The sequence below is a fragment of the Triticum urartu genome, chromosome 3, assembly GCF_003073215.2.
Source record: "Triticum urartu cultivar G1812 chromosome 3, Tu2.1, whole genome shotgun sequence".
In the NCBI taxonomy this organism is placed as follows: domain Eukaryota; kingdom Viridiplantae; phylum Streptophyta; class Magnoliopsida; order Poales; family Poaceae; genus Triticum; species Triticum urartu.
The window spans coordinates 250,634,159-250,778,337 of NC_053024.1; the positions used below are offsets into that span (position 1 = coordinate 250,634,159).

Consider the following 144,179-nt stretch of genomic DNA (forward strand, 5'->3'; position numbering starts at 1 on the left):
TTCAGAACCAACCCATTAGAGCCTTTTGATAAAGTGAATATCGGGATTAAATCCATCTTGGCTAGCCATGTCATACAATCGAAGAACTTGGCGAATGCTCTTGACCGCCACAACATCTGTAGTTGAGTATTCCTGTTTGCACATCACAAACAAGGAGACACGAGAGCATGATTTCGCTTTAATAGCGGCCTCCTTGAACTCAACCTCTAGCTCTACTTGGATGAGGTCTGCCTGGAGTTCCATGATTCAATTCATGCACCTTTTTCTACAGTTCACCTGAAATGAAGCAAAGATTGCATCATTCAGCTAGCAAGAAGTACTTGCTCTTGTGAGCTGGCAGGTTCTTCTTTAGTAGTTGCACTAAAATTGAGAAACATTAAGGTTGGCTGTCCGGCTCACGTAAGGTGCAACTATAATTTTCTTACTCTTTTGTGCAGTTTCACTAAAATAAAGTGCCATTGTGGTGACAGTGACGGCTCCATCTTGCAAATGCTAATAAAATGTTGCACGAGATTACCAGCAGAACTTGGCGGAGATTTTGGAAACTCCAATCACCATTTTGTGCAGTTCCACCAAAATTGAGAGATGTTGCCCACGTGACATTTTAGTTAAACTGCACAAGACACTCATTCCAAAAAAGTGTTTTCTGTAGTTCACCAAAAGGTCACAATAGCAACAAGGTGAAATGAATATCCCTATCTGCACAAAAAGATAGAAAGTAAATAGTTGCTGGTCAATAAGAATATACGAAACATATACAAAATGAAAAGAAGCATCTTAATTATGTTCATGGCAATCACGCAAGGACAATAGAAATTTTAAAATGTCAGCGATGCTTCATGTTACCAGAAGCATTACGATCAACAATGAGATGCCTCAAATATGAGATTACTTTAATGGTGGCATTGCTTGTTTACCAGACACAGTAAATCAACAGCAGCTAAAGAGTTGGTTTAAGGGCATGGGACCGTGGGGACACCAGGAAACTCAGCAGCGTAAAGGAGCAACTTACTTATCATACTGGGGAAACAGCAGGAGTGCCATTGTACTATGTGAGGGCAGCAAATCTAATCCTGGAGACCTTTTACTATGTGAGGGCAGCAAATCTAATCCTGGAGACCTTTTACTATGTGAGGGCAGCAAATCTAATCCTGAGACCTTTTACTATGTGAGGGCAGCAAATCTAATCATGGAGACCTTTTACTATGTGATGGCAGCAAATCTAATCCTGGACATACTCTGTTGACTTGTCCACCAGCTGCCACTTTCTATCCTTTTTTCAACCAATAATAGATCTGTTCCTTATCCAGTTTGTACTGCGTTTTCCCATTATTTCCCTTTTCAACCAAGAGACCGGTTGGGTATCCGGTCTCTACTACTTTCACCATATTATTTCCTCTTTGAATCAAGTCCTAGATTCATGCTACAACTTTCCCCCCTTTCTTCGTTGTTTAAACAAAGCCCTATATTTGAATGCATGAAGTAGCTTTACCTCTAATAATACTAAAAAATTAGGTGGCGTTGGAAGAGCTGATGGGAGTAGGAAAAGATGCACATGCAGACATGTGGGGAGCTGGGGCAGTAGAGCAAGGCCACTTTCGAAGAACTTATACCTGAGGGTCGCCGGGATGTCGGCGGCGGCAGGTCGGATCTGTGGAAAATACGGCAGGGAGGAAGAAGGGTCGGAGGACCTCCCGAGCCAGCCATGTGTCAGAGAGAACGGCACGGGCAGAGGATCGGGCCCCTCCGACAGCTGTGGTTTTCCTCCCTCGGCGGCGATGACCGCGTGAACGATGCACCTTTTAGTCCTCTACACACACCGGCCGAAGGGATCCGACCGGATCTGTGACCAGCGGTGAGCAGAGAGAAAATATCGCTACCGCTGTCTTGTTTATATCTGGAGAGGATGAGAGAATGAAGAGAGCAACCCTAGTAAAGCAAGCGCTCAGGCCCCTGCGTCCATATATAGTGGAGTGATTATCTTTTTTCTCTCATTAAAGAAAAGAAACTCTCTATTTAAGGTGACTACTGTACGACTCCTACTTACTACTAGTAGTACTACAATATTGTTCACTTGTGCTCCCCGCCCCTCCATTCATTGAACAACCCCACGGGTGAATAAACATACAGTAAGTACTGTATTTATATAGAACAAACAAGCTCGAACTGTTTTCGCGTAGTTAAAAGTTGAGGGCAGGGCTTTTCCCGGGCAGTACGCGTGGCAGTTTTCGGGTAGGGCCAGAAGACTATTTTAATTCTTTTAAAAAACTTCGAGACGGCCACATAGCATGTAGCCGACCCCAACGATTTTAAGCTTACAGGCACGGTACACGCTATCCTAGACTACTATACACATGAAACTGCCACACGAGCGTCCGGGCTGTGCTTGGCTATTCGCCTCTTCGGGAAGTCGAACAATGATGGAATACTACTGCACTAGAGGAGTACTACAGTACGCTTCTGGCCATCTGACACCGATTGAACTGCTGCATGTCCACCGCGTGCGTGAGGGAGAGCGTGTAGCGAAAGCTTCTCCTAGTCTTGCCAGCCACCACGCTCATGGGCGAGGGAGGGGCGCTCCTGCCTTTGCGTGTATGACAGGTGGGCCCTACAGGTGTGTGGCCAACCTGTCATACAGCCAAAGGCATGTGTAGTTAAGTCCGCGAGGGAGAGGATAATCAAACTTCTCGTTGATGTATGAGTTGACGTGACACATCAAAGCACTGCACTCGATATATTTCAATAATTTGCATGTGTGACTCCCAGATGCAGAGGCCGGGGGTCATCATCCTCCTTTTCGAGAAAAAATAGACGCGTGTGTGAGAGGACGAGTGCGTGCGTGCACCTCTTCTCTTCCTGTATAACATACTACTAAACTCAGAGTACAAGTTTTTGTGGGTGGCATGATGGTGCGTGCGAGAAGTCCCGAGAGATAGGTTTAATGCATTAATTACAATGCATGCATGCATAAAGTACATGCATTGGTCAATTTTCTCTTAATACTTGCATGCAATGATTTAATGCACCTTGGAATCTGAACATGTGTTGGGGACAACCAAATTGAGCCTTATAAAATGGAAAAACTAAAATTTTGAGATAAGCCCTATAAAACCAGAAAGGAGGGAGTAGAAAAAGAAGTACTCCATCCGGGAATAGTGCCGCACTTCAAAACTAGAACCATCAATAAATTTTGAGCTTGCGTCTCATCACATTCCAAATTACTCCATGCTATATTGAATTGCAAACCTATTCACACCAATCACAACCTAAATGGTTTCCCACTTAGGAGCGTATTAGTACTCGGTTGTAAATACTAGTATGCCAAGATGACTACACATTCCTCCTCAACTCCTCATCCACAAAAACAAACAAGTCATTCAGCATCCTTCCCTTGCGTCCGCCATGGCCAGCGTGAGTTATGGGTCGAGAGATTGCCACCAGGGAGAGGCGAGCATGGAAGCGTAAGCACGAGAGATGTCCCGCCTTGCTGCGAGAGCAGCCGACATGTCCCGCCGCACGGAACTAGCAGCATAGAGGTCCCGCCATGCCGCTGAAGCAGCACGGAGGTCCCGCCACGCCGTTGATGCAGCAGACTGGTCCGGCCGTGCCACGGAAGCAGCAGAGATGTCCCGCCGCGCCATGAATGCAGTAGAGATGTCCCGCCGCGCCACGGCGGCCTGGGAATTTTTTTCGCGAGCACGCGACGACTGTTACAGGCGCATGCATGCGATCGTCCATAGCCAGATGGATCAGATCTCCCGCTCGGCGAGGTTGCAGGACGACATGATAGCCTCATTTGAACAGGCTACCGACGTCATCCGGCAACTAAGGGAGGGTAATGAGAGGCTCCGGGCCGAGCGCGACCTGCTGAGGGAGAAGATCGTTTGAAGTGCAGACCTGTAGGAGGAGACTAGTGCCTTGTTGAAGAAACTTATGGACGAGAATGACATGCTCCGCAACGAGCGCCAAAGGCTGGTGGAGGAATCCGTGGATGTTCTCAAGCAGCGTCTTGAGGACACGAAAGAGCTCATTGCCGCTCGCCGCGGAGACTAGTTTCCTGGTTTCTTTTGATGTAATAATTGGTTTAGGATGTGGATTGTGTCATCGGTTGTGAAATGTTGGGTTCTAGCGCGGATGTTTGGCCTTTGTTGGCCTCTTGGGATGTTGCGATTTCAATCTGGTAGCTTTTAGTCCTTCGTGTTAGGCTAGAGTTGTGCTGAACTTCTTGTGAATTGTGGTGGTTTTCAGTAATGAAAATCGGAAGGGGCAAGCCCTTCTTTGATAAAAAAAATTAATCGTCCTTATATATTCATTAGTCTTGCTATAAGTCGCAGTAGATGCTATATAGGTCCGTCGGATCTTACATCAAGATCCGTGCTTTCAGATTTTCTTTTTTCTCTCTTAAATCTCAGTCGAGTCAGACATAGCCACGCCATTAAACAGAGGCTCAGACGCCATTAATGGAGACCTTGGGAGAGAGGTGTACGGCAGATGGAGGTCAAAGGGCTCTCCTCCCGATAAGCACGCGCAGGGGTCTGATCGCACGCCTCTCGTACTCAAATAGCTACCCTGCACGTCGCCTCCTAGCTAATAAAAAAGGGGACGCGTGGCGGCACGTAAATGGTACTAGTAAGTAGAACGCCCATGGTTTCGATAATACTTGTGTTTCCGATTGTAACATGACAGCACTTCTTCCAAAATGACTTTGTTGATTGTTAATGTGTGCGCCTTCGCAAACCGGACTGCAAATTTACCACCGCATGTTGGTGCCATGTCATGGCACCAAGCCAAGTTTCATTATTTTCATGCGTGTTTTGGATTTACATGAATTAAAAAAACTAAGTTTCTTAATGTTTCCAACCCAGCCACGACGCCCAGAATTTTGAATTTCATTCCCATTTCTTGCATGGAACCTAGAAATTTACCCGAGGACACACATGTGATTTTTCAACCAACTTTGGTGCACTGGAACATGTGCTTGTATTTCAAATTTGAATTATGCACACAAAGGTGACACGTTCCCTCCCAGAACCACGAGCCTTCTTGAGAGAAGCTCCGATTTGCAAGAAGCTTATACCAAAATTTGTTCCTATTCGGCCAATTTTTTTACCACGACATGGTACTACCATGACATGACACCATGCCAAGTTTCATGATTTTAAAACCAAGTTTCTCAATGTTATCGACCGAGCCATGATGCCCAGATGTTTGAATTTTATTCTCATTTTTTGCATGGGACCTACTCCCTCCTTCCATCTATATAGGGCCTAATGTGTTTTTCAAGACATCCTTTGACTATTGACAAGATTAATAGCACATGAGATGTATACTATGCAAATTATATTATTGGAAGCTCCTTTGACATACAAAATTGAAGGTATGCTTTGTGTAAGTTGCATGTCATATATTATTGATCTAACGTTTGGTAAAAGTTAGCCTCGAAAAACACATTAGAACCTATATGCATGAGAGGAGTCGACTTCGAGAGAACGTGTTTGTTCGAGAGACACCGAGGAAGACTACTATATATCGATGGTGCATGTAGGCGGGAATTAAACTAAGGGATGGTCTTATTGGTTTCGGGGATATAGGGGAAGAGTGAGAGGCGGGGGGGGGGGGTAGCTAGAAGGAGATTGTTAAGAGTGTGAGTGTGTGTTTTACCCATCCAGGCGGAAGTTATGTGCACAAAAGAGGAGAACAATTCGATGTGGCATTAGGATTGAGGGTAATTAACTACGTATGGAGACATAGAGACCTTGAACATGCATGTGTGAGAGGTATACATGTATATATGGGATGTGTGTGTGTGCGCGCGCGCATGATCGAGATAAAAGAAAGAAGACATAATTCATAAGATCAACGACATGGGAGAGACGGATCAGTATGATAGTATGCATGCATCTGAGAATGCATGGAAGAAGTCCCGACAATTGAGCATGTGTTTTTGTCTTTAAGAGATAGTGGCGTGGGCTGGAGCATGCATCTATGGCGAGCAGAGGGAGTGAGGCGCAACGATTGTGCAAAAGAGACCAACCTATAAATGCATATGTATGGAGAGACATATATAGTGTGGGTGATAGGAAGCAAGACTCCGTGCGAGAAAGAAATGTTGACAGAGAAACTACAGATAGATACAGAGATGGAGATGCTAGCTAGAGGGACATCTGCTAGTTTGGGTGTTGGAGATGACCGTCGGGTGGTTCAAAGGGTGAAGTTATATATGTGTGTGAGAGGGCACTTGACTGCATGTAGAGAGAAACATATGTAGTGTGCGTGATAGGAATCAAGAGTGAGGGCGAGAAAGAAGGTTGATGGAGAAACAGATAAATAGAAAGATAAAGATGCTAGCTAGTGTGCGTTAGAGATAGGAGTCGAGTGGATCAGAAGGCTGGGTTATGTGTGTGGGTGTGAGAGAGATAGATAGATGGTGCGTGTGAGTCACATACAAACAGATATCAGAGAGAAATGAGATCCAGAGAGACGGAGTTTTGTGTCTACGAGAGAGAAAGATATTTCACAACGAGAGTGATAGCTAGAGAGACATACGAGGGAACACAAGATATCTCTAGGGAGAGAGGGTGTGTGTGAGCGACATACAAGAGAACAATGGAGAAATATGAGACCCTGGGAGACAGAGTTTGTGTTTGTGTGTGAGAAAGAGATATTCAAGAGGAAGAGTCGTAGGTTCTCATATCTAAGGAGCGAAAGACATCTCTGTATGAGGGGTGTGCGAGTGGCACACATGGGAATAGTAGAGAGAAATGAGACCCCGGGAGACAAAGTTTTGTGTTTGTGTGAGAGAAAGAGATTCCACATGGAGAATCATAGTTAGAGACACATAGCAGGGAGCGAGATATACTTAGAGAGAGATAGAGCGATGAAGGTCGAGGGAGAGAGTACCATCAGTGTGTTACGAAGATAAAAGATCATTGTCGACATACAGGTAGCACGAGAGATACCTGAGAGACGATGAACGCATATAGGTCTAGAGAGATAGTCCTATATAAGCATGAGTGATAGCTATATGAGACGAATATCTGGATTAAAGGGGATTCAAATATTTAAACTGGAGATCACGACATTGATAATATCATAACGCAAATTGGTGTATCAAACATGCATATTCATTTGAATTTGGGCACACGTGTAATGTTATATAGTTTATCAATATTGGTGATCCATAGATTCTTCAATTACAAACAATGCATGGTTTATATGCAATTACTGTCTAAACGAGATTACACTATATGTTGCGTGTGTGAAACACATTATACATGTTTGAGAAGTAAAAAAACCCACATGAAACACACATTAATTGGAGACAGTTAGCGAGGAATGCATACATTGGATTTCAACATAAAGTGGTTTCAAATATTTGAAAATCCAAATTGATGGATACAACCTTATGAATCTGAAATCATGCCATTTGTAAACCATATTTATGTATAAATGGTGTTGTGCTTTTGAAAGTATATATAAAAAATGATGTATATAGAATGTAATTCCAATTGAAAATGGATCCCGCCCGAAAAAAATAGAATACAAGCGGGATTCGAATTGAGTTGGCACGGTAAACGTGCACTCTACCAAATTTGAACGAAGGGGGGAAAGTCGCAGTAACCGACCGAAACCAAAATCCGCGAGATGGAAATCACTACTACCTATCCCTGCCACGCAAAGCCTATATGCTGGATTTCTATAGGTTTCGATAGGGGTAGGTTTGTAATTTCACCCAAACATGACGTAACCGCCTCTCACCCGGATTCATACATGGTGGGCGCCAAAACACAGTGTGTCCTCGGCCGAAATCGACTCCCTCCCCGATTCATATTCATACACGGTGGGCGTCAAAAACAAACTCTCGTCGGCAAATATTCGGTGTATGCGAGATTACCATCCTATCCCCAACCGACTATTGTTCCTGTGATGTAGTAGAAATTTAAAATGGGGGCTAAGTTTGTAAATTTCCTTGCATTTGAGACAAGCGTGCCCTGAATACATGGTTCCCCCTTCCTCTCTACCTCCCTTTTCCCCATTCGTACTCCGTGGGCGCCAAAACACCCTCTCCACCCCACCCTCCTCCGTCCGCCGCCGTCCGCCACCCCATCCACCGCCGTCCTCCTCCACCATGCCGGAGCTGATACCCCGACACCGCCGTCCATTACAAGAGATCGACCTCTCTCATCCATGGCTTCGGAGCGGGATCCTTGCATCCCATCCTCTCGCTTCATCCCCGCCGTCGTCCACCTTGCCGGCGCCGCTCCTACGACTGTCTCGTCCACTGCGCCCCGCCGCCACCGTCTACCCTCCTAGATTTGCTTCCACGCCGCCGACAGCCATGGCTACCACAGCACCATCAAATTCTCAGCAGATGCGTACATGGCGCCGCGCCAGAGGCGGTACTCTTTCGTATCTGCTCAACTTATTTATCGCAGCAAGAAAATAGATCGCCACTGCTTTACTCTGATTTCTTGTCTTGGTTGCGAAGTTGCCTTTATCCGATTTGCACCTTCAGATCCGCCATGGCACGCTCAACACCATACTCGCAATGCTTATGGTTTTCCCCTTTTATATTCCACACTAGTTAAATCACAGTAGACTAAATTTCAAAATTGGGTCAGTCGATTTTTCAGAGCTCGCCGGAGTTCGCCGGTGCGATCGAAGGGGCTCGGGTGGTTGTGGGGCCTCGCCGAACGAAGAAAACTTGACGCAGGTGGGGGTTGGGGGTGGGGGGTGGGGGTGGCGGAGGAACACAGGCGGTGGGGGCCGGTGGTCCGGCCGGCGGCCCGTGCGGTGTTCTGTATGGGAAGAATCAGAGACGAGGAAGAAGAAGGGTTAGGAGACGTAGGATCTTCATCCAACCACCTGAAATGGTCGAGAGACAGCTAGGAGTTGCATTCTTAATGCTCTCTGGTTCATCATGTGTGGGCACTGCGCAACCAACATTTTATTATCCAAAATCTGCTTGCTCTTCTTTACCATGTTCCTCTTCCATTCTTCTTTAATATGTACTCTCTCCGTTCCTAAATACAAGTCTTTGTATAGATTCCACCATGGACTACATATGGAGCAAAATGAGTGAATCTACACTCTAGAATGTACCTAGATACATCTGTATATGATCCATAGTGGAAATCTCTACCAAGACTTATATTTTGGAACGGAGGGAGTATGATAGTAGTACAGTATGTTCCTTGTACTGAAGATGAGAAGGGACATTTGCAGTGTAGAGGTCTATACGGTCGGTTGTGATGGACGCTTTGAGCCTCTTTGATTCGTAGGATCTTGTAAACATAGGAATAGGATTTGTAGTGGCCTGCCCACTTGAATCCTATAAGAATAGCAAGGAAATGTGGGGAGCTGTGTCGCCTTTGAGAGTTACATTGATATTAACAGTACCGCACCTTCACTTGAAGAGAGCTGGTATCCGAAGCCTTTCTAGCCGTACCGGCAATACTATCACATATATTCCAGCAAGTTCCACTTTGCTGATTTTACTCTGATGCTTAAGGTTTTCCCGTTATATCTACACTATGATCTGTGTAGCTGCTTTGTGTCGCACTAGCAGCAGTCCACTCTTGAAGCTAAACACTGCAATGACTTACAAAATTGGCACCAAGGCATTGAGTGCCATTCTGGATGCAATGAAACTCATATGCTCCCCACCTGTTGATTCTTGTTCAGAATATGATCCTAATGACTATTCTAACCTCGAGGAGTCAAAGGCAGAAGGCCTGTCCTGTTCACCCATCAAGGTGCCTATTCTAATTTGGCAATGTTTTATTGATTGCGGGTATCTTGCATATGTTGTCTTGCATTTCTTCTACTTTGTTGCACCGCCATCTGCTTAGTTTACTCATCATATATGTCCAGATGCCATGCCCATCCATTATCAATACATATTCCATCTGTCATCATACCATGTTTTTCCACTCAAATGCTATTCTTGTGCATCAAACATCAAAAAGGAAGAGGATGATTGCCGAATCTGAAGGAGCACCAGCAAAGTCCTTGAAAAACGTGGTGGTGCCGGAGAAATCAGACAACACCCCACTTATATTGGCTGTACAACCAGTGACACAAAACGTAGGACCGACTCCAGCAGACTGTACCCATACTTCACTGGCCACACCACTAGCCCCACCACACAGGACCTGCACTCCAGCAAAAGGTATACCGATTTCATTTTCCATAGCACTAGCTGTACCATAGAAAAATCCCACTCCAGCAAAAAGTACAGCAAGTCCACTGGCCGAAGACCTATCCCAACTGCAGAGACGGCCAATTCCTGCAGATTGGAACCCCATTCCATTTATTCCCAGTTTAAAAGACAACGCTTTCAATGTTGTTAGGGACTACATGCATATATTCCCATCATGGGAAGATTATTGTGAAGACAAACACCATTTTCACATCTTCCTGTCCAACTTACGTGTAAGTGCTATTATTCATGGTTATTATTTTCCTGTTTTCTGCTGATTGAACACATGAATGATTTACATTACATTGTTGTAACTAGGCGAGGGTCAATCTGGATAGTCATGACGAGCAAAGCTTGCTTGTGCTTTTCAAGGAAGCATTGCAGCAGTATCGGTGTTACCTGAGGAAATCACACTTTGATGGCAAGTCTATAAACGAATTTCCGGTGAAGTCTCCTATGCTAAATTTAGAAGACATTGAATGGAAAAACCTTTTTATGCACTGGTCTCGTTCCCAGGATGAGGTACTGTCTATGAAATCACATGACAATTTGAACTTCTACTTTTCCACATGTGCCTTACGGATCTTTTTTGCAGGAAATCTGCTCGAAGAAGAATTCCGGTTTGACAAGAACGACAGGATATCGCAAATATGCTGTCCGCTGCTTTGCTCTTGTTAGTACCTGTTGTCCTGTATCACTGTACTTGCATACGTACCTGGTTCATTATGTGACAGCAGTATGCATGATAGCTTTCTTATCAATTGTTCGCTCCAAATTATCTGATCTGTATGAATGGTTACATTAGTGTAGAATATATCCAATGCCAATGTTTTTTAGCTCTGCATTGTTCTTGTAAGTGCATGCTGTCCTTTATCAATGTACAGGTAGTTGTTCATGTACCATCACTCTGCAGCTTATTTTCCTTTGCCCTCCATTTTCTACACATCAGATCTATATTTACTCTTACCATAAGGTTGGTACTGAAGAAGTTTAGCTGTGCATTGCTCTTGGCTGTACCTTTTGCCTGTATCGCTGCACTTACATTTATAGCTACTTGGTTATGTAGCATCACTCTTCATCTTATCTTAAATATTCTCCATTTTTTCGTATATTATCACATCTATATTTACTCTTAACAAAATGTAGAATAAAGGCAATGCTTTTGAAGAAGATTCTGTGGTAAACTTCCTGAATTGCCCCCCCATCAGCATGTACAAGGCCTTTATAGAGCCTGTCTTCACCAATAATGTAAGTTTGTCCATCTCAAGCCTTCAAACTTTGTTGTATATATTTGGTTAGGCATGCCTGCAACAACTGTTTATTTTTGGTGTTTGCATCAAATTGCTTGTTTAAAGTTTATTATGTAGTTCATAAACAAAAGTGTGTCCTTTCTGAATTTAAGTTTTCAGTTGTACAACCAACTTCCTTCTTCATACCATGTAAATTAAACTATACAGAGCAAGTGATCTTCTTTTGCACTGCATGTATGCTTCTGTTCTTCATCCGTAATCCAGTGGTGTGGTGAACCTACCCACTACAGCACAATGTCATATTCTGCAATGTCTTAACTATGAACAATGTCATATCATTCTACTATTATTTAAACCGTCTCTTTATTTTCCAATCTGAAATGGTATAAATTGACAGCACACTAACCATTGATACTTATGAGTTCTTGATCTGTAATCCAGTGGTGTCGTCAAGCTGCCAACTCCTTCACAATGTCATTTCCTGCCATGTCTTGACCTGAACAATACCATATTGTGTTAATGCAAATTTAAACTATGTCACTTTATTCGTCAGTAAGAAATGTGATGAATTGTCAGCACTGATACTTTTATGTGCAAAACCTGTCATCTGTCTGCTTGTTTATCTTTCAGAGTGAGGAATATATAAGTGTTGAACAAGTGCAGTCTCTTCATCTTGCTCAGCTACTTGCGCTGCAGCTCCCCAGCAGGGCTAACCTTTCTTGAACTCTATTGAAGTGCTGTCGGTTTTGTATATTATTTTTTCGGCGTGTTTATTTGCACTGGTGGCGATCTATGATGCCCAGTGTATGTAATCTGCTGTCTACTTGTGCTTTATTCATAGTGGCGAACTTTGATGCCCAGTGGATGTAATATGCCATAATTTCTTTATTGTATAGTATAGGTTTTTTCTTATTCATGATGCTGCAGTTATTTTACTGTATATATATCCTGTCTTCACAGTAAACTGGCCAAACCGTAAAATTACGGTACATAATCGGGCCGTCATGCAATCACGATGTAGGTTGGGCCTGAAACGTGCCGATCAGCTCACGGGCCAGCAGCAGCCCGAAATGAACCCCGACCCATGATTGTGCGAATCAAATCACGGGCTTTTAACAGGCCGAAAAATTGTCTCGGTCCTTGTTTGGCCCAATCAGATATCGCCTGCGAGCAGGCCGGATGCAAACCGGGCCGTAGTTAGGCCCAACTATATGACGGGCTTTTAACAGTCTGAAATTAGTATAGGGCCGAAATGTTAAACGGGCCCTTAACAGGCCAAAACTAATATCAGGCCGAATTACTAAGTGGGCCTTTAGCAAATGGGCCCAAAAGCATAGTGTCCAGTTGATGGGCCGAATCTAATATGGGCCATAATTAGGCCCAAAACCTCTTAAAGGGCTGGACCTGATCTGGGCCGTAATTTGGCCCAGAACGTGGTAGGCTTTTAACGGGCCGGATCTCATATGGGCCACTATTAGGCCCGGAGCGTGGCAGGCCATTAATAGACCGGATCAAATATGGGCCGACATTTGGCCCAAAACATGGCAGCCAGTTAACGGGTCGGCCTACTAGGGTCCTCAAAATCTTGTGGGCCTATAGCTGGGTCGGCCCATTAATGTCGACGAAATCTCGTGGGCCTTTAGCTGGGCTGGCCCATTATGATCTGCAAGAATTTTGTGGGCCTTTACCTGGGCCGGCCTATTATGGCACACGAAAATCTTGTGGGCCTTTACCTGGGCCGGCCCATTATGGCCCGCGAAATCTTGTGGGCCTTTAGCTGGGCCAGCCCATTATGGTCCGCAAAATATCGTGGGCCTTTAGCTGGGCCGGCCCATTATGGTCTGCAAAATCTTGTGGGCCTTTAGTTGGGCCGACCCATTTAAACTTGTTGGGTCGTGCCACGTGTCGACGTATCATAGGCGCATTCTGTCCAGTGAGTGGATGACATCTGTCCCAACGATGAGCCGACACGTGTTTCCTCTAGCCAATGATGATTTTACACGTGGAAAATCCCCATTGGTCGGGGCTATTAACGGGTAATCGGATCCAAAACCCGACCCGATAGCTTAACGGCGTTCCGTTACGGTGGATGCCACGTGTCGGTCACCCTTGACGAAAGCACTTCTGTGACGCGCGATTTATCGTCATGGAAGTGGACACTTCCATGATGATAATTTTGGTAATGTCATGGAACACTTCTACGACAGCATAGGTATGACTATCTTGATTCTGTCATAAATTTGTCATGGATGTACATGCATGACAAAAAAGCGACCTACTGTGACAAACACGTATCATCACGGAAGTGTATTTTTTTTGTAGTGCTAACTTGTTCTTGCAGCATATGCCATGTGATGTGATATGGCCAAAAGGATGTGATGAATGATATATGTGATGTATGAGATTGATCATGTTCTTGTAATAGGAATCACGACTTGCATGTCAATGAGTATGACAGCTAGCAGGAGCCATAGGAGTTATCTTAATTTATTGTATGACCTACGTGTCAATGAAAACGCCATGTAATTACTTTACTTTATTGCTAACCGTTAGCCATAGTAGTAGAAGTAACAGTTGGCAAGACAACTTCATGAAGACACGATGATGGAGATCATGGTGTCATGCCGGTGACAATGATGATCATGGTGCCTGAAAGATGGAGATCAAAAGGAGCAAAATGATATTGGCCATATCATGTCACTATTTGATTGCATGTGATGTTTATCATGTTTTTACATCTTATTTGCTTAGAACGATGGTAGCATAAATAAGATGATCCCTCGCTAAAATTTCAAGAAAGTGCCCCCCCTAACTGTGCACTGTTGTGAAGGTTCGTTGTTTCGAAGCACCACGTGATGATCGGGTGTGATAGATTCTAACGTTCGAATACAACGGGTGTAAGCCAGATTTACACATGCAAAACACTTAGGTTGACTTGACGAGCCTAGAATGTACAAACATGGCCTCGGAACACGAGAGACCGAAAGGTCGAACATGAGTCGTATAGTAGATACAATCAACATGGAGATGTTCACCGTTGATGACTAGTCCGTCTCACGTGATGATCAGACACGGCCTAGTCGATTTGGATCATGTATCACTTAGATGACTAGAGGGATGTATATCTGAGTGGGAGTTCATTAAATAATTTGATTAGATGAACTTAATTTTCATGAACTTTGTCTAAAAATCTTTACAATATGTCTTGTAGATCAAATGGCCCACGCTAATGTTGCCCTCAACTTCAACGCGTTCCTAGAGAAAACCAAGCTGAAAGACGATGGTAGCAACTATACAGACTGGGTCTGTAACCTGAGGATCATCCTCATAGCTGCCAAGAAAGCATATGACCTTGAAGCACCGCTAGGTGATGCACCCATTTTTCCAGCAACTCAAGCCGTTATGAATGCCTGACAGTCGCGTAGTGATGATTACTCCCTAGTTCAGTGCGGCATGCTTTACAGCTTAGAATCAGGGCTCCAAAAGCGTTTTGAGCAGCACGGAGCATATGAGATGTTCCAAGAGCTGAAAATGATTTTCCAAGCTCATGCCCGGGTCGAGAGATATGAAGTCTCCGACAAGTTCTACAGTTGTAAGATGGAGGAAAACAGTTCTGTCAGCGAGCATATACTCAAAATGTCTGGGTTGCACAACCGCTCGTCTCAGCTGGGAGTTAATCTTCAAGATGACTTGGTCATTGACAGGATCCTCCACTCGCTTCCACCTAGCTATAAGAGCTTTGTGATGAACTACAATATGCAAGGGATGGATAAGTCCACTCCCGAGTTATTTTCAATGCTGAAATCAGCGGAGGTGGAAATCAAAAAGGAACAACAAGTGTTGATGGTGAATAAAACCACTAGTTTCAAGAAAGGCAAGGGTAAGAATAACTTCTAGAAAGACAGCAAGGGAGTTGCCGCGCCCGGTAAATCAGTTGCTGGGAAGTAGCCAAAGAATGGACCCAAGCCCGAGACTCAGTTCTTTTATTGTAAGGGAAATGGTCACTGGAAGCGGAACTGCCCCAAGTACTTAGCGAATAAGAAGGCCGACAATGCCAAAGGTATATGTGATATACATGTTATTGATGTGTACCTTACCAGCGCTCGTAGTAGCTCCTGGGTATTTGATACCGGTGCGGTTGCTCATATTTGTAACTCAAAATAGGAGCTGCGGAATAAGCGGAGGCTGGCAAAGGACGAGGTGATGATGCACGTCGGGAATGGTTCCAAGGTCGATGTGATCGCCGTCGGCACGCTCCCTCTACATCTACCTACGGGATTAGTTTTAAACCTCAATAATTGTTATTTAGTGCCAGCTTTGAGCATGAACATTGTATCTGGATCTCATTTAATGCGAGATGGCTACTCATTTAAATCCGAGAATAATGGTTGTTCCATTTATATGAGACATATGTTTTATGGTCATGCCCCGCTGGTCAATGGTTTATTCTTGTTTAATCTCGAATGTGATGTTACACATATTCATAGTGTGAATGCCAAGAAGTGTAAGGTTGATAATGATAGTCCCACATACTTGTGGCACTGCCGCCTTGGTCACATTGGTGTCAAGCGCATGAAGAAACTCCACGCAAATGGACTTCTGGAGTCTCTTGATTATGAATCATTTGACACGTGCGAACCATGCCTTATGGGAAAAATGACCAAGACTCCGTTCTCCGGAACAATGGAGCGAGCAACCAACTTATTGGAAATCATACATACCGATGTGTGCGGTCCAATGAGCGTTGAGGCTCGCGGTGGCTATCGTTATGTTCTCACCCTCACTGATGACTTAAGTAGATACTAGCACATATGCCCATGCGTTGCAACGGGAAAAATTGATGTTTTATGCAAGCATAATGTCCCACAACACCAGATTCACTATGAAGAACATGCTGCAATGCAGCATCCTTCTACAAAATGAACATAAAAAATACGTTGCAATTTAGCCGTGTTCATATTTTCTTTGCTGGGCATAATCTCCCACTATTTTCATCTAAGTATAATCCTTTTTAATGGCATTTAAGTATAATTATTTCGTTAATTACCATGGCGTCCTTACCCGTTTTAGTCGGAAATCAAATCCTTACTTTTCTAATTTAGTAGCTCCAACACATTGAAGCCTATAGATCCTTCCTTTTAAATTTTAATTATCCTACCTTTTTGCCTCAAATCCTTCATGTAGAATTTATTAAGATCACAATCTTTCTTTTAATTATTCCACTAGTTTATCCATAATCCTTTTATTAATTAGGCACATCCGTTTAAATATTCTATTTAAGCCCACAATCTTTCTTTATTAGCTCATTTGCTTAATTAGCTCGCCCTAAACATGATGACTGCCACTTGTATATTTAGAGCGAGTTAGAATTAGTAAATGTGAAAGGCGCATAGGCCGTTGGTTGTTACATCGAAGAGCTACACAGGAGGCCCTGTGTTTAATTCCAACAATCTTGATTTATTTTGATCCAATTATTTTTCACGGTCTCTATGAAAGCCCATAAAAGGCCCATCAACATACAAGTATCTGGGCCAGATAGCTTAGCGTGTGCAAACCGAACGAAAAGGACTAAACCAAACCAAGAATACCTATTCCCTTTAATAGCAGGTATAGATGGGTATGTCTACTTAATGAAACACAAGTCTGAGACCTTTTAAAAGTTCAAGGAATTTTAGAGTGAGGTAGAGAATCAACGTGACAAGAAAATAAAGTTCTTACGATCAGATTGTGGAGGAGAATACTTGAGTCACAAGTTTGGCACACACTTAAGGAAATGTGGAATTGTTTCACAACTCACGCCGCCTGGAACACCTTAGCAAAATGGTGTGCCTGAATGTCGTAATCGCACTCTATTGGATATGGTGCGATCTATGATGTCTCTTATAGATCTACCTCTATCATTTTGGGGGTTATGCTTTAGAGACTACCACATTCACTTTAAATATGGCTCCGTCGAAATCCGTTGAGACAACACCGTATGAATTATGGTTTGGAAAGAAACCTAAGCTGTCGTTTCTGAAAGTTTGGGGATGCGATGCTTATGTCAAGAAACTTCAACCTAAAAAGGTCGAACCCAAGTCGGAAAAATGCGTCTTCATAGGATACCCTAAGGAAACTATCGGGTATACCTTCTACCTCAGATCCGAAGGCAAGATCTTTGTTGCCAAGAATGGATCCTTTCTAGAGAAAGAGTTTCTCTCGAAAGAAGTAAGTGGGAGGAAAGTAGAACTTGATTAGGTACTACCTCTTGAGCCGGAAAGTAGCGCAGCTCAGGAAGATGTTTCTGTGGTGCCTACACCGACTAGACAGGAAGTTAATGATGATTATCATGAACCTTCGGATCAAGATGCTACTGAACCTCGTAGGTCCACGAGGACACGTTCCGCACCCGAGTGGTACGGCAACCCTGTCTTGGAAATCATGTTGTTAGACAACGATGAACCTTCGAATTATGAAGAAGCGGTGGCGGGCCCGGATTCCAATAAATGGCTCAAAGCCATGAAATCCGAGAGAGGATCCATGTATGAAAACGAAGTATGGACTTTGACAGACTTGCCCGGTGATCGGCAGGCCATAGAAAATAGATGGATCTTTAAGAAGAAGACTGACACGGATGGTAACGTGACCATCTATAAGGCTCGGCTTATCGCTAACGGTTATCAACAAGTTCCAGGGGTTGACTACGATGAGACCTTCTCACCCGTAGAAAAGCTGAAGTCCGTCCGAATCATGTTAGCAATTGTCGCATTCTATGATTATGAGATATGGCAAATGGACGTCAAAACGACATTCCTTAATGGTTTCCTTAAGGAAGAATTGTATATGATGCAGCCGGAAGGTTTTGTCGATCCTAAGAATGCTGACAAGGTATGCAAGCTCCAGTGCTCAATCTATGGGCTGGTGCAAGCATCTCGGAGTTGGAACATTCGCTTTGATGAGATGATGAAAGCATTTGGGTTTACACAAACTTATGGAGAAGCATGTGTTTACAAGAAAGTGAGTGAGAGCTCTGTAGCATTTCTCATATTATATGTGGATGACATACTATTGATGGGAAATGATATAGAATTTTTGGAAAGCATAAAGGCCTACTTGAATAAGTGTTCTACAATGAAGGACCTTGGAGAAGCTGCTTACATAGTAGGCATCAAGATCTATAGAGATAGATCGAGACGCCTTATTGGTCTTTCACAAAGCACATACGCTGACAAGATATTGAAGAAGTTCAATATGGATCACTCCAAGAAGGGGTTCTTGCCTGTATTGCAATGTATGAAATTGAGCACGGCTCAACGCCCGACCTCGGCAGAAGATAGAGAAAAGATGAGTGTCATCCCCTATGCCTCAACCATAGGGTCTATTATGTATGCCATGCTGTGTACCAGACCTGATGTGAACCTTGTCATAAGTTTGGTAGGAGGTACCAAAGTAATCCTGGCATGGAACACTGGACATCGGTCAAGACTATCCCAAAGTACCTGAAAAGGACTAAGGATATGTTTCTCGTTTATGGAGGTGATGAAGAGCTCGTCGTAAAGGGTTACATCAATGCTAGCTTTGACACAGATCTGGATGACTCCAAGTCACAAACCGGATACGTGTATATTTTGAACGATGGGGCAGTTAGCTGGTGCAGTTGCAAGCAAAGCATTGTGGCAGGATCTACATGTGAAGCGGAGTACATAGCAGCCTCGGAGGCAACACAGGAAGCAGTCTGGAAGGAGTTCATCACCGACCTAGGAGTTATTCCCAATGTGTCGGGCCCAATGACTCTCTTCTGTGACAACACTGGAGCTATTGCCCTTGACAAGGAGCCCAGGTTTCACAAGAAGACCAGGCACATCAAGCATCGCTTCAACTCCATTCATGAATATATTCAGGATGGAGACATAGATATTTGTAAAGTGCATACGGATCTGAATGTCGCAGATCCGTTGACTAAACCTCTTCCACGAGCAAAACATGATCAACATCACAACTCTATGGGTGTTCGATTCATCACAATGTAACTAGATTATTGACTCTAGTGCAAGTGGGAGACTGTTGGAAATATGCCCTAGAGGCAATAATAAAATGGTTATTATTATATTTCCTTATTCATGATAATTTTCTATTGTTCATGCTATAATTGTATTAACCGGAGACCATAATACATGTGTGAATACATAGACCACAACATGTCCCTAGTGAGCCTCTAGTTGACTAGCTTGTTGATCAATAGATGGTTATGGTTTCCTGACCATGGACATTGGATGTCGTTGATAACGGGATCACATCATTAGGAGAATGATGTGATGGAAAATACCGAATCTTAAGCATAGCACAAGATCATGTAGTTCGTTTGCTAAAGCTTTTCTATGTCAAGTATCATTTCCTTAGACCATGGGATTGTGCAACTCCTGGATACCGTAGGAATGCTTTGGGTGTACCAAACGTCACAACGTAACTAGGTGACTATAAAGGTGCACTACAGGTATGTCCGGAAGTGTCTGTTGGGTTGGCACAGATCGATACCGGGATTTGTCACTACGTATGACAGAGAGGTATCTTTGGGCCCACTCGGTAATGCATCATCATAATGAGATCAATGTGACTAAGGAGTTGGTCACAGGATCATGCATTATGGAACGAGTAAAGTGACTTGATGGTAATGAGATTGAACGAGGTATTGGATACCGACGATCGAATCTCGGGCAAGTAACATACCGATGGACAAAGGGAATTGTATACGGGATTGATTGAATCCCGACATCGTGGTTCATCCGATGAGATCATCGTGGAACATGTGGGAGCCAACATGGGTATCGTGATCCCGCTGTTGGTTATTGATCGGAGAGATGTCTCGGTCATGTCTACATGCCTCCCGAACCCGTAGGGTCTACACACTTAAGGTTCGATGATGCTAGGGTTATAGGGAAAGTTTGTACGTGGTTACCGAATGTTGTTCGGAGTCCCGGATAAGATCTCGGACGTCACGAGGAGTTCCGAAGGTAAAGAATAATATATAGGAAGTGAGGTTTTGGCCACCGGAAGTATTTCGGGTGTCACAAGTAATGTACCGGGTGAAGGAAATATGCCCTAGAGGCAATAATAAAGTTATTATTTATTTCCTTATATCATGATAAATGTTTATTATTCATGCTAGAATTGTATTAACCGAAAACATAATACATGTGTCAATACATAGACAAACATAGTGTCACTAGTATGCCTCTACTTGACTAGCTTGTTGATCGAAGATGGTTAAGTTTCCTAGCCATAGACATGAGTTGTCATTTGATTAACGGGATCACATCATTAGGAGAATGATGTGATTGACTTGACCCATTTCGTTAGCTTAGCACTTGATCGTTTAGTTTGATGCTATTGCTTTCTTCATGACTTATACATGTTCCTATGACTATGATATTATGCAACTCCCGTTTACCGGAGGAACACTTTGTGTGCTACCAAACGTCACAACGTAACTGGGTGATTATAAAGGCGCTCTACAGGTGTCTCCGAAGGTACTTGTTGGGTTGGCGTATTTCGAGATTAGGATTTGTCACTCCAATTGTCGGAGAGGTATCTCTGGGCCCTCTCGGTAATGCACATCACATAAGCCTTGCAAGCATTGCAACTAATAAGTTAGCTGCGGGATGATGTATTATGGAACAAGTAAAGAGAATTGCCGGTAACGAGATTGAACTAGGTATTGAGATACCGACGATCAAATCTCGGGCAAGTAACATACCAATGACAAAGGGAACAACGTATGTTGTTATGCGGTCTAACCGATAAAAGATCTTCGTAGAATATGTAGGAGCCAATATGAGCATCCAGGTTCCGCTATTGGTTATTGACCGGAGACGTGTCTCGGTCATGTCTACATTATTCTCGAACCCATAGGGTCCGCACGCTTAACGTTACGATGACAGTTTCATTATGAGTTTATATATTTTGATGTACCGAAGATTGTTTGGAGTCTCGGATATGATCACGGACATGACGAGGAGTCTCGAAATGGTCGAGACATAAAGATCGATATATTGGACGGCTATATTCGGACACCGGAAGTGTTTCGGGTGATTTTGGAGAAAACCGGAGTGCCGGAAGGGTTACCGGAACCCCCCGGGGAAGTATTGGGCCTTAGTGGGCCTGAGGGGAGAGAGAGGGCAGCAGCCCAGGAGGTGGCGCGCCCCCTCCCATGGGGAGTCCGAATTGGACTAGGGGAGGGGGGCGCGGCCCCTCTTTCCCTCTCCCTCTCCCTCTCTTTCCTTCCCCCTTCTCTCTTCCTAGTTGGACTAGGAAAGGGGAGTCCTACTCCTACTAGGAGGAGGACTCCCCCCTCCTTGGCGCGCCCAAGAGCCGGCCGGCCTCTCCCCCTTGCTCCTTTATATACAGGGGCAGGGGGCACCTCTAGACACACAAGTTGATCTTCGTGATCGTTCTCTTAGCCGTGTGCGGTGCCCCCCTCCACCATAATCCTCGATAATATTGTAGCGGTGCTTAGGCGAAGCCCTGCGACGGTAGAACATCAAGATCGTCACCACGCCGTCGTGCTGACGGAACTCTTCCCCGACAGTTTGCTGGATCAGAGTCCGGGGATCGTCATCGAGCTGAACGTGTGCTAGAACTCGGAGGTGCCGTAGTTTCGGTGCTTGATCGGTCGGGCCGTGAAGACGTACGACTACATCAACCGCGTTGTGCTAACGCTTCCGCTTCCGGTCTACGAGGGTATGTAGACAACACTCTCCCCTCTCGTTGCTATGCATCACCATGATCTTGTGTGTGTGTAGGAATTTTTTTGAAATTACTACGTTTCCCAACATCGGGACCACCAGAAGGGTTCCGGGGGTCCACCGGGAGGGGCCACCAGCCCCGGAGGCTTGCATGGGCCAAGAGTGGGAAGGGACCAACCCCTGAGTGGGCTGGTGCGTCTCCCACCAAGGCCCAAGGCGCAGCTAGGAGGAGAGGGGGAAACCCTAGGCGCAGATGGGCCTAAAGGCCCACCCTAGGGCGCGCCCCCTCTCCCCCTCTTGGTCGCCCCCTCCAATCCCATGTAGGGCTGCCGCACCCCCTAGGGTGGGAACCTTAGAGGGGGCGCACCCACCTCCCCTCCTCCTATATATAGTGGGGTTTTTGGGGCTGCCAAGGACACGAGTCTCTCTCTCCCTCAGCGCAACCCTACCTCTCCACATCCTCATCCTTCATAGTGCTTGGTGAAGCCCTGCTAGAAACCATGCTGCTCCACCACCACCACGCCGTCGTGCTGCTGCTGGAGTTGTCTTCACCAACCTCTCCCTCCTCCTTGTTGGATCAAGGCGCGGGAGACGTCACCAGGCTGCACGTGTGTTGAACGCGGAGGCGCCGTTGTTCGGCGCTTAGATCGGAATCGACTGCGATCTGAATCGCTGCGTGCATGACTCCTCCAACCGCGTTCTTGTAACACATCCGTATCGCGATCTTCAAGGGCATGAAGATACACTCCCCTCTCTCTTGTTACTAGTCGCTCCATAGATTGATCTTGGTGATGCATAGAATTTTTTTAATTTCCGCAACGATCCCCAACAGAACTTGCATATATTCATGGGAACATAATAGGTTCAGATCTGAAATCATGGCACTTGGGCCCTAGTGACAAGCGTTAAGCATAGCAAAGTCATAGCAACATCAATCTCGGAACATAATGGATACTAGGGATCAAACCCTAACAAAACTAACTCGATTACATGATAAATCTCATCCAACCCATCACCGTCCAGCAAACCTACAATGGAATTACTTACGCACGATGGTGAGCATCATGAAATTGGTGATGGAGGAAGGTTGATGATGACGATGGCGACATATTCCCCTCTCTGGAGCCCCGAACGGACTCCAGATCAGCCCTCCCAAGAGAGATTAGGGCTTGGCGGCGGCTCCGTATCGTAAAACGCGATGAATCCTTGTCTCTGATTTTTTTCTCCCTGAACGTGAATATATAGAGTTTGAGTTGACGTCGGTGGAGCCTCAGGGGGCCCACGAGACAGGGGGCGCACCACCACCCTCGTGGATAGGGTGTGGGCCCCCTGGTTTTATAATTCAAAAAATATTCTCCGTGAAGTTTTAGGTCATTTTGAGAACTTCTATTTCTGCACAAAAATAACATCATGGCAATTCTGTTGAAACAGCGTCAGTCTGGGTTAGTTCCATTCAAATGATGCAAGTTAGAGTCCAAAACAAGGTTAAAAGTGTTTGGAAAAGTAGATACGATGGAGATGTATCAATGAACGAGCAAAATTGTAAGGGAAGCCAAATTTCCTTTGCCGTTTGTCGTTGAGCTCTCAAATACCACCCCACTGTACGGCTGCCCAGTCTCTCCGTCCCAGAGCTCTCTCCAAGCGTCATTCATGGCACCGTGGCGCACAGTAACTGGTAAGGAAGCGATGGCATCCCGCCGCGCTGCTTTCCTCGCCGCGCCGAGTTCATTGCCGCCGGCGGCCACATAGTTACGTGGGCGGACTTTGAGGCTGCCATGGCCGAATGGGCAGTGGATCTAGAGGCGGGAAAAGCCGCACACAAGAAGCGGAAAAGGCAGAAAGCAGTCAAGAAAAGAGAGTCCCGCCGCCGCAAGAAAGAAGAGGCTGCATGTCGTGGTGAGGAGAGCTTGGCGGAGATCAAAGCACTGTGGGCTGCCGCCTACAAGGACGGAAAAGAGAACGCTGGCGTCTGGCCAGCATGCCCCGATGGCAGCATGTGAGAAGTAGTTTAAGTTTGTAGTATTAGAGCAAATTACCAGTAGTACTTTAAGTTTGTAGTATTAACATACAATGTCGGTAAGAGCATCCTTTGAGGGCTTTGAGCGTTGATTAGCATGTGTGCCCATGTGCATTTTTTGTGTTAATCATTAGAAGATCACAAAACACATGGTTTCTATGCTGTACCTGTGTGCATTTCTTTATGTTAATGATCCATAAGTCAGTTACCTGTGCGATGTTTCCTAATAAACCAGGCGTACCATTGACCAACAAAATCAACTACACATGTACATTTTTTGGAGATGGGATCTACCAATTTTCCGTTTTCTCGCACACAAGTATTTTACGCGCTTCGTTTGCGTTATGTGTTTCCCCCGCCCAAGTTTCAAGTTTCGCAGCGAAATTTTCATTAGGCGCGCGATTTCAGAATTTATTCCTCCAACCACATCCCCACCCGTCAAATTTCCTCAGTATCTCCTCCCGGGCCTCCCCCTAGAGGCAGCTCAAACCGCCGCCGCCGCAACCACAGCTTCAACCACATCTTCGTTCTACTCAGATCCAGTCAAGTAACCCACCAATCTATATCATGGCCCCGCCTGATTGCTTAAATGGCGCCTGCAAAACATCCTCATGCCTCCAAATCCCCACCACCAGGAGCTGATGGCGGTCCATGGTGCGATGGCCGCTATGCTTGTTGACCCGGAGGAACACCTCGCCTCCACCAACGCCGACATGGTGCAGGCTCTGGCCCAGATGAAGTGCCCCAGCGACTATCCCCAGGACTTAACAAGTATGATCTGGCCAGCTAAATCTTACCAATACCACTTGCAATGGCTATGTTTTGTACGGGTTGTCGGATTTCGGGTTCCGGCAGACCCTTGAGGTTCGAACACTGGGGTGCGCGTGGAGATTTCGCCCCCTTACCTACCTGCACCCCTCCGCCATGCTAGGATCTAAACTATGGAAAGAACGACACAAGAGACACAGGGTTTATACTGGTTCGGGCCACCGTTGTGGTGTAATACCCTACTCCAGTGTGTGGTGTGGTGGATTGCCTCTTGGGCTGATGATGATGAGCAATACAAGGGAGAACAGCCTCGCGAGGGTCTGTTCTTGGCTGGGACGATGAACTGCTCGGAGGAGTTCAGTCACCTTTCTCTCTCTCTCTCTCTGCTTTCCTCCGACCGACCCCTTGCTGTGTGGGTTTCTGGTCCTATTTATAGAGGCCCTGGTCCTCTTCCCAAATATCGAGCGGGAAGGAAGCCAACAATGGCGGGCTAATTTGAAGGGGGACAGCAAGTATCAGCTATCCTGACAAAAGTAGTCTTCGCCTGCGCAAAGCTTTGGTGATGACGCCGTCTTGGGCTCCACGGTGACCTCCATCTCGTAGTCCTCCTGGTCTTGGTCTCGTTGCACCGAAATGGCAACCTTTGCCTGATGCCTCGGTACTCCGCGGCTGCGCTTGCCCCCTTTGCACCAAAGAGGAAAGGAGGACGCTGCGCGGACTGGCACCCGCCTGGCGCCCTGAGTCGTCATGGTTTGCATCATGGGCACCTCGTGAGGTACCCCGCCTTTATCTCTCCACCTCCTCGTGAGCCAGCCTGACGAGGCCGTGCCTGAGGAAGCTTCGCATCGTCCGCCTCACGAGGCTTGGCCCCTCGCGAGGGTCTTGGGTTTGTGTTGGTGAAGATGGGCCGTGCTGGGCCCCCCCTTTGAGCCACGCCGCAGGCCGCAGGCAGGCAAGTCTGGGGACCCTCGTTCCCAGAACGCCGACAGTAGCCCCCGGGCCCAAGGCGCGCCCGGACTTGGCTGTGCAGGGAGGTGAAAGGGCAAGAGCGAAGCGCCACGGGCCCTAACAGCCTGCGGCCTTGGGCGCCGCGTGGCAGTTGATTGGACGTGGGCGTCTCCACTTCCCCATGACGCCTCGGCAACTGCACGGATTGGACAAGTCCCTGCATGCAAAAAAACGGGTCATGATTACCTGCGATCGTGGGGGCCATCGGTTGGCCCTTGCCAGCTATAAGTACTGATCGATGCGCATCCTTCCAGTTTTATCTCCCCTCGCTTCTCCTTCTTCTTCATGGCCTAGTCGAGTAGGTTCTCGGCCGCGGAGAAGGGGAAGGCTTGCCAGGCTGGGCGTGCCTCTCCTCCACCCAAGCACGGCCGAGGGCACCCCCGCAAACATCCTGTGGCCACCACGGCAGCTCCCCGCGGCCGCGGAGACGCTTTCCAGCACAGTGGCGGGCGGATTACTGCGACCAGGGAGTGCGCTCCGGCTGCGCGTCCCCCCATGCCGCGCTTCCGCATTGCCGAGGTGCTGCCGGAGTTCGTCGTGTGGTCGGCGGAGCCGAGTAGCACCCGGCTTCCTCTTCCTCGCTTCCTCCTCGGCGAGCTCCCGGACGGCGCCCAGGGTGGCCTCTGGCTTCAGGCCGACGGCTGCTGCAGCCGGGCCTCATGGGTGTCACTGGAGGTCTCGGCAGCCGGGAGTCTGGCCCTGGCCCGCGGTTGGCAGTCGTTTGCCCGTGCGCACGGCCTGGGCCGTCGGTGCACCCTACACTTCAAGTTCGACGGTGATGCCACCCTCTACGTGAGGGTGTTTGGGGAAGATGGTCGCCGCACAGGGTGCTGCCCCGAGGGTGATGACCGCGGCTGGGAACCCGGCTCCGGTGATGATGGAGAGGGCAGCGCTCGCGCGGCCGGCGGCGCTCAGGGTTCCTCAAGCTTCTCTGGTTCTTCTTCAGGCGGCGACTCTTCTAGTGGTGGCCGTGGTCAGCCTCCACGTCGTCGCATCTGCTTGGGAGGTGGTAGTGTGTCCGCCCACCGTCGCGCCCTGGTGAAGCGCGAGATGGAGTCCGCCTGAGCTCCGGAGGTAGCTCGGGCTTCCCTGCGGGCCGGTGCGAGGCGAGCTGCACCAGATTTGTTCTTCCTTTTCCTTTTTCCTGCGTAACAAGGACAGTAGTGTGGTGCCCCGCGGGGGCGTGTATGGGTTATTGCTGTTAATCATCGTTTTGCTTTCTTTATCTTACCTTCCGGCTACGTGCCCACGCGTGGATGGTTCCCGGCCCCAGCCGTGGGGGCGACCGACCCAGGCCCTGCGTCTGTGTCGCGGTGCCCGAGGGGCACGGACTGGAGGGGTGCTCCTGCAAGGGGCCCAGGTCGCGAACCCTTTGAATGAATAGGATAGGGACTCTCGCAAGGGCGCCCGGCTGCCCCCCCTCGCGAGGCTTTGCACCAGAGAAATCGAGGCAGGAGAACGAAAGGTCGAAGAACCGCAAGCCAAAGACGGCAACAACTTCAATAAAACTTCGAATGAGAAGGAACAAGCCAACTGCGGAAAGCAAATGAAAAGCCGCGTTCGGCACCTAATCTAGTCTTCGACGTCTTCTCACCAGCGTGGAGCTAAGTGCTGCCACTGGGCGTGGGAGGGAGCCCCAGGGCCTGAGGCCGGCACTCCTAAGACTCCGGGGCGTGTACAGCCCCAACTCATTATTACGTGAGAGTGTCACGGGTGGCGAGCTTCACAGGCGTTGGCCTTCTTCACAGGCTCCGGGCCTTTTCCGAAGCGCGATAGCTTCACAGGCACTCGCCTTGCTTCACAGGCTCTGGGCCTTTTCCAAAACGCGATAGCTTCACAGGCACTCGCCTTGCTTCACAGGCTCTGGGCCTTTTCCAAAACGCGATAGCTTCACAGGCACTCGCCTTGCTTCACAGGCTCTGGGCCTTTTCCAAAACGCGATAGCTTCACAGGCACTCGCCTTGCTTCACAGGCTCTGGGCCTTTTTAGGGGTAGAACCTCCGGAGGTGCTGGATGTTCCATGCATTTTGGACCGGCACTCCCTCCTAAGTCTCCAAGCGCGCGGAGCCGGGCCTGGAAACATGAACAACCTTGAACAGGCCCTCCCACATGGGAGAGAGCTTGTGCAGTCCCTCCCTTGAGAGAACTCGCCTGAGCATGAGGTCTCCTACCTCGAGAGTCCTGGGGCGGATGTTGCGGCAGTGATATCGCCGCAGTGCCTGTTGGTACCTCGCCGCTCGCAGCGCGGGTTCTCGGCGACGCTCCTCCCCCAGCACGAGGTCCATCCCCTGCATGGCGTCCTGCTGCGCCTCGTCGAACGCCAGGACCCGCGCGGAGCGACGTCTCACCTCATGAGGGAGGACCGCTTTCGCTCCGTAGACCAGGAAGAACGGGGTCTCTCTAGTCGGCTTGGTCGCAGTGGTGCGGATGGACCACAACACGGACTGAAGCTCGTCGTACCAACCTCTGCCGCAGGCCTCCAGCTTCTTCTTGAACGTCCTGGTCTTGAGGCCCCTCAGGACCTCCGCGTTTGCCTGCTCGGCCTGGCCGTTGCTTCAGGGGTGCGCCACTGAAGCGTAGCATATCTGCGTTCCAAGGTTAGCACAGTATGTTTTGAACAGGTTACTGGTGAACTGCGAACCGTTGTCCGTGATGATGCGATTCGGCACCCCGAACCGGCTCACGATGCCCTTGATGAACTTGACCGCGGAACCCGCGGGAATGGTGCGGATAGCCTCTACTTCAGCCCACTTGGTGAACTTGTCCACGACAACGTAAAGGTAGCGGTAGCCCCCTGGCGCCCGAGGAAACGGGCCCAAGATGTCCAGCCCCCAGACTGCGAATGGCCATGAAAGGGGGATAGTCTGCAAGCGCCCTGCTGGCTGATGGATCTACTTGGCATGGAACTGGCAGGCTTCACAAGCTTTCACCAGTTCCACGGCGTCATTGAGCACGGTGGGCCAATAGAACCCACTGCGGAACGCCTTGCCGACGAGGGTCCGTGATGATGAATGATGTCCGCAGTCTCCGCCATGTATATCTTCCAGTAGTTCCTTCCCTTGCTCCCTGGAGATGCAGCGCATGGATACATCGTTTGGTCGCTTCCGGTAGAGCTCTCCATCTTTGATGCAGTATGCCATTGCCTGGCGTGCCACTCACTCTGCTTCCTCCTCCTTCTCCGGCAGGGTCCCTTGCGTTAAGTAGCTCCGGAGCTCCGCGATCCAACATCCCTCCTGAGGTTCCATCGTCAGGAGCAGGCGTGCTCCCGAGGCCGGGCCACAGGCCGGAGCTCCTGAGGCAGGCGGCTGGGGGAGCTCCTCCCGGGGCTGAGCCGTGTTTGATAATGACGGCAGGGCTGAAGGCTTGAAGAGCCGCTCCTCGAAAACGCCAGGCTCCTGAGGTAACCGCCTGGACGCGCGTTTGGCGATGTCATCGGCTTCCTGATTGGTGCCACGGGGCACATGCTGCAACTCCAACCCCCAGAACTGCTTCTCCATCCTGCGGACCTCCGCAAGGTAGGCTTCCATGTGCTCATCCTTCGGCTCGTACACCTTGTTGGAGAAGTTGACAAGAAGATGCGAATCGCCCTTGATGGTGAGGCGTTTCACCCCCAGGGCAGCCGCGGCCTTCAAGCCCGCTATTAGACCTTCATACTCTGCTATGTTGTTGGAGACCTTTTCACCTTGCTGGAAACAGAGCTGCACGGCGTAATAGAGCTTGTCCTGAGTGGGCGATATAAGCACCGCCCCAGCCCCAGCGCCGTGCCTGGAGAACGCCCCATCGAAGTACATGACCCAGCCTTCTGGCACCTCGCTTCCCGGGGACAGGGACCGATCCTCGTCGGCCTTGAGGCCTGGCACCTTCGTCCATTCTGCCACAAAATCCGCCAACGCTGCTCCCTTGATGACTCTGGTTGTGCTGAATTCGAGCTGAAACACTTGCAGCTCTATGTTCCACTCGGCGACCCTTCCAGCTGAATTGGGGCTCCTAAGCACTCTCTCCAGGGGGTATGACGAGACGACCTTGATGGGGTGACCCTGAAAATAGTGCCGCAGCTTGCGCGAGGCCACCAGCAGCGCAAGGAGGAGTTTCTGAGGCATGGGGTACCGTGCCCTTGCATCCCGCAACACCGTGCTGATGAAGTACACTGGGTGCTCAATGAGGTGGAGTGCGTCAGTGCTGGTGGCTCCCTTCGGAGACCTTGGCGCCTCTTGAGGCAATGAGGACTCCTGAGACTGGCCATCTGGGAGTGGGGCCTCTTCTGCTTCCGGTGCGCCCCTCTGCGGCGGCTGATCCTCCTCAGCCGCTGTAGCGGTTTCTGTGGGCCTTCCCCGTTCCTGTTCCGCCTCGTCCCGGGCCGCTGCTGCGGTTTTGATTCGACGCTCCTCTCTGACTGCCACCAAGGCTGCGCTGGCGGAGTAGGGAGTGGCGGCGAGGTAAAGCACCAGGGGCTCTTGAGGGCGTGGAGCCACCATGACCGGTGGACTGGTCAGGTATCTCTTGAGATCCTGGAACGCCTTGTCGGCCTCTTTAGTCCACTCGAAGGGCCCCTTTTTCTTCATTAGCTGGAAGAAAGGTATCGCTCGCTCCCCCAACTTGGAGATGAAGCGCCCTAGCGCGGACACGCGCCCCGTGAGCTTCTGCATTTCTCTAAGGGTCTTTGGCGGGCTCATGTCTTCCATTGCCTTGACCTTCTCCGGGTTAGCCTCGATGCCTTGGTGGGACACGAGGAAACCCAAGAGCTTGCCCGAGGGGACTCCGAACACACACTTCTCTGGGTTGAGCCGTAGGTTCACTGCGTTGAGGCTCGCGAAGGTTTCCTCCAGGTCTTGTATCAAGGTCCTGGCCTCCCGAGATTTTACCACGATGTCATCGACGTAAGCTTCGACATTCTTCCCGAGTTGCGGGCCCAAGGTGATGTGCATCAGCCGCTGAAAGGTCGCCCCTGCGTTACGTGGCCCGAATGGCATGCATGTGTAGCAGTACACCCCACACGGGGTTAGGAAGGCTGTCTTCTCGACGTCTTCTACCGCCATCTTGATCTGGTGATACCCAGAGAAGGCATCTAGGAAGCATAACAGGTCACATTCCACAGTGGAATCGACGATCTGGTCAATGCGGGGGAGCGGGAACGGATCTTGCGGGCACGCTTGTTGAGGTTGGTGAAGTCGACACACATGCGCTCCTTCCCTCCCTTCTTTGGCACAACGACAGGGTTGGCCAACCAATCTGGGTATCGGACCTCGCGAATGACCCCAGCGGCCTCTAATTTGTGGGTCTCTTGGACGATGAAGGCTTGCTTTTCTGTGGACTGCTGCCTGGCCTTCTGCTTCACAGGGCGCACGTTGGGGCACACGTTGAGGTGATGCTCAACTACACTCCTGGGGATCCCCGCCAACTGGTCTGGCTCCCAAGCGAATACCTTCTTGTTTGCGCATAGGAACCCGACCAGGGCCTCTTCCTGCTCGGGTTTGAGGTGGGCGCCTATGGTGAAAGTGGCGTTGGTGGACCCGTCCTCATCGACGGGTATCTGCTTGGTTTCTGCCTTGTCTTGGGTGAACAACTACTTCTTCTTGGCAGGCGCAGCTTCCTTGGGCTCGGGGGCCTCCAAGTCGGCGGGCTGTGCCGACGCCGTTGTCTTGAGGACGAGCTTGAGCACCCGCAGAGCGTCCCCGGTGTCCCCGTGCACGGCGAGGACACCGCTGCTCCCAGGCATCTTCATGAGGTTGTACGCCGGGTGCGTCGCTGCCATGAACTGGGCCAGCGCTGGGTAGCCAAGGATGGCGTTGTAGGGGAGGCCGATGGGGGCGATGTCGAAGTCGACCAGCTCCGTGCGGAAGTTGTCGTAGGTGCCGAAGGTTGCTGGGAGCCGAATCTGTCCCAAGGAGCTGGACGATCCGCCCCCAACGCCTGAGAAGGGCCGGCTGGGTCACAGCCGTTCTTGGGGTATGCAGAGGAGATTGAAGGCCTCGACCGAGAGCATGCTGAGGCCCGCGCCGCCATCAATGAGGGTTCCGGTGACGGCCACCTGGCAGATGGTGGGGGTGCACAGCATGGGGAGCGCACCCGAGCAGGCCGAGTTGGAGGGGTGGTCCTCCGAGCTAAAGGTCAGGCCGGTCTCGGGCGCCGCCCGATCCAGGGGAGCCCCCTGCCGCGTGGAAGCGGCGCTGACCCGGCGGATGAACGGCTTGACGTGGTGACTTGTGGGCGGCGCCTGCGAGCCGCCCAAGAGGGCCGCGACGACCGGGGGTGTTTGACGCAGCGCGATAGACAGGGGAGAGGTTGCGGGGCTCCATGGGCGCGCGGAGCGCGCGGGGCGAAGAACCAGCTGGGGTGAGCGTGGGAATTGCGGTGCGGCCGCCTTGCCGCATGGACAGATGCCGGGACGATGCTTGCTGCCCATCCCCCGCCGGGCCGGTGGCGGCGTTGACGGCAGGTGACGGGGAACGGCGTGGATGCCCGCCGACAGGGGCCATCTGGGCGACGCGGGAAGCGAGTGCGGCCCGGCGCGGGCCCGACGAGCGTCAGACATGGGCGTGATGGTCGGAGGAGAACGGGGCGGTGGAAGACGAATTCCGGCGCACCCCTACCTGGCGCGCCAAATGTCGGATTTCGGGTTCCGGCAGACCCTTGAGGTTCGAACACTGTGGTGCGCGTGGAGATTTCGCCCCCTTACCTACCTGCACCCCTCCGCCATGCTAGGATCTAAACTATGGAAAGAACAACACAAGAGACACAGGGTTTATACTGGTTCGGGCCACCGTTGTGGTGTAATACCCTACTCCAGTGTGTGGTGTGGTGGATTGCCTCTTGGGATGATGATGATGAGCAATACAAGGGAGAACAGCCTCGCGAGGGTCTGTTCTTGGCTGGGACGATGAACTGCTCGGAGGAGTTCAGTCACCTTTCTCTCTCTCTCTCTCTCTCTCTGCTTTCCTCCGACCGACCCCTTGCTGTGTGGGTGGCTGGTCCTATTTATAGAGGCCCTGGTCCTCTTCCCAAATATCAAGCGGGAAGGAAGCCAACAATGGCGGGCTAATTTGAAGGGGGACAGCAAGTATCAGCTATCCTGACAAAAGTAGTCTTCGCCTGCGCAAAGCTCTAGTGATGACGCTGTCTTGGGCTCCACGGTGACCTCTGTCTCGTAGTCCTCCTGGTCTTGGTCTCGTTGCACCGAAATGGCAACCTTTGCCTGATGCCTCGGTACTCCACGGCTGCGCTTGCCCCCTTTGCACCAAAGAGGAAAGGAGGACGCTGCGCGGACTGGCACCCGCCTGGCGCCCTGAGTCATCATGGTTTGCGTCATGGGCACCTCGTGAGGTACCCCGCCTTGATCTCTCCGCCTCGTCGTGAGCCAGCCTGACGAGGCCGTGCCTGAGGAAGCTTCGTGTCGTCCACCCCGCGAGGCTTGGCCCCTCGCGAGGGTCTTGGGTTTGTGTTGGTGAAGATGGGCCGTGCTGGGCCCCCCCTTTGAGCCACGCCGCAGGCCGCAGGCAGGCAAGTCTGGTGACCCCTGTTCCCAGAACGCCGACACGGTTGATGTATTAAGTGTAGGATCGAAAGTATGTCTAGAGGGGGGGGGGTGATTAGACTACTTGACCAAATAAAAATCTAGCCTTTTCCCAATTTTAAGTCTTGGCAGATTTTAGCAATTTATCATAAGTCAAGCAATCAACCTACACATGCAATTATAAGAGTATAGCAGCGGAATGTAAATCATTGCATATGAAGGTAAAGGGGAGGAGTTTAGAGGGAGCAAATGCAATGTTGAAACGGAGATTTTTGGCATGGTTCCGATAGGTGGTGCTATCGTACATCCACGTTGATGGAGACTTCAACCCACGAAGGGTAACAGTTGCGCAAGTCCACGGAGGGCTCCACCCACGAAGGGTCCACAAAGAAGCAACCTTGTCTATCCCACCATGGCCACGCCCACGAAGGACTTGCCTCACTTGGGTAGATCTTCATGAAGTAAGCAATCTCCTTGCACTTACAAACTCCTTGGTTCAACTCCACAATCTTGACAGAGGCTCCCAAGTGACATCTAACCAATCTAGGAGACACCACTCTCCAAAAGGTAATAGATGGTGCGTTGATGATGAACTCCTTGCTCTTGTGCTTCAAATGATAGTCTCCCCAACACTCAACTCTCTCACATAGATTTGGATTTGATGGAAAGATGATTTGAGTGGAATGCAACTTGGGGAAGGCTAGAGACCAAGATTCTTGTGGTTGGATTGGAATATCTTGGTCTCAACACATGAGTAGGTGGTTCTCTCTCGGAAAATGAATGGTGGAAGTGTAGGCATGTTCTGATAGCTCTCTCCACTAATGGAGGTTGGGTGGAGGGGTATATATAGCCTCCACACAAAATCTAACCGTTACACATAATTTACCAAACTCGGTGAGACCGAATAGTTAAACTCGGTCAGACCGATTTAGTTCAGAATGTGAACATTAGGCTTTTCAGTGGGACCGATATGATCAACTCGGTGGGACCGATTTCATTAGTGTTAGGGCATAACGTAATCTCGGTGAGACCGATCACATGAACTCGGTGGAACCAATTTCTGTAATAGGCAAACAGAGAGTTGGTCAGGCAAACTCGATGGGACCGATCACTCATTTTGGTGAGACCGAAACGTTACGAAAAGGAAACACATAGTTTGCATTGTGAACTCCATGGGACCGATCGCTCATCTCGGTTAGACCGTAACGTTATGAAGGTAAATAGAGAGTTTGCAATCCCATCTCGGTGAGACCGAGATCCCTATCGGTGAGACCGAACTGATTAGGGTTTCTGGCTATGTCTATGTCAAATGAACTCGGTGGCGCTGGATAGATCAAATCGGTGGGGCCGAGTTTGACTTTTGGTTTGGGACATATGTGGATATGAGAAAGTGGTTGAGGGCTTTTGGAGCATATCACTAAGCATTTTGAGCAAGTAAGCCATTAAGCAACACCTCATCCCCTTTTAATAGTATTGGCTTTTCCTATGGACTCAGTGTGATCTTGGATCACTAAAATGAAAAGTACAGTCTTGAGCTTTTTGCCAATATGTGTCCTTCGCATTTGAGGGGTCCACATTCCTAGTCCATGCCATGCCAATCATTGAACTTTCTGAAATAATCATCTTGAAAGAGCATTAGTTCAATGAGCTATATGTTGTTAGGAATTACCAAAACCACCCAAGGATAGTTGCACTTTCACTCTCCCCCTATTTGGTAATTGATGACAACATATAGATCAAAGCTTCTACAAATGATAATAAGATTGAAATACATCGTTGCTTTGAGAAGTATGTGATAAGAGAGAGCTCCCCTAAATTTGTGCATTATTTAAAATTTGCTTTTGAATGCAAATGCCCAATCGATTAGGATCATGGGTTACTCTTTCATGTCACATACATCTTGGTGGAGCGCTCAAAATGATAGAATATGAAATATGCACTCATCACCAAGGCAAGGTGAATGATCATACATAAGTGATAAATAATAGCATCATTCAAGCACAAGCGTTAACGTATGATATGATCAAACACATGATCAAACGAGTATTTCACACACATAAACATAGAGTATCATCCAAGCAAGCACACAAATAAGTATCAAACAAGTGGCAAATAAGGCAAAACGAAGCAAAGCTCTGTCTCTCTCGAAGCCTATGATCTATACACTTTCTCCCCCTTTGGCAACAAGTTACCAAAAAAGCTCGAAAATGCATAGTGCTATGCGTCTCTCTAGGCTTGATCTTTGGGAGGAGGCGTTGAGAGGACTCCTAGGACGAATGCATCTGTTGAAGTTGTTGGAGCTAGTGGAGTGGCAACTGGAGGTGGCGCTGATGCTTTGGCTGCAGGTGCTGATGTAGTTGCTCTTGTGTCAGTCACTGGCACTGCAGTAGATCTCTGTCCTCTTGGCACTCTCTGAAAGGCATCTGTGGTAGCATGCCCTTTCCTCTCCTTAGCTTCTTCCTGAAGCTGCTCAACTGCTGTCTGCATCTATGTTACTTTCAAGTCAAGATCATAGAATTTAGTCTCAATGACCCTCTCCAGACTTTCTTGGTTCTGAGTCAGGGTGGCCAATCCCTTCTCAATCCTCAAGGTAGCTTGAATCAAATATCCAAGTTGGTATTGCTTTGACTTGAGGAACACTTGAGAAGCCTCTTCAGCACTTGGCATCTTTGCTGCCTTCTCAGCTTTAGCTTTCCCCTCTTCTCTTGAGCCTCTGCAGATGTGGGATCTTCAGCATTCATGACAACTATGTTGTCCTCAAATTTAGCCCCAAAGGGAAGATGTTTCTTGTCCAACAAGTAAGTGCCTGTGCCCATCTTGGAGTTGATGAGCACCTGGATGTGTGGAGCATACCCACATGACCTCTTCTGATCTGCAACTGTGCTCTTGATTACCTCAACAATCAGACTCATCACTTTGAACTTTTGGGGCACATCAAACAACTATAGCAGGTTAATGGAGTGGCCTATGATCATACTATGATCACCTGACTTAGGCAACAAGGTATGCCTCAAGATTGTGTTGCTGGTGGTCAGGCTAGACAATAGATAGTACACGAAGCCCATCTTGTGAGTCTCCAAAGCTTTGTCAGGAATCTCCTTATACATGTTAGCCATTGAGTTATGATCTTTCTTCTTCATGGCACATACATCTATGTCATCTTCATGCTCTACAGGGGCATTTATCAGTTTTGCCCACTCAGCAACTGTCGATTGTTACCTGGTACCCTCAGACATCCAGACAATTCTGCCATCAGGATAGAAATATATTGTGGAGTAGAATTGCATGATGAGTTCATCATTCCACTTGGTCAACTTCTGACCCACAAATTTGTCTACCCCACATAGCCTAAAGCTCTCATGCACTCCTGGAAAGTGGTCTTCATTGATGTCAATGTACTCCCAGTCCACCCACTTCATATTGTAGACAATGGGCTTCTAATCTAGTAGAATAGTCTCATAGAAGTCCTGCTACTCCATGATGTGAAACCTGTAATCCACAGCAGTCCTTCCCCTCACAGCATATGGATAAGATTCTCTCCATAGTCTGAGACCTGCATCCTTTCTGATCTTCATATTCTCAGCCACTGGATGGTTGTCATCATGGTCTGGGATCTTGGGCTTGAGCTTCCTAAGCAGTTGGGCTTCAGCCTCTCCTTCTTCCTCAACTTCAGTCTCATGCACTAGGGCCTTGTTCTTCTCAGCAGTTGGTATATTCCTTATGCTCCTCTTTGGTGCAGTCTTGGGAGCTGGAGCAAAATCTTTGGGGCAGTCTTGGGCTTGGAAGGGGCACCCCCAGACTTGATGGCATCCCCCATCAGCTTTTGAGCTTTGGTTGCTGGTGCACCATCCTCTTCTTCCTCTTCCTCTTCATCCTTAGTTGGGTATTCCATCATAGATGATCTCCAATGACTTTGGCCATAGTTTTCTTGACCCTTTCCTTTCTTTTCTTGCGCTCACCAGCAGCCTCTTTAGTTGATTTGGAAGTCTCAAGAGTGGAGGCTCTGGCCTTTGACATGGGCACTCTCTTTGCAGGAGCCTTTTTGTGCATTCTAGGCTTGGTTGAAGCAGCTGTGCCAAACTCTTTCTTGAGAACATTCTTTTTATTGGAGCTGACCTCCTCCTCAGCAGCTACATAGTCTTCATCTTCATACTCATAATTTTTCTTCCCCCTCTGCCTAGTAGCAGCCTTAGGCAGGTTGCTAGGAGTACTTCTGCCGCCATCGTCATAACTGTCAGAGGGACTAGTGCCCTCACTCAGATTCAACTGCTCCTCAGACTTGTTCTGGCTGTCACCCTGATCAGACATGGTTGATACTGCAAACTAAAAGCTGACCCTGTGAATGGTTATAGATGAGATAGAGTGGATCAGTGAGGGAGTCCTGGACTGAGGGGTCCTCGGGCGTCTGGCCTGTTATCCCTGGGTCGGACTGATGGGCTGTGAAGACATGAAGACCGAAGACTGTACCTAAGTCCGGATTGGACTCTCCTTGGCGTGGAGGGCAAGCTTGGTGACCAACTATGAAGATTCCTTCTTATGTAACCGACTCTATGTAAACCCTAGACCCCCCCGGTGTCTATATAAACCGGAGGGGTTAGTATGGAAAGGATATATTCATTACCATAGTCATACAGGCTAGGCTTCTAGGATTTAGCCATTATGATCTCGTGGTAGATCAACTCTTGTAACACACATATTCATCAATATCAATCAAGCAGGACATAGGGTATTACCTCCATAGAGAGGGCCCAAACCTGGGTAAACATTGTGTCCCCTATCTCCTGTTACCATCGATCCTAGACGCACAGTTCGGGACCCCCTACCCGAGATCCGCCGGTTTTGACACCGACATTGGTGATTTCATTGAGAGTTCCACTGCGCCATCAACGAAAGGTTCAATGCCCCCTTCAATCGTCCATAGCGACGCTGTCCAAGGAGAAACCTTCCTCCCCGGACAGATTTTCGTGTTCGACAGCTTTGTACTACGGGCCAACTCGCTCGACCATCTGGATCAGATCGATAGCTACGCCCCTGGCCACCAGGTCAGATTTGGAATCTTGAACTATGTCACGGATATCCGTGGAGACTTGATCTTCAATGGATTTGAAACTACAGCGATCATTCCCCCTCGCTCCGAGGAACATGACTTAAATCTGTCATCGAATCACATCCATGAGATGTTCCCTGTTGCTGCAACGACCTTAGAACCAGAGCAGATCGTGCCATCTGAATCCACAGAGTCCGCGGCGTTGGAGGCGCACACGAACTCGGCACCCCGCGATATCTGCCAATGGAACTCTGGATTCGTCTCCGGCTATAAATTCCGGACCATATACGCTTGCGGACACCGAGCTAGATCGGTTATCGATCTTCATTGCCGCAGACGTCTTTCAGCACTCACCTTTGGGCGATGTGCTAAACTCTTTAAAGAACCTATCATTCACGGGAGACTTGCAGCCGAACTATGTTCGGTTCGAACTAGGGGCTGACGACAGAGAATTTTTTTCCCACCTGCCACCCACTTCATAGCCACTGTCGAGGACTTAACCTACATGCCCACTCCTGGCTCTACAAACATTGACGGTCCAGACGACGATGCAAATAAGGAGCAAGGCCAAGATCCGCTAGTCATCAGACGCAAGACAGCCACCCCTTCACATGATGTGTACATGATAGATACACTTAAAAAGCCCCGCGGCAAAGACAAGGGAGATCCAGTTAAAACTCCTGAGTCACAGTCTAAGTTTCAGTGCCCCAAGTCACACCGCAGCAACAATGGCACTGGAGAAAATAGTACTCTGGACGACGCCGAAAGCAATGAAGACCCTGTGGGAGCAACATTCGAGCAGGAGGAATAGGAAAACAGGCAAGCCAGCCCCGACGAACAGGCCCTGCCCAGCGATGGATCGGAGGACGACAACTACCTTCTGCTCTCTGAAGATGAGGAAAGCCTCGGTGATGAAGACTTCATCGTACCCAAAGAGCCCCTCGAATAGGAGCGCTTCAAGCGCAGGCTGATAGCTACGACAAGGAGCCTGAAAAAGAAGCAGCAGCAGCTTCAAGCTGACCAAGACCTACTCAATGACAGATGGACCAAAGTCCTGTTCGCCGAAGATTACGGCCTCAGTGGCCCAGCCAAAAGCTACCCAAAGCATAGATCGCTCTACCAGTCCGATGATGGGGCATTGGAGCCCATACCATCGTCACACAACACGACAGGTCGTCGGCAACTCTGTTCGGATAAAAAGGCAACTCAAGCTGAACACTAGACCACCCCACCTCGTCATAAAGGCAAGAACAACGCAGGCCACGATTACCCAGAAAACCTGCAGAGGGACTGGGACAATACAACAGGAAGCGCAAGACCGATCTACGGATCACGAAAACATGCTTCGACACGCGATGATGGCTACCTATTCGGACGTGTCACACCTCGCCGCAACCAGGCCGAAAACCGCAATGGGACTCCTTCGGAGTTACGCCGCAGTGTGGCGCAACATAGAGGCGCCGCACACCCGCTTTGCTTCACTGATGAAGTAATGGATCATGAATTCCCCGAAGGATTCAAACCCGTCAATATGGAATCATACGACGGGACAACCGATCCCGCAGTATGGATAGAAGATTTCATCCTCCACATCCATATGGCCCATGGAGATGACCTCCACACCATTAAATACCTCCCACTAAAACTAAAAGGACCAGCTCGGTATTGGTTAAACAGCTTGCCTGAAAATTCCATAGGTAGCTGGAAGGACTTGGAAGAGGCCTTCCTCGATAACTTCCGATGAACACATGTCCGGCCACCGGATGCCGATGACCTAAGTCACATCGTCCAACAGCCCGGCGAATCAGCCAGGGAGCCCTGGACCTGGTTCTTAGTAAAAAAGAACCAAATCGTCGATTTTCCGGACATGGAAGCCCTCGCGGCTTTCAGACACAGCGTCTGGGACAAATGGCTTGCATGCCACCTCAGCCAAGAAGGACCTAAATCCATGACAGCTCTCACTGCTCTGATGACTAGCTTTTGCGCGGGAGAAGATAGCTGGCTCACTCGTAGAAGCAATAGTGCCAGCAACCAGGGCACCTCCGAAATCCGAGACGCCAACGGCAAGCCACGGGGAAGAAAAAACAACATTCACAATGAAAATGAAAGATCAGGCAACACAGCGGTCAACGCCGGATTCAGCAACCCCAAGCCCGGTCAGCGGAAGAAGCCATCCAAGGCGAATCGAGATGAAGCATCCAACCTGGACAGGATTTTGGACCGACCCTGCCAGATTCACGGCCACCCCGATAAACCAGCTAATCATACCAACAGAAACTGCTGGGTCTTTAAACAGGCCGACAAGCTCAACGCCGAACACATGGGAAGGAAGCCGCCAAGCGACAGGGATGACGGAAAGGTTCACCAACGAAAAACCGGGGGTCTGAAGCAGTCTCCACCCGAGGATCAACTACCCCTAGAACAGAAATAGCAACCCAGCTTCCGCCGCCCACTCCGTACACCTACAAAGTTTGTACCGCGCGTACATCATTATGCACTCAAGATACCATGGGCATCGGCGGAAGCACAATACGGACAAGCCTGCGAGCACTCCAGTAACTTTTTCTATATATAATTATTTATTTTCTTTTTTATTTCCTCTTTTGATATCCATTAAAAAATAGGTGACGAAGAGTTTGAAAATTGGAAACTGGCTCTATTGGAGTACGAATCCATACACTCACCTAAGGGGCTATGTCCATCAAGGATTCCCCATCGAGGACTGGCGGCACAAACATGCGACAGGTGGTCCAAAATAACTTTTTGTAGACCACACTCTCTATTTTTCGAGCCTGTACTATGCCTGTTCCTCCGCCTCCAACCCCGAGCATGTCAAATAGCCGGGGGGATGGCTTTTATATAATCATAAGTAATCATCGGCATGTCGCTCAGTTACCAGTAAACAATATCCGAACTAATCATCCGTATGGTTTTCCTGACAAATATGGCTCCTACGGTTATTTCACAGAAATACCTTGGCCTAATCTTCCAGGGGCTCGGTGTGGGAACAAATGAGATGCCAGTAAAAGTCCGAACAAGTCTATAGCATACTTCAGCGTCGCAATTTGGCCTTATATGCATCAGCTCTGAATCATTGTCTTGGGTCAATATTGGGTTGCCCGGCTCCTGTGCTTGCTACCCTACGTTCCGCTCTATCGGCTAGGGTAGTAAAGGGAGAACTACTGCGATTGTGCCCTAGTCTAAACCAGACTAGCATCTCAGTAGAGAAAGCCGAAAACTGACTGTCATGATGCGGCGTGAGCTGGTCAACCACTTTACGACTTATCGGAATCTTTTAGCGATTCTCCGTGTCACACGAAGGATCTTTTTCAGATCAAATATGTAAGGCACCATATGCCTCATACATACCAGGGGCTATGTCGTAGCCCCACCATAAAACTCCTATGGCTAAGTGCAAGTGTTAACGCCTTATAGTCCGATTGCTTGGTTCGCCACATTATCACCTCCTTCATGGACCAAGATGTTGGATAAAGAGTGATTAAATGATTTTCCGAACACCCCCGTACTTCCTACGAGGGAGCTGAAGACGACGACTGGAAAACTTTCAGACTATATCAAAACGGCCGCACAGGAGGAATTCCAGCTTTCAAGCAAAACATAAATAGATTAACTATAAAATTGTCTTTTACAATTTTCATACACCTCATTCGAACATTATGTTTTTGGAGCACTGACCCTATATAATGCGGTCGGCCTCTAGGACATCTTTGAAATAATGCTCCGGTTCCGTACGGTCCTTGCCTTTGGGTGGACCCTTCGTCGCAACATCGATGGCCTTCATCTTCCCCCAGAATGTCTTGACTCGGGCAAAAGCCATCCGTGCACCCTTAATGCACGTTGACCGCTTCACAGCGTCGATTCGTGGCACCGTGTCAGCAAGCCTTTGCACCAAACCGAAATAGCTATTCGGAACAGGCTCGGTTGGCCACAACCGGATTACGACGTCCTTCATGGCAGCGCCAGATATCCTATGAAGTTCGGCCCATTGGGGCATCTGTTCATTGAGCAATAGAGGGTGCTTTGATGTGCCAACCTGCAACCAAAAAAGCTTCTCCGTTGCATACCCATCCCCTCGCTTGGTAATATTGCGCCGCATCGGCAAAACTCTTCGGCAAGTCCAAGAACTCATCCGGAGAACTCCATACTTGGTTCAGCTAGGCATAGTTCGGGTCACCGAACTTAGTTTGCAGCAGAAATGGCTTTCCAGCCGCAATCTCCCTCACTTGTCGAACCTCCTCACGAGCTGCTCTGCATTCCGACCGCGCTTCCCTCACCTCTTGTAAGGCCTTCTCCAGATCAGCCGTTAAGGATTCACTCTCCTTCTCCAGAAATTCACAACGGATGGTAGCATTCTCAAGTTCGAGCGTCATCGCGGATATTTTCTCCTCATCTTGGCGCTGTGCAGCTTGTTCGTCTTTTAATTCAGTCGATGCGTTTTCGGCAGCAGCATTGCTACGCAGGGCCTGCTCCTTGGCCCGGGCCAGTTCCGCTCGAAGAACTTCAACTGCAGCAGCACCATCTGCAGCCATGCATATTTCGACATCTAAATCTTAGCATCACACTTCTACCACACAAAAGTATGAGGATTGTCCCGAATACATACCTTGCGACTCGTCAAGACACATATTGATTAAAGCAAGATCATCCCCTACCACATCAAGTTTCCGCTGCAAATTGGCAATCTCCATAGTCTGGGAAGTGGCCAAAGGGGAAGTAGCCTGCGTTCAAGGTTTATCAGGTTAGTCCTCAAATGATCCTTTTTTGATCCTCCGTTTTGCTTCCCAGTGGAAGCCAACCCGAGTATCAGGGGCTACTACCTATACACAGGTGTATCTTCGCAAATGAAACATAGCTAAAAACATTATGTTACAAACCTCGAAGCCCTTCAGTAGGCTCATGAAGGCTTCATTTAATCCGCTCTTCGCGGATGAAATCTTCTCAATCACTGTACCCATCAAGGTACACTGTTCCCCCAAGACAGATGCTTTCTGCAACATGTCTCGCAATATATCCAGAGTCTCTGGGAATCCTTTGAAGGAATCCGCTCGCCCGTCTCCAAAATCGTTGTCGGCTGTGAACCGGACAGTCCGGGGCCGTTGTTACCATCAACCCCGGAATGCCGGATGGTCGGATGTCCACCTTTGGGTACCGCCTCTTCTGTCCCCTGGTCTAAAGGGACCCTCCGCGATGAAACTTCAGAGTCATCCGCCTTGTTGGGCGAGGAGGTTGGAGGAGGCGTCTCGCTCTCGATCATCTCTGGAAGGAGACTCCCCGAAGAAGAGGATCGCCCAGAAAAACTCTGTGCCGACCTGTAAAAATGCACGAATGCGTTACGGTAACAGCAACGGAACGGGACGCTATCAAGGTACTCAGATTCTCTTACGGTTTAGCCGAGGGTTTGTCCCCTTGTTGGAGCTGCTCAACGGCGTCGCCTTCCAAACCCAAACCGGTCCACGGTGGCATCTTGCCCTTCTTAGGAGATCGCCCCTCCCTCCCCATCTTTGGAGGCAGCCCTTTTCCTCCTGTTCAGGGAAGGGATACTGGGTCCTTTTCCGCCCCTGTCTTCGAGCGAGGAAAGGTCGATTTCTTCGGACTCAGTGTCCGACTTACCTCCGGAACCAAGGTCATCTTGGATCTTTTTGCCCTCCCCTGCTGGTGCCTGGTATGGCACCGAGGCCAGCATCCTTGTCAACACAGGAGTAGCCGAGTCCTCGGGAAGGGGAGTCGGACACCTAATCAATTCCACCTTCTTTATCCAGCCCTAAAAAAGGATGATACTGTTGGTATCTTGCCACTGGGTATCTGGTTATGAAGTATTCAGTAAACGAGTACTTACTGGAGTGTCTGGATGGTTACAGTCAAGACCGACATCTCCGGTGGTGTCGGCCATTGCCTTCATTTTCCGAAGACTAATCTCCACATTTCTTTGTGCGTTGTGCCGAAGAAGTTCTGAAGAGTCCGCGGCCCTTCTGGATTGAACTCCCATATGCGGAGAGGCCGTCGCTGGCACGGCAGGGTCCGACGAACTAGCATTATATGAACGACACTGGCTATGTTGATGTCCCTCTCAATGAGGCTCCGGATGCGACTTTGCAGAGTTCGCACATCATTCGTTGATACCCAATCTAGCCCCTTATTAATCCACGTTGCAAGTTGAGTTAGAGGGCTGGGTCGAAATACGGGCGTGGCCGCCCACTTGGAGCTATGGGGCTCGGTGATATAGAACCACCCCTGCTGCCACAGATCGGAAGATTTGGTGAAGGATCCTTTCAGCCAAACAACACTAGCAAGCTTGCTCACCGCAGCGCCGCCACACTCGGCCTGCTCCCCCTCTACCACTCGTGGCTTCACATCAAAGGTCTTGAGCCACAGGCCGAAGTGCGGAGGAGTTTGGAGGAGGGCTTCGCATGTAACGATAAACGTCGAGATAAGAAGAATAGAGTCCGGGGCCAAATCATGGAAGTCTAGCCCGTAATAGAACATGAGCCCTCGGACGAAGGGGTTAAGTACAAACCCCAACCCGCGGAGGAAGTGGGACACGAACACGACCCTCTCGCCGGATCTGGGGGTGGGAATAACCTGCCCCTCGGCAGGAAACCGATGATGGATTTCAGCGGTCAGGTACCTCATCGCCCGCAGTTTTGCAATATCTTCCTCCGTAACAGAAGAAGCTACCCACCGGCCTTGACGGCTAGATCCGGACATGATTGGGGCTGGTGGCGACCGAAGCCCGAGTGTTGGAACTCGGGGTAGTAGGGGTTCAGGAAGAGGCAAGCATGGAAGAAAAAGACGGGTCTATACCCCTATATAAAGGTTGCGAATATCAGACGTCTCCTCTCGGACCTAAAAAACTTGCTTGTTTCCAAGGAGTTGTGCCCCAGCGACGGTTGGGTTACCCACGTTCGGGTCGACAGGAGTCCCTTAAAAAAGGGAGGCATGATCTCCGCTTGGATAAGATGCACCAATAAGGCCACGTCTTGGGACGTGGGGCGACGGGCCAGCTAAAACGGTTTGCAAGTAAAGGCCGGGCAGGCGTGGTGTTATATTACCAAAAAGTGGTCAGTGGGTTGAACCCATAAAATATTATATCCTCTATGATTGTGCATACAAGTCCGGATACAATCATTACATCTGCAGATCAACTGGGAGTTTGGAAGGGGAACCCGCCTTGCAATGCCGAAGACAATCTACGCGCCGAACTCCTCATCATTGAAGCCAGGTTCAGGGGCTACTGAGGGAGTCCTGGACCGAGGGGTCCTCGGGCGTCCGGCCTGTTATCCATGGGCGGATTGATGGGCTGTGAAGACATGAAGACCGAAGACTGTACCTGAGTCCGGATTGGACTCTCCTTGGCGTGGAGGGCAAGCTTGGCGACCGACTATGAAGATTCCTTCTTATGTAACCGACTCTATGTAAACCCTAGATCCCTCCAGTGTCTATATAAACTGGAGGGGTTAGTCCGGAAAGGATATATTCATTAGCATAGTCATACAGGCTAGGCTTCTAGGGTTTAGCCATTACGATCTCGTGGTAGATCAACTCTTGTAACACCCATATTCATCAATATCAATCAAGCAGGACGTAGGGTATTACCTCCATAGAGAGGGCCCGAACCTGGGTAAACATTGTGTCCCCTGTCTCCTATTACCATCGATCCTAGATGCACAGTTCGGGACCCCCTACCCGAGATCCGCCGGTTTTGACACCGACAATGAGCATCACAAAGTGTAGAGATTTTGCAAAAGAGATGAGTCAAAAACTTAGTTTTAGTTTTCCATAGAAAGCATTTCGGAGCTACCGATTTGTAAGCTCGGTGACACCGAAGCAACTTTTGGAGTCTAAACTAGTGAAATCGGTCAGACCGAGACATAGTTCGGTGACTCCGAGATTGCTAGTGTTTCACTGAGAATTGAATTCGGTCACACCGATTTGCAAGTTTCAGTCAGACCGAAAAGTGCAAGTGCAATGGCCTAAGCCAAATCGGTGAGACTGATTTCCACAACCTGGTCGGTACAACATGAGTTCGGCGGAACCCTAACACTAAATTTTTGAATCAAATCTAGTCTAAAGAAAGATTTCGCTGGATAGATTGATCTCATACGTGGTAAGAAACATGGCATTGACCTTGTGCTTAGAATTGGAGGTAAAAAGAATGCACAAGGGGTCGAACTCATACCCTAACTCGGCGACGAGTTTGCTACGGCGGCAACAATGGTGTTGAAGTCCGTTGACAGTGATGGAGACCAGCGGCAGGAGGTCGCTGGCGACGAGAGGATGATCCGGAGACCCTCGACGGCAGAGCAGGACACGCGCGGGTGAAGAGGTTTTGGAGAAATTTCCAAAATTTGGCCCGTCGGTATATATATCCTGACCCTATCGGTGTGACCGAGTGGAACAACTTGGTGGCACCGAGATGCAGAATCACAAGCGGTTACTGCAACTCGGTGTGACCAAAAAGTTCTAATCGGTTGCATCGAGATTGAAAACCTAGATCACCTCATTGAACTCGGTTTGACCGAATGAAACGTTCAGACTGAAATGCACAGAGAGGTTTTGGAAGTTTAAGTCTATGACGAATTGCTGACTCCGAGTGCTCCTCACACAGAGTGTTCGAATCCGACTTGATCAAACTTTGTGATGTAGCATGAATAGAGTTTGAGACAAGAAAAACATAGATAGCTAGAAGAAGTTCTTAGGCATTCTTGTCCATCCATTTGGCAAAATAAAAAGAACCAAACAATCAAAGCAACAAATGGATGTCCTCAAATGAGTAAAATATACAACCAACATGCTCACACAATAAAATGGCAAATGAAATATGTGGCAAAGCATGCACAAACACTCTAGCATTTATCAAGTAATTGGCGATGACTAGGTCATCTATATATGAGTATATTGACTGAGGAGTCAAATGAGAACATTTGATCATAGGTCACACTCATCGTTTAAGCACAAGTGGGGTTACCACTTTTACATAAAGCATTGTTGTGTTGACATCATTAGAGCTGCTTTAGCTCAATTCTTAGAGTAAAGCTCCCACTAGATGTGATATCCCCCCTAAGAGGGATGAACTAACCTTGGGTTTTGTCGATGATGACTTCATGTAGATGTTGAAGATGTGGATGCTCAATATTGATGTAGATCATTTGGACCAATCCATTGGAGTGAGTTGCACTTTCAATACCTACATGGGTTAGTCCCACAAGGAACAAACAAGGATATCCATAAACATAAAGTGAAGTTCACACAAGATGGTGTCCATGAAAGCATTAGGTTACCTTGTCCCTTGTCTTACCAACTAGAGGGTTTGTGACTCCTTGAACTAGTGCAAGATGTGGAAGTTTTTTGCACTTGTTCTAGACAAAATGATATGAGTGAAATATGTTGGCAGAGTCACCCTCAAGAACTTTCTAGTTCTTCTTCTTCGGGATCCACATCAACTTGATGCGAATCCTTTGAGTTGTAGTCATACTTGATGAAGTAGAACTTGATGTAGTCTTCGGAATCCACTTGACCAAGGCCTTGGGAGCTTCTTCAAATGCATCAATCTCCTCTTGATGCTTGTCCTTGCCTTTTTGCTTGTGGTCTTGTGGTTGAAGATCATCTTGAGCTTGTGTTCCCTTGAAAGAAGTAGGATCATACTTCTCTTATCGAGGAACAAACTTTGTCTTGGGGTATTAATCTTCTTCCCACTCAACTCCATTGGAATTGAACTTTCATTCAAAAGCAACAACTTGATTCTTCCGGTGCCTTCCCTGCTTGCGTACAATTTCCTCAAATTGCTTACTGATAACCCACAAGTATAGGAGATCGCAACAGTTTTCGAGGGTAAAGTATTCAACCCAAATTTATTGATTCGACACAAGGGGGGCCAAAGAATATTCTCAAGTATTAACAGTTGAGTTGTCAATCCAACCGCACCTGAAAGACTTAATATGTTTAGCAAAGTATTTAGTAGCAAAGTAATATGGAAGTAACGTTAAAGGTGGCTGTTGGTGTCAAAATCGGCGGATCTCGGGTAGGGGGTCCCGAACTATGCGTCTAAGGTTGATGGTAAGATGAGAGAGGACATGTTGTTTACCCAGGTGTGGGCCCTCTCTATGGAGGTAATACCCTACTTCCTGCTTGATTGATCTTGTTGAATATGAGTATTACAAGAGTTGATCTACCACAAGATCGCAATGGCGAAAACCCTAGAAGTCTAGCCTACCTGATTATGATTGTCTCTGCCTCTACGGACTAGACCCTCCGGTTTATATAGACACCGGAGGGGACTAGGGTTATACAAAGTCGGTTACAGAGAAAGGAATCTTCATATCCGAACGCCAAACTTGCCAACCATGCCAAGGAGAGTCCCATGCGGACACGGGTGAGAGTCTTTGGTCTTCTATCTTCATAGCCCATCAGTCCGGCCCATGTCCAACAGGCCGGACGCCCGAGGAACCCTTAGTCCAGGACTCCCTCAGTAGCCCCTGAAACAGGCTTCAATGATGAGGTGTCCAACATGCAGATTGTCTTCAACATTGCAAGGCAGGTTCCTCCTCCGAATACTCCAACACAGTTTTCGAACACAACGAACGTGACTAGATCTGCAAAACAAGTACCACACACCACCGCAGAGAGTATAACATTTCACGAGTCCAATCTGCTGACAACTTTTTGGTAACGTGATATCACGTCCCTGCCCGGTTATTATTTTGAACTGTTTTTCGGCCTGTCGCTCCATATTTCGAGATACGGTTTTATTGGCACGTCTTGTCAAAGCAGAGATCGTGTCCCCTTATTGCGGGATTCTCATCAATACGGGTATGGGTAATCCAACCGTGCCATCAGCACGGCCCCTGGGGAATAGGCGAGTTTTATGGCGAGTGGGGAGGTGCTTGATATTCACTGCCTTTATAAGGAGATAGGGATTCACATCTTTCATCCGCGCCTTCTCTCTTTCCGCCTACCCACTCTCGCACTCCAGCGCCCAAGTTCTCATCTTTTCTGCCTCAAGAAAGCACTCCGACCATGTCCGGAGCGCAGGGCAAGTGGATGGCCTCCACCGTCAAGGAGAAGGACATCACCCAGCTTCAGGAGGCCGAATATTTGGCCAAGGAGGTCGCCCATTGGCTTCCGACCGAGGGATAGATCGTCCCTACCCTGAAGCCCCATGAGAGGGTAGTTTTCATCCCCCATTTCGTCCGCGGGCTGGGATTTCCACTCCACCCCTTCGTCCGCGGGCTCATGTTCTACTATGGGCTGGATTTCCATGATCTGGCCCCAAATTCCTTCCTCACTATCTCATTATTCATCGTCGTGTGTGAGGCTTTCCTCCGCATCCCACCCCACTTCGGATTGTGGCTGAAGACCTTCAATGTAAAACCGAAGGTGGTGGGTGGCCAACATGCAGAGTGCGGAGGCGCCATGGTGAGAAAAATGTCCAATGTCCCGTGGCCCAAAGGCACCTTCGTGGAGACCGTCAAGGGGTGGCAGAAGTTGTAGTTCTACGTCACAGAGCCCCGCAACACTACCTGGGCCGCGGCTCCCGAACTCAAATCCGGGGCCCCAACGCGGCTTACCTCGTGGAAAGAGAAGGGCCTGGATTGGTCTTTGTCGGACGAGCTAACAGCGCTTCAGACGCGCATCAGGAGCATGATGGACAAGAACGTTAAGCTTGTCAATGTGATTTAGGTGATGCTAGTTCGCCGGATCCTTCCATGCTAGGACCGGGCTTGCCACCTATGGGAGTTTGATCCGGCCGAGCACAAGACCTTGCAACAGTTCTTCGGAAATACGCACGAAGATATCTAGAAGGTGCTCTTCAAGGCCAATGAGACGTGGCCGAAGACGACCGAGGATCGTGGGCACAACCTGGCCCATCCCGCCAGTTCGGTAAGTTTCCCGTGCTTCAAGGTGTATCCCTTACTTGCTTACTCGAGGAGGATGTCTGAACTTGCCTATTCGTTTTTTCAGGGTTGGACAAAGAAGGCGGAGCGAATTCAGTGTCCGGCTCCGCTGCCCGAGGAACTAGCCATCCCGCTTCTGACGAAGATGCTAGTTCCAGCACCCTAGAAGGCGCTGGAGAGGAAGGCCAAGAAGAAGGCCAAGGGGACCAGAGGTGGCCTCCGTCCCAAGGGTACTTCGGACATGGCGTCCGAAGACGCCGAAACTCACTCCTCCATTGCCGAAGATGACGAGGAGGAGGAAGAGGAAGAAGAAAGCAACGCGCCCTCCCCAAGGGGGGAAAGAAGAGGGCGGCCTCCCCATACGTGAAGGCAGAGGCGTCCAAGAAGGGGAAGGTGTCCCTCGCGGATGGCTCCGCGTGGGACATCGATAGCAGTCCAGAACGGTGCCCCCAAGAAAAGCCCCTGGCCGAATCATGAGTATTCAAATGACCCCGACTGATGGAGTCTTGGATTAGGGGGTATCCGGACAGCCGGATTATATCCTTTGGCCGGACTGTTGGACTATGAAGATACAAGATTGTAGACTTCGTCCCGTGTCCGGATGGGACTCTCCTGGCGTGGAAGGCAAGCTTGGCAATATGGATATGTAGATCTCCTTCCTTGTAACCGACTCTGTGTAATCCTAGCCCCCTCCGGTGTCTATATAAACCGGAGGGTTTAGTCCGTAGGACCAAGGACAACAATCATACCATAGGCTAGCTTCTAGGGTTTAGCCTCTCTGATCTCGTGGTATATCAACTCTTGTACTACTCATATCATCAAGAACAATCAAGCAGGACGTAGGGTATTACCTCCATCAAGAGGGCTCGAACCTGGGTAAACATCGTGTCCCCCGTCTCCTGTTACCATCCGCCTAGACGCACAGTTCGGGACCCCCTATCCGAGATCCGCCGGTTTTGACACCGACATTGGTGCTTTCATTGAGAGTTCCTCTGTGTCATCATCATCAGGCTTGATGGCTCCTTCGATCATCGATAGCAATGCAGTCCAGGGTGAGACTTTTCTCCCTGGACAGATCTTCGTATTCGGCGGCTTCGCACTGTGGGCCAACTCGCTTGGCAATCTAGAGCAGATCGAGAGTTACGCCCCTGGCCACCGGGTCAGGTTTGGAAGCTTAAACTACACGGCCGACATCTGCGGAGACTTGATCTTCGACGGATTCGAGCCCCTGCCGAGTGCGCCGCACAGTCATGATGAGCATGATTTAGCTCTACCATCGGACAATGTTCAGGAGACCGCACCGGCAACCGCTCCGACCCTCAATTCGGAGCCAATTGCGCCATACATGGACGGGTGGATAGACCCCGCCACGGAGGCCGCATTCTCATCGGCGATCGAGCCGAGTATCGACCTTACCCTTCATGAGAGCCGTGACGCCAAACTGCCAGATTCTTCCCCGGCGACGGACTCCGAACCGCCTGCGCCCGTGCCTATCGAATCCGACTGGGCGCCGATCGTGGAGTTCACCTCCGCAGATATCTTTCAGCACTCGCCCTTCGGTGACATACTGAACTCATTAAGGTCTCTCACCTTGTCAGGAGAGTCTTGGCCGAACTATGTCCGGCAGGATTGGGATGCGGATGACGAAGAAATTCGCCGCCCACCCACCACCCACTTAGTAGCCACTGTCAACAATTTGACCGACATGCTCAACGTCGACTCCGAAGACATCGATGGTATGGACGACGATGCAGGAGACGAACAAGAACCACTGCCCATAGGGCACTGGATAGCCACCTCATCATATGATATATATATGGTGGACACACCCAAAGAAGACAATGGCGACGGGACAGCGGAGGATGACCCCTCCAAGAAGCAACCCAAGCGCCGACGTCAGCGGCGCCGCTCTAAGTCTCGCCAAGGAAAAAGCGGTGATACCGGCACAGGAGATAATAGCACTTCGGACAGTGCCGAAGATGACGACAGTCCCCTCCAGCAAGATTTAGAGCAAGAGGATGGAGAAGCCAGCCCTCCCGAGAGAGCGGCAGATGGAGAGGCAGAGGATGATAATTACATGCCTCCCTCCGAAGATGGGGCAAGCCTCGACGATGATGAATTTATCGTGCCTGAGGATCCCGTCGAGCAAGAGCGCTTCAAGCGCCGGCTTATAGCCACGACAAATAGCCTTAAGAAAAAGCAACAGCAGCTTTGAGATGATCAAGATTTTCTAGCTGACAGATAGACTGAAGTCCTTGCGGCCGATGAATATGAACTCGAACGCCCCTCCAAGAGTTACCCAAAGCGCAGGTTGCTACCCCGACTGGAGGAGGAAGCATTAAAACCTACATCTCCAGCGTATGACATGGCTGATCGGCCACCTCGTGGCCGTGACAGAGAGGCATTTCAGCGAAAAGCTCAGCCCGCACCCCGACGCCACTCAAATAAAAATGTCAAGGCACGGGGAAACACGCTAGACCTGCGAGACATATTGGAGGACAAAGCAAACCACGCAAGATCGATCTACGGATTCAAGAGGGCGCGCCACTATGCGAGACGATAACCGTCACGCCGGATACAGTAGAAGTAAATCCGGTCGGGCCGAACACAGCGGACAAGACTCATTCGAGCTGCGTCGCGACATAGCCCAGTACAAAGGCGCCGCACACCCCCTATGCTTCACAGATGAAGTAATGGATCACCAAATCCCAGAGGGTTTCAAACCCGTAAATATCGAATCATACGACAGTACAACAGATCCTGTGGTATGGATCGAGTACTTCCTCTTGCACATCCACCTGGCCTGCGGTGACGATCTACATGCCATCAAATACCTCCCACTCAAGCTCAAAGGACCAGCTCGGCATTGGCTCAACAGCCTGCCAGCAGAATCCATTGGCTGTTGGGAAGATCTGGAAGCCGCATTCCTCGACAACTTCCAGGGCACTTATGTGCGACCACCAGATGCTGATGACTTGAGCCACATAGTTCAGCAGCCAGAGGAATCAGCCAGGCAATTCTGGACACGGTTCCTGACAAAGAAAAATCAAATCGTCGGCTGTCCGGATGTAGAGGCCCTAGCAGCTTTTAAGCACAACATCCGCGACGAGTGGCTCGCCCGGCACCTTGGCCAGGAAAAGCCGAAACTATGGCAGCCCTCACGACACTCATGACCCACTTTTGCGCGGGAGAGGACAGCTGGCTAGCCCGCAGCAATAATATATCAAAGAACCATGGTACTTCAGATACCAAGGATAGCAATGGTAGGTCACGTCGCAACAAACATAGGCGCCGCATCAACATCGACAATACAGAGGATACGACAGTTAATGCCGGATTTAGAGGATCTAAACCCGGTCAGCAAAAAAATCCCTTCAAAAGAAGCACTCTGGGCCCATCCAGTTTGGACCGTATACTCGATCGCTCGTGTCAAATACACGGCACCCCCGACAAGCCAGCCAACCACACCAACAGGGAATGTTGGGTGTTCAAGCAGGCCGGCAAGTTAAATGCCGAAAACAAAGATAAGGGGTTACATAGCGATGATGAGGAGGAGCCCCGGCTGCCGAACACCGAAGGACAGAAGAGGTTCCCCCCACAAGTGTGGACGGTGAACATGATATACGCAACCCATATCCCCAAGAGGGAGCAGAAGCGTGCGCTAAGGGACGTATATGCGTTGGAGCCAGTCGCCCCAAAGTTCAACCCATGGTCCTCCTGTCTGATCACCTTCGATCGCAGGGACCACCCCACTAGTATCCGTCATGGAGGATTCGCTGCACTGGTCCTAGACCCAATCATCGACGGATTTCACCTCACTCGAGTCCTTAATGGATGGCGGCAGCAGCCTGAACCTGCTTTATCAGGACACAGTGCGCAAAATGGGTATAGACCCCTCAAGGATCAAACCCACAAAAACGACCTTCAAAGGCGTCATACCAGGTGTAGAGGCCCATTGCACAGGCTCAGTCACACTGGAACTGGTCTTCGGATCCCCGTATAACTTCCGAAGCGAGGAGTTAATCTTCGATATAGTCCTGTTCCGCAGTGGCTATCACGCACTGCTCGGGCGAACCGCATTTGCGAGATTCAATGCGGTACCGCATTATGCATACCTCAAGCTCAAGATGCTAGGACCTCGGGGGGTCATCACGGTCGATGGAAACACAGAGCGCTCTCTCCGCATGGAGGAGCACACTTCGGCCCTCGCAACAGAAGCACAAAGCAGCCTCTTCAGGCAATCCACTAGTTCGGCGATTAAACACTCGGACACCGTCAAGCGCGCCCTAAGTAATCTGCAACAAGACCGCCTGGCACGTTCCGAGCTCGCATAGCAATGCGGCCCCACCCCAGTCCTAGCCAAATGGCGAAATCCGTGCCACGCGTACATAATTACGCATTGAAAATACCATGGGCATAGGTGGGGGGGCACGACTACGACATGCCCCAAAACGCGGCTCAACCGCACTAGGGGCTTCCCGCTTTGTTAATTTTTCTCCCTTTCAGGACTTTACTCTCTGGAAACCCCGTCCGGCAGTACGATTGCCGGACACACGATACAACAACCAAGGAGGGAGAAAGCTACGTCGCACCATGGAACTCCCAGGTGGTCTCTAATAACGAGTGAAATACCTGCTTTAAATAACATTCCCCAGCTTGCCCTTAGAGGGGAAATGTCAAATAGTCCTAATTTTTGCTTATCGCACTACTTGTATCATTCTGCTTCGACGCACCTTTTTGAATAAACAATGCATAGCACTAGACTATTACTGCATTCTCTATTCTTTTATATATATATGTTCATTCATGACATTCAGCACCCGTACACTCTGGTAGGGCCAATATGCCAGGGGCTTAAGCGTACCCTATAATACGACGTGAGAAGTCCGAACACTTTCGACAGTGCGGCACCCCGAACTTATAGCATTATATGCATCAGCTTCGAATAATGTCTTGGGTCAATAGTTGGGTTTGCTCGGCTCCCATGTTTTGGTACCTTACGTTCCGCTATATCGGCTAAGGTAGCACTGGGATAACTACTACGATTGTGCCCCGGTTCATCTGGGCAAGCACCTTAGTAGAGAAAGCTAAAACCGACTGTCATGATAAGGTGAGAGCTGGTCGCTGTTCGAGTGGTCTCGAGTCCCTAAATACTTATGCCGCTTAGGGCGAGGAGTCGGCTTTGTCCGGCTTAGGCGTGTATAGCGCCCCGAATTTGGCCTTCCGAATACTAGGGGCTTCGCCAAAATTTAAAATTGTAGACTTCTATGGCTAAGTGAGAGTGATAAAGCATTATAGTCCAATTGCCTTGTTCGTTGTGCTGAGCACCTCCCTCGAAGGACCCAATAATGGGAAAAAGAGTGCTCAGATTTATCCCGAACACCCCAGCACTTGTGGCATGGGGGCAGAAGCCGATGACTGGCCATCTCTCATATTTGATAAACAGCCGCACAGAAGGTAATATTTTAAATTCAAACAAGCGTTGCATAGCGCACGTGAACAAGTTTTCATAATACAGGATCACACGAGCAAGTTCATTCAAAAATTACATCCTTTGCACACTTGTCTGCCACAAGACGGGCACCCTTCAGGACACCCTCATAATACATTTCAGGGTGGCGATGCTCCTTGCCCTGCGGCGGCCCCTCCTTCACTAGCTTCTCGGCGTCCATCTTGGCCCAGTGGACCTTCACACGGGCAAAAGCTCGGCGTGCACCTTCGATGCAGACGGACCGCTTTATGACTTCTAGCCGTGGGCAGGCATCCACAAGCCGCCTCACCAGGCCGAAGTAGCTGTTGGGAAGGGAGTCGCCAGGCCACATCTGGACTATAAGGCCCCTCATGGCCTGTTCGGCCGCCTTGTGCAGCTCGACCAGTTGCTTCAGCTGGTCGCTCATAGGCATCGGGTGTTCGGTCCCAGTATACTGAGACCAGAACAACTTCTCTGTCGAGCTCCCCTCCTTGGCCTGGTAGTACTTTGCGCCATCTAATACGCTGCGGGGCAAATCTGCGAATGCTCCTGGAGAGCTCCGGACTCGGGTAAGTAACAAGTAATTTACTTTCACATGCTTGCTTTGCATAATGAATGCCTTACTCGCCGCTATCTTCCTCATCGCCTCAATTTCCTAGAGGGCCTTTTGGGCTTCAGCCTTGGCACACTTTGTGCTCTCGAGGGCCGTGGCAAGCTCGGACTCTCGCGTCTTTGAGTCAAGCTCCAAAGTCTCGTGCTTCTTCACGAGAGCCTAGAGCTCTTGCTGCACCTCGCCCACCTGTGCCTCCTGTTTCTCCCGCTCGGTGCGCTCCTTGGCCACTTTGTTTTCGGCCTCGGACATCGCTTGCTTCAGGGTCGCCACTTCCGTCGTGTCCCCTGGCACATCCATGATGATCCTATCATTTTGCAACCACATCATTTTTTATATATATAGACAAGGTATTACTTACCTTTGTTCTCCTCGAGTTGCCTCTTGGCAAGGCCGAGCTCTTTCTCGGACCGCTCGAGGTTCTGCTTCAGTGCGGCGACCTCCGCAGTCAGTGCGGCAGAGGTCAGCAGCGAAGCCTGCATACGCATACAGACATACTTATATTCGACTCCTGCAGATACTATTTGATCCTCTATTCGGCTTTTCTTTGTGAACACCAAACAAAGCATTAGGGGCTACTGTCTATGCGGTAATATTTTCCTATATTTTAAATACTTACCTCAAAGCCTGTTAGAAGGCTGGCACAGGCTTCAGTCAGTCCGCTCTTGGCAGACTGAACCTTCTTGATCACCGCACTCATAATAGTGCGGTGCTCTTCATCGATGGAAGCGCCGCGAAGCGCTCCCAGCAGGTTGTCCGGTGCCTCTGGATGGACAGAGGTCACCGGCACGGGCGGCTTGCCCCTCTTGGAAGGGGTCCGCCTGCCGAAGTCCGGAACCACTGGAGGTTCCGGCGCGGTGTTCGGCTGAGGGCCGAACTTGGAGCCCTTGGGAGTCTTGCTCCCTTTGCGCCTGGAGTCCGGAAGGTCGCCTTGAGGCGCCTCCAGGACTATCTCCCCCGGCTCGATGCCCCTTGAGATAATACCTCGACATTGTCCGTAGGGCGAGGAGAGGAGGCAGTTGGAAGTGACTCACTATTCATATCCAACAAGTCCAAGGAACCGCCCGATGAGGATACGTCGATACGGGCTCGGGACGGACTGCGTGATCATATTCGGCGTTAGGAAAAGCATTGCAATAAAAGTATGCTATGAGTTACTCTGGTATCCGAATAATTACGACTTCGCCAGGGGCTTGGCCCTGAGTAACCACTCGTCTTCGCTGTCGGCGACGGTGGTGGAACAGTCTGGAAGGAGAGTCCTTCCCTTCTTGGACCCTTCGGCCTCCCCGGTTGGGGCGGCCTTCCTTTTCTTGTCTCCCCCGGCTGGAGGGGGAGAATCTTCATCTTCCTCCTCCTCATTTTCACGGCAGGAGTGCGTCTTGGAGTTATCGGATGATGAGTCCGATACCACCTGGCGCCAGGAACTCTTTCGGGTTCCCGTGGCCTTCTTCTTGATCTTCTTCTCTGGCACCTCATAAGGAGCCAGGATCCACATCTCTGTCAGGAGAGCGTCTGCAGGGTCTTCGGGCAGAGGGGCCGGGCAGTCAATCTGCTCCGATGTCTCCACCCAGTCCTCTCAAAAGCACGGGAGCTCAGATCCTGCACATGGTTAAACTATGGATAATAAATACCCTACGAGATGTACAGAACTTACCGGATTCGCAGGGCGCGTCGCGCTTAGCCCGCGGTCCTCGGTAAGGGGAGGGGGACCTCGGCGCCCTTGAACAACACCTTCCAGACGTCCTTATGCATCGTGTCGAAGAACTCGCATAGAGTCTAGTGCTGGGCCGGGTCGAACTCCCATAAGTTGAAAGCCTGTTGTTGACACGGGAGGATCCGGCGGAAGAGCATGATCTGGACTATGTTGACAAGTTTGAGTTTCTTGCCTATCATGTTCCGGATACACTTCCGGAGTCTGTCCAGCTCCACCGATGAGCCCCAGGACAGGCCCTTCTCCTTCCAGGAAGTAAGCCGAGTGGGGATTCCGGATCGAAACTCGGGGGCCGCCACCCAGTTGGTGTCGCATGGCTCGGTGATGTAGAACCACCCCGATTGCCACCCCTTTATGGTGTCCACGTAGGAGCCCTCGAGCCATGTAACAATGGGCATTTTTCCCACCATGGCTCCACCGCATTCCGCTTGTTGGCCACCTACTACCTTTGCTTTGACATTGAAGGTCTTCAGCCAAAGGCCGAAGTGGGGCCGGACACGGAGGAAAGCCTCGCACATGATGATGAACGCCGAGATGTTGAGGATGAAATTTGGGGCCAGATCATGCAAGTCCAGCCCATAATAGAACATAAGGCCATAGACGAATGTATGGAGGGTAAACCGTAGTCCGTGGACGAAGTGGGTGAGGAAAACCACCCTTTCGTAAGGTTCCGGGGTAGGGATGATCTGCCCCGCAGCTGGCAGCCGGTGCGTGATATCCGCGGCTAAGTATCTGCCCCCATGTAGCTTTTTGATGTCTCCCTCCGTGACGGAGGAGACCATCCACTTGCCTCCCGCTCCGGACATGTTTGGAGAGAGTTGAGGAGAAGGATATGGACTTGGCCACTGGAGCTCGACTGCGCGAGAATGGATGAGCAAGGAGGAAGAAGGCGCGGGAAGAAAAATGTGCACCCTTATCCCTTTATAAGGGCGGACGAAAACTATGCGCCCCCACCAGCCTGGTAAAACTCGCTTATCCCCCAAGTGCCGTAATTGATGGCGCGGTTGGGTTACCCACGTCCAGATTGATGGGAATCCCGTAATAAGGGGACACGATCTCTGCTTCGACAAGATGTGCCAAGGAAACCGCCTCGCGAAACATGCTGAGTTTGGTTGTGAAAGACGATTCGAATGGTGACCTGGCTGTGGTGTGATGTCACACTGTGAAACACATCGGCAGATTAGATTTGTGGAAATATTATTCTCTCTATGGTTGTATGTGGAACTTGTTTTGCAGAGTCGGACACAATCCTCGTGTTCAAAATCTTCTATGCAGTATTCGAAGGAGGAACCAGCCTTGCAATGCCGAAGACAATCTGCGCGCCGGACTCATCGTCATTGAAGCCTGGTTCAGGGGCTACTGAGGGAGTCCTGGATTAGGGGGTATCCGGACAGCCGGATTATATCCTTTGGCCGGACTGTTGGACTATGAAGATACAAGATTGAAGACTTCGTCCCGTGTCCGGATGGGACTCTCCTTGGCATGGAAGGCAAGCTTGGCAATACGGATATGTAGATCTCCTTCCTTGTAAGTCACTCTGTGTAACCCTAGCCCCCTCCGATGTCTATATAAACTGGAGGGTTTAGTCCGTAGGACCAAGGACAACAATCATACCATAGGCTAGCTTCTAGGGTTTAGCCTCTCTGATCTTGTGGTAAATCAACTCTTGTACTACTCATATCATCAAGAACAATCAAGCAGGACATAGGGTATTACCTCCATCAAGAGGGCCCTAACTTGGGTAAACATCGTGTCCCCTGTCTCTTGTTACCGTCTGCCTAGACGCAAAGTTCGGGACCCCCTACCCGAGATCCGCCGATTTTGACACTGACACCGACGCATTCATATATCAGCCTCTTTACTTCATAATTTTAACATGTTGAATCATGTACTTGCAGTCCGGCCTGTTTCGCCCTTGAGCGATCCTCATCTTCGGGGAACTCCCTGGACCCGAATGTGATGGACAACGGGTCCCTTTCGGTGGCCTCCTCTCCCAGGGCCATGGATGACACCGATGTGTTGTCCAGAAGGATCCCAGACCTGAGAGAGATGCAGGAGGCCGTCAGGGCGGCGCCAGTGGGTGAGACCTCGGCCGCCAGACACATGGGGGAGCAAATCCCCATGGAGACCGGCGATGGGGGCCGTGTCCAATTCCGCCCTAGCCGAATACGATCCCGGAGACCTATATGGCTCCGGAATCTGGCAAGCAGCCTCCTTCGTCAGACAGAGGTGTGCCCATTCCGCCGGTGACCTCTGTCCAACCAGAGGCACCAGATACTCTACTGGAAGCGCTGCGAAGTGCTTCCATCATTGAGGAACACCGTACCCTCATGGGTGCGGTGATAGAGAAGATTCAGTCCGCGAAGAGCGGACTGACCGAAGCCTGCACAAGCCTTTTAACAGGTTTTGAGGTAAGCACTGAAATTTGTGAAAAGAAAGTCACAGTATAGACAGTAGCCCCTGAGACTCTGTCCGGTGTTCGGAAAGAATAGCCGAACAGAGGATCAAATAGTTTTTCGCAGGAGACTAACTAGATATGTCTATCTGAATAAGTAGGAGTTGCTTCTAGCCACGACTTCTCATCCTGCCGAAGTTTCCGGACTGAGGCAGAGTCTGGAGCGGGCTGAGGAAGAGCTCGACTGAGTGAAAAAGCAGCTAGAGGACAAGCAGGGTATGTAATGACCTATTCAGGTATAGCAATATATGAATTGCTTGTGTTGATCGTATGATAATTTGTAGGGGCGGCGTCCGATGTGGAAACCCTCAAGGCAGCGCTGGCCGAAGCACAGAAGATGTCCGCAGATGAATAGGTCGCCCGCGAAAAGCACGAGGCCAGGGTCGGTGAGGTCCAGCAGGAGCTACAGGATGCCATGAAGAAATGCGATTCCTTGGAGCGTTAGAATGCAGACCAAGAGTCTGAACTTGCCAAGGCCCGTCAAAGTGCTCAAGAGGCCCGGGTCGAAGCCCAGGGCGCCCTCCAGGAAATCCAATAGGCCAAGAAAATTATGGCGGGTAAGGCTTTTATTATGCAGAGCAAGTATGTGAAGAAGAGATATCTCTTGCTAACCCGGATTTGGAGTTCTCCAGGGGCATTTGCGGATCTTCCACACAGTGTTTGTGACGCTGCGGAGTTCTTCCGAGCCGAAGAGGGGAGCTCAACGGAGAAGCTATTCTGGTCGCAATACCTTGCGCCAGAACATCCGACGCCCTTTAGCGACCAACTAAAACAGCTGGTCGAGCTGCATAGGGTGGCCGAACGAGCCATGAAGAATTTAATAATACGACTGTGGCCTGCAGAAGCTATACCCGATAGCTACGTTGGACTCTTGAAGCGGCTGGTCAATGCCTGCCCTCGGCTTGACGCCATCAAGCGGTCGGTCTGCATAGAAGGTGCGCGGATGGCCTTCGCCCGTGTCAAGATACAATGGGCGAAGATGGACGCCGTCAAGCTTGTGACTGAAGGACCGCCCGCGGGCAAGGAGCACCGCACGCTCGAGCGGTATTTTGAAGATGTTCTGAAGGGATCCCGCATTGTGGCGGAGCAATGTGCTAATGGCATTATTTTTGAATGAATACATTCATGTTATCCCGTCCTGTATGATGAAAACAAGGGTGATATGTAATATAATGCTTTGATGTTTATTATTTCAAATTTTACCTCATGTGCAGCCATTTTATCAAGTCTGAGAGTTGGCCAATCGTCGGCTTCAACCCCCACTTAGGTAGTACGGGGGTGTTTGGGATGAATCTGAACACTCTTTATCCAAGAATTTGGTCCTTGAAGGAGGTGTTTAGCACAACGAAGCAGGCAATCGGACTATGTGGTTTTATCACCCTCACTTAGCCATAGGAGTTTGACAATTATTTTTTTGGTGCAGCCCCTAGTATCCGAACTAGGGTGCTGTAAACACCTAATCGGATAAGAACCGATTCATCACATAATGACGAAAAAATCACGAAAGATTTGAACCCTCCGAAGAGCTGACCGGCTCACGCCGCATCATGACAGTCAGTTTTCAGCTTTCTCTTCTGAGGTGCTCATCCGGATAAACCAGGACACAATCGCAGTAGTTCTCCCTTTACTACCCTAGCAGATATATCAGAACGTAAGGTAGTAAGCACAGGAGCTGGGCAACCCAACTATTGACCAAAGACAAGATTCGGAGCCAATGCATATGATGCTAAATTCGGGGCGCCGAACTATACTGTAAAAAGTGTTCGGACTTTGTTGCCGTATTATGGGGCGCAATGAAGCCCCTCGCGGATTAAAGCGTACCAAAGTGTATGTGTGCGATTTGATAAGATTATCAAAAGAGCAAACTAGTGCCCCAGAAGTTGGGCTGCAAACTGTTTCCATTATATTTTGATTTATATGTTAAAGTGTATTTGTACAAGTAGTGCAATAAGCAACATGGCTATTTAATATGCCACAACCAAGGGAGAGCTGCATGCGGGTCCTGAAAACAGGTAGAGTGATCATTGAAAGAGACCACCTAAAAATTCCCTTATACGTCAGTGCTTTTTGTTGTCTTGGTGTATCTATCCTTTTGAAAGGACCTGTGATCAGGCCGTCAGGGAAGGCTTGTGGAAAAGAAACCTGAAAAGGAAGAAAGAACAAAAAGGAAGAAGTAAAAGTACGTGTGTCCAGGGGAGGTCGAGCCATATTATGATTCACAATCTAGTTATGCCTTCGTCTATGCCCATGGTATTTTGAGTGCGTAGTTATGTACGTGCGGTATGAATGCCGCCACTTGGTGGGGACTGGGACAGAGGCTGGATTGCTAATCAAGCTCTTGACGAGATGGGCTGTCCTACTGTGGAGTAGTCCGAACTCATTTGACCCTGTCCGGGAACTCGACCGCTGAATTGAGGTTCTGCTTGAAGAGGCCGCTCTGTACTTCTGCTGCTAAAGCAGCGGTGTGCTCCTCCGTATGGAGGGAGCGTTCCTTGTTTCCATTGACTGTTATGACACCACGTGGTCCAGGCATCTTGAGCTTGAGATAAGCATAGTGTGGCACCATGTTGAATCGAGGAAATGTGGTCCGTCCCAGCAGTGCGTGATAGCCACTACGGAAGGGGACGATATCAAAGATCAACTCTTCGCTTCAGAAGTTGTCCGGGGATCCGAAGATAGCCTCTAGCGTGATTGAGCCCGTATAGCGGGCGTCTACACCCGGTATGACTCTTTTAAAGGTAGTCTTTGTGGGCTTGACCCTTGAGGGATTAATACCCATTTGTCGCACTGTGTCCTGATAGAGCAGGTTCAGGCTGTTGCGAGGACTCACGTGAGATGGAATCCATCAATGATTGGGTCAAGGACCAGTGCGGCTGAACCGCCATCACGGATACTGGTCGGATGGTCCCTGCGAACGAAAATGATCGGGCAGGAAGACCATGGGTTGAACTTTGGGGCGACTGGATCCATCGCGTAGATGTCCCTGAGCGCGCGTTTGTGCTCCCTCTTGTGGATATGGGTAGCGTATATCATATTCACTATTTTAACTTGAGGGGGGAACTTCTTCTGTCCTCCTATGTTCGGCGGATGGACTCCTCATCATCGTCCTCGCTTTGCGACCCTTCTCCTTGTTCTCGGCGTTTAATTTGTCGGCCTGTTTAAAGACCCAGTAGTCTTTGTTGGTATGATTGGCTGGTTTGTATGGGTAGCCATGGATCTGGTAGGGACGATCGAGTATGCGGTCCAGGCTGGATGGGCCCGGATTGTTTCTTTTATATGGCTTCTTCCGCTGGCCGGACTTGGAGCCACTAAATCCGGTGTTGACCGCCATGTCGTCGGTATTGTCATCGTTGCTTTGACGCTTGTGCTTGTTGCGTCGAGGCTTGCCATTGCTATTTTTGGTCTCAGAGGTGCCAGCCTCGCTTGCAGTATTTTTGCTATGGGCTAGCCAACTATCCTCGCCCACGCAAAAACGGGTCATGAGTGCCGTGAGGGCTGCCATGGACTTCGGCTTTTCTTGGCGGAGGTGACGGGCGAGCCATTCGTCACGGATGCTATGCTTAAAGGCGGCTAGAGCTTCGGCATCCGGACAGTCGATGATCTAGTTCTTTTTAGTTAGGAACCTGGTCTAGAATTCCTTTGCTGACTCTCCAGGCTGTTGAACTATGTGACTTAAGTCATCAGCATCCGGAGGTCATATGTATGTACATTGGAAGTTGTCACGGAAGGCGTCCTCCAAGTCCTCCCAGCTGCCAATAAAGTTTTCAAGCAGACTGTTTAACCAGTGCTGAGCTGGCCCTTTGAGTTTTAGCGGGAGGTATTTGATGGCATGAAGGTCATCACCGCAGGCCATATGAATGCGATGAAGAAAATCTTCAATCCATACCGCGGGATCTGTTGTTCCAACGTATGATTCGATGTTCATGGGTTTAAACCCTTCGGAGAATTCATGCCCCATTACTTCATCAGTGAAGCAAAGAGGGTGTGCGGTGCTTCTATTTCGGGCCATATCGCGATGTAGCTCGGATGGAGTCCGTCTGCGGCATTTGGCCCGGGCATGATTAGGTTTGTCACGTCAGAATAGATAGCCGTCGTCGCATGTCGGGGCACGCCCCCGCGATCCGTAGATCGATCTGGTATGTCCTGCTCTACTGTCCAGGTCCTGCCGAAGGTCATATGTATATGCCCGAGCTGTTTTATCCTTGCCTTTACAATGAGGTAGTGCGGGCTGGTGTTCGGCTTGGGTTGCCGCTTTGTCCTGACCACGTGGTGGTCGGTCAGCCGCATTGTGCGCTGATGGCACGGGATCCAACGCCTCGTCTTCGAATTGAGGTAGTAATTTGCGCTTTGGGTAACTTTTGGGTGGTCGCTCGAGGCCGTATTCCTCGGCTGCCAGGACGTTAGTCCATCTATCATTGAGCAGATCTTGATCATCTTGAAGCTGTTGCTGCTTCTTTTTCAGGCTCCTTGCAGTGGCTATTAGCCGGCTCTTAAAGCGCTCCTGTTTGAGGGGTTCCTCAGGCATGTTAAAATCCTCGTTGCTGAGGCTCACCTCATCCTCAGAGAGTGGAAGATAATTACTGTCCTCCGAGTCTTCGTGCACGGCCTGTTCATCAGGGCTGACTCGCCCATCTTCCCATCCGTCCTGTTCGGGACTTGGCTCAACGGGGTCTTCGTTGTCTCCGGCATCGTCTAGAGTATTGTTTTCTCCTGTGCCGGTATTGCTGTCTTTTTCATGGCCTGACTTAGAGTGGCGTTGCTGTCGTCGACGCTTTGGCTGTGTCTCTGGAGGTTTATCTTCCACTGGGTCTTCTTTGTCATCTCCGTTAACTTCTTTGGGTGTGTCCACCATATATACGTCGTAGGAGGAGGCAGCTGTCCAACGCCCGGTAAATGGCGGGTTCTGGGCCTGCTCCTCTTTGGCATCATCGTCCATACAGTCGATGTCTCCGGAGTCGTAATCGAGCATGTCGGTTAGATCTTTGAAAGTGGCTATTAAGTGGGAGGTGGGTGGGAAGTGAAATTCACCGTCGTTAGCCCCCAGTTCGAACCGGGTATAATTGGTCTATGAGTCCCTTGCTAAAGAGAGGGTTTTTAATGAGTTTAGCACATCGCCTAAAGGTGAGTGTCGAAAGATGTCTGCGGAGCTGAATTTGATGATCGGCACGTGGTAAGGCTCGGCGGACGCGGATGCACATAGTTCAGAACCAGTAAGCGGAGATGAATCCAGGGGTCCAGCGACACAGACCTCGCTCGAAGTTGGATCAGTGTGTGGCTCCAACGCCGCTGAGTCTGCGGCTTCCGTGGAGGGGTTAAGCTTCCCGTCTTTGGATGGCGCAAGCTACTCAGGATCTAGGGCCAGAGCGATTACATGCGCAATCTCCTGGGTATGGTCCGATGACAGATTTAGGTCATGTTCATCGCGGTGGCAGGGAACGGCTGCCATGGTCTCAATCCGTCGAAGATCAAGTCTCCGCGGATATCAGCGACGTAGTTCAAGCTTCCAAACCTGACCTGACGGCCAGGGGCGTAGCTGTCGATCTGCTCTAGATGGCCAAGCGAGTTGGCCTGCAGTCCTAAGCCGCCGAATACGAAGATCTGGCCAGGGAGAAAGACATCCCCCCGGGCAGCGTTGTGGTAGATGATGGATGGAGCCATCGAACCTTCTGATGATGACACAACGAAACTCTTAATGAAAACACCAATGTCTGTGTCAAAACTGGCGGATTTTTGGTAGGGGGTCCCAAACTGTGCGTCTAAGGTTGATGGTAACAGGAGACATGGGACATGATGTCTACCCAGGTTCGGGCCCTCTCTATGGAGGTAATACCCTAATTCCTGCTTGATTGATCTTGATGAATATGAGTATTACAAGAGTTGATCTACCACAAGATCGCAATGGCTAAAACCCTAGAAGTCTAACCTATCTGATTATGATTGTCTCTGCCTCTATGGACTAAACCCTCCGGTTTATATAGACACCGACGGGGACTAGGGTTATACAAAGTCGGTTATAGAGAAAGGAATCTTCATATACGAACGCCAAACTTGCCATCCACGGCAAGGAGAGTCCCGTCCGGACACGGGTGAGAGTCTTCGGTCTTGTATCTTCATACCCCATCAGTCCGACCCATGTCCAACAGGCCGGACGCCCGATGACCCCTTAGTCCAAGACTCCCTCAGTGGAAGAAGTAACAGTATTGGTTTTTGTAGTAATTGTAACAGTGGCAACGTAAAATAACTAAGCAAAGATCAATATGTGAAAAGCTCGTAGGCAATGGATCAGTGATGGATATTTATGTCGGATGCGATTCCTCATGTAACAGTTATAACATAGGGTGACACAGAACTAGCTCCAGTTCATCAATGTAATGTAGGCATGTATTCCGAATATAGTCATACATGCTTATGGAAAAGAACTTGCATGACATCTTTTGTCCTACCCTCCCATGGTAGCGGGGTCCTATTGGAAACTAAGGGATATTAAGGCCTCCTTTTAATAGAGTACCGGAACAAATCATTAACACTTAGTGAATACGTGAACTACTCAAACTATAGTCATCACTGGGAGTGGTCCTGATTATTGTCACTTCAAGGTTACCAGATCATTACACATAGTAGGTGACTGTTGACTTGCAAGATAGGATCAAGAACTCATATATATTCATGAAAACATAATAGGTTCAGATCTGAAATCATGGCACTCGGGCCCTAGTGACAAGCATTAAGCATAGCAAAGTCATAGCAACATCAATCTTAGAACATAATGGATACTAGGGATCAAGCCCTAACAAAACTAACTCGATTACATGATAAATCTCATCCAACTCATCACCGTCCAGCAAGCCTACGATGGAATTACTCACGCACAGCGGTGAGTCATGAAATTGGTGATGGAGGAGGGTTGATGGTGATGATGGCGACGGATTCCCCTCTCCGGAGCCCCGAACGGACTCCAGATCAGCCCTCCCGAGAGAGACTAGGGATTGGCGGCGACTCTGTATCGTAAAATGCGATGAATCCTTCTCCTTGATTTTTTCTCCCCGAACATGAATATATAGAGTTGGAGTTGAGGTCGGTGGAGCATCAGGGGGCCCACGAGACAAGGGGCGCCCCCCCAAGGGGGTGGGTGTGCCCCCCACCCTCATGGACATGGTGCGGGCCCTTGATGTTGATTCTTTTGCCAGTATTTTTTATATATTCCAATAATATTCTCCGTGAAGTTTCAGGTCATTCTGAAAACTTTTATTTCTGCACAAAAAATAACACCATGGCAATTCTGCTAAAAACAGCGTCAGTCCGGGTTAGTTCCATTCAAATCATGCAAGTTAGAGTCCAAAACAAGGTCAAAAGTGTTTGGAAAAGTAGATACGATGGAGACGTATCAACTCCCCCAAGCTCAAACCTTTGCTTGTCCTCAAGCAATTCAGTTAACAAACTGAAAGTGATAAAGAAAAACTTTTACAAACTCTGTTTGATCTTGTTGTTGTAAATATGTAAAGTCAGCATTCAAGTTTCCAGCAAACATTATGAACTAAACATATTCACAATAACATTTAGGTCTCATGTTTACTCATATCAATGGCATAATCTACTAGCGAGCAATAATAATAAATCTTGGATGACAACACTTTCTCAAAACAATCATAATATGATATAACAAGATGGTATCTTGCTAGCCCTTTCTGAGACCGCAAAACATAAATGGAGAGCACCTTTGAAGTTCAAGGACTGACTAAACATTGTAATTCATGGTAAAAGAGATCCAGTCACAGTCATACTCAATGTAAACTAATAGTACTGCATGCAAATGACAACGGTGCTCTCCAGCTGGTGCTTTTTAATAAGAGGGTGATGACTCAACATAAAAGTAAATAGATAGGCCCTTCGCAGAGGGAAGCAGGGATTTGTAGAGGTGCCAGAGCTCGATTTTTGAAATAGAGATAAATAATATTTTGAGTGGTATACTTTCATTGTCAACATAACAACCGAGAGATCTCGATATCTTCCATGCTACACACATTATAGGTGGTTCCCAAACAGAATGGTAAAGTTTATACCCCTCTACCACCAACAAACATCAATCCATGGCTTGTCCGAAACAACGGGTGCCTCCAACTAACAACAATCCCGGGGGAGTTTTGCTTGCAATTATTTTAATTTAAGCATGGGACTGGGCATCCCGGTTACCAACCATTTTCTCATGAGTGAGGAGCGGAGTCCACCCCTCTTGAGAATAACCCGCCTAGCATGGAAGATATAGACAACCCTAGTTGATACATGAGATATTCGAGCATACAAAACAGAATTTCATTTGAATGTTTAGAGTTTGGCACATAAAAATTTACTTGGAATGGCAGGTAGATACCGCATATAGGAAGGTATGGTGGACTCATATGGAATAACTTTTGGGTTTATGGAAGTGGATGCACAAGCAGTATTCCCGCTTGGTACAAGTGAAAGCTAGAAAGAGACTGGGAAGCGACCAGCTAGAGAGCGACAACAGTCATGAACATGCATAAAAATTAATCAACATTGAATGCAAGCATGAGTAGGATATAATTCACCATGAACATAAATATTGTGGAGGCTATGTTGATGCGACCAGCTAGAGAGCGACAACAGTCATGAACATGCATTAAAATTAATCAACACCGAGTGCAAGCGTGAGTAGGATATAATTCACCATGAACATAAATATCGTGGAGCCTATGTTGATTTTGTTTCAACTACATGCGTGAACATGTTCCAAGTCAAGCCACTCGAATCGTTCAAAGGAGGATACCACCCTATCATACCACATCACAACTATTTTAATAGCATGTTGGCACACAAGGTAAACCATTATAAACTCCTAGCTAATTAAGCATGGCATGAGCAACTATAATCTCTAATTGTCATTGCAAACATGTTTCATTCATAATAGGATAAATCAGGAATGATGAACTAATCATATTTACAAAAACAAGATAGGTCGAGTTCATACCAGCTTCTCTCATCTCAATCAGTCCATCATATATCGTCATTATTGCCTTTAACTTGCATGACCGAACGGTGTGGATAATAATAATAGTGTGCATGCATTGGACTAAGCTGGAATCTGCAAGCATTTAATACAAAGTAGAAGACAAGGCAATATGGGCTCTCTTTTAGATCAGCAATAATGCATATGAGAGCCACTCAACGTTTTCATCATGGTCTTCTCCTCTCGACCCCCAAAGAATGAAGGAAATATGCGCTAGAGGCAATAATAAAAATGTTATTTATATTTCCTTATATCATGATAAATGTTTATTATTCATGCTAGAATTGTATTAACCGGAAACTTAGTACATGTGTGAATACATAGACAAATAGAATGTCACTAGTATGCCTCTACTTGACTAGCTCGATGAATCAATGATGGTTATGTTTCCTAACCACAGACATGAGTTGTCATTTGATTAATTGGATCACATCATTAGAGAATGATGTGATTGACTTGAGCCATCCGTTAGCTTAGCACGATGATCATTTAGTTTGTTGCTATTGCTTTCTCCATAACTTATACATGTTCCTATGACTATGAGATCATGCAACTCCCGAATACTGGAGGAACACTTTTTGTGATACCAAATGTCACAATGTAACTGGGTGATTATAAAGGTGCTCTACAGGTGTCTCCGATGGTGTTTGTTGAGTTGGCATGGATCGAGATTAGAATTTGTCACTCCGATTATCGGAGAGGTATCTCTGGGCCCTCTTAGTAATGCACATCAATATAAGCCTTGCAAGCAATGTGACTAATGAGTTAGTTGCGGGATGATGCATTATGGAACAAGTAAAGGGACTTGCCGATAACGAGATTGAACTAGGTATTGAGATACCGACGATCGAATCTCAGGCAAGTAACATACCGATGACAAAGGGAGCGACGTATATCGTTATGCGGTTTGACCGACAAAGATCTTCGTACAATATGTGGGAGCCAATATGAACATCCAGGTTCCGCTATTGGTTATTGACCGGAGACGTGTCTCGGTCATGTATACATAGTTCTCGAACCCGTAGGGTCCGCACGCTTAACGTTCGGTGACGATCGGTATTATGAGTTTATGTGTTTTGATGTACCAAAGATAGTTTAGAGTCCTGAATGAGATCACGGACATGACGAGGAGTCTCAAAATGGTCGAGACATAAAGATTGATATATTGGATGACTATATTCGGACACCGGATGAGTTCCGGGGGTCACCGGATAATTATCGGAGTGCCGGGGGGTTATCTGAATCCCTGGGGGAACTAATGGGCCAACATGGGCCTTGTGTGAGGGAGAGGAGGGGCCATAGGGCTGGCCGTGCCCCCCTTGGGAGTCCGAATTGGACAGGAAGGCGGGCAGTGCTCCCTCTTTCCCTCCCTCTCTCCCTCTCCTTCCTTCCTTCCCCCTCCCTCCTCCTAGTTGGACCAGGAAAGGGGGAGTCCTACTCCTACCAGTAGGAGGACTCCTCCCTCTCCTTGGCGCGCCCCAAGACCGGCCGGCCTCCCCCTTGCTCCTTTATATATGGGGGCAGGGGGGCACCCTAGAACACATACCAGACATTGATCTCTTAGCCGTGTGCGGTGCCCCCATCCACCATAATCCACCTCAGCAATATCGTTGCAGTGCTTAGGCGAATACCTGCACCGGTAGCTTCATCATCACCATCATCACGCCGTCGTGCTGATGAAGCTCTCCATCGACACTCTGCTAGATCGTGAGTTCGTGGGACGTCACCAAGCCGAACGTGTGCAGATCGCGGAGGTGCCATACTTTCGGTACTAGGATCGGTCGGATCGTTAAGACATATGACTACATCAACCGCGTTGTCATAACGTTCCGCTTACGGTCTACAACAGTATGTGGACGACACTCTTCCCCTCTCGTCGCTATGCATCACCATGATAGATCTTGCGTGTGCGTATTTTTTTTTTGAAATTACCGCATTCCCCAATAGTGGCATCCGAGCCAGGTCTATACATAGATGTTAGATGCATGAGTAGAACATAAATGAGTTGTGGGCGTGGGTATATACACATTGCTTGCCGTTGTCGGTGTCAAAACCGGCGGATCTCGGGTAGGGGGTCCCGAACTGTGCGTCTAAGGTCGATGGTAACAGGAGACAGGGGACACGATGTTTACCCAGGTCCGGGCCCTCTCTATGGAGGTAATACCCTACTTCCTGCTTGATTGATCTTGATGAATATGAGTATTACAAGAGTTGATCTACCACGAGATCGCAATGGCTAAAACCCAAGAAGTCTAGCCTATCTGATTATGATTGTCTCTGCCTCTATGGACTAAACCCTCCGGTTTATATAGACATCGGAGGGGACTAGGGTTATACAAAGTCGGTTACAGAGAAAGGAATCTTCATATACGAACGCCTAACTTGCCATCCACGCCAAGGAGAGTCACATCCGGACACGGGTGAGAGTCTTCGGTCTTGTATCTTCATAGCCCATCAGTCCAGCCCATGTCCAACAGGCCGGACGCCCAAGGACCCCTTAGTCCAGGACTCCCTCAGTAGCCCCTGAACCAGGCTTCAATGATGAGGTGTCCGGTGCACAGATTGTCTTCGACATTGCAAGGCAGGTTCCTCCTCCGAATACTCCAACATAGTTTTCGAACACAACGAACATGTCCGGATCTGGAAAGCAAGTACCACACACCATCGCAGAGAGTATAACATTTCACATGTCCAATCTATTGACAACTTTTTGGTAACGTGATATCACGTCCCTGCCCGGTTATTGTTTCGAACCGTTTTTCAGCCTGCCGCTCCATATTTCGAGATGCGGTTTTATTGGCACGTCTTGTCATAGAAGAGATCGTGTCCCCTTATTGCGGGATTCTCATCAATACGGGTATGGGTAATCCAACCGTGCCATCAGCACGGCCCCTGGGGAATAGGCGAGTGGGGAGGCGCTTGATATTCACTGCCTTTATAAGGAGATAGGGATTCACATCTTTCACCCACGCCTTCTCTCTTTCCACCTACCCACTCTCGAGCTGTAGCGCCCAAGTTGTCATCTTTTCTACCTCAAGAAAGCACTCCGACCATGTCCGGAGCACAGGGCAAGTGGATGGCCTCCACCGTCAAGGAGAAGGACATCACCCAGCTCCGGGAGGCCCGATATTTGGCCAAGGAGGTCGCCCATCGGCTTCCGACCGAGGGACAGATCGTCCCTACCCCGAAGCCCCTTGAGAGGGTAGTTTTCATCCCCCACTTCGTCTGCGGGCTGGGATTCCCACTCCACCCCTTCGCCCGTGGGCTCATGTTCTACTATGGGCTGGATTTCCATGATCTGGCCCCAAATTCCTTCCTCACTATCTCGGCATTCATCGTCATGTGTGAGGATTTCCTCCACATCCCACCCCACTTTGGATTGTGGCTGAATACCTTCAATGTAAAACCGAAGGTGGTGGGTGGCCAACACGCAGAGTGCGGAGGCGCCATGGTGAGCAAAATGTCCAACGCCCCATGGCCCAAAGGCACCTTCTTGGAGACCATCAAGGGGTGTCAGAAGTTGTGCTTCTGCGTAACAGAGCACCGTGACACTACCTGGGCCGTGGCTCCCGAATTCAAATCTGGGGCCCCAACGCGGCTTACCTCCTGGCAAGAGAAGGGCCTGGATTGGTCTTCGTCGGATGAGCTGACAACGCTTTAGACGTGCATCAGGAGCATGCTGGACAAGAACGTCAAGCTTGTCGATGTGATTTAGGTGATGCTAGTTCGACGGATCCTTCCATGCCAGGACCGGGCTTGCCACCTATGGGAGTTCGATCCAGCCGAGCACAAGACTTTGCAACGGTTCTTCGGAACTACGCACGAAGATATCTGGAAGGTTCTCTTCAAGGACAACGAGACGTGGCCGAAGACGACCGAGGACCGTGGGCATGACCTGGCCCATCCTGCCAGTTCGGTAAGTTTTCCGTGCTTCAAGGTGTATCCCTTACTTGCTTACTCGAGGAGGATGTCCGAACTTCCCTATTTGTTTTTTCAGGGGTGGACGAAGAAGGCAGAGCGGATTTAGTGTCCGACTCCGCTGCCCGAGGAACTAGCCATCCCGCTTCTGACGAAGATGCTGGTTCCGGCACCCTACAAGGCGCCAGAGAGGAAGGCCAAGAAGAAGGCCAAGGGGACCAGAGGTGGCCTCCGTCCCAAGGGTACTTCATACATGGCGTCCAAAGACGCCGAAACTCACTCCGTTGCTGAAGATGATGAGGAGGAGGAAGAGGAAGAAGAAAGCAATGCTCCCTCCCCAAGGGGGGAAAGAAGAGGGCGGCCTCCCCAAATCTGGAGGTGGAGGCGTCCAAGAAGGGGAAGGTCTCCCTCACGGATGGCTCCGCGTGGGACCTCGATAGCAGTCCAGAACGGCGCCCCCCGAGATAAGCCCCTGGCCGAATCATGAGTATTCAAAAGACCCCGACGCAGAGCAAGTATGTGAAGAAGAGATATCTCTTGCTAACCCGGATTTGGAGTTCTCCAGGGGCATTTGCGGATCTGCCACGCAGTGTTTGTGACGCTACGGAGTTCTTCCGAGCCGAAGAGGGGAGCTCAACAGAGAAGCTGTTCTGGTCGCAATACCTTGCGCCAGAACATCTAGTGCCCTTTAGCGACCAGCTAAAATAGCTGGTCGAGCTGCATAGGGTGGCCGAACTAGCCATGAAGGATTTAATAACCCGTCTGTGGCCTGCAGAAGCTATACCTGGCAGCTACGTTGGACTCTTGAAGCGGCTGGTCAATGCCTGCCCTCGGCTTGACGCCATCAGGCGGTCGGTCTGCATAGAAGGTGCGCGGATGGCCTTCGCCCATGTCAAGATACAATGGGCGAAGATGTACATCGTCAAGCTCGCGGCCGAAGGACCCCCCGCGGGCAAGGAGCACCGCACGCCCGAGCGGTATTTTGAAGATGTTCTGAAGGGATCCCGCGTTGTGGCGGAGCAATGTGCTAAGGACATTATTTTCGAATGAATACATTCATGTTATCCTGTCGTGTATGATAAAAAACAAGGCTGATATGTAATATAATGCTTTGCTATTTATTATTTAAAATTTTACCTCTTGTGCGGCTGTTTTATCAAGTCTGAGAGTTGGCCAGTCGTCGGCTTCAGCACCCACGTAGGTAGTACGGGGGTGTTAGGGATGAATCTAAACACTCTTTATCCAAGAATTTGGTCCTTGAAGGAGGTGTTTAGCGCAACAAACCAGGCAATCGGACTATGTGGCTTTATCACCCTCACTTAGCCATAGGAGTTTGATAATAAAATTTAGGCACAGCCCCTAGTATCCGAACTAGGGTGCTGTAAACACCTGATCGGATAAGAACCGCTTCAGCGCATAATGCGGAAAAAATCGCTAAAGATTTGAACCCTCCGAAGAGCTGACTGGCTCACGCCGCATCATGACAGTCAGTTTTCGTCTTTCTCTACTGAGGTGCTCATCCAGATAAACCCGGACACAATCGCAGTAGTTCTCCCTTTACTACCCTAGCCGATATAGCGGAACGTAAGGTGGTAAGCACAGGAGCCGGGCAACCCAACTATTGACCAAAGACATGATTCGGAGCCAATGCATATAATGCTAAATTTGGGGTGCCGAACTATACTGTAAGAAGTGTTCGGACTTTGTTTGGCGTATTATGGGGCACAATGAAGCCCCCGGCAGATTAAAGCGTACCAAAGTGTACAGGTACGATTTGATAAGATTATCAAAAGAGCAAACTAGTGCCGCAGAAGTTGGGCTGCAAACTGTTTCCATTATAGTTTGATTTATACGTCAAAGCGTATTTGTACAAGTAGTGCAATAAGCAACAGGGCTATTTAATATGCCACAACCAAGGGAGAGCTGCATGCGGGTCCTGAAAACAGGTAGAGTGATCATTGAAAGAGACCACCTAAAAATTCCCTTATATGTCAGTGCTTTTTGCCGTCTTGGTGTATCTATCCTTTCAAAAGGACCTGTGATCAGGTCGTCAGGGAAGGCATATGGAAAAGAAACCTGAAAAGTAAGAAAGAACAAAAAGGAAGAAGTAAAAGTACGTGTGTCCAGGGGAGGTTGAGCCGTATTATGATTCACAATCTAGTTATGCCTCCGTCCATGCCCATGGTACTTTGAGTGCGTAGTTATGTACGCACGGTACGAATGCCGCCACTTGGTGGGGACTGGGACGGAGGCCGGATTGCTAGTCGAGCTCTTGACGAGCTGGGCTGTCCTGCTGCGGAGTAGTCCAGACTCGTTTGACAGTGCCCGGGAGCTCAGCCACCGAATTGAGGTTCTGCTTGAAGAGGCCGCTCTGTACTTCTGCTGCTAAAGCAGCGGTGTGCTCCTCGGTTCGGAGGGAGAGTTCCGTGTTTCCATTAACTGTTATGACACCGCGTGGTCCAAGCATCTTGAGCTTGAGATAAGCATAGTGTGGCACTGCATTGAATCGAGCAAATGCGGTTCATCCCAGCAGTGCGTGATAGCCACTGCGGAAGGGGACGATATCGAAGATCAACTCTTCGCTTCGAAAGTTGTCTGGGGATCCGAAGACAACCTCTAGTGTGATTGAGCCTGTACAGCAGGCCTCTACACCTGGTATGACTCCTTTAAAGGTAGTCTTTGTGGGCTTGACCCTTGAGGGATTAATACCCATTTTGCGCACTGTGTCCTGATAGAGCGGGTTCATGTTGCTGCCACCATCCATGAGGACTTGCTGCTACCTCTTGAGCACTGCGTTGGTTTTCCCCGAAGAGGAAGGGATGATGCAACAAAGTAGCGTAAGTATTTCCCTCAGTTTTTGAGGACCAAGGTATTAATCCAGTAGGAGGCTACGCGCGAGTCCCTCATACCTGCACAAAACAAATAAGTCCTCGCAACCAACGCAAATAGGGGTTGTCAATCCCTATAAGGCCACTTACGAGAGTGAGATCTGATAGATATGATAAAGATAATATTTTTGGTATTTTTGTGATAAAGATGCAAAGTAAAATAAAGACAAATTAAATAGAAAAGGAAATAACTAAGTAGTAGGAGATCAATATGATAAAGATAGACCTGGGGGCCATAGGTTTCACTAGTGGCTTCTATCGAGAGCATAAGTATTCTACGGTGGGTGAACAAATTACTGTTGAGCAATTGACAGAATTGAGCATAGTTATGAGAATATCTAGGCATGATCATGTATATAGGCATCACGTCCGAGACAAGTAGACCGACTCCTGCCTGCATCTGCTACTATTACTCCACTCATCGACTGCTATCCAGCATGCATCTAGAGTATTAAGTTAAAAACAGAGTAATGCCTTAAGCAAGATGACATGATGTAGAGGGATAGACTCACGCAATATGAAGTAAACCCCACCTTGTTATCCTCGATGGCAACAATACAATACGTACCTTGCTGCCCCTACTGTCACTGGGAAAGGACACCGCAAGATTGAACCCAAAGCTAAGCACTTCTCCCACTGCAAGAAAGATCAATCTAGTAGGCCAAACCAAACTGATAATTCGAAGAGACTTGCAAAGATAACCAATCATACATAAAAGAATTCAGAGAAGATTCAAATATTGTTCATAGATAGACTTGATCATAAACCCATAATTCATCGTCTCAACAAACACACCGCAAAAAGAAGATTACATCGAATAGTTCTCCACAAGAGAGGGGGAGAACATTGTATTGAGATCCAAAAAGAGAGAAGAATCCATCTAGCTACTAACTATGGACCCGTAGGTCTGAGGTAAACTACTCACACTTCATCGGAGAGGCTATGGTGTTGATGTAAAAGCCCTCCGAGATCGATGCCCCCTCCGGCGGAGCTTCGGAACAGGCCCCAAGATGGGATCTCGTGGATACAGAAAGTTACGATGGTGGAATTAGGGTTTTGGCTCCGTATTTGATTGTTTGGGGGTACGTGGATATATATAGGAGGAAGGAGTACGTTGGTGGAGCAACAGGGGGCCCACGAGGGTGGAGGGCGCGCCTGGTGGTGGTGGGCGCGCCCCCCTACCTCGTGGCCTCCTCTCTTGTGCCTTGATGTAGGGTCCAAGTCTCCCGGGTCTTATTCGTTGAGAAAATCACGTTCCCGAAGGTTTCATTCCGTTTGGAGTCCGTTTGATATTCCTTTTCTTCGAAACCCTAAAACAGGCAAAAAACAGCAATTCTGGGCTAGGCCTCCGGTTAATTGGTTAGTCCCAAAAATAATATAAAAGTGGATAATAAAGCCCAATAATGTCCAAAAGAGTAGATAATATAGCATGGAGCAATCAAAAATTATAGATACGTTGGAGACGTATCAAGCATCCCCAAGCTTAATTCCCGCTCGTCCTCGAGTAGGTAAATGATAAAAACAGAATTTTTGATGCGGAGTGCTACTTGGCATAATTTTAATGTAATTCTTCTTAATTGTGGTATGAATATTCAGATCCGAAGATTCAAGACAAAAGTTCATATTGACATAAAAATAATAATACTTCAAGCATACTAACTAAGCAATTATGTCTTCTCAAAATAACATGGCCAAAGAAAGTTCATCCCTACAAAATCATATGGCTTAGTCATGTTTCATTTTCGTCACACAAGAATGCTCTCATCATGCACAACCCCGATGACAAGCCAAGCAATTGTTTCATACTTTAGTAATCTCAAACCTATAAACTTTCACGCAATATATGAGCGCGAGCCATGGACATAGCACTATGGGTGGAGAAGACAAAAAAGGAGAAAGTCTCACATTAACGAGGCTAGTCAATCGGCTATGGAGATGCCCACCGATTGATGTTAATGCAAGGAGTAGGGATTGCCATGCAACAGATGCACTAGAGATATAAATATATGAAAGCTCAACAAAATAAACTAGTGGGTGTGCATCCAACTTGCTTGCTCACGAAGACCTAGGGCACTTGAGGAGGCCCATTATTGGAATATACAAGCCAAGTTCTATAATGAAAAATTCCCACTAGTATATGAAAGTGACAAAACAAGAGACTCTCTAACATGAAGATTAAGGTGCTACTTTGAAGCACAAGTGTGGCAAAGGATAGTAACATTGTCCCTTCTCTCTTTTTCTCTCATTTTTTTGGGCCTTCTATTTTTTATGGCATTTTCTCTCCTTTTTTATATATATTCCTCACTTGGGACAATGCTCTAGAAAATGATGATCATCACACTTCTATTTATTTACAACTCGATACTAGAACAAAAGATGACTCTATATGAATGCCTCCGGCGGTGTACCAGGATATGCAATGGACCAAGAGTGACATGTATGAAAGAATTATGAACGGTGGCTTTGCCACAAATACTATGTCAACTACATGATCATGCTAAGCAATATGACAATAATGAATGTGTCATGATGAACGGAATGATGGAAAGTTGCATGGCAATATATCTCGGAATGGCTATGGAAATGCCATAATAGGTAGGTATGGTGGCTGTTTTGAGGAAGATATAAGGAGGTTTATGTGTGAAAGAGCGTATCATATCACGGGGTTTGGATGCACCGGCGAAGTTAGCGCCAACTCTCAATGTGAGAAAGGGCAATGCACGGTACCGAAGAGGCTAGCAAGGATGGAAGGGTGAGAGTGCGTATAATCCATGGATTCAACATTAGCCATAAAGAACTCACATACTTATTGTAAAAATCTACAAGTCATCAAAAACCTCGGTACTACGCGCATGCTCCTAGGGGGATAGGTTGGTAGGAAAAGACCATCGCTCGTCCCCGACCGCCACTCATAAGGAAGACAATCAAATAACACCTCATATTTCAAATTTGTTGCATAACGTTTACCATACGTGCATGCTACGGGACTTGCAAACCTCAACACAAGTATTTCTCAATTTCACAACTACTCAACTAGCATGACTTTGATATTATTACCTCCATATCTCAAAACAATCATCAAGCATCAAACTTCTCATAGTATTCAACACACTCATAAGAAAGTTTTATTATTAATCTTGTATACCAAGCATATTAGGATTTTAATCAAATTACCATGCTATTTAAGACTCTCAAAATAATCCAAGTGAAGCATGAGAGATCAATAGTTTCTATAAAACAAATCCACCACCGTGCTCGAAAAGATATAAGTGAAGTACTAGAGCAAAAATATATAACTCAAAAGATATAAGCGAAGCACATAGAGTATTCTAACAAATTCCAAATCATGTATGGCTCTATCAAAAGGTGTGTACAGCAAGGATGATTGTGGTAAACTAAAAAGAAAAGACTCAAATCATATAAGACGCTCCAAGAAAAACACATATCATGTGGCGAATAAAAATATAGCTCCAAGTAAAGTTACCGATAGAAGTAGATAAAAGAGGGGATGCCTTCTGGGGCATCCCCAAGCTTTGGCTTTTAGGTGTCCTTAGATTATATTGGGGGTGCCATGGGCATCCCCAAGCTTAGGCTCTTGCCACTCCTTGTTCCATAATCCATCAAATCTTTACCCAAAACTTGAAAACTTCACAACACAAAACTTAAAGTAGAAAATCTCGTGAGCTCCGTTAGCGAAAGAAAACAAAAGACCACTTCAAGGCACTGTAATGAACTCATTATTTATTTATATTGGAGTTATACCTACTGTATTCAAACTTCTCTATGTTTTATAAACTATTTTACTAGCCATAGATTCATCAAAATAAGCAAACAACACACGAAAAACAGAATCTGTCAAAAATAGAACAGTCTGTAGTAGTCTGTAGCTAGCGCAAGATATGGAACACCAAAAATTCTAAAATAAATTGATGGACGTGAGGAATTTATCTATTAATCATCTGAAAAAAGAATTAACTAAATATAACTTTCCAAATAAAAATGGCAGTAGTTCTCGTGAGCGCTAAAGTTTCTGATTTTTACAGCAAGTTCAACAAGACTTTCCCCAAGTCTTCCCAATGGTTCTACTGGGCACAAACACTAATTAAACACAAAAAACACAAAAAAACAGAAGATAGATAAATTATTTATTACTAAACAGGAGCAAAAAGCAAGGAATAAAAATAAAATTGGGTTGCCTCCCAACAAGCGCTATCGTTTAACGCCCCTAGCTAGGCATAACAAGCAAGGATAGATCTAGGTATTGCCATCTTTGGTAGGCAATCCATAAGTGGCTCTCATAATAGATTCATAAGGTAATTTAATTTTATTTCTAGGAAAGTGTTCCATGCCTTTCCTTAATGGAAATTGGAATCTAATATTTCCTTCCTTCATATCAATAATTGCACCAATCGTTCTAAGGAAAGGTCTACCAAGAATAATAGGACATGAAGGAATGCAATCTATGTCAAGAACAATAAAATCTATGGGCACATCATTCCTATTTGCAACAATAAGAACATCATTAATTATTCCCATAGGTTTCTTAATAGTGGAATCCGCAAGGTGCAAGTTTAGAGAGCAACCATCAAAATCACGGAAACCTAACAAATCACACAAAGTTTTTGGAATCATGGAAACACTAGAACCCAAATCACATAAAGCATAGCATTCATGATCTTTAATTCTAATTTTAATAGTTGGTTCCCACTCATCATAAAGTTTTCTAGGGATAGAAACTTCCAATTCAAGTTTTTCTTCATAAGATTGCATCAAGGCATCAACGATATGTTTCGTAAACGCTTTATTTTGACTATAAGCATGAGGAGAATTTAGTATGGATTGCAAAAAGGAAATACATTCAATAAAAGAGCAATTTTCATAGTTAAATTCCTTGAAATCGGTAATAGTGGGTTTAGCAACATCTAGGGTTTTAAATTCTTCAATCCCACTTTTATCAATTTTAGCATCAAGATCAACAAATTCCGAATTCTTAGAACGCCTTCTAGGTAAAGGTGGATCATATTCAGTCCCATCATTATCAAGATTCATATTGCAAAACAAAGATTTAATAGGGGACACACCAATAACTTTTAGATCTTCATCATTATTTTCATAGGGACTAGAAGAACACGCTCTTATAAAGGCATCTTTCTTAGCATGCATGCTAGCGGTTCTTTATTTGCACTCATCAATGGAAATTCTCATGGATTTGAGAGACTCATTGATATCATGCTTAGGTGGAATAGATCTAAGTTTCAAAGAATCAACATCAAGAGAAATTCTATCAACGTTCCTAGCCAAATCATCAACCTTAAGCAATTTTTCTTCAATCATAGCATTAAAATTCTTTTGTGAAGTAATAAATTCTTTAATATTAGATTCAAAACCAGAGGGCATCTTATTATAATTTCCATAAGAATTTTTGTAGGAATTACCATAATTATTAGAGGGATTACTAGGATAAGGCCTAGGATTGAAATTTCCTCTATACGCGTTGTTACCAAAATTGTTCCTACCAAGAAAATTCACATCCATAGATTTATTATTATTCTCAATAAAAGTAGACAAGGGCATATCATTAGGATGAGAAGAAACACTCTTATTAGAAAATAATTTCATAAGTTCATCCATCTTTCCACTCAAAACATTTATTTCTTCTATCGCATGCACCTTTTTATTAGTAGATCTTTCAGTATGCCATTGAGAATAATGAACCATAATATTATCTAGGAGTTTAGTAGCTTCTCCTAAAGTGATTTCCATAAAAGTGCCTCCCGCGGCCGAATCTAAAAGATTTCTAGAAGAAAAATTCAATCTGACATAAAAATTCTGAACAATCATCCACAAATTTAAACCATGAGTAGGGCAATTACGTATCATTAATTTCATTCTCCCATGCTTGTGCAACATGTTCATGATCAAGTTGCTTAAATTTCATAATATCGTTTCTAAGAGAGATGATCTTAGCGGGAGGAAAATAGTTAGAGATAAAAGCATCTTTGCACTTGTTCCATGAATCAATACTATTTTTAGGCAAAGACGAAAACCAAGCTTTAGCAGGATCTCTAAGCGAAAAAGGAAATAGCTTCAATTTAACAATATCATTATCCACATCTTTCTTCTGTTGCATGTCACACAAATCAACGAAGCTATTTAGATGGGTAGCGGCATCTTCACTAGGAAGGCCAGAAAACGGATCTTTCATGACAAGATTCAGCAAAGCAGTATTAATTTCACAAGATTCAGCATCGGTAAGAGGAGCAATCGGAGTGCTAATAAAATCATTGTTGTTGGTATTGGTGAAGTCACACAATTTAGTATTATCTTGAGCCATTGTGACAAGCAGGCAAACTAACACACAAGCAAACAAAAAGCAAACGTGCAAAAAGAGGCAAATAGAGAAAGAGAGGGAGGATAGAGAGAAAGAGGGCAAAAAAACGGCAAGGATGAAGTGGGGGAGAGGAAAACGAGATGCAAATGGCAAATAATGTAATGCGGGAGATAAGGGTATGTGATGGGTACTTGGTATGTTGACTTTTGCAAAGACCTCCCCGGCAACGGCGCCAGAAATCCTTCTTGCTACCTCTCGAGCACTGCGTTGGTTTTCCCCAAAGAGGAAGGGATGATGCAGCAAAGTAGCGTAAGTATTTCCCTTAGTTTTTGAGAACCAAGGTATCAATCCAGTAGGAGGCTACGCGCGAGTCCCTCGTACCTGCACAAAACAAATAAATCCTCGCAACCAACGGAAATAGGGGTTGTCAATCCCTATAAGGCCACTTACAAGAGTGAGATCTGATAGATATGATAAAGATAATATTTTTGGTATTTTGTGATAAAGATGCAAAGTAAAATAAAGGCAAAGTAAATAGCAAAGGAAATAACTAAGTAGTAGGAGATCAATATGATAAAGATAGACCCGGGGGCCATAGGTTTCACTAGTGGCTTCTCTCGAGAGCATAAGTATTCTACGGTGGGTGAACAAATTACTGTTGAGCAATTGACAGAATTGAGCATAGTTATGAGAATATCTAGGCATGATCATGTATATAGGCATCACGTCCGAGACAAGTAGACCGACTCCTGCCTACATCTACTACTATTACTCCACTCATCGACTGCTATCCAACATGCATCTAGAGTATTAAGTTAAAAACAGAGTAATGCCTTAAGCAAGATGACATGATGTAGAGGGATAGACTCACGCAATATGAAGAAAACCCCATCTTTTTATCCTCGTTGGCAACAATACAATACGTGCCTTGCTGCCCCTACTGTCACTGGGAAAGGACACCGCAAGATTGAACCCAAAGCTAAGCACTTCTCCCATTGCAAGAAAGATCAATCTAGTAGGCCAAACCAAACTGATAATTCGAAGAGACTTGCAAAGATAACCAATCATACATAAAAGAATTCAGAGAAGATTCAAATATTGTTCATAGATAGACTTGATCATAAACCCACAATTCATCGGTCTCAACAAACACACCGCAAAAAGAAGATTACATCGAATAGTTCTCCACAAGAGAGGGGGAGAACATTGTATTGAGATCCAAAAAGAGAGAAGAAGCCATCTAGCTACTAACTATGGACCCGTAGGTCTGAGGTAAACTACTCACACTTCATCGGAGAGGCTATGGTGTTGATGTAGAAGCCCTCCGTGATCGATGCCCCCTCCGGCGGAGCTCCGGAACAGGCCCCAAGATGGGATCTCATGTATACAGAAATTTACGATGGTGGAATTAGGGTTTTGGCTCCATATTTGGTCGCTTGGGGGTACGTGGATATATATAGGAGGAAGGAGTACGTTGGTGGAGCAACAGGGGGCCCACGAGGGTGGAGGGCGCGCCTGGTGGGGCTGGGCGCGCCCCCTACCTCGTGGCCTCCTCTCTTGTGCTTTGACGTAGGGTCCAAGTCTCCCGGGTCTTATTCGTTGAGAAAATCACGTTCCCGAAGGTTTCATTCCATTCGGAGTCCGTTTGATATTCCTTTTCTTCGAAACCCTAAAACAGGCAAAAAAACAGCAATTCTGGGCTGGGCCTCCGGTTAATAGGTTAGTCCAAAAAATAATATAAAAGTGGATAATAAAGCCCAATAATGTCCAAAACTGTAGAGAATATAGCATGCAACAATCAAAAATTATAGATACATTGGAGACGTATCACTGACGTAAGATGGAATACATCAATGATTGGGTCAAGGACCAGTGCGGCTGAACCGCCATGACGGATACTGGTCGGATGGTCCCTGCGATCGAAAGTGATCGGGCAGGAAGACCATGGGTTGGACTTTGGGGTGACTGGCCCCATCTCGTAGACGTCCCTGAGCGCGCGTTTTCACTCCCTCTTGGGGATATGGGTAGCGTATATCATATTCACTGTTTTAACTTGAGGGGGGAACTTCTTTTGTCCCCTTGTGTTCGGCGGATGGGACTCCTCGTCATCGTCCTCGCTTTGCGACCCCTTCTCCTTGTTCTCTGCGTTTAATTTCCCGGCCTGTTTAAAAACCCAAAAGTCTCTATTGGTATGATTGACTGGTTTGTCTGGGGTGCCATGGATCTGGCATGGATGATCGAGTATGCGGTCCAAGCTGGATGGGTCCGGATTGTTTCTTTTATATGGCTTCTTCTGCTGGGCGGACTTGGAGCCACTAAATCCGGTGTTGACCGCCGTGTCGTCGGTATTGTCACCGTTGCTTCGACACTTGTGCCTGTTGTGCTGGGGCTTGCCATTGCTGTTTCTGGTCTCAGAGGTGCCAGCCTCGCTTGCAGTATTTTTCTACGGGCTAGCCAACTATCCTCGCCCGCACAAAAACGGGTCATGAGTGTCGTGAGGGCTGCCATGGACTTCGGCTTTTCTTGGCCGAGGTGACGGGCGACCCATTTGTCACGGATGCTATGCTTAAAGGCCGCTAGGGCTTCGGCATCCGGACAGTCGACGATCTAGTTCTTTTTAGTTAGGTACCTAGTCTAGAATTTGCTGGCTGACTCTCCGGGCTGTTGAACTATGTGACTTAAGTCATCAGCATCCGGAGGTCGTACGTATGTACCTTGGAAGTTGTCGCGGAAGGCGTCCTCCAAGTCCTCCCAACTGCCAATAGAGTTTTCAGGCAGACTGTTTAACCAGTGCCGAGCTGGCCCTTTGAGTTTTAGCGGGAGGTATTTGATTGCATGAAGTTCATCACCGCGGGCCATATGAATGTGGAGAAGAAAATCTTCAATCCATACCGCGGGGTCTGTTGTTCCATCATATGATTCGATGTTCACGGTTTTAAACCCTTCGGGGAATTCATGCCCCATTACTTCATCAGTGAAGCAAAGAGGGTGTGCGGCGCCTCTATGTCGAGCCATATCACGACGTAGCTTGGATGGAGTCCGTCTGCGGCATTCAGCCCGGGCGTGATTAGGCTTGTCACGTCAGAATAGATAGCCGTCGTCACGTGTCGGGGCACGCCCCCGTGATCCGTAGATCGATCTGGTATGTCCTGCTCTACTGTCCAGGTCCTCCCGAAGGTCATATGTATATGCCCGAGCTGTTTTATCCCTGCCTTTACAACGAGGTAGTGCGGGCTGGTGTTCGGCTTGGGTTGCCACTTTGTCCTGACCACGTGGTGGTCGGTCAGCCGCATTGTGCGCTGATTGCACGGGATCCAATGCCTCGTCTTCGAATTGAGGTAGTAATTTGTGCTTCGGGTAACTTTTGTGTGGTCGCTCGAGGCCGTATTCCTCGGCTGCCAGGACGTTAGTCCATCTATCATTGAGAAGATCTTGATCAGCTTGAAGCTGTTGCTGCTTCTTTTTCAGGCTCTTTGAAGTGGCTATTAGCTGACTCTTAAAGCGCTCCTGCTCGAGGGGTTCCTCAGGCATGATAAAATCCTCGTTGCCAAGGCTCACCTCATCCTCGGAGAGTGGAAGATAATTACTATACTCCGAGTCTTCGTGCACGGCCTGTTCATCAAGGCTGACTCGCCCATCTTCCCGTTCGCCCTGTTCGGGAGTTGGCTCAACGGGGTCTTAATTGTCTCCGGCATCATCTAGAGTATTGTTTTCTCCTGTGCTGGTATTGCTATCTTTTTCACCGCGTTACTTAGAGTGGCGCTGCTGTCGTTGGCACTTTGGCTGTGTCTCAGGAGGTTTATCTTCCACTGGGTCTTCTTTGTCATCGCCGTTAACTTATTTGGGTGTGTCCACCATATATACATCGTAGGAGGAGGCGGCCGTCCAGCGCCCAGTAAATGGCGGATTCTGGGCCAGCTCCTCTTTAGAATCTTCGTCCATACCGTCGATGTCTCCGGAGTCGTAGTCGAGCATGTCGGTTAGATCTTCGAAAGTGGCTATTAAGTGGGAGGTGGGTGGGAAGCGAAATTCACCGTCGTCAGCCCCCAGTTCAAACCGGGTATAATTCTACTGTGAGTCCCTTGCTAAAGAGAGGGTTTTTAATGAGTTTAGCACATCGCCTAAAGGTGAGTGTCAGAAGATGTCTGCGGAGCTGAATTTGATGATCGGCCTGTGGTAAGGCTCGATGGACGCAGATGCACGTAGTTCGGAACCAGTAAACGGAGATGAATCCATGGGTCCAGCGACACAGACCTCGCTCGAAGTTGGATCTGTGTGCGGCTCCCACGCCGCTGAGTCTGTGGCTTCCGTGGAGGGGGTTAAGCTTCCCATCTTTGGATGGCGCAAGTTGCTCAGGATCTAGGGCCAGGGCGCTCACATGCGCAATCTCCTGGGTATGGTCCGATGACAGATTTAGGTCATGTTCATCGCGGTGGCAGGGAACGGCTGCTGAGGGAGTCCTGGATTAGGGTGTCTCTGGACAGCCGGACTATATCCTTTGGCCGGACTGTTGAACTATGAAGATACGAGATTGAAGACTTCGTCCCGTGTCCGGATGGGACTCTACTTGGCGTGGAAGGCAAGCTAGGCAGTATGGATATGTATATCTACTCCTTTGTAACCGACCTTGTGTAACCCTAGCCCCCTCCGGTGTCTATATAAACTGGAGGGTTTTACTCCGTAGGACAGCAGACAATCATACCATAGGCTAGCTTCTAGGGTTTAGCCTCTTTGATCTCGTGGTAGATCTACTCTTGCAATACTCGTATCATCAAGAACAATCAAGTAGGACGTAGGGTATTACCCCCATCAAGAAGGCCCGAACCTGGGTAAACATCGTGTCCCCTGCCTCCTGTTACCATCCGCCTTAGACACACAGTTCGTGACCCCCTACCCGAGATCCGCCGGTTTTGACACCGACATTGGTGCTTTCATTGAGAGTTCCACTGTGTCGTCACCATAAGGCTTGATGGCTCCTTCGATCATCGCTAGCGATGCGGTCTAGGGTGAGGCTTTCCTCCCCGGACAGATCTTCGTATTCGGCGACTTCGCACTGTGGGCCAATTCGTTTGGCCATCTGGAGCAGATCGAGAGCTACGCCCTTGGCCATCAGGTCAGATTTGGAGACTTGAATTACATGGCCGACATCCACGGAGACTTGATCTTCGACGGATTCGAGCCCATGTCGGACGCGCCGCACAGTCGCGACGAGCATGATGTAACTTTGCCGTCGGACAATGTCCGGGAGATCGCATGCGCTATTCGAGAGTGGAGGGATGGACCCTTACATGGAGGCCACACTCAGTGGCGATAGAGCCGGATACTGACTACACCCCTTACGAGAGCCGTGTCGCCGAACCACTGGATTCATCTCCGGCCACGGACTCCGAGCCGCTCACATCCATGCCTGTCGAGTCCGAATGGGCGCCGATCAAGGAGTTCACATCCACGGATATCTTTCAGCACTCACCTTTCAGAGATGTGCTAAACTCATTAAGGTCTCTCTCCCTGTCGGAAGAACCTTGGCCGAACTATGTCCGGCTAGAATGGGATGCGGACGACGAAGAAATTCGCTGCCCACCCACCACCCACTTAGTAGCCACTGTCGACGACTTAACCGACATGCTCGACTTTGACTCCGAAGACTTCGACGGTATGGACGACGAAGCCGGAGACGAACAAGAACCACCGCCCTCAGGGCGCTGGACCGCCACCTCATCATATGATATATACATGGTGGACACCCCCAAAGAAGGCAATGGCGACGAGACAATAGAGAATGACCCCTCCAAGAAGCAACCCAAGCGTCGATGTCAGCGGCGCCGCTCTAAGTCCCGCCACAGCAAGAGCAATGATACCTGCACAGGAGATAATAACACTCCGGATAGCACCGAAGGCAACAACAATCCCCTCCAGCACAGTGTAGAGCCAGAGGACGAACAAGGTAGCCCTCTAGGGAAGGCAACAGATGGAGAACCGGAGGAGGACAATTACATGCCTCTCTCCGAAGACGAGGCGAGCCTCAGCGACGACGAGTTTATCGTGCCTGAGGACCCCGTCGAGCAAGAGCACTTCAAGCGCCGGCTTATGGCCATGACAAATAGCCTAAAGAAAAAACAGCAACAGCTTCAAGCTGATCAAGACTTGCTAGCAGACAGGTGGACCGAAGTCCTTGCGGCCGAGGAGCATGAACTCGAGCGCCCGTCCAAGAGTTACCCAAAACGCAGGTTGCTACCTCACCTCGAGTAGGAAGCATTGAAACCTCACTCAAAAGTGTACGATGCGGCTGACCGGCCACTACGTGGCCGAGCCAGAGAGGCATTTCATCCTAAAGTCCAGATGCACCCCATCGCCACTCAGCCAAAAATACTAAGGCCCGGGGCAACACAGAGGACCTGCGAGACATCTTGGACAGTAAGGCAAAAATCGCAAGGTCATATACGGGACACGGGCACGTGCGCCCACACGGGACGATGATCGTCGCGTCAGATACACCAAGAGTAAATCCGGCCGGGCCGAATACAGCAGACAAGACTCATACGAACTACGTCGGGATATAGCCCGGCACAGAGGTGCCGCACACCCCCCTATGCTTGACTGATGAAGTTATGGATCATTAATTCCTGGAGGGTTTCAAACCCGTAAATATCAAATCATACGATGGCACAACAGATCCCGTTGTATGTATTGAGGATTTCCTCCTTCACATCCACATGGCTCGTGGTGATGATCTACATGCCATCAAGTACCTCCCACTAAAACTCAAAGGACCATCTCGGCATTGGCTGAATAGCTTGCCAGCAGATTCCGTCGGCAGTTGGGAGGATCTGGAAGATGCATTTCTTGAAAACTTCCAGGGTACTGATGTGCGGCCACCAGATACTGATGACTTGAGCCACATAACCCAGCAGCCAGGGGAATCGGCCAGATAATTCTGGACACGGTTCCTGACTAATAAAAATCAAATTGTAGACTGTCCGGATGCAGAGGCCCTAGCGATATTCAAGCATAACATCCGCGACAAGTGGCTCGCCCGCCACCTCGGCCAGGAGAAGCCGAAATCAATGGCAGCCCTCACGATACTCATGACCCGCTTTTGCGCGGGCGAGGACAGCTCGCTGGCTCGCAACAACAACACATCGAGGAATCTAGATACCTCGGATACCAAAGATGTTAATGGTAGGCAGCATCGTAATAGACCAAAGCACCGCAATAACGGCGATAACACCGAAGATACGGCAGTCAATGCCGGATTCAGAGGCTCTAGATCTAGTCAACGGAAAAAGCCATTTAAAAGAAATACTCCAGCTCCGTCCAGTCTGGATTGCATACTGGATCGCTCGTGTCAAATCCATAGCACCCCCGACAAGCCAGCCAATCACACCAACAGGGAATGCTGGGTGTTCAAGTAGGCCGGCAAGTTAAATGACGAGAACAAGGACAAGGGGCTGCATAGCGATGACGAGGAGGAGCCCCGGCCGCCGAACACAGGAGGACAGAAGGGGTTTCCCCCTCAAGTGAAGACGGTGAACATGATATACGCAACCCACATTCCCAAGAGGGAGCAGAAGCATGCACTAAGGGACGTCTATGCAATGGAGCCCGTCGCCCCAAAGTTCAACCCATGGTCTGCTTGTCCGATCACCTTTGATTGCAGGGACCACCCCACTAGCATCCGTCATGGCAGATCCGCCGCACTGGTCCTAGACCCCATCATTGATGGATTTCACCTCACTCGAGTCCTTATGGACGGCACCAGCAACCTGAACCTGCTTTATCAGGATACAGTGCGAAAAATGGGTATCGATCCCTCGAGGATCAAACCCAGCAAAACCACCTTTAAAGGCATCATCCCAGGTGTAGAGGCCCATTGCACAGGCTCAATCACACTTGAAGTGGTCTTCGGATCACCGGATAACTTCCGAAGCGAAGAGTTAATCTTCGACATCGTCTCGTTTCGCAGTGGCTATCATGCACTGCTCGGACGGACATCATTTGCAAAATTCAATGCAGTGCCGCATTACGCATACCTCAAGCTCAAGATGCCAGGACCACGCGGCGTCATAATAGTAAATGGAAACACAGAAAGCTCGCTCCGTACGGAAGAGCACACTACGGCCCTTGCAGGAGAGGCACAAAGCAGCTTGTTCAGGCAGACCACTCATTCGGCGTCACAGCCCCCGGACACCTTCAAGTGAGTCCGGAACAAGCTGCAACAGGATCGCCTGGCACGATTAGACCTCGCCTAGCAATCCGGCCCCCGTCCCAGTCCCAGTGAAGCGACAAATCGTTGCTGCGCGTACTTAACTACGGATTGAAAATACCATGGACATAGGCGGGGGCACAATCAGGGCACGCCCAGGATTGTGGCTTAACCACACTAGGGGTTGTATACCTTTGACATTCATTTTCTCTTTCAGGGCCTAACTCTTTGGAAGCCCTTTCTGGCAGTATGATTGCTGGACACATTCCGGAAGCAACAACCAAGGCAGCAAGAAGCTAAGATGAACACGGGAACCGCCAGGTGGTCTCTAGTAATACTTGATATACCCGCTTTTCACTATTTCTGCGTAGCTTGCCCTTGGATAGGACATTTCGAATTGTCCTACTTTATGCTTATTGCACTACTTGTACCAGTACGCTTCGACATATTATTCAAATAACAATGCATATCATTAATCTGTCATTACATTATTTAAGTTTTTCTCTTTCTCTTATACGTCCATTTACGACAATCCGCACCCGCACGTTCGGGTACGGTCAGTACGCCAGGGGCTCTCGTTTAGCCCATAATACGGTGCAAGAAGTCCGAACACTTTCGACAGTGCAGCACCCCGAACTTATAGCATTATATGCATTAGCTCCGAATCATGTCTTTGGTCAAATGTTGGGGTGCCCGGCTCCCATGCTTTGGTACGGCCAAGGTAGCGGTGGGAGAACTACTGCGATTGTGTCCCGGTTCTTCCGAATGAGCACCTCAGTAGAGAAATCCAAAAACTGGCTGTCATGATAAGGCGAGAGACTGGTCGCTGTTTGAGAGGTCTCAAGTCCTTAAAGAATTTTTCCGCTTCGGGCGAGGAGTCGGCCTTGTCCGGCTTAGGCGTGTATAGCGCCCCAAATTCGGCCCTCCGAATACCAGGGGCTTCGCCAAAAATTTAAAATCATAGACTTCTATGGCTAAGTGAGAGTGATAAAGCATTATAGTCCGATTTCCTGGTTCGTTGTGCTGAACACCTCCCTTGAAGGACCCAAAATTGGGGTAAAGAGTGTTCAGATTTACCCCGAACACCCCAGTACTAGTTACATGGGGGTAGAAGCCGACGACTGGCCAACTCTCAGATTTTATAAACGGCCGCATAGAAGGTAATATTTTAAATTAAGAAAGCGTTGCATGGTGCAAACGAACTCGTTTCATATTACAGGATCACATGAGCATGTTCACTCAAAAATTACATCCTTGGCACACTCATCTGCCACTAAGCGGGAGCCCTTCAGGACACATTCATAGTAATTCTCAGGGCAGCGATGCTCCTTGCCCTCCGGCGGCCCCTCCTTCACCAGCTTCACGGCGTCCAGCTTCGCCCAGTGCACCTTCGCTCGGGCAAAAGCCCTGCGTGCACCCTCGATGCAGACGGACTGCTTGATGACTTCAAGCCGTGGGCAGGCTTCCACAAGCCGCCTCACAGACCAAAGAAGCTGCCGGACAAGGGCTCTCCAGGCCACATCCAGACTATAAGGCCCCTCATGGCCTGTTCAGCCGCCTTGTGAAGCTCGACCAACTGCTTCAGCTGGTCGCTCAAGGGCACGGGGTGTTCGGTCCCAGTATACTGGGACCAAACAACTTCTCCGTTGAGCTTCCCTCCTCAGCCCGGTAAAACTCCGTGGCATCCACTACACTGCGGGGAAGATCTGCAAACGCTCCTAGAGAGCTCCGAACCCGGGTAAGAAAAAGGAAAGTCTCCTTCACATGCTTGCTTTGCATAATGAATGCCTTACCCGATGCTATTTTCTTCACCACGTCAATCTCCTGGAGGGCCTTATGGGCTTCGGCCTTGGCACTCCGGACGCTTTCAAGCGCCTGCGCGAGCTCGGACTCTCGCGTCTTAGAGTCAAGTTCCAAGGACTCATGCTTTTTGGCGAGAGCCTCGAGCTCTTGCTGCACCTCGCCTACTCGGGCTTCTTGCTTCTCCCGTTCAATGCGTTCTTTGGACGCTTTGTCTTCGGCCTCGGACAACGCCTTCCTCAGGGTATCCACCTCGGTCGTGGCCCCTGACAAATTCATGATGATCCTATTACTTTACACCCGAACTTCTTTTTAACTATATAAACAGGGGTATATCCTACCTTTTCTCTCTTCGAGCTGCCTCTTGGTAAGGCCGAGCTCGTCCTCGGACCGCTTCAGGTCCTGCTTCAGCGTAGAGACCTCCGCAGTACGTGCGGCAGTGGCCAGCAGTGTAGCCTGCACATACACATAGACATACTCTAATTAGACTCCCAAGTTATCATTTGATACTCTATTCGGCTTTTCTTCGCGAACGCCGAACAGAGCATAAGGGGCTACTATCTATGTGGTAATATTTTCTTATATTTTGAATGCTTACCTCAAATCCTGTTAGGAGGCTGGTGCAGGCTTCGGTCAGTCTGTTTTTGGCGGACTGAATCTTCTCGACCACCGCACTCATGATAGTGCGGTGCTCTTCTTCAATGGAAGCGCTGCGAAGCGCTTCCAGCAGGTTGTCCGGTGCCTCTGGTTGGATAGAGTACACCAGCACGGATGGTCGGCCCCCCTTAATGGGGGACCGCCTGCCGGAGTCCGGAACCATCGAAGGTTCCGGCGCAGTGTCCGGCTGGGGCCCGAACTCGAAGCCCATAGGAGCCTCGCTCCCTTAGTACCCAGGGTCCGGGAAGTCGCCGTGAGGCACCCCCAGGACCACCTCCCCTTGGCTCGGTGCCTTTTGATACAACACCTTAGTGTTGTCCGTAGGGCGAGGGGTGGAAGCGGTCGGAGGAGAACCGCTGTTCATATCCGACGAGTCCAAAGAGCCGCTCGACGAGGGTACATCGAGATGAGCTCGGGACGGACTGCATAATCATGTTTGGCATGAGGAAAGGCAGTACGATAAAACATACCATGAAGTACTATGGTGTCCGGACACTTACGACTTCGCGAGGGGCTTGTCCGTGGGTAGCCACTCGTCGCCGCTGTCGGCGGCCGTCGTGGCACAGTCCGGAGGGAGGGTCCTTCCCTTCTTGGACCCTTCGGCCTCCCCGGTTGGGTCGGCCTTCCTTTTCTTGTCTCCCCCGGCTAGGGGAGAACTTTTCTCCTCCTCCTCGTTTCCGTGGGAGGAGTGCGCGTCAGAGTCATCGGATGATGAGTCCGATATAACCTTGCACCGGAGACCCTTTCGGGTCCCCGTGGCCTTCTTCTTGGCCTTGTTTGCCGGCACCTCATAAGGTGCCGGAGTCAGCATCTTTGTTAGAAGAGCATCTGCAGGATCTTCGGGTAGGGGGGCTAGACAATCAAGCTGCTCCGCTGTCTCTATCCAGTCCTGTTAATGACATGGAAGCTTAGATCCAGCACATAACTAAACCGGGGCAAATAAATACCCTGAGAGATATAAAAGCCTACCGGATTGGCACGGCGCTTTGCGCTGAGCCCGCGGTCCTTGGTGAGGGAGGGAGGAATCTCGACGCTCTTGAACAGCACCCTCTAGATGTCCTCGTGCGTCGTGTCATAGAGCTCTCACAGCGTCTGGTGCTTGGCCGAGTCAAACTCCCACAAAACAAATGCCCGTCGTAGACACGGAAGGATCCAGCGGAAGAGCATAACCTGGACCATGTTGACAAGTTTGATTTTCTTGTCCGTCATGTTTTGGATGCAGATCTGGAGTCCGGTCAGCTCTACCGAAGAACCCCATGATAGGCCCTTCTTTTTCCAAGAGGTGAGCCGCATGGGGATTCCGGATCAAAATTTGGGGGCCGCCACCTAGTTGGAGTCGCGCGGCTCGGTGATGTAGAACCACCCCGATTGCCACCCCTTTATGGTATCCAGATTGGTGCCTTCGAGCCAGGTGACATTAGGCATCTTGCCGCACCATGGCGCCTCCGCACTCTGCTTGCTGGCCGCCCACCACCTTCAGTTTGAAAGTGAAGGTCTTCAGCCATAGGCCGAAGTGGGGCCTGATACGGAGGAAGGCCTCGCACACGATGATAAACGCCGAGATGTTGAGGATGAAGTTGGGGGCCAGATCATGAAAATCTAGCCCATAGTAGAACATGAGCCCGCGGATAAATGGGTGGAGAGGAAATCCCAGTCCACGGAAAAAATGGGTAAGAAAAACTACCCTCTCATGGGGTTCGGGCGTTGGGATGATCTGCCCCACATTTGGCAGCCGGTGCGCGATATCCGCAGCCAAGTATCCGGCTTCCCGTAACTTTTTGATGTTCTCCTCCGTGACGGAGGAGACCATCCACTTGTCTCCTACTCCGCACATGCTTGGAGTGGTTTGAGAAGAAGAACGCGAGCTTGGGCGCTAGAGCTCGAGTGTGTGGGAATGGGTAAGCGAGAAGGAAGAAGGCGCGGGTGAAAAAAGTAAATCTTTGTCCCTTTATAAGGGCGGAAGAGGCGATGTGTCTCCCCACTTGCCTGGCAAAACTGCTTATTCCCCAGGCGCCATAATTGATGGCGTGGTTGGGTTACCCACGTCCGTACTGATGAGAATCCCGTGATAAGGGGAACACGATCTCTTCTTTGACAAGACGTGGCAAGAAAACCGCCTCGCGATATGTGCGGAGCTGGTTGAGAAAAGCGGTTTGAATAATAACCAGGCCATGGCGCGGTGTCATGGTGTCAAAACGTGTCAACAAATTAGGTTTGTGGAAATATTATTCTCTCTATGGTGGTATGTGGACCTTATTTTGCAGGGTCGGACACTATCCTTGTATTCAAACTCTTCCATGGTGTATTCGGAGGAGGAACACGCCTTGCAATGCCGAAGACAACACTGCGTGCCGGACTCATTGTCATTGAAGCCTGGTTCAGGGGCTATTGAGGGAGTCCTGGATTAGGGGGTATCCGGACAGCCAGACTATATCCTTTGGCCGGACTGTTGGACTATGAAGATACGAGATTGAAGACTTCGTCCCGTGTCCGGATGGGACTCTACTTGGCGTGGAAGGCAAGCTAGGCAGTACGGATATGTATATCTCCTCCTTTGTAACTGACCTTGTGTAACCCTAGCCCCCTCCGTGTCTATATAAACTGGAGGGTTTTAGTCCGTAGGACAACAGACAATCATACCATAGGCTAGCTTCTAGGGTTTAGCCTCTTTGATCTCGTGGTAGATCAACTCTTGTAATACTCATATCATCAAGAACAATCAAGCAGGGCGTAGGGTATTACCTCCATCAAGAGGGCCCGAACCTAGGTAAACATCGTGTCCCCTGCCTCATGTTACCATCCGCCTTAGATGCACAGTTCGGGACCCCCTACCCGAGATCCGCCGGTTTTGACACCGACTGCTGCCATGGTCTCAGATTCGTCGAAGATCAAGTCTCCGCGGATATCAGTGACGTAGTTCAAGCTTCCAAACCTGACCTGACGGCCAGGGGCGTAGCTGTCGATCTGCTCTAGATGTCCAAGCAAGTTGGCCCGCAGTGCGAAGCTGCCGAATACAAAGATTTGGCCAGGGAGAAAGACATCCCCCCGGTCAGCGTTGTTGTAGATGATGGATGGAGCCATCGAACCTTCTGATGACGACATAATGGAACTCTCCATGAAAACACCAATGTCGGTGTCAAAACCGGCGGATCTTGGGTAGGGGGTCCCAAACTGTGCATCTAAGGTTGGTGGTATCAGGAGACAGGGGACACGATGTTTACCCAGGTTCGGGCCCTCTCTATGGAGGTAATACCCTAATTCCTGCTTGATTGATCTTGATGAATATGAGTATTACAATAGTAGATCTACCACGAGATCGCAATGGCTAAACCCTAGAAGTCTAGCCTATCTGATTATGATTGTCTTTGCCTCTACGGACTAAACCCTCCGGTTTATATAGACACTGGAGGGGACTAGGGTTATATAAAGTCGGTTACAGAGAAAGGAATCTTCATATCTGAATGCCAAACTTGCCATCCACGCCAAGGAGAGTCCCATCCGGACACGGGTGAGAGTCTTTGGTCTTGTATCTTCATAGCCCATCAGTCTGGCCCATGTCCAACAGGCCGGACGCCCGAGGACCACTCAGTCCAGGACTCCCTCAGTCGTCACTAGTTGTTTCTTGATTCGGCGGTATTATTGGATGAAGCAGCCCAGACCGACATTATGCGTACGCTTACGCGAGACTGGTTCTACCAACGTGCTTCGCACACAAGTGGCCAGTCGGTGTCAGTTTCTCCAACTTCAGTTGAATCGGATTCAATTAACAGGGTTCTTTCTGAAGATCAAAAAGCAATCAATATACCGCGTTGTGTTTTTTTGATGCGTAGGTAAGAACGGTTCTTGCTCAGCCCATAGCAGCCACGTAAAACTTGCAACAACAAAGTAGAGGACGTCTAACTTGTTTTTGCAGGGCATGTTGTGATGTGATATGGTCAAGACATGATGCTAAATTTTATTGTATGAGATGATCATGTTTTGTAACACAGTTATCGGCCACTGGCAAGAGCCATATGGTTGTTGCTTTATTGTATGAAATGCAATCGCCATGTAATTGCTTTACTTTATCACTAAGCGGTAGCGATAGTCGTAGAAGCAATAGTTGGCGAGACGACATTGATGCTTCGATGGAGATCAATGTATCAAGCCGGTGACGATGGTGATCATGACGGTGCTTTGGAGATGGAGATCAAAGGCACAAGATGATGATGGCCATATCATATCACTTATATTGATTGCATGTGATGTTTATCCTTTATGCATCTTATTTTGCTTAGTTCAGCGGTAGCATTATAAGATGATCTATCACTAAATTACAAGGTATAAGTGTTCTCCCTGAGTATGCACCGTTGCTACAGTTTGTCGTGCCGAGACACCACGTGATGATCGGGTGTGATAAGCTCTATGTTCACATACAACGGGTGCAAGCCAGTTTTGCACACGTAGAATACTCGGGTTAAACTTGACGAGCCTAGCATATGCAGATATGGCCTCGGAACACTGAGACTGAAAGGTCGAGCATGAACCATATAGTAGATATGATCAACATAGTGATGTTCACCTTTGAAAACTACTCCATCTCACGTGATGATCGGACATGGTTTAGTTGATATGGATCACGTGATCACTTAGATGATTAGAGAGATGTCTATCTAAGTGGGAGTTCTTAAGTAATTTGATTAATTGAACTTTAATTTATCATGAACTTAGTACCTGATAGTATTTTGCATGTCTATGTTGTTGTAGATAGATGGCCCGTGATGTTGTTCCATTGAATTTTAATGCATTCCTAGAGAAAGCTAAGTTGAAAGATGATGGTAGCAACTACACGGATTGGGTCCATAACTTGAGGATTATCCTCATTGCTGCACAGAAGAATTACGTCCTGGAAGCACCGCTAGGTGACAAACCCCCTGCAGGAGCAATGCCAGATGTTATGAACACCTGGCAGAGCAAAGCTGATGACTACTCAATAGTTCAGTGTGCCATGCTTTACGGCTTAGAACCGGGACTTCAACGATGTTTTGAACGTCATGGAGCATATGAGATGTTCCAGGAGTTGAAGTTAATATTTCAAGCAAATGCCCAGATTGAGAGATATGAAGTCTCCAATAAGTTCTACAACTGTAAAATGGAGGAGAATAGTTCTGTCAGTGAACATATACTCAGAATGTCTGGGTACCACAACCACTTGACTTAGCCGGGAGTTAATCTTCCTGATGATAGTGTCATTGACAGAGTTCTTCAATCACTGCCACCAAGCTACAAGAGCTTTGTGATGAACTATAATATGCAAGGGATGGATAAGACAATTCCTGAGCTCTACGCAATGCTAAAGGCTGCGAAGGTAGAAATCAAGAAGGAGCATCAAGTGTGGATGGTCAACAAGACCACCAGTTTCAAGAAAAGGGTAAAGGGAAGAAAGGGAACTTCAAGAAGAACAACAACCTAGTTGCTGCTCAAGTGAAGAAACCCAAGTCTGGACGTAAGCCTGAGACTGAGTGCTTCTACTGCAAAGGGACTGGTCACTAGAAGCGGAACTGCCCCAAGTATTTGGCGGAGAAGAAGGATGGCAAAGTGAAAGGTATATTTGATATACATGTTATTGATGTGTACCTTACTAATGCTCGCATAGTGCCTAGGTATTTGATACTGGTTCAGTTGCTAACATTTGCAACTCGAAACAGGGGCTATAGATTAAGCGAAGATTGGCTAAGGACAAGGTGACGATGCATGTGGGAAATGGTTCCAAAGTCGATGTGATTGCCGTCGGCACGCTACCTCTGCATCTACCTTTAGGATTAGTTTTAGACCTAAATAATTGTTATTTGGTGCCAGAGTTAAGCATGAATATTATATCTGGATCTTGTTTGATGCGAGACGGTTATTCATTTAAATCAGAGAATGATGGTTGTTCTATTTATACGAGTAATATCTTTTATGGTCATGCACCCTTGATGAGTGGTCTATTTTTACTAAATCTTGATAGTAGGGATACACATGTTCATAGTATTGAAGCCAAAAGATGTAGTGTTGATAATGATAGTGCAACTTATTTGTGGCACTGCCGTTTAGGTCATAGTGGTGTAAAGCGCATGAAGAAACTCCACTCTGATGGACTTCTAGAATCACTTGATTATGAATCACTTCGTACTTGCGAACCATGCCTCATGGGCAAGATGACTAAAACTCCATTCTCCGGAACAATGGAGCGAGCAACAGAGTTATTGGAGATCATACATATTGATGTATGTGGTCCAATGAACATTAAAGCTCACGGCGGATATCGTTATTTTCTCACCTTCATAGATGATTTGAGCAGATATGGGTATATCTACTTAACAAAACATAAGTGTGAAACATTTGAAAAGTTCAAAGAATTTCAGAGTGAAGTGGAAAATCATCATAACAAGAAAATAAAGTTTCTACGATCTGATTGTGGAGGATAATATTTGAGTAACGAGTTTGGCCTTCATTTTAAACAATGCGGGATAGTTTCGCAACTCACACCATCCGGAACACCACATCGTAATGGTGTGTCCGAACGTCGTAATCGTACTTTATGAGATATGGTGCGATCTATGATGCCTCTCACCGATTTACCGTTATCATTTTGGGGTTATGCTTTAGAGACAACTGCATTCACGTTAAATAGGGCATCATCTAAATCCGTTGAGACGACACCTTATGAACTGTGGTTGGCAAGAAACCCAAGTTGTCGTTTCTTAAAGTTTGGGGCTGCGATGCTTATGTGAAAAAGCTTCAACCTGATAAGCTCGAACCCAAATCGGAAAAATGTGTCTTCATAGGATACCCAAAGGAGACCGTTGGGTACACCTTCTATCACAGATCTGAAGGCAAGATATTCATTGCTAAGAATGGATCCTTTCTAGAGAAGGAGTTTCTCTCTAAAGAAGTGAGTGGGAGCAAAGTAGAACTTGATGAGGTAATTGTACCTAATCCCTTATTGGAAAGTAGTTCATCACTGAAATCAGTTCCAGTGATTCCTACACCAGTAAGTGAGGAAGCTAATGATGATGATCATGAAACATTTGATCAAGTTACTACTGAACCTCGTAGGTCAACCAGAGTAAGATCCGCACCAGAGTGGTATGGTAATCATATTCTGGAGGTCATGTTACTTGACCATGATGAACCTACGAACTATGAGGAAGCGATGATGAGCCCAGATTCCGCAAAATGGCTTGAGGCCATGAAATCTGAGATGGGATCCATGTATGAGAACAAAGTGTGGACTTTGGTTGACTTGCCTGATGATCGTCAGGTTATAGAGAATAAATGGATCTTCAAGAAGAAGACTGACGCTGACAGTAATGTTACTGTCTACAAAGCTCGACTTGTTGCAAAAGGTTTTCGACAAGTTCAAGGAGTTGACTATGATGAGACCTCCTCACCCGTAGAGATGCCTAAGTCCATCCAAATCATGTTAGTAATTACCGCATTTTATGATTATGAAATTTGGCAAATGGATGTCAAAACTGCATTCCTTAATGGATATCTTAAAGAAGAGTTGTATATGATGCAACCAGAAGGTTTTGTCGATCCAAAAGGTGCTAACAAAGTGTGCAAGCTCCAATGATCCATTTATGGACTGGTGCAAGCCTCTCGGAGTTGGAATATATGCTTTGATAGTGTGATCAAAGCATATTGTTTTATATAGACTTTTGGAGAAGCCTGTATTTACAAGAAAGTGAGTGGGAGCTCTATAGCATTTCTGATATTATATGTAGATGACATATTGTTAATCGGAAATGATACTGACTTTCTGAATAGCATAAAAGCATACTTGAATAAGAATTTTTCAATGAAAGACCTCGGTGAAGCTGCTTATATATTGGGCATCAAGATCTATAGAGATAGATCAAGACGCTTAATTGGACTTTCACAAAGCACATACCTTGATAAAGTTTTGAAGAAGTTCAAAATGGATCAAGCAAAGAAAGGGTTCTTGCCTGTATTAGTAAGGTGTGAATTTGAGTAAGACTCAAAACCCGACCACGACAGAAAATAGAAAGAGAATGAAAGTCATTCCCTATGCCTCAGCCATAGGTTCTATAAAGTATGTTATACTGTGTACCAGACCTATTGTGTACCTTTCCATGAGTTTCGCAAGGCGGTACGAGAGTGATCCAGGAGTGGATCACTGGATAGCGGTCAAAGTTATCCTTAGTTACCTAAGAGGTCTAAGGAAATATTTCTCAGTTATGGAGGTGATAAAGAGTTACGTCGATGCAAGCTTTTACACCGATCTGGATGACTCTAAGTCTCAATTTGGATACATATTAAAAATGGGAGCAATTAGCTAGAGTAGCTCCATGCAGAGCATTGTAGACATAGAAATTTTGGAAAATACATATGGCTCTGAATGTGGTAGACCCGTTGACTAAACTTCTCTCACAATCAAAACATGATCACACCTTAGTACTCTTTGGGTGTTAATCACATAGCGATGTGAACTATATTATTGACTCTAGTAAATCCTTTGGGTGTTAGTCACATGGAGATGTGAACTAATCACATAAAGATGTGAACTATTGGTGTTAAATCACATGACTAGTGAACTAGATTTTGACTCTAGTGCAAGTGGGAGACTGAAGGAAATATGCCTTAGAGGCAGTAATAAAGTTGTTATTTATATTTCCTTATATCATGATATATGTTTATTATTCATGCTAGAATTTTATTAACTGGAAACTTGATACATGTGTGGATACATAGACAAAACACAGTGTCACTAGTAAGCCTCTACTAGACTAGCTCGTTAATCAAAGATGGTTAAGTTTCCTAACCATAGACATGTGTTGTCATTTGATGAATGGGATCACATCATTAGGAGAATGATGTGATGGACAAGACCCATCCGTTAGCTTAGGATAATGATCGTTAAGTTTTATTGATATTGCTTTCTTCATGACTTATACATATTCCTTTGACTATGAGATTATGCAACTCCTGAATACCGGAGGAATACCTTGTGTGCTATCAAACGTCACAACGTAACTGGGTGATTATAAAGATGCTCTACAGGTGTCTTTGATGGTGTTTGTTGAGTTGGCATAGATCGAGATTAGGATTTGTCACTCCGAGTATCGGAGAGGTTTCTCTGGGCCCTCTCGGTAATGCACATCATAATAAGCCTTGCAAGAAACGTGACTAATGAGTTAGTTGTGGGATGATGCATTACGGAATGAGTAAAGAGACTTGCCAGTAACGATATTGAACTAGGTATGAAGATACCGATGATCGAATCTCAGGCAAGTAACATACCAATGACAATGGGAATAACGTATGTTGTCATTATGGTATGGCCGATAAAGGATCTTCATAGAATATGTGGGAACCAATATGAGCATCCAGGTTTCGTTGTTGGTTATTGACCAGAGAGGTGTCTCGGTCATGTCTACATAGTTCGCGAACCCTTAGGGTCCGCATGCTTAACGTTCGATGACGATTTGTATTAAGGGTTATGTGTTTTGGTGACCGAAGATTGTTCGGAGCACCAGATGAGATCACGGACATGACGAGGAGTATCAAAATGGTCGAGAGGTAAAGATTGATATATTGGATGATGGTATTTGGACACCGGAATGGTTTTGGAGTGGTTCGGGTATTTTTCGGAGTACCGGGAGGTTACCGGAACCCCCCGAGGAAGTAATGGGCCTACATGGTCCATAGGGGAGATAGAGGGGAGCCCGCAAGGGGTGGCGCCCCCCCCCCCCCCCAAGGGAGCCCAAATTGGACAATGGGGGGGGGCCCGACCCCCTTTCCTTCTCCCTCTCCCTCTCCCTATCCTTCCCTTTTCCTCCTCCGATAGAAAGGAAAGGGGGCGACTAGGATTGGGAGTCCTAGTTGGTTTCCCCCCTATGGCGCGCCCCTTGGCCGGCCTCCTCCCTCTCCTCCTTTATATATGGGGGCAGGGGGCACCCTAAAACACAATAGTTGTTTCTTAGTCGTGTGTGGTGCCCCCCTTCACAGTTTACTCCTCCGGTCATATTATCGTAGTGCTTAGGCGAAGCCCTGCGTGGATCACATCACCATCACCGTCACCACGCCGTCGTGCTGACAAAACTCTCCCTCGACACTTTGCTAGATCAAGAGTTCGAGGGACGTCATCGAGCTAAATGTGTGCTGAACTCGGGGGTGTCGTACATTCGGTACTTGATCAGTTGTATCGTGAAGACGTTCGACTACATCAACTGCGTTAACCTAACGCTTCCACTTTCGATCTACGAGGGTACGTGGACACACTCACCCCCTCTTGTTGCTATGCATCTCCTATATAGATCTTGCGTGATCGTAGGAAAATTTTGAAATTTCATGCTACGTTCCTCAACATATTTACCCATCAATCGATCACATCAGAGCCATGAGACGACAAGATCGAGGTTTAGGTCTAGGTTGATGTCGAGGTGGAGCCACGGCTTGATGGAGCTGTGGCCTTGTCAGTGGTCATGTCTGAGCCATTCGTGTCGCTGCTCGCAGCCGTGGCCTCCTCCTCCCAACGGTCACTCGACAACATCAGGCAGCACCCGCCGCAGACTGCCCACTCCTCGATTTGGCTATGTTGGTGAGAGAGCCCAACAGGTGTATTCCCAACCATATCCCACCTTACGTGGCGAAAGCAGAGATCAGAATTATCCTATCGAGTAATCCCAGCGGACAACCTCGCCGACCCCCGCAATCGCTAGAATCACGGCAAGGAGCAGGCTGACCCGTGCCACTGTAAAGCGAGGAGTTGTGCCGACCCCTTTTTCAACCGAGCTCAGCCAGCCACGCTCCCTTCCTGATCTTCCAAATTTCGCTTCAATGCGGTCCAAAGAAAAGGTGAGAAAGATATGAGATTCTTTTATGCCGCATCATTGGAAGATTTCATCCAAAATTTGTCGTGTGTTGTAGAATTGTGAGTACCTAGCATTTGATAAGGTGAGAATACTGTACTTTGTTTTCCTGGACATGTCGTGTTCAGAAATTTTGCCATGGTATTTTGGACAGAGTCCTCGCTGTTGTAGTTCAGTTAGAAACAAGCAACTACTTATGCTTGCTTAACTCTTGGTTAATCACAACAATAACCTACAAAAGAAATAATTAGGTTACCATGGGTTTCACGTTTTATCCACTGATTGTTGTGTTAGAGGATGTTGACAGGCAAACAACGGTGATAGCAAAATAATTCTTAGGATAATATAGCGGAAGGAACAAAGAATCAAGTACAGTACAAAGGTAATGTTGTATACTTCACGCTCTTATGGCGAAAACACGGGGACCGATTAATTCATCTACTCATCAAGCCATCATATTTCCATTCAGTTTGATGAGGCATATAGCGATTTTATACTAGAGATTTTGATCAAAAAGAATTCATTTTATCTGTAGCGATTGCAGTGTTCATGTATCACATAGTATAAATCGAGAGTTGTTGGCATTCTACATTTTAATAGAATATTTCATATTTCTTTTGGTTTTCTAAATCCCATTTGGCAAAATTAGCATAGCATGTATGGCCTTATATTAGCTATCTTACCTTTGTTGCACCTTTTTTGGTAGAAATCCATGATGGTTGATTAATGACACATATAAACATCCACGTACTTCAAACAATTGGCTTTTAACATGTATATCCTGAAGATGCATCTATATCCCTGTTTTCCACCATGGATAGTTAAACACTGAGAAGTTTATATTGTGACATATAATAATGTAAGGATTTTCTGTAATTTGACGCCCTCATACTGAGAGGTATGCTATTATGAACTCCCTATCATAGCTACAGCCAGGAACTACATTACCTGAGCACACATGACATGGAGCTAGCCAAATTAGGTCTGTAGTGCAAGACAGCGTCGACGACATTGATGGTGCAAAATCCGTCATATTTCTCCCATCAATTGTTTTGTTTTTGGTGGCTCTTATCCAGTCACAGAAAATAAATGTATGCTTGTTGCTCATTAACAGGCTGGCAGACAAAGAAACTACAAATAATCATCCTAGCTAGCTTCACCATTATTTGCAGCCTCAAGTCCAGCCACAGAAAAAAATATGCTTGCTACTAATTTTTTATAGTGATTGTCTGCGGAATGAAGGAATGATGGGCCGACAACAGTGTGTACATCCATGCTATGCTCGGCAGTGGAGTCGAGGATTTGACACAATTTGGATCGAATTAATTACTATCTATCCAACAAACTGTCTCTCCAAGGATCTTGGTAATTCTTACCTGGCATCGATTCTCTATGCTTCAGAAAGTGGAATGGAATGACTAATGCCTTGAGGTCTTATTTATTATAATTATAGTCAATGTAGTTCTATTTAAAGATTGTGGATATACTCTTTACGTATGGTACATTTAGTTTATTCTCAATACTTTTTTAGCAATCATTTTGGTTAAAGTATCTATACGCCTGCCAAACCCATAGTGCATCTGGGCTTAGTATTGAGAAACAGTATAATGAGGCGAGCTACAAGCCACCACAGTGATTTGAGTTAGTCAGCCCTTGGATCCCACGAACGAACGCCCCAGATCACCTGGTCGTCCCACTGTGCACCCAGTTTTTCTTCGCCCGTAACCTCCCCATCACGCAGACCTCAATGTCTCTGGGCCGCTGCTCCAGGGACTGCTGAGGACAACTTGTCATAAATCAGGCCAAGAAACTTCCACATCACTAGCTTGGGCTTTCCGCCCCTAAGAAAATCTCCTGGGCCTTCTTTGCCGCATGAGCCTACAAGTGTGCCATGCCTGCACGCTGCGGCTTCTCGAAGGGACGACCTTGTTTCAGCTTCTCTCTTTCCATGCGAAAGCGGCAGTAACGTACAGCGCCCAGTTGCCGGTGGCTCTCGCCCCCCCCCCCCCAGCGTCCATGACGTCCACTCTCTACAGTCGCGGTCACTCGCATGTTTGATCGAATCACTCAACGACGGGCCGAGAAGAACAAGGTGTTGGTTTCTTCGAGTTGCAGCCTGTACAAAAATTCAAATTTGGTGATTGATTCATATTTTAGTTTTATTATTGCTCTGGCTGCAGCACAGTGTGCAACCACACTGTGTATCCAAAGAAGCGCTTCGCCAAGATTAAGTATTCCATTGGCATGGTGCTTACACATGACGATAGCATCAAGATATTCATCACCCGCCTCAGGTCTGATCTTTCATGTTCATTATTATAAAGATCTTTTGTGTTGCCTGCAAAATATTGCTCATCTATGTTGCGAATTGCAGAGGTGCTGAAGGTCATTGAGGAGAGCTATGTGCGGCTCTAATTCGATAATTCATCTTTCATGATGCAAAGAGTTCAATCCCTTGAGAACGTGACTTATTACCATTGATGGAAACCTCTAAGATTGTATATATTTCATTTTTCCGCTCCATCCTTTTTTTATCTTCCTATATCATGAATGTGATGGGACGAAAATGTAGAAAATGAAAGCATTTACATGAGTGCATAAGTTTTGACTTCAATATCTCCAATCACGTTTATCAACGCACTGTAATCCAAATTTTGCAAAATTTAGAGGATGTTTCTATTGTCCATTTTATATTTTCTTAGAATGATCAGGCTCGGCAACGCACGCCTTCATGATCTAGTTTCTCTTAGAGCCTCGGTGCATCTGGGATTAGTATTTCTCTTAGTGAGAATTCATTCTGTTAACAGGTCTGTCTTGCATTGCAATGGACTTGGCCTCGGATCTGATTGTTTGAACAATTTTTCATATTTTAGTGCAGCATCTCACAGTGCTTTTAGTTATTGAGAATTATCAGTTATACTATGTGCATTCAGACCTATCTTTGCAAATAAGAATTTCCATGTTTAATGAATTGTTTTTGTAGCATGCGTTCCCGCAGCAACGCGTGGGGTGTCATCTAGTATCATCAAAATATCGAACGAATACCAAGTTCACATGATTACTTATAACTAGACTTCTCCCATGTCCTCAAGAACAAAAGTAACAACTCACAAAACATATTTATGTTCAAGATCAGAGGGCTGTTGAAAATCATTAAGGATCTGAACATATAATCTTCCACCAAATAAACCAACTAACATAACTACAAGATGTAATCAATACTACTAGCAACCCACAGGTACCAATCTGAGGTTTTGGGACAAAGATTGAATACAATAGATGAACTAAGGTTTGAGATGAGATGGTATTGGTGAAGATGTTGATGAAGATTGGTCCTCCCATGATGAGAGAATTGTTGGTGATGTCAATGGCTTCGATTTCCCCCTCCCGAAGGGAAGTGTCACCAACGGAATCGTTCCGCTAGAGAGAAAAGGTGCTCCTACCGAGGTTCTGCCTCGAGACGGTGGCGCTTCATCCCAAAAGTCTTCCTCTAGTAATTCTTTCACCAATATTTTTTATACATTTCAAAATAATTCTCCACAAATTTTCAAGTCATTTGTAGTTGTACAGGATAGCTATCTCTATTGTTGCCCTTTCGGGTCCAGAATTCCAGCTGCTGACAATCTCCCTCTTCATGTGGAACTTGCAAATTAAGAGAGAAAAGGCATAAGAATTGCATCATAAAGTGAAATAACAATCCAAAATACAATAAATAACAGTAGGAAAACATGATGCAAAATGGACATGTCAAGATCAAGTGCCAATCGAATGCCCAGTTAGCTCGCATGCTGCATGAGGAGGAACTTAAGTGGTACCAACATTCAAACTCTCGGTTTATCCTGAAGGTGATTCGAGTACAAGATATTTCCATGGTGTCACCCATGGTAAACACTGGAAGAAACTTATTCATTCCCCACAACAGGAGGAGAGCACGATTGAAGGGCATGGGCAACTTAAGTCTTATATAACTAGTTATTACAAAAATCTGTTCGAAACCCCTGAGGAAGGAAACTTCTCGATGGATGAGTCTCGAATAGATGACATCCCGCAAGTTTCTGATGTGTAAAATATCCTTCTATCAACCTCACTTTCTGAGGAGGGAGTTAGAAAGGTGGTTTTCCTAATGGAGCACAACAAAGCACCGGGTCCATATGGTTTTCCCGCTGAGTTCTACCAGAACTTTTGGGATGTCATCAAACATCATCTCCTACTCTTGTTTAGCTGCCTTCATATTAGCCAACTAGAGTTGTTTCACTTAAACTTTGGTGAAATTATTTTATTACCTAAGGTTAATGAGTCTGAAAGGATACAATAGTATCATCCAATCTGCCTCCTTAATGTTAGTTTTAAAATCTTCCCTAAGGTAGCGACAATTAGGCTAAATTCGATTGCTAAACATGTTGTTCGTCCTTCTCAAACTAATTTTATACAAGGATAAAACATCCTAGATGGGGATGTCATCCTTCATGAAACAGTCCATGAATTGCATCAGAAAAAACCAAATGGCTAGGTTCTTAAAATCAACTTTGAAAAAGCTTATGACAAAGTCAAGTGGTCTTTTCTTCAACAGACTCTCAGAATGAAAGGATTTTCTACAGAGTGGCACGCAATTGATCCATAGCTTTGTGACTGGAGGTAGTGTTGCCATTAAAGTTAATGCTGGCGTTGGTCACTATTTTCAAATGAAGAAAGGATTGCAACAAGGTGACACAATATCGCCCATACTATTCAATATAGTGGCGGATATAGCGGTCATGATTGAGCGTGCCAAGGTTGATGGCCAAATTGATGGGATAGTGAATCATATAGTTGATGGTGGTCTCTCTATCCTTCAATATGCTGAAGATACGATTCTCTTTATGGATCATGACCTCGAGAAAGTAAGAAATCTGAAATTAATTTTATCAGCATTCGAGCAACTCTCAGGGCTTAAGATCAATTTCCATAAAAGTGAATTGGTTTGTTTTGGCGAGGCTCAAGATGAGGCCCACCTGTATGCTAACCTCTTCATATGCCAATTGGGTCAGTTTCCGATCACTTATTTGGGGATACCCATACATTATCCGCAACTCACAAATGCTGAATGGAAACACGTTGAGGAGAGACTACAAAAAAGACTTAGAAGTTGGAAAGGTAAAGTGCTATCTCTGGGTGGAAAGTTGGTCCTCATAAATTCAGTACTAAGTAATATGGTGCTATATATGATTTCCTTCTTCCAGTTGCCAAAAGGAGTATTACATAGATTGGATTACTTCCGATCGAGATTCTTTTCGCAAGGAGATAGTGAGAGAAAGAAATATCGGCTGGCTAAATGAAGTGTGGTTTGTCGTCCCAAGGACCAAGGCGGCACTGGTACAGTATCGTGCTATACAAACGGTTTTAACCCCTTTCTGCGACGGCATTTGGAACCGTCGCCTAGTGAGTGACGGCGATAGGGGGGTCCTTCCCACACAACCCAAAAACCGTCGGGGATAGGAGAGCGGATACTGATGATCGCCATAGAATAAACATATGAGAAGCCGCCACAGTCCCACACGTTACATCTCGACGTTGCATTTCTGATCAGAGAGACATCCCAAACGATTACGCCCTATAGTCATGTGAAAAAGGTGGACATCAACATTTAATCTACCGATATGTTTTTGATAGGTACATTATCGCACACGGTTCAAGAATGTAAAATGTGTGCGGTGCCTCTACTAACGCCAACGTGTCCATTTTCATAACTTTGTGCGATTGGTATTCCTATCACACACGCACACTGGTTTGAAACATTTGCCGTATTACCACGAATCCCACACGCATATGAGACGAAACCGTGTGTGCGTCCGTCGAGCATCGCAAACGTTTCACGTCAAAGAACCGTCTGTTCTCTTTTTTTCATCACACACACTATTTTCATTCTAACCGTGTGCACATTATTTTATTCGCTCCTGCATAATTTTATTTTTGCCTATAATTTATTATTCGAATTGGAAATTTTGAAATATGAAACATGCAATTCAAATTCTCAGCACATTGGTTGAACAACGAATCCATAAATAAAATTGTCAGTACAATATGTTGAGTAATTACATGATTAGACAGCTATTAACTATGATGAACCAGAATATTTACAGGCGGTAAAGGTGAAGAGACAAGTGTAAATCATTTTGACTGCCGATGGTGTAGAAGAAGCGGAATGCACATAATGTGCCTTCCTGCATGCCATAGGCATGAACAACTTTTGTCCAACCCCTTGTGACGATTGCCCACCCATCCTTCACCGCCTTCAGGAAGACTTCTAGAGCATTATCATGGTAGCATGAATTATATACTTTAACCTTAGTTACCTCCACTCCGGTCATGTAGTTTGCAAGGTAATCATCAGCAAATAGCTTCGGAAACCACAGAAAAGAGAAAAAATATCAGATAGTGAGGTCTAATAGAGTAACTTATTGTGGGCAGGGGGAAAAGGCAACACATTACTTACCATCCTAAAGTTCACTATTATCTTGGACAAAGTGTAAATAAAGAGCTTAATTCCCATCACTCATTTCTTTCGCCTAACAATCTTTCTTAGTTTCCTCACTTGAAGCTTGTTCATGAATATCTCATTGCCGCATGCGCCAAAGGGATCGAAGCGTGGATCAGTACCGCTCATATATGTACCTACAAGCAACCAATAAATCTTAGAAGCTAAACTGAGATTGCACAAATGATGTAAAATACAACTACCTACATTCCTAAGTACAAGTATTTTTAGAGATTTCAATATGAACTACATATGGATGTATATAGAATTATAGATATAGTTTACATTAGAATCTAGATTCACTCATTTTGCTCCTTGTGTAGTATATATTGAAATATCTAAAAATACTTATATTTAGGAATAGATTGTGTATAAGATATGGGACATAGCTAACCTTGAAAGCAAACAACAACATCGCGCATTGTTGCCCTATGTAAGTACATGGAAAGCCAATGTTAACTACAACAGGGTTAACATCCACCAAAAATAGAAAATAGTAATAAAAAGGTAGCATCTGTAGTGATATCTTCATTGCGAAAGAGTAGCATGGAAGCAAAGGGACGAATTAAAAATGGATACAACTGTTAATTGCAACAGGCTTAACAACATCCTAATTAATGTTTTGTAAGTTTGTAGCCATTGAAATACAACTGTTTAAAAATGGATACAATTGTTAATTGCAACAGGCTTAATGGCCATTGAAACCGGTATTGATAAAAATGCAATTGGCAGAGTTAAACATCACAAGGCAGGTGCTGCCAGAGCACATAATGGCCCAGTTGTCTATGAAAAGGTAGGGAAAATAGCTAAAACGTGTTAGGCATGTTTACTACAACATGCTTAATACATCGACTGTACAAAACATAGCCATTAATTACAACTGGTATTGGTAAGATTGAACTGGTGAGTACATACTTGGTAAGTCCTAAGAGGTAGTTGCTGGGGCACTTCATCTGCTTGGCCAGAGCCTACCCAAAGTCAGCGGCAGCGGAGGCAAGCAGTTCCTCCGGGTCGAAGCGTGCATCAGTGCCACTAACATGTGTACCTACAGGAAACCAGTAAATGGTAGAAGTTAAACTGCAATTGCACAAATAATGTGAGATACTGTAAGACATGGGATGCACCTAACCTCGACGGCAAACAACATCATCGCCCGTTATGACCCTGCGTAAGTACATGGACAGGCATGTTAAGTACAACAAGGTTAGCATCCACCAAAAATAGCAAATGGGCAGCATCTCTAGTATATCTTCATTGCGGAGAGTAGCATGGTAGCAAAGGGACAGATTAAAAAATGGATACAACGGTTAATTGCAACAGGCTTAACATCATCCTAATTCATGTCTTGTAAGCTTGTAGCCATTGAAATACAACTGTTTAAAAATGGATTCAACTGTTAATTGCAACAGGCTTAATAGCCATTGAAACCGGTACTGATAAAAATGCAATTGACAGAGTTAAACATCATAAGGTAGGTGCTGCCAGAGCAGAGAATGGCCTAGTTGTCTATAAAAAGGTAGGGAAAGTAGCCAAAACGTGTTAGGCATGTTTACTAGAACATTCTTAATACATTGCCCGTACAGAACATAGCCATTAATTGCAACTGGTATTGGTAAGATTGAACTGGTGAGTACATACTTGGTAAGTCTTGAGAGGTAGTTGCTGGGGCACATCATCTTGGCCAGAGCCCGCCCAAAGTCAGCGGCAGTGGAGGGGAGCTGTTCCTCCGGGTCGAAGCGTGGATCAGTGCCACTAACATGTGTACCTACAGGCAAACAGTAAATGGTAGAAGTTAAACTACAATTTCACAAATGATGTGAAGTATTGTAAGACATGGGATGCAGCTAACCTCGACGACAAACAACATCATTAGCCGTTATGACCCTACGTAAGTACATGGACAGGCATGTTAAGTACAACAGGGTTAGCATCCACCCAAAATAGCAAATGGGCAGCATCTCTAGTGATATCCTGAGTCATGTATTATAAGTTTGTTGCTGGTATTGGTGAAATGAGCTGGACAGTTAATACTTGAACATCACACAGTGTGCAGTACTGAAATAATCAAGGCAGGACATGCTTAATGAAAGTGCAACTATCCCTGGGTGGTTTTGGTGATCCCTAACAACATATAGCTCATTGAACTAATGCTCTTTAAAGATGATTATTTCAGAAAGTTCAATGATTGGCATGGTATGGACAAGGAATGTGGACCCCTCAAATGCTAAGGACACATATTGGCAAAATGCTCAAGACTCTACATTTTCATTTTAATGATCCAAGATCACACTGAGTCCATAGGAAAAGCCAATACTATTAAAAGGGGATGAGGTGTTACTTAACGGCTTGCTTGCTCAAAATGCTTAGTTATATGCTCCAAAAGCCCTCAACCACTTTCTCATATCCACATATGTCCCAAACCAAAAGTCAAACTCGGCCCCACCGATTTGATCTATCCGACGCCACCGAGTTCATTTGACATACCATAGCCAGAAACCCTAATCAGTTCGGTCTCACCGATAGGGATGTCAGTCTCACCGAGATGGGATTACAAACTCTCTGTTTCCCTTTGTAACGTTTCGGTCTAACCGAGATGAGCGATCGGTCCCACCGAGTTCGCAATGCAAACTCTGTGTTTCCTTTTCGTAATGTTTTGGTCTCACTAAAATGAGCGATCAGTCCCATCGAGTTTGCCTGGCTAACTCTCTGTTTTCCTATTATAGAAATCGGTTCCACCGATTTCATGTGATCGGTCTCATCGAGATTACGTTATGCCCTAACCCTAATGAAATCGGTCCCACCGAGTTGATCATATTGGTCCCACCGAAAAGCCTAACGTTCGCATTTTGAACCAAATTGGTCTGACCGAGTATAACTATTCGGTTTCACCGAGTTTGATAAATTGTGTGTAATGGTTAGATTTTGTGTGTAGGCTATATATACCCCTCGGCCCAACCTCCATTAGTGGAGAGAGCTATCAGAATGTGCCTACACTTCCACCATTCATTTTCTGAGGGAGGACTACCTACTCAAGTGTTGAGACCAAGATATTCCAACCCAACCACAAGAATCTTGATCTCTAGCCTTCCCCAAGTTGCTTTCCACTCAAATCACCTTTCCACCAAATCCAAATCTATGAGAGAGAGTTGAGTGTTGGGGAGACTATCGTTTGCAGCACAAGAGCAAGGAGTTCATCATCAACGCACCATCTATTACCTTTTGGAGAGTGGTGCTCCTAGATTGGTTAGGTGTCACTTGGGAGCCTCCGTCAAGATTGTGGAGTTGAACCAAGGAGTTCATAAGGGCAAGGAGATCGCCTACTTCATGAAGATCTACCCAAGTGAGGAAAGTCCTTCGTGGGCGATGGCCATGGTGGGATAGAAAATGTTGCTTCTTCGTGGGTGGAGCCCTCTGTGGACTCGCGCAACCGTTACCCTTCGTGGGTTGAAGTCTCCATCAACGTGGATGTACGATAGCACCACCTATCAAAACCACGCCAAAAATCTCCGTGTCAACATTGCATTTGCTCCCTCTAAACTCCTCCCCTTTACCTTCATATGCAATGATTTACATTCCGCTGCTATACTCTTATAATTGCATGTGTAGGTTAATTGCTTGACTTGTGATAAGTTGCTAAAATCTACCAAGACTTAAAATTGGGAAAAGGCTAGATTTTTATTTGCTCAAGCAGTCTAATCACCCCCCCTCTAGACATACTTTCGATCCTACAAGTGGTATCAGAGCTTTGGTCTCCATTTGCCTTGATTTCCATAGCTTTGGTGATCATAGCCTTGGTTTCACAACCTAGGAGAGTATGGCATCTAGCAAGGGAAATTACCACCATAGAGGTCCTTACTTTGATGGTACTAATTTTGCTAGTGGGAAGCATAAGATGAAAATGCATATTCTTGGACATAACCCCGCCTTTTGGGCTATTGTGTGTATTGGCTTGCAAGGTGATTCCTTTGATGAGAGAGAACCAAACCGTGAAGCTAGCGCGGAGGAGTTGAAGATGCTGCAATATAATGCTCAAGCTTGCAATATCCTCTTCAAAGGATTGTGCCCCGAAGAATTCAACAAAATCAGCCATCTTGAGAATGCAAAGGAAATTTGGGATACTTTGATTGATATGCACGAAGGTACCGAATCCGTCATGGAATCCAAATTGGATGTGCTTCAAAGTCAGATTGACAAGTTCAAAATGAAGGATGGTGAAGGTGTCGCTGAAATGTACTCTAGGATTTCTCTCATCACAAATGAGATTGCCGGCTTAGGAAGTGAAGAGATGACCGACAGATTCATCATCAAGAAGATCCTAAGAGCCTTGGGTGGAAAATATGATGCCTTGTGCGCATTGATCCAAATGATGCCCAACTACAAAGATCTCAAGCCAACGGAAGTCATTGGAAGAATTTTTGCTCATGAGATGTCACTCAAGGATAAATAAGATCTTCACAACAAGTCAAGTGGTGCATACAAATCCTCATGTGGTGCTCCTTCATCATCAAGTGAGAAACAAGCCTTCAATGAGGAATTGAGCCTAATGGTGAAGAACTTCAACAAGTTCTACAAGAGTACAAGCAAAGAAAGAAGTTCCCAGTCAAGGTCCTACAATGACAAAAGATCTTATAGTCATGAGCGTAATTGCTACAATTGTGGAAGACCCGGACACTACTCTAATGAGTGTATGGCTCCCTACAAAAGAAGAGAAGACTCACCTAAAAGGAGAAGTAGAAGAGAAGAATCACCTCCAAGAGAGAGAAGGAGTAGAGATGATCGTTATGAACAAAGAACCTCTCGCAAAAGCAAGGATTCCGAAAGGAAGGACAAGTCATCAAGGAGTGATACGTCTCCAACATATCTATAATTTTTGATTGCTCCATCCTATATTATCTACTGTTTTGGACATTATTGGGCTTTATTATCCACTTTTATATTATTTTTGGGACTAACCTATTAACCGGAGGTCCAGCCCAGAATTGCTGTTTTTTTGCCTGTTTTAGGGTTTCGAAGAAAAGGAATATCAAACGGAGTCCAAACGGAATGAAACCTTCGGGAACGTGATTTTCTCAACGAATAAGACCCAGGAGACTTGGACCCTACGTCAAGGCACAAGAGAGGACTCCATGAGGTAGGGGGCGCGCCTGCCTACCCCAGGCGCGCCCTCCACCCTCGTGGGCCCCCTGTTGCTCCACCGACGTACTTCTTCCTCCTATATATATCCACGTACCCCCAAACGATCAGATACGGATCCAAAACCCTAATTCCACCGCCGTAACTTTTTGTATCCACGAGATCCCATCTTGGGGCCTGTTCCGGAGCTCCGTCGGAGGGGGTATCGATCACGGAGGGCTTCTACATCAACACCATAGCCTCTCCGATGAAGTGTGAGTAGTTTACCTTAGACCTACGGGTCCACAGTTAGTAGCTAGATGACTTCTTATCTCTTTATGGATCTCAATACAATGTTCTCCCCCTCTCTTGTGGAGAACTATTCGATGTAATCTTCTTTTTGTGGTGTGTTTGTTGAGACCGATGAATTGTGGGTTTATGATCAAGTCTATCTATGAATATTATTTGAATCTTTGAATTCTTTTATGTATGATTGGTTATCTTTGCAAGTCTCTTTGAATTATCATTTTGGTTTGGCCTACTAGATTGATCTTTCTTGCAATGGGAGAAGTGCCTAGCTTTGGGTTCAATCTTGCGGTGTCCTTTCCCGGTGACAATAAGGGCAGCAAGGCACGTATTGTATTGTTGCCATCGAGGATAACAAGATGGGGTTTTCTTCATATTGCATGAGTCTATCCCTCTACATCATGTCATATTGCTTAAGGTGTTACTCTGTTTTTAACTTAATACTCTAGATGCATGCTGGATAGCGGTCGATGAGTGGAGTAATAGTAGTAGATGCAGGCAGGAGTCGGTCTACTTGTCTCAGACGTGATGCCTATATACATGATCATACCTAGATATTCTCATAACTATGCTCAATTCTGTCAATTGCTCAATAGTAATTTGTTCACCCACCGTAGAACACATAGGCTCTCGAGAGAAGCCACTAGTGAAACCTATGGCCCCCGGGTCTATCTTTATCATATTGACCTCCTACTATTTAGTTATTTCCTTTGCTATTTCCTTTGCCTTTATTTTACTTTTCATCTTTATCATAAAAATACCAAAAAATATTATCTTTGTCATATCTATCAGATCTCACTCTCGTAAGTGGCCCTATAGGGATTGACAACCCCTATTTGCGTTGGTTGCGAGATTTATTTGTTTTGTGTAGGTACGAGGGACTCGCGCGTAGCCTCCTACTAGATTGATACCTTGGTTCTCAAAACTGAGGGAAATACTTATGCTACTTTGCTGCATCATCCCTTCCTCTTCGGGGAAAACCAATGCAGTGCTCAAGAGGTAGCAAGAAGGGGAGATCTTCGCAGAAGTCAACATACCAAGTACCCATCACATACCCTTATCTCCCGCATTACATTATTAGCCATTTGCCTCTTGTTTTCCTCTCCCCCACTTCACCCTTGCTGTTTTATTTGCCCTCTCTCTCTATCCTCCCTCTCTTTCTCTATTTGCCTCTTTTTGCTCGCTTGCTTTTTGTTTGCTTGTGTGTTAGTTTGTTTGCTTGTCGTTATGGCTAGTCCCTTGTCTTCTCCGTTGTCTCCCGAGAGTGAAATTCTAAATTGTAAGCAAAGGGAGGGAGAAAATCTAAAAGATGCTAGGTATAGAATTTGCAATGCTCAAAATAAATCTACTAGGAAGCAATCTACTTCCGTTCTTCTTCGCAATTTTTATGTAGGCATTACTCCTTTGCACCGTTATGTTCTTGATACTATTACCGGAGTGAATTTTTTGGGTAGCCATACTTTTGATTCTTATAATGCTATGTTAGATTTATTTGGCTCACCTCCTCTCTTGATTAATGGAACTATATTAACTTTGGAGCATGTAGTGCAAAAGCTTGAAATTATTGAAAATAAGGTTGCTACCGTAGAATTAATTGAAAATTTGGATAAAAAGATCCACAGCCGAATTTCTCAATATGGATCTAAAGTAGGAGTTACTTTGAAAGATATTAAAGAAAAGGAACCCATAGTTAATGAGAAAATAAATCACGATTCCGTTAGGATGGATAAACTTGAGAATATTATTACCAACTTGGGAACCTCTTTTTCTTCCGTTAAGAATACTCCAAGTTCTTCCACTAAAGTTGCCAAGCTTATGTATGTTCCTAAAAATAAGGGTAAATCCTCCAGTAAGGATGCGGATCTCAAATCTATAAGTATTCATCCCAATCTTTTTGCTATCATTAAGGAACCATTTGTTACAAATGAATTTTTAGATCTTGTGCCTAAAAGTTTGATAATAAATAAAAATAAATAAATTCCTAAAGATAGTATATGCCTAATTGAAGAATTGCCTACCAAAGATGGCAATGCCTAGATCTATTCTTGCTTGTTATGCCTAGCTAGGGGCGTTAAACGATAGCGCTTGTTGGGAGGCAACCCAATTTTATTTTTATTCATTCTTTTTTTTCCTGTTTAGTAATAAATAAATTATCTAGACTCTTTTTTGGTTGTGTTTTTTGTGTTTAATTAGTGTTTGTGCCAAGTAGAACCGTTGGGAAGACTTGGGGAAAGTCTTGTTGAACTTGCTATAAAAACAGAAACTTTAGCGCTCACGAGAACTGCTGCCATTTTTATTTGGAAAGTGATATTTAATTAATTATTTTTTAAGATGATTAATAGATAAATTCCTCACGTCCATAAATTTATTTTAGAATTTTTGGGGTTCCAGATCTTGCGCTAGCTACAGATTACTACAGACTGTTCTGTTTTTGACAGATTCTGTTTTTTCGTGTGTTGTCTGCTTATTTTGATGAATCTATGGCTAGTAAAATAGTTTATAAACCATAGAGAAGTTGCAATACAGTAGGTATAACACCAATGTAAATAAATAATAAATTCATTACAGTACCTTGAAGTGGTCTTTTATTTTCTTTCGCTAACGGAACTCATGAGATTTTCTACTTTAAGTTTTGTGTTGTGAAGTTTTCAAGTTTTGGGTAAAGGTTTGATGGATTATGGAACAAGGAGTGGCAAGAGCCTAAGCTTAGGGATGCCCATGGCACCCCCAAGATAATCTAAGGACACCTAAAAGCCAAAGCTTGGGTATGCCCCGGAAGGCATCCCCTCTTTCGTCTACTTCTATCGGTAACTTTACTTGGAGCTATATTTTTATTCGCCACATGATATGTGTTTTTCTTGGAGCTTCTTGTATTATTTAAGTATTTATTTGTTAGTTTAACACAATCATCCTTCCTGTACACACCTTTTGAGAGAGCCATACATGATTTGGAATTTTTTAGAATACTCTATGTGCTTCGCTTATATCTTTTGAGTCATATAATTTTGCTCTAGTGCTTCACTTATATCTTTTAGAGCATGGTGGTGGATTTGTTTTATAGAAACTATTGATCTCTCATGCTTCACTTAGATTATTTTGAGAGTCTTTAATAGCATGGTAATTTGCTTAAAATCCTAATATGCTTGGTATACAAGATTAATAATAAAACTTTCTTATGAGTGTGTTGAATACTATGATAAGTTTGATGCTTGATAATTGTTTTGAGATATGAAGATGGTGATATTAAAGTTGTGCTAGTTGAGTAGTTGTGAATTTGAGAAATACTTGTGTTGAAGTTTGTGATTCCCGTAGCATGCACGTATGGTGAACCGTTATGTGATGAAGTCAGAGCATGATTTATTTTTTGATTGTCTTCCTTATGAGTGGCGGTCGGGGACGAGCGATGGTCTTTTCCTACCAATCTGTCCCCCTAGAGGCATGCGCGTAATACTTTGCTTTGATAACTTGTAGATTTTTGCAATAAGTATATGAGTTCTTTATGACTAATGTTGAGTCCATGGATTATACGCACTCTCACCCTTCCACCTTTGCTAGCCTCTCTAATACCGCGCACCTTAAGCCGGTATCATACACCTACCATATACCTTTCTCAAAACAGCCACCATACCTACCTATTATGACATTTCCATAGCCATTCCGAGATATATTGCCATGCAACTTTCCACCGTTCCGTTTATTATGACACACTCCATCATTGTCATATTGCTTAGCATGCTCATGCAGTTGACATTGTATTTGTGGCAAAGCCACCGTTCATAATTCTTTCATACATGTCACTCATGAGTCATTGCATATCCTAGTACACCGCCGGAGGCATTCATATAGAGTCATATTTTGTTGTAAGTATCGAGTTGTAATTGTTGAGTTGTAAGAAAAATAAAAGTGTGATGACCATCATTATTAGAGCATTGTCCCAGTGAGGAAAGGATAATGGAGACTATGATTCCCCCACAAGTCGGGATGAGATTCCGGACGATAAAAAGAGAGAAAGAAAAGAGGCCATAAAAAAAGAGAAAAGGCCCAAAAAATGAGAGAAAAGGAGAGAAGGGACAATGTTACTATCCTTTTACCACACTTGTGCTTCAAAGTAGCACCATGATCTTCATAGTAGAGAGTCTCTCATGTTATCACTTTTATATACTAGTGGGAATTTTTCATTATAGAACTTGGCTTGTATATTCCAATGATGGGCTTCCTCAAAATGCCCTAGGTCTTCATGAGCAAGCAAGTTGGATGCACACCCACTTAGTTTCTTTTTTTGAGCTTTCATATACTTATAGCTCTAGTGCATCCGTTGCATGGCAATCCCTACTCACTCACATTGATATCTATTGATGGGCATCTCCATAGCCCGTTGATACGCCTAGTTGATGTGAGACTATCTTCTCCCTTTTTGTCTTCTCCACAACCACCACTCTATTCCACCTATAGTGTTATGTCCATGGCTCACGCTCATGTATTGCGTGAAAATTAAAAAAGTTTTGAGAATGTCAAAAGTATGAAACAATTGCTTGGCTTGTCATCGGGGTTGTGCATGATTTAAATATTTTGTGTGGTGAACATGAAGCATAGCCAGACTATATGATTTTGTAGGGATAACTTTCTTTAGCGATGTTATTTTGAGAAGACATAATTGCTTAGTTAGTATGCTTGAAGTATTATTTTTTTATGTCAATATGAACTTTTGTCTTGAATCTTTCGGATCTGAATATTCATACCACAATTAAGAAGAATTACATTAAAATTAGGCCAAGTAGCACTCCGCATCAAAAATTCTGTTTTTATCATTTACCTACTCGAGGACGAGCAGGAATTAAGCTTGGGGATGCTTGATGCGTCTCCAACGTATCTATCATTTTTGATTGCTCCAGGCTATATTATCTATTGTTTTGGACATTATTGGGCTTTATTATCCACTTTTATATTATTTTTGGGACTAACCTATTAACCGGAGGCCCATCCCAGAATTGCTGTTTTTTCCTGTTTTAGGGTTTCGAAGAAAAGGAATATCAAATGGAGTCCAAACGGAATGAAACCTTCGGGAACGTGATTTTCTCAACGAATAAGACCCAGGAGACTTGGACCCTATGTCAAGGCACAAGAGAGGAGGCCACGAGGTAGGGGGCGCGCCTGCCTACCCCAGGCGCGCCCTCCACCCTCGTGGGCCCCCTGTTGCTCCACCGATGTACTTCTTCCTCCTATATATATATCCACGTACCCCAAACGATCAGATACGGAGCCAAAACCCTAATTCCACCACATTAACTTATGTATCCATGAGATCCCATCTTGGGGCCTGTTCCGGAGCTCCGCCGGAGGGGGTATCGATCACGGAGGGCTTCTACATCAACACCATAGCCTCTCCGATGAAGTGTGAGTAGTTTACCTCAGACCTACGGGTCCATAGTTAGTAGCTAGATGGCTTCTTCTCTCTTTTTGGATCTCAATACAATGTTCTCCCCCTCTCTTGTGGAGAACTATTCGATGTAATCTTCTTTTGCGGTGTGTTTGTTGAGACTGATGAATTGTGGGTTTATGATCAAGTCTATCTATGAATATTATTTGAATCTTCTCTGAATTCTTTTATGTATGATTGGTTATCTTTGCAAGTCTCTTCGAATTATCATTTTGGTTTGGCCTACTAGATTGATCTTTCTTGCAATGGGAGAAGTGCCTAGCTTTGGGTTCAATCTTGCGGTGTCCTTTCCCGGTGACAGTAAGGGCAGCAAGGCACGTATTGTATTGTTGCCATCAAGGATAACAAGATGGGGTTTTCTTCATATTGCATGAGTCTATCCCTCTACTCATGTCATCTGGCTTAAGGCGTTACTCTGTTTTTAACTTAATACTCTAGATGCATGCTGGAGTAATAGTAGTAGATGTAGGAAGGAGTCGGTCTACTTGTCTCGGACGTGATGCCTATATACATGATCATACCTAGATATTCTCATAACTATGCTCAATTCTGTCAATTTCTCAACAGTAATTTGTTCACCCACCGTAGAATACTTATGCTCTCGAGAGAAGCCACTAGTGAAACCTATGGACCCCGGGTCTATGTTTATCATATTGATCTCCTAATACTTAGTTATTTCCTTTGCTATTTACTTCGCCTTATTTTACTTTGCATCTTTATCATAAAAATACCAAAAAAATATTATCTTTATCATATCTATCAGATCTCACTCTCGTAAGTGGCCCTATAGGGATTGACAACCCCTATTTGCGTTGGTTGCGAGGATTTATTTGTTTTGTGCAGGTACGAGGGACTCACGCGTAGCCTCCTACTGGATTGATACCTTGGCTCTTAAAACTGAGGGAAATACTTATGCTTCTTTGCTGCATCATCCCTTCCTCTTCGGGGAAAACCAACGCAGTGCTCAAGAGGTAGCAAGGAGCTACAAAACAAAGACATCAAGTTCATGTTGGTGAATGGGTATCCGGCTCCGACTCCGACCATCACTCTGAGAGAAGTTATCACTCCGACTCCGAATATGCTCAAGATGAAGGCGTTGTCGGTCTAGCACTTGTGTCAACCAACTCCTATGACATATTTGACTCACCAAATGAGGGAATTGGAAGGTGCTTCATGGCTAAAGTCCCAAAGGTATCACACCCCGAGTATGTTGATTTCAATAGTGATGAAGATGATTTGCTAGGTGATGATGATTTACTTGTTGACAAATCTAGTGATGAAAACTATGATGAACTTGATATTAATCATGCTAATCAAGATAAAACGAATGACGATGATAAGAATGAGATTGAGCGCCTAACTAAAGAACTAAACACTTTTAAGTTAGCTCATGAAACTACCTTGGAAGATCATCGAGAGCTTTTAAAGACTCATGAGAAGCTACACTTTGAAAAGCTCAACCTTGAGCAAGAGCATGGGTTCTTAAAGGCAATCAATGATGATCTTCACAAGAAAAGTTTTTTTTACATCGCCAAGCGTTTATTCTTGTCTACTTACATGCCACAAGTAAAATCTAGCAACAAGAGTAAGAAAGATTCTTCTTCTAGTAGTAACAATAATCATGTTAAATCCAATGTTGTTGCTTCTAGTTGTTCTCTTTATTCCACTAATGACTCTCCTAGCCAAGTTACACTTGAGCAAGAAAATATCTTATTGAAGGGAATTATAGAGAAAGGTGTTTACAAGAGCCTTGCCAGAAGTAAGTGATACGTCTCCATCGTATCTACTTTTCCAAACACTTTTGACCTTGTTTTGGACTCTAACTTGCATGATTTGAATGGAAAATACCCGGACTGATGATGTTTTCAGCATAATTGCCATGGTGTTATTTTTGTGCAAAAACAAAAGTTCTCGGAATGACCTAAAACTTCACGGAGAATATTTTTGGAATATATAAAAATACTGGCGAAAGAATCAACATCAGGGGGCTCACATCCTGTCTACAAGGGTGGGGGGGCGCCCACCCCCTGGGGCGTGCCCCTTGTCTTGTGGGCCCCCTGATGAAACACCGACCTCAACTCCAACTCTATATGTTCACGTTCGGGGAGAAAAAAATCAGGGAGAAGGATTCATCGCGTTTTACGATATGGAGCTGCCGCCAAGCCCTAATCTCTCTCGGGAGGGCTGATCTGGAGTCCGTTCGGGGCACCGGAGAGGGGAATCCGTCGCCATCGTCATCATCAACTTTCCTCCATCACCAATTTCATGATGCTCACTGCCGTGTGTGAGTAATTCCATCGTAGGCTTGCTGGACGGTGATGGGTTGGATGAGATTTATCATGTAATCGAGTTAGTTTTGTTAGGGTTTGATCCCTAGTATCCATTATGTTCTGAGATTGATGTTGCTATGACTTTGCTATGCTTAATGCTTGTCACTAGGGCCCGAGTGCCATGATTTTAGATCTGAACCTATTATGTTTTCATGAATATATATGAGTTCTTGATCCTATCTTGCAAGTCAATAGTCACCTACTATGTGTCATGATCCGGTAACCCTGAAGTGACAATAATCGGGACCACTCCCGGTGATGACTATAGTTTCAGGAGTTCATGTATTCACTAAGTGTTAATGCTTTGCTCCGGTACTCTATTAAAAGGAGTCCTTAATATCCCTTACTTTCCAATAGGACCCCGCCACAGGAGGGTAGGACAAAAGATGTCATGCAAGTTCTTTTCCATAAGCACGTATGACTATATTCAGAATACATGCCTACATTACATTGATGAACTGGGGCTAGTTCTGTGTCACCCTATGTTATAATTGTTACATGACGAATCGCATCCGACATAATTATCCATCACTGATCCATTGCCTACGAGCTTTTCACATATTGATCTTTGCTTAGTTACTTTACCGTTGCCACTGTTACAATTACTACAAAAACAAATACTTTTACTTTTGCCACCTTTACCGTTACTTCCATATTACTTTGCTACTAAATACTTTGCTGCAGATATTAAGTCTTTCAGGTGCGGTTGAATTGACAACTCAACTATTAATACTTAAGAATATTCTTTGGCTCCCCTTTTGTCGAATCAATAAATTTGGGTTGAATACTTTACCCTCGAAAACTATTGCGATCCCCTATACTTGTGGGTTATCAAGACTATTTTCTAACGCCGTTGCCAGGGAGCATAGCTCTATTCTTTGAGTCACTTGGGATTTATATCTGTTGATCACTATGAGGAACTTGAAAGATGAAAGAACCAAGATTTTTCCCTCAACTACGAGGGGAGGTAAGGAACCACCATCTAGCTTTGCACTTGATTCACCTTTTGTTTTGTGTAAACTTGTGACTCCTACTCCTGCTATTCATTCCGATATGTCGCATGTTGTTGATGATGCCACTTATGCTATGCATGATACTTATGATGAAATTACTTCTATGCTTGATAATATTGTGCCATTAGGTGAATTTCTTGATGAACAACTTGCTAGGGTTAGAGAGAATGAAATTATTGAAACTGATAAAATTGATGAAAGTGATGATGAAGATTCTCCACCTAGATATGAATTGCCTGTTGTGCCTGAGGGTTATGTTATGGATGAAGAAACTGATGGAGACTTTTTAGCTTGCAATGATAGATATGATCTTAAGAAACTGTTAGCTAAGCTGAAAGAAAAGTCTTTGATTGCTAGAATGAAATATGACCCTGCTTTTGCTACTTCACCTATCTGTATCTCTGATAAGGATTATGATTTCTTTGTCGATCCTAAGTTAATTACTTTGGTTGAATCTAATCCTTTTTATGGCTATGAATCTGAAACTGTTGTGGCACATCTTACTAAATTAAATGATATAGCCACCCTGTTCACTAATGATGAGAAAACTTACTGTTACTTTATCCTTAAGTTATTTTCGTTCTCAGTAAAGGGTGATGCTAAAATATGGTTTAATTCTCTTGATCCTGGTTGTGTGCATAGTCCCCAGGATATGATTTATTACTTCTCTGCTAAATATTTTCCCTCTCATAAGAAACAAGCAGCCTTAAGGGAAATATATAATTATGTGCAAATTGAAGAAGAGAGGCTCCCACAAGCTTGGGGGAGGCTTCTCCGATTACTTAATGCTTTGCTTGATCATCCTCTCAAGAAAAATGAAATAATTGATATATTTTATAATGGACTAACTGATGTTTCTTGAGACCACCTGGATAGTTGTGCTGGTTGTGTTTTCAGGGAAAGAACTGTTGATCAAGCTGAATTGCCATTGAATAATATGTTGAGTAATGAAAATGATTGGACACTTCCTGAACAAACTCCTAATCCAACTCCGAAGAAAAGGGGTATTCTATTTCTCAATCCTGAAGATATGCAAGAGGCAAAGAAATCTATGAAAGAAAAGGGTATTAAAGCTGAAGATGTTAAGAATTTACCACCTATTGAAGAAATACATGGTCTTGATAACCCGACACAAGTTTCTCTCTATAGATTTGATAAGGGTAAAATCCCATCTACTAAGTTTCCTAGCCAATGCTTGGATGAGTTTGATAATTTATTGTTAAACAAGAAAACTTCAATGCTTATGTTAGTAGACAATTGAAACGTAATGCTTATATGATTGAACACTTGAGTGATTATATGTCTAGAGTCAAAGGTGAACTTAAACTTATTAGTAAACATGCTTCTATGGTTGCCACTCAAGTAGAACAAGTACTTAAGGCTCAGAATGATTTTCTCAAGGAATTAGATAATAAGAAAATTGATAATGATGTTAGAGTTGTGACTAGAGGGGGTAAAATGACTCAGGAACCTTTGTATCCTGAGGGCCACCCTAAGAGAATTGAGCAAGATTCTCAGAGAACTAATGTTTATGCACCTAGTTCTTCTAAGAAGAAGAAAATAAAAAATATAGGACTTTGCATGCTTCTAGTGAACCTGTTGTTGACACACCTGAGAATCCCAATGATATTTCTATATCTGATGCTGAAACACATTTGGTAATGAACATGAACCTAGTGACAATGTTGATGATGATGTTCATGTTGATGCTCAACCTAGTAATGACAATGATGTAGAGATTGAACCTGCTGTTGATCTTGATAACCCACAATCAAAGAATCAATGTTATGATAAGAGAGACTTCATTGCTAGGAAGCACGGTAAAGAAAGAGAACCATGGGTTCAGAAACCCATGCCTTTTCCTCCTAAACCATCCAAGAAAAAGGATGATGAGGATTTTGAGCACTTTGCTGAAATGATTAGACCTATCTTTTTGCGTATGCGTTTGACTTATATGCTTAAAATGAATCCTTATGCTAAGTACATGACAGATATTGTCACAAATAAAAGAAAGATACCGAAAGCTGAAATTTCCACCATGCTTTCTAATTATACTTTTAAAGGTGGAATAACAAAGAAACTAGGAGATCCAGGAGTACCAACTATACCGTGCTCCATTAAAAGAAACTATGTTAAAACTGCTTTATGTGATCTTGGAGCCGGTGTTAGTGTTATGCCTCTCTTTTTATATCGTAGAATTGATTTGAATAAGTTGACACCTACTAAAATATCTTTGCAAATGGCCAATAAATCATCTGCTATACATGTCGGTATTTGTGTGGATGTGCCTGTTGTGGTTGCAAACACTACTATTTTAGCGGACTTTGTTATTCTTGATATTCCCGAGGACGATAGTATGTCGATTATCCTTGGTAGACCCTTTTTGAATACTGCAAGGGCTGTTATTGGTTGCAACAAAGGCAATGTCACTTTTCATGTTAATGGTAATGAGCATACGGTACACTTCCCGAGGAAACAACCTCAAGTCCATAGTATTAATTCTATTGGAAAAACCTCAACGATTACTATTGGAGGTTTTGAATTTCCTCTTCCTACTGACAAGAAGAAATATGATATTCTTATTGTTGGGGATGTGCATATCCCCTTTGAGGTAACTTAGTGTTATTCAAAATTTCTCCGGTTTCATGCGATTCGGAATGAGTTTGTTAACAAGACTTGATCAACCTTGTTAGTGGATTCCTTTTGATGAGCATGAGATGGATGAAGTTAGAAAGCACAACTCTCTATACCCTCTTTTTAATTTGTGTTATTTAGGTTAAAAAAGTAAAAAATAGTATTTTTTGTCTGTTTTCTGAATTATCCTTGCAATAAAAAATACCCCGAAAATAAAAGTTCTCCAAATGCCCTAAAAATTTTAGATGATTTTTTGTAGAATATTTAAGAATTTTTGGCACTAAGAACACACCTAGGGGTAACACCACCTGGCCATGAAGGACCAGGGCGCGCCCACCCCCCTGGGTGGGCCTCCTCCCTCGTGGACCCCACGTGGACCCCCTTCACTTATTCTTGCACCCACACACTTCATCTTCCTCCAGAAAAAATCCTCCACCGGCTCAAACCCGAGTTCTAGCTCATCTTGCTGCCATTTTCGATCTCCTTGCTCAAAGCTCCATTCACAAAACTGATTTGGGGGATTGTTCTTTGGTATGTGACTCCTCCAATGGTCCAATTAGTTTTTGTTCTAGTGATTTATCTATTGCAACTTTTTGCTGCTTAGCTGACCATGTTCTTGAGCTTGCATGCCAAATTTATGGGGTCAAAAGTAGTTTTATTGCATGATATAGTCTCTAGACACTTGTGGGAGTAGTTGTTATTAATCTTGTTGAGTTTGGTTCACTTTTATTTTGAGTCACTAAAAATTTCAGAAATTTTTCAGAGAAAATGATGAAGAGATTGTTGAGGGGCTCTTCGAGCCGAAGCTCGAAGGATAAGCAAAGAGAAGAGAATAAGAAGCCCAAATATAATCTCCCTCGCACTACGGAGGTTCGACCGTGTGAATGGCCTTGTGATGAGTTCTTGAGAGCAACTGGGATTTATGAAGACTTTTATTATTTGGCTGAGAATGCAGGCCTCATCGACTTCCTCCGCGACCAGTGTGAACAGTGTCTCCTCCTCACTAATATTTTCGTGCAAAATTTTTACTCTCATGCTAAGAAATCACCACCTTCGGTGGAATTTCATTTATATGACGAGGTTAAGGAGATGTCACTATATGATTTTTGTCGGGTCTGTAAGATACCCTTTGTGGGCAGCATAGAGGAACCACATCGTAATGATGTGGAGGGGTTTATTGATACAATTGATGTAGGGGAAACGAGGAAAGTTTTTGATGCAAGAATTACTAGCATACACTTTCCTGTTCTACGTTACTTTGCAATATTTGCTAGTAGATGCTTAATTGGTCGCAGGAACAGTGGAAACCTTAGTGCCCCTGATATTGTTATTTTGCGCCATGCTTTGTTTCGTGATACAACTTTCAGTCTAGGCGCTATTGTTGCTAAACGGTTGAATTTGACCGTATAAAGGGCCCCATCTTTGGAGGCATCTTTGCTTCACGCCTTGCTGCACACTTTAGGATACCTATTAGGCATTATGAGAAAGAGGAGAAGTTGATGCCCCCTATTTTTCTAGATTATAAGAGTATGGTAGCACATGATTTTATTGTTAAGGATAAAAAGAAGATGTTTAAGTATAGATTGATATTTGATAAAAACTACTATGAGACTATTACCTTGCCTGCACCCTCTTTGTTTAACATATTTTCAGGCATGTACCTCGTTTTGCTGGAGGCCATTCATGCCTACCGGAGCCTGACATCAGCTCCAGAGCCCGAGCCGGAGCCACCCCTTGATCCTTATCGGCAGTCAGTTTACCAAGATCTGGAGGAGATTGCCAACCAGTGGCACCTAGAGGACACTCCTCTGTACACCAGAGAGGGCAGCTTTGAGCAATGGCCATAGACCAACTTAGGCCAAAAGCCTAAGCTTGGGGGAGTACATATTTCTCACCGACATTACGTTCATGTTCAGACGCTCATGCTAGTTGTCGGTGCTCATACTTTTTCATTGTAATATCCATGCTAGCTTATTTTCTTTTCCAGCATTCTTCTTGTGTGTTTGAAAAACCTTAAGGAAAACAAAAAAATAGTTGTAGCTTTTAGCTAGTTTACTTTCCATGCCTCTAGTAGTAGTAATTAAAAAGAAAACCCAAAAAGATTTATCATTCTTCTTTTGCTTGTTGGGAGCTTTCCCATGTAAATAGTTTTGTTTCCTTTCTTTTCTTTGTTGGGGAACGTAGTAATTTCAAAAAAAATCCTACGCACACGCAAGATCTATCATGGTGATGCATAGCAACGAGAGGGGAAGAGTGTCTTCCACGTACCCTTGTAGACCGTAAGCAGAAGCATTATGACAACGCGGTTGATGTAGTCATACATCTTCATGATCCGACTGATCCTAGTACCAAAAGTACGGCACCTCCACAATCTACACACATTCGGCTCGGTGACGTCCCATGAACTCATGATCCAGCAGAGTGTCGAGGGAGAGCTTCGTCAGCACGACGGCGTGATGACGGTAATGGTGAAGCTACCGGCGCAGAGCTTCACCTAAGCACTGCAATGATATGACTGAGGTGGATTATGGTGGAGGGGGGCACCGCACACGGCAAAGAGATCAATGTTTGTTGTGTGTTCTAGGGTGCCCCCTGCCCCCGTATATAAAGGAGCAAGGGGGAGGTCGGCCGGCCTTGGGGCGCGCCAAGGAGGGGGAGGAGTCATCCTCCTAGTCCAACAAGGAGGAGGGAGGGGGAAGGAAGGAGAGGGAGAGAGGGAGGGAAAGAGGGGGCGCCGCCCCCCTCCTTGTCCAATTCGGACTCCCAAGGGGGGCGCAGCCAGCCCTATGGCCCCTCCTCTCTCACAAAGGCACATGTTGGCCCATTAGTTCCCTCGGGGGTTCTGATAACCCCCCAGAACTCATCCGGTGTCCGAATATAGTCATCCAATATATCAATCTTTATGTCTCGACCATTTTGAGACTCCTTGTCATGTCTGTGATCTCATCCGAGACTCTGAACTATCTTCAGTACATCAAAACACATAAACTCATAATAACGATCGTCACCGAACGTTAAGCGTGCGGACCCTACGGGTTTGAGAACTATGTAGACATGACCGAGACACGTCTCCAGTTAATAACCAATAACGGAACCTGGATGTTCATATTGGCTCCCACATATTCTATGAAGATCTTTATCGGTCAAACCGCATAACGATATACATCGTTCCCTTTGTCATCGGTATGTTACTTTCCCGAGATTCGATCGTCGGTATCTCAATACCTAGATCAATCTCGTTACCGACAAGTCTCTTTACTCATTCTGTAATGCATCATCCCACAACTAACTCATTAGTCACATTGCTTGCAAGGCTTATATTGACGTGCTTTACCGAGAGGGCCCAGAGATACCTCTCCGACAATCGGAGTGACAAATTCTAATCTCGAACCATGCCAACTCAAAAGACACCATCGGAGACACCTGTAGAGCACCTTTATAATCACCCAGTTATGTTGTGACGTATGGTAGCACATAAAGTGTTCCTCCCGTATTCGGGAGTTGCATGATCTCATAGTCATAGGAACATGTATAAGTTATGGAGAAAGCAATAGCAACAAACTAAACGATCATCGTGCTAAGCTAACATATGGGTCAAGTCAATCACATCATTCTCTAATGATGTGATCCCGTTAATCAAATGACAACTCATGTCTATGGTTAGGAAACATAACCATCATTGATTCAACGAGCTAGTCAAGTAGAGGCATACTAGTGACATTCTGTTTGTCTATATATTCACACATGTACTAAGTTTCCGGTTAATACAATTCTAGCATGAATAATAAACATTTATCATGATATAAGGAAATATAAATAACAACTTTATTATTGCCTCTAGGGCATATTTCCTTTAGTCTCCCACTTGCACTAGAGTCAATAATCTAGATTACATTGTAATGATTCTAACACCCATGGAGTCTTGGTGTTGATCATGTCTTGCTCATGAGAGAGGCTTAGTCAATGGGTCTGCAACATTCAAATCCGTATGTATCTTGCAAATCTCTATGTCTCCCTCCTTGACTTGATCGCGGATGGAATTGAAGCGTCTCTTGATGTGCTTGGTTCTCTTGTGAAATCTGGATTCCTTTGCCAAGGCAATTGCACCAGTATTGTCACAAAAGATTTTCATTGGACCCGATGCACTAGGTATGACACCTAGATCGGATATGAACTCCTTCATCCAGACTCCTTCATTTGCTTCTTCCGAAGCAGCTATGTATTCCGCTTCACACGTAGATCCCGCCATGAAGCTCTGTTTGGAACTGCACCAACTGATAGGTCCACCATTTAATAAAAATATGTATCCAGTTTGTGACTTCGAGTCATCCGGATTAGTGTCAAAGCTTGCATCGATGTAGCCATTTACGACGAGCTCTTTGTCACCTCCATATACGAGAAACATATCCTTAGTCCTTTTCAGGTATTTCAGGATGTTCTTGACCGCTGTCCAGTGATCCGCTCCTGGATTACTTTGGTACCACCCTGCTAAACTGATAGCAAGGCACACATCAGGTCTAGTACACAGCATTGCATACATGATAGAGCCTATGGCGGAAGCATAGGGAACACCTTTCATTATCTCTCTATCTTCTGCAGTGGTCGGGCATTGAGTCCGACTCAACTTTATGTCACACCCTAGCTAGTTCAAACATTAGAGTGTGCATCATGTTTAAATTTCTCTTAAATTTGAAATGGGGAAGGCAGAAACCCCCAACACCCCCCTGGAAACAACTAGGGTTTACTAAAATTATTTTCAATGAATCTGAAATGCCCTTCTAAAAAGTTCACCCTCTTTGTCTTGGGTTAAAACCTCTGGCAAAATTGGTGCACATTTTTCTAGGTCAACAGAAGGTCATCGAATTAAATCATAAGTATTTGAATTTGGGCATTTAAATGCTATAAAATAATTTAAATGCCCAAATAATTCTGGAAATAAATGTTTGCTGTTGGAAATAATCTAAACAGAGCCCACAATTATTTTCAGGATTTTTGGAAACGTTTTAGTATTTTATTTCAAGCCCAACAGTTGCAGTTAATTAGAAAAACAGAAACAAATAAAAACAGAGAGAGAGAGAGAGCGAAGCCCACCTGGGCCTTACCTATGCTCGCCCAGCCCACCTGGCTCGGCCCAGCCTACTAGCTCTGCCAGTTGTCGTCCTCCTCGCGCCAGAAGGACGCGGAGCGCGTGGCCGGCGCCCGCGGCCACACGCCGGCCACCTCCTGCTTCCGCCGACGCCTGGAGACGCCTAGGGGTGCCACGCGACCCCCACGTCCCCCTCTCATCCTCGCTCACTCTCCCCTCGTCTCCCTCACTCTCTCCCGCGATGCCCGAGCACGTTCCTCGCCGCCGTTCGCCGTAGACGATGCCAGAGCCACCCCTTCGCCCCTCCGACAAGCCAAATTGCTCCGCCGTGACGCCCTCGCCCTCCCCACTGAGCCACGCTTCGCCGGAGGCCCTGCATCACTGCTATCGCGTCGTCTTCAACCTCGGTACCTGCCGGACGCCGTTCATCGATTTGCCTCGCTCCGGTCGCCCCCGAGCCCACTGAGCTGCTCATCGACCTCCCTGTGAGCTCCGCCGCCTTTCCCCTCTTCTTTCCCACACGTTTGCACCCTCTAGGCCATAGGTCCACCATGGCCGAAGCTCGTCTCCGCTCGAGCTCGTCGCCGGCGTCGCTCCGGCGACCATTTGGTCCTCCTGTGCTATGCAACGTGCTTGCCGCATCGCGTAGTGCCTCGCTAGCGCCTCAGTTTCCGTGTTTGCACGCCGCAGCCCACTCCCCGCACATGGCCGAACTCCGGCCGCCGCCTTGGAGCTCGCCGTCGTTGTCTCCGGCCACCATAGGCCCGGCCTCCACCACCACTAGATGCGCGACTGCAAGAGCTCTCCAACGAGCCCAAGAACGGCCTCGCCCGTGCCCTGTGGGCGTTTTCCGAGCCGCGCCACCGTCTCGGGCCTCGCCGGCGACTCACCGCCGGCGGGATTAGCCCCGCTGACCAGGGGTTTGACCCCAGTTTGACTCCCCTGAGTCAATGACAAGTGGGCCCCCTCTGTTAACTAAATCAGATTAGTTTTAACTAAAGATAATTAGCTTAATTAACTACTGACACGCGGGACCCACCAGTCAGGTTTGACCTGGACGTCCCCGTTGACCACTGACATCACTCTGACGTAATGCTGACGCAGTAATTAAATTACTGGATTTATTCTTATACAGGAAATTCCAGAAAATAGTCAAAACTTCTAAAAATCATAGAAAATCAACCATAGATCCAAATGCAAAGATTTATATATAAAAAATGATCAGAAAAATTCAATCTATCCATCTGTAATGGTTTCATGCATGACAAAACAAGTTTACCTTGCTGTTTAAGCAGAATAAGGAAATGCACTATTAAGGCCATGTTTAATGAGCTAATATTTGAATCTTTGATTCAAATGAGTTCATTCCTTTCTGTTATAGCTTGCATTAGGCCAAGACACATTCATATTGCCATGTCATAGCATGCATCATATTGTTGCATATCTTCATGTGTTGATTGTGTTCTGATGTGTTCTTCGTGGTAGGTTCTGCCTCCGAGGATATTCACGAGTATCCAACTGAAGGGCAGTATCCCACTACCACTCCATCAGGCAAGCAACCATTGATCATTCCGATACAACCCATGTGTGCTATGGTAGTTGAACCCTTATCCTCTGCATGACCTGTCATTGCCACAGTAACTAGATGAAACCCACTAGCATGTGTAGGAGTTGATTGAGCCATGTATGTGATTCCTACCTTGCTACCTGCTATGCTTAGAGTTGTGTCAGGTCTGGTTCATCTGGGTGATGGGCTAGAGTGAAATGCTTATGTCGGTAATGTGAGGGATGTGTTGAACATGTTTTGGTAAAGGTATCGATGAGAGGCCATGTAGGAGTACATGGTGGGTTGTTTCATTGAGGCCGTCCCTAAGAACTGAGATCTGTATGTGTGATTTAAGATGCAGTTACTACCGTACATTGGGCCCGAAACCAATGGACCCTCTCGGCTTCTTAATCACCTTAGTACTCTGTCCAGGAGTTGCAAATAGTTTCTGGTGTTTGTAGGTTATGTGTTGGCAGCCGTGCGTAGCGCTGACCCTAGGGGTGGGCTATGTTGCGGTAGATACACCGTGGCCGGGTACGCCGGGCGCTCGTTTGGCGTCTCGGGACCCTGTTCACATCGTTCGGGGCCGTATGTGGAAACCTCGTCCGGACTCCCTGCGGATGGAACCTGGATAGGCGATAAACCTGGACTAGAGACTTAAGTGTTAGGTAGGCCGTGGCCGACACCCTCGCTGGGCTTCCGCTTGAAGGTTGCCGAGTACATGTTGTGTAAACGGCGGTAAGTGGTGAAAGCGTGTATGAAGAAGACCCCTGCAGGGTATAAAACTATTCGAATAGCCGCGTCCGCGGTAAAGGACTACTTGGTTGCCTATACAGTTCATAGACAAGTTAATGGGTATTAATAAAAGACTCAAGATAAGTGTGAGTACCGAGGATGGCCCTCTCGTAGGATGATGAGGGAGGATCCCAGGTGGAGTATTGTGTTGGTGAGTAGTGGACTCGTGTGCGAAAACTATTTTACTGGTGAAGTTCCGTAGGATAGCTTAGCCAAGAGTCAAAGCTGGCTTGCTGCATTAACCACACCACCTTCTTGAGAATAAGCATGTATAGTAGGTTCTAATGTAAGACTTGCTGAGTACCTTTGTACTCATGTTTGCTTAATTACTGTTTTCAGACGACAACACCGCCCCCTCCGATGGGTTCTACGTAGACCTTGACGTCGACGAGTGACTAGCCACCCAGGTGGTGATCCTGGCCATGGAGGGCCCTATGTAGATAGACAGGCTTCGAGAAGCCTTCTTTCTTTCTAGAGTCTGTACTCAGACTAGTTGCTTCCGCATGTGCTTGTATGTTTGTATGACTTGAGTGTCGGGTCATGTGACCCCTATCTGTATGAACATGTTATGTATGGCTCCCTGGAGCCTTTATATAAAGTACTTGAGTTGTAGAGTTTTGTTGTGATGCCATGTTGTATGTACTCATATCGGGCATATTGTGTGTATGCTTGAAATGCTTGGTATGAGTGGGATCCGACAATCTAGTTGTTTATCCTTGGCAGCCTTTCTTATGGGGAATTGTAGTCTAGTGTTCCTCGACCATAGTAGTCCGCTACAGCCCGGTTCACTGGAGTCCTGCTAGCCCAGCACTACTGTTTAGGACACTTGACTGGCCGGCATGTGTTTCACTTCGTTCCTATGTCTGTCCCTTCGGGGAAATGTCACGCGGTGACTTCCGGAGTCCTGCCTAGCCTGCTACAGCCCGGGTCCCCCGGAGTCCTGTTAGCCCAGTGCTACAGCCCGGAATCACTCGCTGATGACCGACATGCTCGATGTGATACATGTATGCCTGTCTCCATAGGTCTGTGCCGCTTTGGGTTCACGACTAGCCATGTCGGCCCGGGTTCTCTGTCATATGGATGCTAGCGACACTATCATATACGTGAGCCGCAAACGGTCCCGGGCCATGGTAAGGCGACACCCGTGGGATACCGTGCGTGAGGCTGCAAAGTGATATGAGGTGTTACCGGCTAGATCGATGTGACTTGGAATCGGGGTCCTGACAGCGTTGGCATCAGAGCTGGACTGCCTGTAGGTTCGTTGAGCCAAACTGGTCGATGTCGAGTCTAGAAATGCTTTAGTTATATGTAGGGGAATTGATTGTGGGAGGGAACGTAAGGCTCTTTTACTCCTTTACCCTATGCCTCTGATCTGAGTCATTCTCTTCTCATTCAACTGGGGTGAAGGACTAGGCTCTCTCCTTCTATCAGGTTCACGTGTTACTAATCCGTAGTAGCTTATAGGATTGATGCTACAAGCCCCAGTTCAGTTTCTACTATTTTAGTATGTTGCTAATTGGATCAGAATCTTGATATGATGTTGTTGAGTGGTATTGCGAACTGTTGTGGATGTCTCAAATCTTTTTCTGAGCATTTACAGTTGTTATGTTGTCCAATTTTCCCTAGAAATTCTGATGTCTTTGCATTGTGGTTGTGCTTTCAGATGGCCAACCGTGTTCAAAACCAAGTGGTTCGCCTGACCCGGTGCCTCGACGTGCCCGGTCATACTGCTATGTTAGTCCGGGTAATGATCGAGACGGGTTACCGTTGGTATCCCGAATACACCGTCGAAGAGCAATTCCGAGACTTTAATCAAAGCCAATATTTCTGCACCGTCAGGATATTTCCTTCTTATCCTGGATCTATCGAGCCCCTTCACTGTTCCTATGGACTCGGGGTTACTGTTGAGATGGCTGTGCAGGATGCTGCCCATTCCATGATGACCATTATGCGAGTCCGGACTGGCCTGCTTCGGAACACCGACTTCCGTTACATGCCAGCTTCACTTCCGGGAGCGCAAGGGTATCTTCAGGCTATCTATGCTGACTCCACTCAGGAGGACTCATTAACTCGCACCACTGCCGAGATGCTCGAAGATAAGGACCGAGAGAATCGGGCCTTGAGGCTGGAGCTTTTCAATACCCGTGCTGATCATTGGGCCACATTGACTCGGTTTGCACCTGCGGTGCAAGCTAGATGTATGGATACAAGGGATCTGTATCCTGTGAGATCAGCTCTGCCAGACATGGTGGATTGGCGTGATGTGGGAGGCATCACCCCACCCCGTGGTCCCCGCAGGCCACCGTTTGTTGGTCCAAGACCTCATCCTAGCCCCTTTGGTCCACAGGCTCCTCAGGACCGTCTGTTCCCGGATGGTCATGTTGAACTTCCAGGCTACGGAGGTGACTTCTATGAGGACTACTACGGAGCTGTCTGAGTTAGTAGTAGTACCACTAGTATTGTAGTAGTTGTATCTCCACTGTCCTGCATGACTTGTGGAATACGACTTAGTGTGTAGTCAATTCCGGAGGTGTAGACAAATAATGTATAGGAGCTTGGAATGCCTCCGATGAGATGTAATGTCTTTCATCATAGTTGTACTGTAGCCTGGGCTTGTACTAAACTATGTATGATGTGTATGACCGTTGGTATATATATGGTAGTTTTATATTACCATGATATACGGATGAACATCTCTGCATTCCGTGTTATCCATTACATTCTGCACTTCCTTGCTAAGTTTGAGCCATCCTTATCTAAACCATTGTCTTGTTTTCTCCTAGGATGGTCAACACCCGCAGCAACCCTGCTGCCTCGGAGCAGGGGGAAGCCAGTGCAGCTAGGGGTGAAAATCTGCCTCACCCGCCTTCTCTGGCCGAAGTAATGCTGGAGGCGGAAAGAAACAAGTGTGAGACCAACTGCCTGCTAGAGCGGATTGAGCAGAACACTGCACGCCACCCACGAAATGACTTGGTGTCAATCAATGACTTTATCAAGCTGTACCCACCAAAGTTTAACCATTCCGTCGAACCCCTCGACGCAGATGACTGGCTTCGCAGCATCACTCACAAGCTACGTTCTTCCAACGTAGCCGAAGCCGACAAGGTTACCTATGCTGCCTATCACCTCGAAGGCCCTGCTAGCCTTTGGTGGGAAAACTTCGAAGCTATGCGCCAGGTCGGCCAAGTTACTACTTGGGCTGAGTTCAGCGAGGCTTTCCGCGAGCATCATATTCCGGAAGGTCTCATGGATCGCAAGAGGGAGGAGTTCTGTAACTTCACCCAAGGAAGACTGACTGTGGATGCTTATAGTCGTGAATTTGGAAATCTGGCATGCTATGCCCCTGAAGAGGTATCTACTGATGCTAAGAAGCAGGCAAGGTTCCGCAAGGGACTTAGCCCTGAGCTTCGCCGCGATCTTCGTCTGCACGAGTGCACCTCCTTTCAGAAGTTGGTCAATAAAGCCATCAGTGCTGAGACGGGCCAGACTGATTATGACGCTTCACGCAAGCACTCCCGTGACTTTGGCTCTTCATCCGGCTCTAGAGCTCAGAAGCGCCGGGTGTGGATCCCAAGCACGGCACTGCCACCCAGGTTCATCCCGAGGCCATCCTTTGAGGCGCCTCGTCCCAACCAGCAATTTGCACCGCCCAAGCCCTATGGTGGCCCCGCTGCTAATGCTGCTCCACGCCCCAATGTGGTGACATGCTTTAAGTGTGGAGAGCCGGGTCACTATAGTCGAGAGTGTCCCCAGAACAACAACCCCATTCAGACTGGAAAGTCCGTTGCCCGTGGTAAACCCGCGGGAAAGACATTCTACGCCAAGCCGGTCACCACTGCCCGTGGCCATGTCAACTATGTTTCAGCCGAGGAGGCTCATGAGGATCCCAACGTCGTCCTTGGTATGCTCCTTGTTAACTGCCATCCGGCATCTGTTCTTTTCGATACTGGAGCATCTCATTCATTCATATCCGAGAGCTATGCTTGATTGCATAACACGACATTCTGTGACATGCCCACTTCCATGGTAATTCAAACTCCGGGTTCCAAATGACAAACTTCTAGAGTAAGTCATGGGAACGAAATTCTTGTCGATAGACTTGTCTTCCTTGCATCCTTGATAGCTCTCAAGTCCACGGACATAAACATCATCTTGGGTATGGACTGGATGTCAGCTCATTACGCTAAGATTGATTGTGCCACTAGAACCGTTCAGCTTACTCACCCATTGGGCAAGACAGTCAATGTCTTAACTCGAGTGGCCAAGCGCCAGCTTTACTCCCTAAATGCCAACCCCCTTCCAGACCTTGAGGATGTTCCGGTAGTCCGAGACTTTCCGGATGTCTTTCCAGAAGAACTGCCAGGTGTTCCACCTGACAGGGATGTTGAGTTTGTGATAGACCTTGTTCCAGGAACCATTCCAATTTCTAGAAGACCCTACAAGATGGCACCCTTAGAACTAGCCGAGCTTAAGAACCAACTCGATGAGTCCTTGAAAAAGGGTTTCATCCGTCCTAGTTCCTCTCCTTGGGCTTGCCCCGTCCTCTTCGTCAAGAAGAAGGATGGAACGGATCGAATGGTTGTGGATTACCAACCTGTCAATTTGGTCACCATCAAGAACAAATATCCGCTTCCCAGGATCAACGATCTGTATGATCAGCTCGCTGGATCCTCAGTCTTTTCCAAGATGGATCTGAGGTTGGGCTACCATCAAATCAAAATCAGAAACGGGGACATTCCCAAAACGGCCTTTGTTACTCGTTATGGCCAATACGAGTACACCGTTATGTCCTTCGGTTTAACCAATGCCCCAGCCACCTTCTCCCGGTTAATGAACTCGGTCTTCATGGAGTATTTGGATAAATTCGTCGTAGTATACCTCGATGACATACTCATCTACTCCAAGAACGAAGAGGAAGATGCCGAACATCTAAGGCTGGTATTGATGAAACTCCGAGAGCATCGCCTTTATGCCAAATTCTCCAAGTGTGAATTTTGGTTGCCAGAAGTGACCTATCTAGGCCATGTAATCTCTGGCAAGGGTATTGCTGTCAATCCCGAGCGAGTTCAAGCCGTCCTTGATTGGACTCCACCTGAGACGGTCAAGCAAGTTCGGAGTTTCCTTGGCTTAGCGAGCTATTGCCGCCGCTTCGTCGAGAATTTCTCCAAGGTTGCTAAACCTCTAACTGAACTCCTCAAGAAAGATAAAAGGTTCGAGTGGACTCCGCAGTGCGAGTTTAGCTTTCAGGAACTGAAAAGACGCCTAACATCTGCTCCCGTACTGGTACCACCAGACTTCTCCAAGGACTTTATTATCTATTGCGACGCCTCGCGACAAGGACTAGGTTGCATACTCATGCAAGGTCGTCAGGTAATTGCCTATGCTTCACGGCAATTACACCCACATGAGGAAAATTATCCCACACATGATCTAGAGCTTGCAGCTGTAGTCCATGCACTTAAAACCTGGCGACATTACCTCCTCGGTAATCGTTGCGAAATCTTCACCGATCACCAAAGCGTGAAATATATCTTCACCCAACCAGATTTGAATCTCAGGCAAAGACGTTGGGTTGAGTTGATCTCAGATTATGACTTAGGAATAACTTACTCCCTGGGTAAAGCCAATGTCATGGCTGATGCGCTAAGCCGTAAGTCCTATTGTAAGAACCTGATGTTACAACAAAGTCAACCATTTCTCCATGAGGAATTTCGTAAGCTAAATCTTCACATTGTTCCTCAAGGATTCCTATCCACCCTGGTGGCGAAACCTACCCTTACGGATCAGATCATCAAGGCACAGAAGGTAGATCCGGGAATCTCCCGTATTAAGAGAAACATTAAGAAAGGAGTTGCGAATTGTTTCATCATTGATGATCAAGGTGTCGTATACTTTGGGAATCGCCTAGTGGTTCCAAAGGCATGAAACCTGAGGCGGCTGATCCTTAAGGAAGCTCATGAATCCCCTCTCACCATTCATCCCGGTAGTACTAAAATGTATCAAGACCTACGCCAGAGGTTTTGGTGGACTAGGATGAAGAGAGAAATCGCTCAATACATTGCTAATTGTGACATTTGTCGTCGTGTTAAAGCAGAGCATCAACGGCCTGCTGGCACCCTTCAACCTTTGGCTACTCCCGAGTGGAAATGGGATAAAATCAGTATGGATTTCATCACTGGGTTTCCCAGGACCAAGAGAGGGAATAATGCCATCTTCGTCGTGATCGACCATCTTTCCAAAGTAGCCCATTTCCTACCTGTTCGTGAGAGTATCACCGCTAGCCAGCTAGCTGATTTATACATCTCCCGAATAGTGTCTCTTCATGGTGTTCCATTGGAAATTAACTCAGACCGTGGAAGTCTCTTCACCTCTCGATTTTGGGAAAGTTTCCAAAATGCTATGGGAACTCGTCTCTCCTTTAGCACCGCCTTCCATCCTCAATCAAGTGGTCAAGTAGAATGAGTCAATCAAATTCTGGAAGATATGCTCCGAGCTTCTGTCATCTCGTTCGGAATGAGTTGGGAGAAATGCCTTCCATTCACGGATTTTGCTTATAACAATAGTTATCAAGCCAGCTTAGGCAAGGCTCCTTTCGAATTTCTCTATGGACGAAAATGTCGAACGCCTCTTAACTGGTCAGAAACCAGGGAAAGACAACTCTTTGGCTCGGATATGATTCAGGAAGCAGAAGAGCAGGTTCGCGTTATTCGTGAGAAATTGAAAACAGCCCAATCTCGTCAAAAGAGTCAATATGATCGTAAACATAAGCCTATGACTTATGAAGTCGACGAGAAGGCTTACCTTCGGGTTACTCCGTTAAAGGAAACCCATCGTTTCGGTATCAAAGGCAAATTGGCTCCTTGTTACATTGGACCCTTTCGCATTCTTGCCAAACGAGGAGAAGTTGCCTACCAATTGGAACTACCTCCGCATCTTTCCAGAGTTCACGATGTCTTCCACGTTTCACAACTCAGGCGTTGCTTCGCGGATCCTATCCGTGGAGTGGACCACGAAACGCTTGATCTACAAGATAACCTCTCATATCAGGAATATCCCGTTCGTATCCTTGATCAAGCCGAGCGTACCACTCGACGTCAGAATATCAAGTTTCTCAAGGTTCAATGGTCACACCATTCCAAGAAAGAAGCCACTTGGGAAAGGGAGGATCGTCTTCGACTCGAGTACCCCACCTTCTTTCCAGAGGATCCTAAATCTCGGGACGAGATTCTTTTGAGTGGGGGTGAGTTGTCACACCCTAGCTAGTTCAAGCATTAGAGTGTGTATCATGTTTAAATTTCTCTTAAATTTGAAATGGGGAAGGCAGAAACCCCCAACACCCCCCTGGAAACAACTAGGGTTTACTAAAATTATTTTCAATGAACCTGAAATGCCCTTCTAAAAAGTTCACCCTCTTTGTCTTGGGTTAAAACCTCTGGCAAAATTGGTGCACATTTTTCTAGGTCAACAGAAGGTCATTGAATTAAATCATAAGTATTTGAATTTGGGCATTTAAATGCTATAAAATAATTTAAATGCCCAAATAATTCTGGAAATAAATGTTTGCTGTTGGAAATAATCTAAATAGAGCCCACAATTATTTTCAGGATTTTTGGAAACGTTTTAGTATTTTATTTAAAGCCCAACAGTTGCAGTTAATTAGAAAAACAAAAACAAATAAAAACACAGAGAGAGAGAGAGAGGGAAGCCCACCTGGGCCTTACCTGTGCTGGCCCAGCCCACCTGGCTCGGCCCAGCCTACTGGCTCTGCCAGTCGTCGTCCTCCTCGCGCCAGAAGGACGCGGAGCGCGTGGCCGGCGCCCGCGGCCACACGCCGGTCACCTCCTGCTTCCGCCGACACCTGGAGACGCCTAGGGGTGCCACGCGACCCCCCACGTCCCCCTCTCATCCTCGCTCACTCTCCCCCTCGTCTCCCTCACTCTCTCCCGCGATGCCCGAGCGCGTTCCTCGCTGCCGTTCGCCGTAGACGACGCCAGAGCCACCCCTTCGCCCCTCCGACAAGCCAAATTGCTCCGCCGTCACGCCCTCGCCCTCCCCACCGAGCCACGCTTCGCCGGAGGCCCTGCATCGCCACTATCGCGTCGTCTTCAACCTCGGTACCCGCCGGACGCCGTTCATCGATTCGCCTCGCTCCGGTCGCCCCCGAGCCCACTGAGCTGCTCATCGACCTCACTATGAGATCCGCCGCCTTTCCCCTCTTCTTTCCCACGCGTTTGCACCCTCTAGGCCATAGTTCCACCATGGCCGAAGCTCGTCTCCGCTTGAGCTCGTCGCCGGCGTCGCTCTGGCGACCATTTGGTCCTCCCGTGCTATGCAACGTGCTTGCCGCATCGCGTAGTGCCTCGCTAGCGCCTCAGTTTCCGTGTTTGCACGCCGCAGCCCACTCCCCGCACATGGCCGAACTCCGGCCGCCGCCTTGGAGCTCGCCGTCGTTGTCTCCGGCCACCATAGGCCCGGCCTCCACCACCACTAGATGCGCGACTGCAAGAGCTCTCCAACGAGCCCAAGAACGGCCTCGCCCGTGCCCTGTGGGCGTTTTCCGAGCCGCGCCACCGTCTCGGGCCTCGCCGGCTACTCACCGCCGGCGGGATTAGCCCTGCTGACCAGGGGTTTGACCCCAGTTTGACTCCCCTGAGTCAATGACAAGTGGGCCCCCTCTGTTAACTAAATCAAATTAGTTTTAACTAAAGATAATTAGCTTAATTAACTACTGACACGTGGGACCCACCATTCAGGTTTGACCTGGACGTCCCTGTTGACCACTGACGTCACTCTGACGTAATGCTGACGCAGTAATTAAATTACTGGATTTATTCTTATATAGGAAATTCCAGAAAATAGTCAAAACTTCTAAAAATCATAGAAAATCAACCATAGATCCAAATGCAAAGATTTATATATGAAAAATGATCAGAAAAATTCAATCTATCCATCTGTAATGGTTTCATGCATGATAAAACAAGTTTGTTTACCTTGCTGTTTAAGCAGAATAAGGAAATGCACTATTAAGGCCATGTTTAATGAGCT

At 46.8% G+C, this 144,179-nt stretch overlaps 1 long non-coding RNA gene across 1 annotated transcript; it reads left to right on the top strand.

The window, feature by feature from the left end:
- Window positions 1-103,982: 103,982 nt before the first annotated feature.
- Window positions 103,983-106,969, top strand: LOC125543762. The gene is made up of 2 exons (XR_007298731.1): window positions 103,983-106,655; window positions 106,736-106,969. It is a non-coding gene; the product is annotated as an uncharacterized LOC125543762 (long non-coding RNA).
- The last annotated feature ends 37,210 nt before the right edge of the window (window positions 106,970-144,179 follow it).